Source organism: Gorilla gorilla, chromosome 13 (genome assembly GCF_029281585.2).
Source record: "Gorilla gorilla gorilla isolate KB3781 chromosome 13, NHGRI_mGorGor1-v2.1_pri, whole genome shotgun sequence".
In the NCBI taxonomy this organism is placed as follows: domain Eukaryota; kingdom Metazoa; phylum Chordata; class Mammalia; order Primates; family Hominidae; genus Gorilla; species Gorilla gorilla.
Genome location: NC_073237.2, coordinates 37624964 through 37769142, shown reverse-complemented (window position 1 = coordinate 37769142; position 144179 = coordinate 37624964). Strand labels below are relative to the sequence as shown.

The 144179-nt window shown below is 38.8% G+C and overlaps 1 long non-coding RNA gene across 1 annotated transcript; it reads right to left on the bottom strand.

Moving 5' to 3' along the window:
* Positions 1–63956: 63956 nt before the first annotated feature.
* LOC134756936 (uncharacterized) lies at positions 63957–122147 on the bottom strand. Its single transcript, XR_010130425.1, has 3 exons — positions 122064–122147; positions 65761–65936; positions 63957–65570 (listed from the first exon to the last, which is right to left on the bottom strand). It is a non-coding gene; the product is annotated as an uncharacterized lncRNA (long non-coding RNA).
* Between the last annotated feature and the right edge of the window lie 22032 nt (positions 122148–144179).

The window sequence follows — 144179 nt, the reverse complement described above, 5'->3', positions numbered from 1 at the left end:
CCAGCCCATCCTTTGTTACAAGAGGACAGGGAAAGGCAAGGCAAACCCTGTGGGGTGTATGGGCTTGGGGTGAAAGGTTACTCCCTCAGCAGAGACACACAAGAGAAGCACCAAGAGATGCTTTCAATGCATCTCGCTGTTGATTGGAAATAGTCCCATCCCACCCCCATTCTCTGTCCCCTCAGAGAGTACAGAGGGGCAGTTCCCTCAATTTCACATGACAGCTCAGGAGTTGGGAGGGGCATGTCAGGAAACTTGGAGCTTCCCTGGGTAGCACTGGGCCAAGTGTGTGCATAGCCAATTACACAAAGAATTGCCACTACGCTAGTAATTGTTGTCTTGAAACAGTAACTAAGCAAATAATAAGTGAAATAATGATTTGTCATATTCAGCCACCTACAGGTACACTTTGAATGAATTGTGTACATTGATTTTTTAAAACCTGAGAAGGGGGTTCAATGAGTGCAACTCAAAAGAACACTGGATGCCCTCGAGAGGGGCCCTTCAGTGACAGCAGAGACCAGCATGGAGCCGAAAACCCCATAATGATCACCATGACAGTAGAGGCCACGAGCGTCAGACGGAACTTGATAGAACCACCCAAACCAGGGACCAGGATCCCTTCCACTGGCATCTCAGCAGTCCCATGAAGGGACCTTCCTGTCCCTCGTCTCTGTCCCAGAGCATGCGAGCCAGCATCACAAAGCCAGGCCAGACCTCTCCTCCTCCCTTCCAAGCAGCCTGGATCAGAGCTTGTCTGTGCTGAGGGCAAGAGGAAATTAGCTTGTATTTAGATCTATGAACAGGGCTGGAAGCTGTAGTGCTGTAGCAGAGGAGAGAGGTGGAAGTAGATGTGGTAGCTAAAGCAGCTTCTATTACAAACCATGGAGCAGCAAGGCTAGACTGAAGTCCCAGTAAAGGAGCAGGACCCTGACTGCAGTCTGAGCATGGTAAAGACATTTCTGAAACAAGCTTGTGATGGGACCTGCAGTTTGGCATCTGTGGTTTGGCCAGTGGTGTTCCTCTTCATATGGAAGGGCAGTATAGAAAACTGACCTAGCCTGCCAGGGTTCAATCCTGGCTAGTTACACATTCTTGGACAGGTTTCTCAACCTCTCTGAGCCTCAGGTTCCTCATGAGGAGATGGAGACTATAATAATATCAAACTCAGAGGACTGTTGCAAAAATTAATTTAGTCAAAATGCTTACAATTGTGCCTGGCACGCAGCAACACTCTGTTACGAATGACTATTATCATTGTTACCTAGAGAGGTGGCTTTCATAACTAAAAACATATGATGGTTTCTAGAGTGGACCTAGACAAAGATGACAAACTTCTCAAATCAACAGAATACAAATAGGTCTCTGCAGGAGAAAAAAAAACACTCAAATCACTAAAGCAATAAATGATCAGTTTGCTACATTCTGACTATATCAAATGCATGGTTTGGTCTGATCTATTCATAGCTAAATTTGCAAAAGTTAAATTCAGATGAGAAAATTTTTTGAAGTAATTCAAGATTCTATAGGACAGAAAATAATTCAGTATCCATATGATCTGGTAACTTATCTAATTTTATAAAATATGAATATTTGTTCCTTTAACATATAAAATGAACACTGAATCAAAAGGACCCAGTCTTCTCCCATACACACCACTCTCCACACAGCAACCAGAATAATCTCTTAAAACAGGAAATTAGATCCTATCATCCCACTGCTTAAAGCTCCCTACAGGCTGCTTCTCATCACACATGGAGTGAAATCCAAACTCCTTCCTACAACCTACAAGGTCTTACCACATGTTACCTTGGACTCCTCTCTAGACTTCCTTCTCACCTTCCCCTCTCACTTGACTTCCAACCACGTGAGCCTTATTCCTCAAGCAGGTCAAGCTGTTTCTCTCCCCCGGGTTTTATACCTGTTGTTCTCTTTATCTGTACACTTTTCTCCACATACAATTCCTACACCTCATCAAGAACACTACTTAAATGCCACCTCCTTAGAAAGGCCTCTAGAATCATTGTTTTTAAAATGGTTCTTTCTCCCCACCCCAACATCACTGCACCCCCTTATCTGACTTTACTTTTATAACACTAATCAACAACTCAATCAATTTGTTTGTCTTCTTTAATATTGCCCCCACAACACTGTAAATTGCCAGGACTCAGAAAAATATCTGGCACACAGAAGGAAATAAAGAAATCTTTATTGAATGAAGGGAAAAAGGGAGGAATGATGATGAATTCACCTTCTCCCAAGACAGTTTATTCATTCCATCTCTTAACTGAAAACAGCCTACCTAATTTTTCATGCATTGTTCCTATTGCTATCTTCTGGAACAAAATACAAGATATCTATCTTCATTTGACATGATAAATATTTATTGAATAAATGGACAGATGGGTGGGTGAGTGATGGATGGATGGGTGGTGAGAGGGAGAGAGAGTGGGAGGGAGAGAGAGTGGGAGGGAGAGAGGGAGGGATGAAGGGATGGAGGAAAGGAGGGAGGGAAGGATAAACTTTGGTCTCAACCTGTGATAGATCAGAATCCCTATAAATTGTTCAGTTATTTTTAAGTAAATAAGTACTCAAAAACTATAATTCTTTTTATTATTTTGCTCCTCATCTTTCATCTCTTTATGTCATTTATTCATTAAAAGACCTAGATTTCAGGTGGTCATTAAATTTCTTTTGGCTAGAGAGCTCCCATGAATGTTAGACCTTGTGAAAACCCCTAAATACCTTTTATTATAGAAAACTGTTACCATGATGCCCTCCCCTTCAAGTCTATAATATATTTTACTTATATCAAGCAAGCTTTCTAATTTCATCTCCCAAGCAGTAAAATTTCCAACATCTAGTCACTGTCCCTGGCAGCTCCAGGAAAGTCCTTACACCAACCCCTTTTTCTTGTCAGATATGATGCTTGACACGCCCCCTAATTGCCAGCGTCCCACTCCTTATGCATAGCCCCCGTGCTCTGGTCCACCCAACTGTCATTTTTCTTCCAGGTAACATCATAAGTGCCAAGTCCTCATCTCCTCTCAAAAGTTCCATCCCATTCAGAGGTTGCATCAGCAACATCACAAGTGATCCAAGCTCCAAAGCTCAACTCCATCCATCAAAAGCCTATCCACACACCCCAGCTCTGCACAATGACTTGCAGTCATTTCAGTTTTACAGAAAAACTAACCCTTTAGGATATTTGAAGGTGAGGTGGAAGAAGAAAGAAAAAATGGTTACAGACCTGGTCCTGAAGTCTAATCAAGAACGGTAAAAAATCTCCTCCCAGAAAGGATTTCACATTATCCGGTGACTTTCTAGATGGAGTAAACCACTCAAGGTTAACACTTATTACCCTAGAGATAGTCAACAGTGGCTCAGAACCCAGAGCTGTACTTGCACCAAGGCTCCTGCACTATTCTCCCAGTGCATCTCAATCTCCCCCTGTTATACACACATCCACGTACACATCTTGCTGAGTTTCAAGCACCTCTAGCACTTAGCATAATATCTGGCCCATCATAATAATAGCCAACACTTATCATCCACCATACCCTCTGCTCAGCGTTTTACAAAAGCCTTCCAACCACACTAGAAGTAGAACTATTATTATCCTCATTTTATAGATAAGGAAACTTTCACATGTTTATCTCTCTTATTTATCTCTTTTATTTAACCAGAATCTATAAAGAAGCTGTTCCTGTCCACATTTTTTAGACGAGGAAATTGAGTACTAAAGAAATTAAATAACTTGAATAATCAAAGCCAGCCATCTGTTCCACGTGGCAGGATAGATTCAAAACCAGGACTCTAACTCTACAATCTATGTCTTTTTCATCCTGCAGGAGGAAGGACATCAAAGCAGGGTGTCTTTTTCATCCTGCCTCCCAAGAGTAGTCTGCCATGAGAAATACAAAACCATACAATTTAATAATCAAAAATACATTTTAAAGAAAAGAGAAGTAGATGTACTAGATAGCTGGGATGTGTTGGTTGCTACAATTGAATATTAACTTAACTGTAAGCTTCTGCCTGCCAGCTAGGGCAAAAATTCTAGGTACTGGACTGGTCCTGTGACTGAGTCAGCATACAACAGCTACGTTGGAGGGTTAACTTTCTCCAGATTCCATTTTTAGGTATGTAATAATAAATGTGCAATGTCCTGTCCTGATATATTAGAAAGGATGTATTTACTTTAAGCACATGTATCCATGTAGAGTTCACAGAACTAATACACACATAGAATATAGGGATGACTTGCAAGAACTCCCCCTTATCAGAGGATGCATTCCTCCTGCAGAGCATGCTAAGTGTAGAGCAGTGGAGAGAGAAGGGAGTCACCAAGGAAGGAACTAAAGGAAAAGAATGATCATTTGTTAAAGTATTATGCCATCTCATCATATCTTCTCAACAGCTAAGTAAAATAAGCATTAATAGTCACGATTTTATACTTGATAATGGCAAAGGCTAAGTAATAACTAGAATATTATTTACCTAAAAAATAACTAGAGGAATATAATTTGAGCCTAGATCTATCACCTCCATTTCTTATAAATGGAAGATGGGCATCTGGTCCCCATTCCGTCTCTTGCTAGTTGTGTGACTGACCTGAGGCAAGTCACAAAAGCTCCGTTGATACCTGAGTCATCAGCTGATAAAAGGGATCACTGAGTTGGTGGAAAAGTAAAAATGAAATAATAGGTAAAACTGGCTGGGCACAGTGGCTCATACCTGTAATCCCAGCACTTTGGGAGGCCAAGGCAGGCAGATGGCTTGAGCCCAGGAGTTCGAGACCAATCTGGCACAAATCTTAAAACCTCATCTCTAATAAAAATACAAAAATTAGCTGGGCATGGTGGCACGTGACTGTAATCCCAGTTACTCAGGAGGCTGAAGTGGGAGAATCACTTGAACCCAGGAGACAGAGGTTGCAGTGAGCCGAGATCACACCACTGTACTCTAGCCTGGGCAACAGAGCAAGACTCCATCTCAAAAAAAAAAAGAAAAAGCTCCCTCTCCCTCTCCCTCTCCCGTCTCCCGCTTTCCAGGTCTCCCCCTCTCCCTCGTCTCTGTCTCCTGCTTTCCACGGTCTCCCTCTGTTGCCGAGGCTGGACTGTACTGCCGCGATCTCAGCTCACTGCAACCTACCTGCCTGATTCTCCTGCCTCAGCCTGCCTAGTGCCTGGGATTGCAGACGCGCGCCGCCACGCCTGACTGGTTTTGGTATTTTTTGGTGGAGACGGGGTTTCGCCATGTTGGCCGGGCTGGTCTCCAGCTCCTGGCCTCCCAAAGCACTGAGATTGCAGCCTCTGCCCGGCCGCCACCCCGTCTAGGAAGTGAGGAGTGTCTCTGCCTGGCCACCCATGGTCTGGGATGTGAGGAGCCCCTCTGCCCGGCCGCCCAGTCTGGGAAGTGAGGAGCGCCTCTTCCCAGCCGTCATCCTGTCTAGGAAGTGAGGAGCGTCTCTGCCCGGCCTCCCATCGTCTGGGATGTGGGGAGCGCCTCTGCCCGGCAGCCCCATCTGGGAGGTGAGGAGCGTCTCTACCCGGCCGCCACCCCGTCTGAGAAGGGAGGAGCGCCTCTGCCCGGCAGCCACCCTGTCTGGGAAGTGAGGAGCGTCTCTGGCCGCCACCCCGTCTGGGAGGTGGGGGGCGCCCCCGCCTGGCAGCCGCCCCCTCTGGGAGGTGGGGGGCGCCTCTGCCCGGCAGCCCCGTCTCGGGGGTGTGGGGGCCCCTCTGCCCGGCCGCCACGTCTGGGAAGTGAGGAGCCCCTCTGCCCGGCCGCCACCCCGTCTGGGAGGTGTACCCAACACCTCATTGAGAAAGGGCCATGATGACGATGGCGGTTTTGTCAAATAGAAAAGGGGGAAATGTGGGGAAAAGAAAGAGAGATCAGATTGTTACTGTGTCTGTGTAGAAAGAAGTAGACATAGGAGACTCCATTTTGTTCTGTACTAAGAAAAATTCTTCTGCCTTGGGATGCTGTTAATCTATAACCTTACCCCCAACCCCCTGCTCTCTGAAACATGTGCTGTGTCAACTCAGGGTTAAATGGATTAAGGGCGGTGCAAGATGTGCTTTGTTAAACAGATGCTTGAAGGCAGCATACTCGTTAACAGCCACTCCCTAATCTCAAGTACCCAGGGACACAAACACTGCGGAAGGCCACGGCAGGGTCCTCTGCCTAGGAAAACCAGAGACCTTTGTCCACATGGTTATCTGCTGACCTTCCCTCCACTATTGTCCTATGACCCTGCCAAATACCCCTCTCCGAGAAACACCCAAGAATGATCAATAAATACTAAAAAAATTTAAAAAAAAAAGAAAAAGAAAAAAAGAAAAAATACACACACAAAACAAAAAACTGAAAAAGAATAGAGTATTTCATAAATTGTAGCCTCCTTACTTCTTATTCATCTTTTACAGCTTAGCTCAAAGTTATTTTCTCAGAGAAGCCTTCCCCAACCTTCTTGATAAGATTCAATCCCTATAGTATACCTTTTTCTTTGTTCACCTTATTAGAGTCACAGTTTTCACTGATGCACTTACTGAATTGTCTGCCTCTCCAGTCTACAGCTCCACGAAGGCAGAAACCCACCTGGTTTGGCTCAGCATTATTATAACTCCAGTGCTTAGCACAGTGCCTGGCATTTAGTAGGCACACAATAAATTTTTGTGGGTTAAATGCATCAATATGTTTGTGTTAATGTTAAATTATAATTTTATATCATAAAATATACAATTACAATGTATAAAACTTATAATTATAAAAAGAAAAATTAAAACCCAATTTATTACCTAGGAGCCACACTTTCTAGTCATCTTAACCATCTGGAACTTAAAAGTAAAAAGAAAAAAATCTATGGGGAAAATGACTGTCATAAAGCCCACACACTTGACTCTTTAGGAGAGGTGGATCCACCCTCAAGCCATGATTCAGACAATCGGGCATAAAATAATGCAGGGAATGACAGCAGCTAGGACACCCGACAGCTATCAAGTGACAGCCAACAGCAGCAGAAGGAGCCAGAGTGTAGAAATGCAGGCTGGCTCTGTAGTACAGCAGTCTAAAGGCATTTAACTTGGGGGCCACTGTCCCAAGCACCTAGCATCCCCAGGAGACACTCTCTCATCACTTAGTGCAATGGCTGATGTTCCAGGGAGTCTTCAGGAGAATAAATATAATGTCTAAGACACTCGGTGTATAAGCAAAAAGACACAGTCAAAGATCCCAGAAATGTCTGCCTGCCAGAGTGAAAAATTAAAACTGTTTCAGCAGTACATAAACTTCCCTAAAATGGAAAAGATGTGTCACCTCATGACTGCTTTGCATAACTAAGGTGTCAGTGATACATGCTTTCATCAGATACAGGTTAGAACCAATTATTTGTGTTTAAACTTCTCCTCTCAAGAAGTCTTCATACCTCCTACCAAGGTCTTACAAGTGAATCCCAAAACAAACTTCAGAGCACCACTATAAATTCTTATACAAATGACCTAAGTAAGAAATTATTCAGTCCCGATCTCTCCTTACCAAGCTGGAGAAACATGCAACCTAAAGCCAATTTACAATGCAGGAAGGCAGGGGCGCAGCCAGCCAGGTGCACACAGAGGATACAGCAAGGTGATAAAGACGAAACTATGATCATTTGCAGATTCAAATAAAGGGAATTTCTAAGAGCAGAAAAAATTCTAACCCATTGCTAGGTTCACAGCTAAGACCTCCATATGACAGATAAGCATACAGATTTATTTACTGTAAGTTTTACATGACAGAGAGCCTTCAGACATGAACACCCAGAGAAACAGAGAAATCTATGTATTTTTATACTAAGTTTGACGAAGAAGTAGATAGTCATGGAGAACTATAACTGGAGGACAAAAGGACATGATCTGATGGTAATAAACTGGGAAAATTTTAGCAAGGTCTGTTTTGTTCAAATCCTTCTTAGTGTGTCTGTGTCTTCCAGGATAAAGATATTCCCTTCCTCAGGGTACAGGGAGGGTACCTCTTATGAACTACTTTACAGGAAGGTCAGAGAATTCATTTACGGCCTGCTTCAGGAGAGAAAGGCAAGAGGAAGGTCAGAGAGACTTTCCTATTACTGCTGTTTTCTCCAATACTAAAGTACCATATTTTGGGATTGCATGTCCCGAACTCCATCAACTAATTGGTACAAGAACGAGGAAGCCTCCATGAAAGCCAAGCTGGAAAACAGGTTTGTTCTCATGGTTAGAGTTCACACATATATTAGCTAATATGCAATATATAATAGTGTGTAATATTACGCAACTCTTTGACTACCCTATGTCTCCATTTTTTTGTTTGTTTGTTTTCTAGACAGGGTCTCTGGGTCTGTTACCTTGACTGGAGTACAGTGGTGCAATCTCAGCTCACTGCAACCTCTCTCCCTCCTGGGCTCAGGTGATCCTCCCACTTCAGCCTCCCTAGTAGCTGAGACTACAGTTGTGTGCCATCATGCCTGGCTAATACTTGTAATTTTTGTAGAGACAGGGTTTCATCATGTTGCCCAGGCTGGTCTCCAACTCCTGGGGTCAAGCGATCTGCCTACCTCAGCCTCCCAAAATACTGGGATTACAGCATGAGTCGCTGGGCCTGGCCTCATATCTCATTTTCTATATTTGTAATATGGGAATAGGGTTTTGAAGAGAATTAAACAGCTGATATAAGTAAAGAACAGCAGCTGGCACATAGAAGGCACTTTTTAAGTGTTAGTTATTATTATTGTTAATATAATTATTATTATTCAGCAACTAACCCGTTGTTGTGTACTGAGCTAGGCTAGTAGCCAGAGCAGGAAAGAAGACAGACATGCAAAGACAGATGATTAAACAAACAAAAACAGTAACTAGTTTTACATAAGGGGAAAGGGGAAATTAAAAGGTTGCTACGGCACAAAAAATGGTGGTGAGGGAGCTACCTTGGTTAGAATGAGCAAGGAAAGCCTCTCTGAGGAGTTAGTATTTAAGATGAGAAGAAGTCAATTGTGCTAATACCAGAAGGAAATTTGTTCCAGGCATAAGAAAGAGTAAGTGCAAAGACCTTGGAGCAGAAAGAAGCATGGCAAGTTCTACAAACTATTAGGAGTCCTGATGTGGCTGAGCTGAGTAAGCCAAAGGGAGACTTTTGAGTCCAAGGAGAATGGAAAAGTGAGCCAAGGAGAATGGAAGGACAATCTGAGGCTAAAGAGTTCATCCCAGTATCAATGCACTCCAGTTAGGTCACATGCCCTTTGGAATATAACAGAATTTCTCTTTCTGTCTCTCACTCTCTGACTCCACTTTCCATTTCTATGAACTGTGACAGCAATGCCCATAATACAGGATCATACTCAGGAGTAATTCTCACACTATTAACCTTCTCTCTTGAGTTTCTTAAATAAACATACTCTCAAAGGTAAACACATGAAATAGATACTGGTAACCATTTTGTGAATATCATACTGAATCCTAATAAGAAGAGGTTAGGAAAAAGAACCAACATTTATCCATCCCCTTCTATGCACCAAGCACTGCTCTAGACACTTAACAGATATGTTAAATCACTTAATTCTCACAGCAACTTTCTGAGGGACCTATCAGTATCTTCCTTTTACAGAAAAGATATTAAACTTAACATCAGAGTTGTTAAGTAACTTGCCCAAGGTGACCCAGCTAATAAGGCAGAACTTGGATTTGAACATAGAACTCTCTGGCTCCACCATTCATTCCAGCAACAGCAATTTATTCCATATTAAGCACTTCTCATGAGTTAGACTTTATTTAGTCAGCTCATGCCCATTTCTCTTTGACATTTGGCATTTTACCTTTTTTGTGACCCAGAGCATAACAGCTAAGAGCCAAGACCTTGGCAGACCCAGCTGAGAAAGGCATTTATTTGTTGGAAATAACAGAAGACACCACAAAGAAGATCTGTAGGAGCTACTTCACTAGGGATTTAAGAGTAAATGTTTTACTATGAAAAGAGAAGTTTAGAGCTCGTGAGCATCTTGCAAATAGAAAGCTAATTTGCTTTATCAATTTTTGTCTGCTGTGCTTGATCCTTGGGATAATTTGTGAGCCACTGTATCAGCCTCACTTATATTGTAGTCTTTTATCATATGAAAGCAAGATATATTTTTTGCTGTCAAAACTAATCAAAGCATCTAAAGAAACCAAAGCAACCTTATTTACTTCCTCAGAGATCACAGCAAATGTCCTCCTGGTATTTTTTTTCATATATGTTTTTGTTTTTTTTGTTTGTTTGTTTGTTTGTTTTTTGTCCACACATCAGGTCACTTAAATTAAGGACAATATATCTTCATTTCAAATGCTGGTTGATATCCCTTAAATGTTTGCTTTTTTAAAAAAATTAATTCAAGTCTAAAACTGGCAATAATGGACACTGTATTATTAACGATTTAAATCAAAGTTTAATGCTTTTGACATCACAAAGACAGAGATCCCACATTATAATAACCTTTGCCAAATGAATAGTAAACTAAATATAGGCTTCTGAGACAGCTAATCCTAAAAGGTATGATACAGATGAGAGTAGTTAAATATAGCAATTATTGATATGTGCTCTCATTCCAATATAGGGGAGGGATAGAGGTTGTTTAATTTTAATATCCCCAGAGGTTGACTTTGCTCGTAACATTTATAAAATATTGAAAGACAAGACATGGTACAGATGTGAATTCCGCAGTTGGTTTTTTCAGTTGCCCTTGAAAGCAGCTGCCATAAATCTTGGATGAAGCCAATAAGGCTGATGATTCTGATCTTCAATTCATTCTTTTCTATCCTTCAAAAGGTAAATGATCCTGATGGAATTAGAGCTAAGCAGAATGGCTTTCTTCTGTGATCTGCATAGCCAATGATGCACGCTGCCATCATTAGCAAAGTGGAGCCAGTTCCCTTGTGTGGCTGTGCATGTGCACTCAGGGTTGAACAGCGTTTTGAGTGAGAAAGACACTTAAACACTGAGCTCAGAAACCTTCTATTTCCCTTCCCTTCCCCCCTTGATTTTACTTCTCCCTTCTGTGTCAGCTCAGCAGAATGCCAAAGTGTGAACTGAATGTATGAGAATCAAGTACAAAGCTCTCCCAATTCCTGCTTTGGCATTTGAAAAAGTCTCAGCAAAAGATTTTTTTTCAGGCTGACTCTGAAAAGAGTACTACAAAAAGTTGTAGAAAAGTTATATTTAAGGCAGTTCAAGGCTTCCCTTACAGAAAACACTGGGGCCTTTCCTACTGAAACAGCTAAGTCAGATGAATCCTTTTCTATCCCTGTGGTGAAACATAATGTGGCTTTCTTAGGTCCCACTCAGTCATATGATACAATAAGACATTGTATCCTGTCATTAGGGATGGCGATAAATGTATTTGTGTGGGTTTGCAACTCTGCATCAGACCGCAAGGCAAACCCAGTTAAAACAACCACAGAGAGAATCATCTATCTTCATAAATTCAGTTGCAAAGAGAAATTCATCATGTTTACTGTCTTTAAGAAAGGAGTGAGTCTTGTAATAAAATGTTCTCTGGTCCAGATTCTTTGTATTTATGGGGTCCTTTTCTTTCTGCCTTTCACACAGAGCATGGTATATTCTAAACCAGTGGCTGTACCTTCATTAGCATAACATAATAAATAAGTTATGTGCCTTGGAATGAAGAATGTGCTTGGAGAGGGTGAGAAAGGAATATCCCTTCCATGGTAAGTGACATTCTTTAAAAGCTGTAGGTATAAGAAACTGCAGGGCTGAATATTTTGAACCAAAAAAAAAGCAAAAGATACAAAGGACCTTTGAAGATATACCCCATCCTACCCTACTTTGTTACTCCCTAAATTACAGAGAATTTTTGTGGGAATATGTTCATTTATTCAACAGACATGTATTCAGTATTTCTGTGTGCCAGGTATTGCAAAAACAAGCATCCAAAAATAATAAAATAGTTCTAAAACCATTTTTTTTTCATTTTACCTTAAAACACTGCTATCGTATGCATGAACATAGACATGAACTCCCATAATATGAAACTGGCCACTTTTCTAAGAAAAATGACCCAAAATGGGCTTTTAGGCTCATTGTGATCTTTTTCTCCCTCCCTGGGCCAAAGAAAAGTGATGACAAATGTTGTAAGCCAATCTAGGAGCCAGGGAAGTTCAAGGGCTAGAAGAATGTTTCTGAGCTACAGTGGTCTGTGAGCACTTTTATGGCCCATTTGTCAGAAGCTTTGTGGTGGGGTGTCCCTCAGCTTTGTCCTTTAAATTGTATAATTCCATCAATTTCTGCTAGTGTCCTGGAAAATTTATATTATCTTAGCTTTCTTGCCTAGTTTTAAACGATTTTCTAGGAGGAGGGGTATTTTTCAATTTAGCTTTTTTTTTTTTTTTTTGATGTCACATTTCAAATAGAGAAGAGGATGAATTCTGGAAATTAGTGTGACAGAGCAAGGACTCTGGAATCCAATTGCCTATGTGCGAATATTTTCTCTACCTTTTATTAGCTCTGAGTCTTTGGCAAAGTTTTCTAACCTATTATAGCTCATTTTCTTTACTTGTAAATTGTGGGTGATAATTCCTACCTCATAGGGTTATGAGAGATTAAATGAGGTAAAACTTGTAAAACACTTGGATGAATGCCTAGCACATAGTAAGTACACAATAAACAAAAACTGTAATTACAAACTGGTAAATTTAAATGTAATTCCTAATGGTAAATAAAAAGCTTTGGATGATTTGCAAATATTTAGAAAAATTCACGAATACCAAGAACAATGAATAGATTAAGAAGAAATAATTTGGCAAACAAATCTCGTTTCATTGTATGATAGGACTAGTAAATTGGAGGGCCCAGGAGAGCTCCATGATTATGATAGTTGTAGAGTTCCTCCCAAGTCATTTGGTGTAGTCTCTGATTATTACGGTAACCATAATACTCTCCACCAAACCAGAATACTGTTGAGAGTGAAAAGGTGTGCTATTTAATTATGCCTCAACAGCAGGTGCAAAGCAGAACTTAATGGGGTAAACTGGAACTCTCCTGAGCAAACCAGTCTATATGGTCATCCTATCTGCAACATCCTTTGAATAATAAGACAATGAGTTTGAGTGGTTAAGTTGACTCGTGTCTAGTTAAACAAACATATCCCAAAGAAGATGATTTGTGAAAATTCCAAGAGCTCTGTCCTCCCACCTTTTCTCTATAACATTTTCATCAGTGACCTGGATAAAGATATAGGCTGCATATTAATTAAGTTTACAGGTAGCATAGATTGTAGCAGAATGGCTAATATGAGAGATGTCAGAATACAGAAATAAAATTATCTTTAAAGTGGAACATTAAAGTGAACTCAAGTAACTGTATAGAAATAAAATGTGAAGTCCTGGCTTTAGACGGAAAACAATCAACTGCACAAATGGGATGCAAAAAAAAAAGGTTTATATGGTTTATAATGCTTTGTATGAATTTAAAAAAAGTGCCTACGGGGTTTAGTTGATCACAAACTTAACATGAACTTTTAAAAGGCAGTCATGTCAGAGCATGCCTTTGCTCTGCTTTGCATTGGAGAGCTGTAATAGAACCAATAAACTGGAAAAAAAAAATAAAAGCAGATTTTTTATTTCATTGTGAAACAGGCTGACTTGTAAGGAAGTGAAAGAATGCAACCAAACCATTGTTAAAGTGGATGTTGATGGGATTCTTGCACTGAGGAGACTGGACCAGATGATCCCTAAGGTCCCTCCCAGTGAATTTCTTGTGAATTTCCATATCTCATTCACACTACATCCCACTGCCAGGTATGCAAAATGTGTAGATCTACTAACGTTGCCTCAATTTTAAAAGCTCACAAAAACCAAACTCTAGCATTTTTTCTTCCCATTTTAAGAATGTACCTTTCTTCTTCTGGGTGGTTCATCATGCCAGCCTCTATGTTCCCAGGGCACCTTGTACTTGTCTCTCTCTCTCTTTCTCTCAGCCCTTATCACACTGAATGGTAAAGAGTCATTCTTAATCTGCCTTCTACCACCAAATTAGGAGCTCCCTAGAAGGTAGAGCCTAGCTTCCATGAGTGCTTAATTGTTTTAAGAATAACTAGTTGGATAAAAGAACAAATATAAAAATGGATGGACATAAATCTGTATTCCCCTGTCTTTCCTAGAAAATATTTCTACTATTACTTTTAGAAAAATCTCTTTTCAGAAAAAGAAAAACAGAAATCTTAAAAAGGACTTAGGCAGCCTTCTGCTTAAAAAATGTCCTCCAAACCTCATATAATTCAATCTAAGTGTTCTTCTCTGTGGAATCAAAAGTTCAATTCTCTCACAAATTACAGACTAATGCAACTATTTCCCCTCTATATAGAATCTCTTTACCAAGTGAAACAAACTCATGGCCATAGGAAAGCTAATGTTTCTGTTGTACTGCTTTTTAGAATTTAAAGCAATGATGATCAAACACACACTTCCCTTGGAATATGAAGAAAGGGTCACACATATACTTCCCCAGTGAGTTAGTTATTGTAGATGTAAAAACCAAACCCTCTACAGCCTACAGTAACACTGATTTAAGGCCTAATTCTCTGAGCACACAATATAAATCCTTCCAGCCAAATGTCCACTGATCTGGAACTAGAATCCACAAGACAATCACCTTCAAAGAATCTTATAGTGCAACTAATGTAATGCAATAAATTTAAAAGACCAGCTTGCTTTTCCCTTCTTCTGCCACAGTGGAAAAAAACAACTGCAGAAAAACATGAACCAAGAAAATTGCAAAATGGAGCTGGATTAGTAACGTGTGTACCTTTTAAATTCTACTCATTTGGATACCTGAATTTTATTTGTCTCTTCTCCAGTTGTTTTTCAAGAATATTATAAAATTACACAAGTTGCTAAGACACCCCCATATTTGTGGTCTCATGATGTTCAGAAAAGTATTGATATTCAATAATATCAGCTATCTATTACAGTACAATTTCTTAGGTTTGGTTAACATTAAGTATCTGTTAAGCTTTTCACACACCTCACCAACAAATGATTGATTTGACTCTAGTTGCTTAATTTCAACTGAGCCTCAGTGCAGTCCTTTTTCTACCTAGTTTTTGTTTTCTTTCCTCCTTTTAAAAAAAATTGACCAACAGGAAAGAAAAGTGCTTTAATCCCTCACTTATTTTTAAATAAAATGTTCAGTTATCTCAGGCAGACAATAAGTCATAAAGTAGACACGGTGATTCAGGCAGTAATCTATGGGCACATAGATCATCCTGCAATGGTATATTAATCATTACACTTAAAGACAAGACAGAGGGATGACATTTTTTCAATTGTGTCTGCTGCAACTCAGCAACATTCAAGAATTTTTAATCTGGCCCATTTCTGCAAATAGAAATGGTTTTCATCTAGAAACATTTTCCAACCACACCCCTGAGCAGGATGAAAGCAACACCAGGAAAGTAGAACTGTTCCTGAATACAAAAAGGTTGTTTTAAATAGTTAAGAAACCAATGAGAATAATGTACCTTTCCAAAAAAATGTAATCCTAAAAATAGAAATGTTCCATGACAAAATCCAAGGTCTGCCACATGTGAGCAATATGATCTTGATCAAGTCACTTAACATTCAGCCTTCAATCTACCCCTCTGTTAAATGTGAATAACCATGTCAACCCTTTAGTATGACAGTGGGGGTACTGGCCATGTGTGCAAATTCCCTAGAAATTTGTAGTAATATGTGTAATCTGAATGCCCATATTAGGCACTCAAAACTCCAATTATTATTGCTTCAAAAACTTTTATCTTAGACATCCCTCATGCTCTTAATATACTTATATAAGATCTCTGATTCAGCATCAGTTACTGTGTGCAAGGATAGCAGAGCAGCAGAAGCTTCATCATATCTGCAAGGGTAACTCTAGCTAACAGCACCTACTGTCCGCCCTCCATCCTACTACAGTACACTCATTCTCTCCACACTGGAGTCTATGACTGATTGCCAGCACCTGGTACTTGCTTCCATCTAACTGGTATCTGTAAGTCTTCTAGTAAACAAAAAATAATTCCTCCCACAGAAAGTTTGGGAACCCCAGTATACTCAATGCCAAACAGATTGTCGTTCCAAGCATCAAGATGTTGGGGGTCATGTAGATCTAACATATCAACAAATGACCAACCTCTTCACATTGTATGGAGAGAACCCATAATTCCGTGCCTATTGTAAACATGGTAATAAAGTGAGATTCCTTTTAATAGTACTTTTCACATTGCAAAATATTTAGTCATTGCTTTCTAATGCCACTTTAGATTGTAATGTTATGTTTTTAAAACTTAGTAAACTCAGACTACATGGTTTCATTACCATTCTGGCTGGAATCCCAGCTTTTGGGTTTCTCCCACTTCTCGAGTGGACTCAGAAGACTTCTGGGGCTCCTAATTGTATGGGCCATATTTACATCTCCTAATCTGACCTGAAATAAGTGTGAGTCATCCAAGCCTGAAAACTGGCCAGTCATTGATTTCTTGAAGCACAACCATATTGTTTTTTAGTTTCAAAGATTAGAAGGCGTAGAAAGTACAGCTATATCCAGGCTTTGGAGGACCTTAGAGCTACAAGCACCCTGTGATTGACCAAGAGAAGACCTTGCAGATACTGAGAATAAACGCCATGGGGAGAAGCGAGAACTGCTGCATAGGGCTAAAAAAAGCAAATAAATGCTTTCCGTATTGGGATAAGTGAGGCAAAAGTTGGGGTAATTCTAGAAAGAGTATCATATAGTGAAGTGAAATGAAATCATGTATGTAACACGGTTAGTACAATGTTGGACACAGAGTAAGTACTGAATACAATTGTGATGACAATGATACTATACCTCATAGACTATGAGGTCTTCAAGAACTTCCAAGTGTAAGGACTATATTTTACTCATTTTCCTGTCCCTAGTATCCAGCTCAGTGACCGGGAGACAGATCTCATTTATCGTTTTTTGAGCAAAATTGACTAAAACCGAACAGAGAATTGCCACTGTTAAGAAAAGAGAAAGGCCAAGAGAAGAAAAATCAGAGAGCTCATGATGAAAAACCAAAGTGTGTAAAAAGACAGTGGAAGAGGTAAGCATCAGGTCATTGTTGAGGAATATTCACACTTGATCTTAGCCAAAAGGCCAAGAAGCGATTGTTGAGGAATGTTCTAGATAAACAATGCCCACGACACAACAAAGCATTCCCTTCTTTGAGTTCCACAGTCACATCAAACCAACACAAAATGAATTGTTGTTAAAAAACATGGACCTCTTTGCTTTTCAAAGTTTAAAAGTAAATTTTCTCCTCAAGTAAGATGAGTCTTGGTAACTAACTAGAAAAGAATGTTTAAAGGAAGGGGCTGAGCATTCAGGAATGTCCAACACCATCTGTTTCCCTGAGGCTGGCACTGACGGTTGACAAGCAAAGGAAGAAAGCATGTTCTGCCTTAATCAACTCTAAAATACCCTCCCCATTATTAATAACAATTACAATCACCAATATCTGTTAGGGCTGACTGTCCCAAGCTCTGTGCGTAGTGACAGCAACCCAACCAGGTGAACATTACTACCCTTTTATTACAAAGAGAAAAATTGGGGCTAGAAAAGATTAATTTCTCATACACCCAATAAGTAGAAGAGTCATGTGTAGACTCAGGTTTGTGGAACTCCAAAGACTGAATCTTAGTCGTTACCATAAACCAGCAGTCTACTATTATTCTGCAATAAAATGTGCTCATAGATTCTACTATATGCTTTAATTTCTCTACTGTTTCATAGGTATTGCCTTTCATCACAGGTTTTAAACATGGACTCCAGAAAGCAATTGCTAATATGGAGGATGAATTCCCTAAAACCCAAAGGAAGATGCATCAGCACATTGGCAGGTACAATTTTCTGGGGAGAGAAAGGTTTATTGTGACAACAATTCATAAAGGGGTTTGTGGCCCAAAAACATGTTAAGAGCCACTGCATTAGACTATACATTCAAGAACAAAGGGGGCTTATTCTTTATCATCCTGTTGTGACAATACCTCTCTGAAAATTAGTAAGGTTACATAATACTAATTAGGTGTCAGTGGGATCTAAATAAATTTAAGTCTATTATCATTGTTTTATAACTCTGAATTTTAAAGTAGAGGTGAGGATGAGCAAAAAAAAAAAAGAATGGTAAAAAAAATTATTCAAAGGGATATTATTCAAGGAAAGCCAACTTTTTTAGCTATTCTTAAAATATAGTTACTATTCTGAGGAAGAGAAAAAAACAGTTCCACTTGTTTATTTCAATGCCTATTCCCATTTATGCAAAGAAGTACTTAACCACCAGGCAAAGATAAAGATAGGAAGCTCCTGGTGCTGCATCAACATCTTAAATCCCATCTCTCAGCACAGGACCAAAAAGTACCCAGCTTACAATAGCTGGTAGACAGAGCTGCAGATCCATTACATAAACCTGTGCAGAGTTTCTACTGATGACATGAAATCATAGGCACTTTTTGCTGGTGATGGCAACAATCCTCTTTAAAACCTACTTCCTTCTCTGCAGGATTCAATTACCCAAATTACCTAGCTCCCTTCCCTAAGCTTACCAGGAATAGGCCACTTCTCCAAATATTGCCAGACATATTTTTCTCGCCCTGGACTTTCTGTCCTGTGGATGTAATACTTTCCACATCTTTCTTGCTGGTACTTTTCAACTTTCCATTTCCCTTTGGCGAAAGACCGTTCTGCGTTCACGTACACACTAGCAGTCACACACAAAGACATACATACACCCACAGCACAACTGGATACTGTGTTCGTGGCTAGGGAGGATGTTGTTGTTAGGTTAAACTGCTTAGCTAATTCAGCTTCCCAGTGGTGCCCTGATTCTCACTTGCTTTAACACATTTGCCTCTGTAGAAAAATGATTTTCCTTTAAGGGAATCAGGAATTTCCTCTGGAGGCATGTAGTCAGTTGTGTTTTGTTTTGTTTTGTTTTTTTCTTTTCCTTTAAAAAAGAGAGGAAAAAAAGCAAGGCATAAGCATTTTAGTTCTTATTTTATTTGGGATCAAGAGATTTTTGTCCCCATTGAAACAATAAGATAAAGCGATTTGGCCTTTCCAATCTTGCACCAACCCTGAGGTCCTGAGTTCAACCTTTCTCCAAAAAGAAAAATGTCAGGGCTGAAATGTACCAAATTCACCTAATATTCTGTGCTTCACTCTTCAAGAAGATGGATTAAGATGGCTCACCTCACAAAATGGGCATGACTCACTTGAGAAAATAAGAAATGTAGGCCTGTGGTTTAAGTAACTGCACTATTCTGAGGCAGGTTTTAGGCCCTCTGTGTAATTCTCATTTTATAACTCACCAGGGACAATTGTGTAATTATACAGTGCACTCTTTCTATTGGCAAGATCCATTGATCCTTAAGTGTACATTTTCTGCCATCCAATAAACTAGGACGATGAGCAAGCAAGGTTTTCTGCTCCTCTAACAGTGAAGGGCTAATTAGTTGCATTTGCAGATTAATGACTTTCAACTAGAAAGGGTGAATGCAAAGGGATAAGCCACAACCACAGTGACAGAATGCAAATAATGGTATTTATAAGGGCAGGAGGAGGCGTGGGGGCCAGGAAGGGCCATCGATTGCTTTTATCCTCTGCATGGTGACACATTCCAATGAGGGAAGGCATTCTGCCAGCCTGGCTGCCTTCAACAAAGTTAAGGCATAAACAGAATCTGTTGATAGATGCAAGCAAGGCCAGGAGGAGAGGCAGAGAAAGAAATTCTCTACAGAAAGAGCAACAGGGATCAACAAACCTCTCTCTCTTCTCACCCCAGCCAGCCTTTGCCTTCTCTTTGTCAGAGCAGCCTTCAATTTCACCTCGGCTCTCCTGCCCTGTCTCTCACCCTCATCTATAAAGGTTGACTTGATGGTTTGCTAGGAAACTTCCTAGCCAGTATACAAAATAACATGTTTAAGTTCTCTGTTTATTCTCATTTTCTGAAATGACATTATGCATCTGAGTTTGTCTCATTATTATTTTTAATCCTCTCTCTCTCTCCCATGTAAGTGCAAAGGTATTATCTCCTTTCTTTGACTTATTGGGCTAGTAAAAAGGTCTTTCCTCCATTCATAAAATAAAATGAAAGATTTAGAATGGGGGTTACACCAGGATAGAGATCACTGGTTCCCAGACTTCAGGATTTCACTGATTAAAAATATCTTAAAGGAAACTGGGGAGATTGATGTAAGATTTAAATTCTATTACAGCCCTAAGTAATTCACTGATTTTTTTAAGAGAACATTTTTATTTACCATAATAATCATTGTGTAAAAGAAAGTGTGTTTTGAAACCATGAAAAAGGAAAGACAATCCCAGAAAGTAACATAGACCTTGATGAAAAACACCCCACCCTCTCATTTTATTTCTTATTTCTCCATATATTGCTAGGACAAGGTTTTGTTTTGTTTTGTTTGTTTTGAGACAGAGTCTTGCTGTCTCCAGGCTGGAGTGCAGTGGTGCAATCTCGGCTCACTGCAACCTCCACCTACTGGGTTCAAGCAATTCTCCTGCCTCGGCCTCCCCAGTAGCTGGGACTACAGGCGCTTGCCACCACACCCGGCTAATTTTTGTATTTTTAGTAGAGATGGGGTTTTGCCATGTTGGTCAGGCTGGTCTCGAACTCCTGACCTCAGGTGATCCACCCGCCTCGGCCTCCCAAAGTGCTAGGACTACAGGCGTGAGCCACAGCACCCAGACAAAACAAGGTTTTTTAACCAGAGTATAGAGCCCAATTATGTTAAACTCTTAAACTAGGAACATGGTCTGAGTGCACAAATGTCACATCTTTGGACCAGACTTTCCTTATCCTAACTCCACTCCCAGGCAAGTTTATGACCCCCTTATAAATTCTCATTGCAATCTATACTTTTCTTGTATGTAAACATAATTTGTTTGCTGTCTGTTCCCTGTTTTTGTCCACACACTGTCTCCAAGATCTAACATAACATCTACCCATAATAAGCACACAGATTTTTTTTAACTGGATGAACTAAAAATATTATTCTAGTTTTCAATCTGCCACTTACTAGCCAGGTGACCTTTGGAAAATTATTTAATCAAGCTGTTTCTTGCCTCATCGAGCTTGTTTGGGGGATCAGATCAAATGATGCAAGTGAAAGAGCTATGTCAACTGTAAAATTCTATGTAGCTGCAATTTACCAAAAAGAACAATGGATAAGCCAAGAAGCTTTTCTTTCTTCAAGTTGTATTTCTCTACCTACACAATTCTGTTAATTGCCTTTTGTGTCAGGTTTGCCAGCTCTATTTCTCCTTCCAGTTAAAATACGACACCAAAGTTAACCTTAAATTTCTAGAAGAGGGTAAAAAGAACACAAGACTAGACATAAGCAATCTGGTTTCTAGATACCACCCTTCTACCAAACAGTCACAGCCCTCACTTTGGTTCTCTGTTTCTTGATCAATACATTGCAGGATAAAAACCAGCCCCAAAATCCTAGTCCATGGGAATTGTTTCATCAAGATAATATGAGAAATAAGCACCACTCAGGAAAGATTTTACTCTTTGCTATTTAATAATCATTCCTGAGCACTTGTGATTTGCTAGGCATTTGTACATAGTTTAATTAAGTTATTCTAAATAAGATAATTGAGCTATTTAAATTTTTATTTAAAATATTATCCAATGTTTCAAACTATATTTGATTGTCTTCCTGGTGTGGACACATTGAGCCATCTATTAGATCACTTTGCTTTGCTTCGCTTTTTGTTGTTGTTGTTTTAGAGACAGGGTATTGCTCTGTCACCCAGGCAGGAGTACAGTGGTGCCATCATCACTCACTGCAGCCTCAAACTCCTGGGCTCAAGCAATCCCCCTGCCTCAGCCTCCCAAGTAGCTAGGACTAAAGGCATGTGCCACCACCCCCAGCTACTTTGCTTTGTTTTGTAATGTCTTCTCCAGCACTGGTACTCTTCATGAAGACTTATTTTTTTTCTAAACTGATGCTATACATGAGAATAAAAAGTTGAAGTCTGAAGTTCTTCAAATTCAATTCAACAAATGTTGACTGGGTGCTGTAAAAGAAAAATTGCACCAGATCCAGTTAAACAGGTAAGAAACACTTTATTCATGAGTATTGCAATAAAAGAGAGAGACTGAACTCAACTCTGATGAAACAAAAAGTGAAGAAGGGGGAGATTTTTAACCACTGGGGTGAGTTAAAGGAGGAGTGATTAATGTAATTAGGCCATCTGTGTTTGATAACTGTCACTTACGGAAGTTAAGATTCTACACTCTCACAGAATGGGAAAATAGAAACCCTATCACTTTGGATTATTGCTTTTCAAAGGGATGGCTCCCAGGACCTTGAGATATTCCTGGATTGTAGATTTACATCTCAAAAGGGCAGAGAAAAAATTTACAGTTGCAAGTTTTCTAAGGTAAATGCTATTTAAAAAGAGAGGTCAGGGGCTTATAGTTAGAAAGAAGTTCATCTAAAGTTTAGCCAAGCTGAGGGCAGTGTTAAGGCAATCTTGGTAGGTGTTCACAGGGCTGGGCTAGGTACTGGAGGCACTTTGTCCTCTGCCTTCATGAAGCTTACAGTCTCTTTTTTTTGGTTTTCCTTATAGTTCACATTTGAACTATTCATTGTAGATATTTGGGTACCTGTTCTATACAGATAACTAAACTATATGATCACTCATCTATATGGCCCAATTCCAACAGTGTCTAGCCAAATGTCTTTCTGTTCAATTGGCCAGTGGTCTACATCTCTGTCATTTATCTCTCTGGCCAGGTGTCTTTTTAGTAATTGTCTCAAACCAACAGTTTGATGGTAAGGCTGGGAACAATCTCAGGCTTGGGTTTAACCAAATTTTTCATCAGTAATAACATTTCCTCTTATCCTCAAACGTGCTTATAAACCATGTATCTGTTTTGCAGTGATAGATCCTAACTTCAGGGTCTTTTCCATTCTACTCAAATCCCTCTGCATCTATTACTGATCTTAAGTGTTTGTCTACCAATATTCCATCAAACTTATGAGTAACATACTGTTTTGTGTCAGCTTCCTCCAGTGTTTTTATTTCTGTCGCTTGCAAATCCAGTTGCTCCCGGTCTCAGAATTCTTTGCATACCCTGGAGCCCTCATCTCCTACCACAGCACTCTCAGCTGCATTTTAAATGGCCCCCCCTTTCATTATATTTAATCACATGGTAAATTCAAAAGATGAGTCCAGATACAGAAGGCTCGTTAACTTTAATGGGTCCCTTTTTATATGTGGGTGAAAGGCCTTAAACCCTTGTAAATTAGGCTGGGATTTATAAACCATGACAAACGTGATGACAAATACTGATTTCCTAGTAAATTCCTTCAACACTCTATATCCCCATACATGATGAATTGGTAGTATTCCTTTTGTTATTATTTACACAAATGACTTTGGCATTGTCTTGATACGTGAGCAATATACTTAAACCCATGACAGATATCACAGATTAGGGTAGAGCCATATATATTCCTCATTTGGCTTATACTTAAAAAAAAAAAAAAAGCTGACTATAATACATATGTAAATGCATGTGCAGAAAATTAAAAACATACTTTACATTCTGGTTAAAAAAATAAAAATAGACGAAATTGAGGGAGATTCAGTATTTCTCACATAACTGTTCAAATTACTGAGACTGTGTGGTCCTATTTCACAAATTATACCTCTGTGGTAAGATTCCTCTTCAAGAAGACTATAGAGATCAATCAGCCCCAGCCATAACAACCTTAATCCTGCTGTTAGACTTTTATAATTTTCTGCCACCAGTGAGTTATTGCTTGACAAGTGTTTAAATATTATACATTGTGAAGTTTAAATAAAAAAAATTATTTACACAGGAATATAAAAAAGTATATTGCCAATTATATAGTTCCCTGAACACTTAATCCTGGAGCCAAGTGGAAAACCCTTCAGGAAGCCTGGCTTCTACCATTTCACCACACTGAAGGGCACCTCAGGAAATGCCCATTTAATCTCTGCAGCCGCATTTCAAGCACCTAATCTCACCTTGCAGGGCACTCTGCCACTTTTTGTCACCCAAACAAAATGCAGGTAAATGATGGAGAAGCTCAGCTTATATCCTTTAAATATTTACTGGCTAGTCTACTCACAGTAATACATGCTGTAGTGTTAGACTCAATTTCGCCCCTGAGTGGCTGGCAGACAGTTTGGATAGGCTTACTGAGAAGTGAGGATCTTTCCTTGCTTTGCCTTTGAGGAGAAGCCATTCCCTTATCTTAAGTGAATTAGTTTAAGACCTCTCCCTACTAGCCCAGTGAATCAACAAATCAGCCAGGCCTGCTGCATTGATGGCTCACTTAACCCAGCCCTGTTCGTTCATGGGAAAAATGTCCTGTGGAAGGACGGTCCCCTGTGCCCCACCTGACCTGATGGATGCGGACCCCAGTCACACAAGGGTTTCCTTATTTCACAAAGTGAAGTTGGTGTAACTTGCTGGACAGAAAACCTACTTGATTAGTGTGTCATTTTCTTCCACAGCAGGAGCGTGAGCCAGAGTGAAAAGGAGGCATTGCTCCCTAACCATGCCTGAGGCTTCCTTTAAAAACAGAACCATTTTCAATGTCAAGTGAGTAGGAGGCAAAAGGCACTGACTGCAGGTGGAGGCAGAAACCTTCCTCCCTCTGCTAGTTGTCCATGTTTTTATTGAAAGTTGGAAATCATTTTAAAGTCCATTCAAAATGTGATTCTTATTTTTTAAAACTGAAGTAAATCTAAACATGCTGACATGAAAATATCAAAAGCATGAAATTAAATTTTTAAAATCCCATTTACACTTTACACTATATGTGTATACATGTACATCTATTTTATGTATTGATATGTATGTGTATATATATATACATGTATATATTTGTCTACACAAAGAAAAGGTCTGGATGGATCCACTTTCAAATACTACCAGAAGTTTCTTTGAGATTCAGAGAGAATGAGAAATCAGAAACCAGGAATTTTACTACGAATTTTTGCATAGTTAGAATTTTTACAACAAGCGTATATTGCCACTATCATTTTTTAAGTGTTAATAAAGAAGTAATTTCCCCCATTTGCTTAATTTTTTATTACACTGGTAAACTTAGGCATTGAGGCTCAATGTTGGCCTGCAGATGGAAAAGCAGAGCCTAATCTCCGTCCCTGCTTAACAGCAGCAGATAATTTGACCGAAGTGGCTACAGAGCATATGTGGACATTAACAGGAGCTTCCACGAGGGTTTTTGACGTGTCATTCTGAATCCTTCCCTGGGTGTTCTGATATCATCACAAACCCAACTCTGCATGCTTTATGGCTAATGAATGAAATGCTTCCAGAGCCGGATCTTATCCCTCTCTTCTCAAAGCACCTTTTCTCAAATATAGCCTATGCTTTACTAGGCGTTAGCCTACTTGTGGCTTTGTGAAAATATTTAAATAATGTTTTGTTGGATGTTTTTAAAGGTAGTTATGAACAAAAGTAGATTAAATCCCCTGGTCCCAATTCTGCCTCAAGGCTCCCAATATACAACCCCTCTAGGCATCAGAAGACCTAACCATTGCTTTTTTGAAAGAAAGGAAGGCCCATCATTCCATAATTACTCTCTTGTGCAGATTGGCACAATATCAGAGCTAACACAACAAACCACAGAAAAGACCAGGTTATAACATCTCTGCTGCTGTAAATTGAAATAATAAACTTTGGCAAACACAGAGGACAGCAAATTCAATTTGACAGTCCTCTCAAAGCAGACTAAGAACAACAGAGGGAAGCTGGCTAAAGAGGATCAGAATCCATTTTATTTGATTATTACATCATTGGATGAGGAAATTTGTAATGCAATTCTCCCAAATTGTTCATTCACCATTCACAAAATAATGGTAGAAATCGAATTATCATCATGTTCTACATTCAAAATCACTGATTTTCAAGCTGGAAAAGAATGATCTAACTTCCTTTAGCTTTGAGAACTCTTTCTTTAGGCAAACACTCAGGTGAAAGTCCAATGTGAAAAACAGATTAATGCAATCTTGCTCACTGTGAAGGGAAAGGGAGAGCTGCAGCTGTGCTCATCTGTCCCACTTCTGCACATCCCTCACTGCCCATCCCTTCTGCAAGAGCCTTTGGGGAATCCGTGAGTGTCTACTAGGGCACGTCATTTGGAAAGCAACTGATCTAGGCCATTGCCACCTTCATTTAAAAGATGCAGACTAACTCTCTTAAGATCATTAAGTGAAGTTAGAGTGAGGGATGAGGAAAGAAGTGAAACCACATTCTGACAAAGATTCTTATTGGAAGATCAAGAGTAAATTCATCTTTTTAAAGGGTTAAGTGATAACAGTTAACTTTTATTGAGCATTTGCTACCCACTAGAAATAGTGCCAAGTGCTTTATGAGTCTTAACACAATTGATTTGTACAAAATCCCCATGAGGTACTATTCTTATAAACAGATGGAAGTTTGGGCTCAGAAAAGTTAAATGACTAGCACAAGATCACACAGCTAAGAAGCAGAAGAGCTAGTTCAAACCCAGGCACGTGGCTTAAGTGGCAAGGTGCCTACCCCTGTGCTCACCTACCTCTGCCACCCACACCCTGGCTACCATGACTTATTTTTTACCCAATTGTATTACCGATAAAAATGGAAAGAAGGCAACTTCTCACTGGCTTTACCACACTCTGTAGACACAACTATGTGCATCTCCTGCTGGAACTAATATTCCACTCAATTCCTTAAGGATTGCCACAGTGACAGCTCCTATTCGAATCAAGCCAGCCAACAAACAGGCTATTTCTATCAAGAATAAGCTCCTCAAATCCAAAGCTGTGACAAAAAGAGACACGATTGCAGAAACTCTGACAGACAAGAATAAAAGCCAAAAGCAGGCTTGACAACCAGGATACACCCCCTCCAAGAGCAGAAAAAAATAAGGACAGATCAAGCTGGGGTATCTGGGGACAAAACCAGACATGGATAAATAGAGATAGGAAGAGACAACCAAGAACCAAGTCACAATAATCCTAGCAGGGGTCAGAGCAGATGAATGGAATGTGAGTCAGCAATGAAGTACAGTCATCAGGAATAAAAGGAAAATCATTGTGAAATGCCCTGGGAGGAGTGTGACTTGCAAGGACTCTAAAATAAGCCTTCCAGTGTCTATTCATCAGCTTACACCTTAAATGTGTTCTGTGTCCAGTACTGGCCATTACACTTTTTAATAATGGAGAGAAAATAGATAAAGGCCAAAAAGTCACAGCAAAGTTGACTAGAAAGAGGACAAAAAGTCCTTTGGAGAAAGATTAAAATCTTTAATGTTGTTTAACCCACATGAGATAATACTGAGATGAAAAGATCTCAACTGTATAAAATATGCCTGCAAGAGAATAATGACCATTTGTTCTCCATTTACACAAAATAATGTATTCATTGGCTGTTTGGATGAACAGTTATCAAGGACCTATGTGCTTGGGGACACAAATGTGGAAAACACTTCTAATTTATATCCTGAAAGAACTTCACAGTCTAGCGAAGAGCTAGACATGAAGATAAACAACATTGCAGCATGATAGTTACTATAATTCAGGCATATATGAAGAGCAGAAGGATACAATGAAGGAAGTGGTAAACCCTACGGCAGTGGAGGAGATGCGGGGAGATGATCACATCTTGAAAGAAGAGTAGCAGGTTTTTCAGAAATTCAAGCAGGGAAAGAGTATTCCAAGCAGAGGGAATAATATGTGAAAGGTAGGAAGATGGGAAACTGTCTAGCACATTCAGGAACTTGCAGTGAGTTCAACAAAGCTGGAAATTGGAGTATAAGAGAAGAAAAGCAGGAGATAAGCCAGAGTCATAGGCTGGAGCTAGATAATGGAGATGTTTTTACCTACACCAATAAGCTAGGCTTATATCCAGGCAGTTACGATATTTTGTTACAAAATCAAAATACTTCCACGTCAATTAGAATGGGGCCTTTTGTTTCCATCCTCCTCTCCAGACACTTTCCCTCCAGTGGGACTTTCAGACTTCCTCATAATCCACCGACTCAAGCGTAATGCCTAGAACTGCAGCCTCCAGTCTCCTCTCCAATTCTATAACAGTGTCTATTTTGATGGCATGATGGTTGTTAAAAATGTTCAATATCTGCTAACATTTGGGGACTTTAACCATAGATGAAAGGGAACCACTGAAGAGTTTCAAGCAACTACATCACACAACCAGACTGTCATAAACTTAAAAAGAAATTATTGATCGTCAAAGTAACCAAAAAGGAATGAAGCCTCTCTCCATGGAAATATTTTAAAAGATACACAATTTTGTATCCTATAGACAGTTTCAATGCTGCCTGGCCTATGGGTGACTGGATGAGATGACTCCAAAGGGGCTTTCACTTCATTTATGAGGCTATTCCATGATCAAACACTGCGGAAACACTGCCTGGTTATATCTTCCTCCTACATCTCTGAGGAGGATGAAGAAAGTGAGAGAGCTGGCTGAGAGAGAGCCTCTTTGAGTGACAATCTCTATTTCACGTGCTATAGAGGCATAGGCATTGTTTAGTGTTGAAATTCTTTTCACAGCATGTGGCAGGTAACCCCTGGCAGCGGTCTTCTGTCCCACAGCTTTCTACACTGTTGCCCTCTCTTCACCAGAGACAGCTACAAGGCTGGGGCAAGGTGTGGACTTCACTTTTCCAGATGATGGCAAGCAGCCAGGAACTGTCAAGGGGAAGGAAAGAACTCCAAGATCACCCAGCAAAACAGGAAACTGAAGGGGGATGAGAAACCACATTGCATCTCAGAATCTCGCCACTTAAGCTGTGTCTCTCCAGATGCACTATATTTCACCTAAATTCAAACATTTCCAAATGATATTAAAAAAATTAAACCTCACCTTATTCGTTTAAAAAAAAATATGTGTTTCTTGGTAAATCACACAACTCTAGTGCTGAATTTTCCCCTGCTCATTTTTTCACATCTTTCAATTACCTGCTGATCTACTACTGTGTAAGTGTTTTTCTCCTCATTTACTGAGGATACTACTTTTTCTTATTTTTTCCCCTCATGCTCACCTAATTAACAGTCAAGCAGCTTTTCATACAAAATCTCCCAGCTTTAAATTTTTCCTTCTGATTAGGAGTTTTAAAAAAGAGCTTTGGGGTTTCAAAAATGCTTTTTCCAAGAGATTTATGTGCTCAACCATCAGACTATCCATCTTAAACCAGGCCAGTGTGAGCAGCAGCCTCTAAAACTCCAGGAGACAGGGAGGCCTGTGTCCCCTGACACGATTGTTAGATGTTTCAAAGGCAGGGTCCTTTGAGGCCATGCTATGGCCATCTGAGCTTGATCACAGGTAAGACCCAAGAGCCATCTTCAAAAGATCTAATTTCTTTAATCCCTTTTTATTGTGCTGTACTTTTAAGAGTTAGAAGAAGCCATGCTTTTAAACTTCTGTTAATTCATTTAACAATCACTTATTAACCACCTACTAGGTGCCAGGCACTAAATTAGGTGCTGGAATATAATGATGAGCAGAAGATACGTATGGTCCACCACTTAATGGTGTGTATATTCTATAGCAGCAGTTCTTAACATTGGTTGCATATTGGAATCCCCCAAAGAGCTTTGACTGCTTCCAGTGCACATCCACCTCCAGACCAATTAAATTAAAATCTCCAGGTATGAGACTCAAAATATTTTTCAAAGGTCCCCAAATGACTCCAAAGAACAGCCAAGGTTGAGAATTAGACACATCAATCAAATAATTACACAAATAGATATCAAATTATAACATTAATAAAGACTGTAAAGAATTAGTCACACTTTGAGGAGGCTTCAGCACCATTTGTTTATATATACAACTGAGATTTGCCGAGCACCTGCTTTTATCAGGACTTACAAGGTAATGTGACTATAGGTCATAACCCAAAGAAACATTGGCCATCCTGGTTATCCTTCACCTTCATGGGTCAGAACTGACCACTGAACACTTGGAGATTTCTGGTCATTTCCACTTCCTCTATCGGAAGAGCAGAAAGAGGTCAACCCACCTCACTCATGTCAGACAGACATGTGAACCACAGGGCACAAGCAAAAGTGACAACCAGACCCTCCTAAATGCTGGCAGGATATCTCAGCAATGCTACTTGATTTGAAATCCCATGCTTAGATCGACTGGAGTAGTGCGTGCAGTATGATAATCTGAACTGACAATAAATGCCAAAGAAAAAGGAAAAATGAAACTTGATACTAGGTCTGTTTGCAGATTTAAAGAGGAAAATAAATTCTGTAAGACTCTAAGCAAGATTGTCTGGGATTTGCTAAGGGATATGTGTGGAATCCTTACATAATGAGCTTCTTTAAATAAACAAACAGCATTCTGGCTTTACAAAAGCTTCTGGATACTGGAGAGATTATTAAAAAATAAGAGAGGTGGTGATTTAGCTTCACCACTGCAGCTGAGAATGGCCTTCTAGATTTGAATACTTTCCACTCTCACTTGTTTGAATCATCTTCCCTCAAGATAATGAAGTTTTTTTTCTTGTTTCATTTTGTGATTTTCTTTAAGAACTCCCCTGGCATCATTCATTTGATTTACACTGAATCGAAATTAACTGTACCTAAACAACCCTTTATTAGTTCATTATATTCTTCTCTCCATTTATTTGACCTTTAGTCTGCCTTTAAATTGTAAACTTGACTTCATACAGATCACTATAGCTATCATCTAATTGTCAGAAAGCAGATAATATTCAATATTAAGGATTGATGATACATGGACAAATACATATCTCTAAAGATAAATATTTTTAAAATCCTTTGCCATTCAATTTTTAATACATAATGACTATCATATTTTCTTAAACACACACTCCAAAACACTTTAAGAAACAAATGAGCTGAGAATTTGCCATGTTTCCTAAGATCCCAAGAAGAGAGTAGCTAAGACTGGATTTTATTCCAAAGGGGAAGAAACCTTCATTTTTCGTAAGTACAGAAGATTTGGATTTAATTTAAATAGAGCGCAAGATCCACACTGTGAAGTTACCAGCTCTTTCCGGATGCTATATCATTTGTCTGTACCATGAAGCATTAGACTCTAAGTATGATTTTCTGAGGTCTGATGTAAAGTGGAACCCAGAAGCTTTGCAGGATCACACTGTTAGTCAAGACCCACCATTCAAAAAATCTCTTAATTTACAGTTTAATAAACAAATGTGGAAACTGAGCCAAAAGGAAAACAAGATGAATCTGTGAATATGATGAATGCCCAAAGCTCATGCTATAAGTTTCTATATGAAAGGTAGAGCCTTTGGCTCAGAGCTTTCTAGGAATTAGCCAAATCCATAACATAATGCTCGGTAGTCTCCTCAGGCCATTGAAGCCCTATCTGTTCTGCTAAAGAGTGTGAAGAATTTTCCCACGATGCCACTTAAAATATCCCTACCTATCACAAGCTCAATGTTCAGTTTTGCCAGCTTAAAACAGTCCAACACAATGTTATTTATTATAACAGGTAGTCAGCTAGATCCTGAACCAAAATTATATCTTCCAAAATAGAATATGTGTAATATGTAGTGTGGTTAACATGTATCATAAATACCAAACCAATTTACCAATCCTTGTATTATAACAGTGTTCCATTCTAACAATTTTGGGATTGCCATAGAAAGCAATTGTTCCTTTTATAAAGCAATATCTAACCAATGTATATAAATTTTCTTCAAAATACAGGGCCTGGTTATGACTTCACAAATGATTATCTCCAAAGTAGAAAGAAATAAGATATAATAAGTGGGGTAAGGATAGCTAAGAACAATAATTGTATATTTCAAGACTACAAGAAAAGAAGATCATAAAAGTTATCACCAAAGAGGGAAGATAAAAGTTTGAAGTGATGGGCATGCTGATTACCCTGAGTTGATCATTATACAATGCATACATATATTGGAAGTTCACACTGTACCCCAAAAGCTTTACAATTATTATGTGTCAAGTATAAACAAAATTAAAAAAAAATCCTTAGACAAATTGTCTCTAAAAACCAGGAACTCACAGTCAGCCCAAGCACCCACAACTCTTGACAAACCAAGCAGTTGAAATGAGATTTGGTTAGTTTAAGATGCAGTGCCATCAGCCTTTTTCCATTTTTCAATTGTCTTATTACTTGACTTGCAGAAAACAAAACAAAAAAAAACATATTTAGTGGACCCGATTACACAAACCACTACGTGGAAAATTCTGACTCAATGATACTTTCATAAATTCAGATCAAAATTTAATCAAACTAATGTGCATAAAGACAGTTTTAAAAATTAAATTAAATACTAAAAGATAATGTTGGACTTTTATGGAAGTCGAGAGTCAACTATGCCAAGCTTATTTACCTAAACATATATTAGAAAAGTCTTGAAACTAAAAGAATCAAAAGAATTCCAGTCAGCATTTCTCAGGCAGGAGAGGTACACATCACAGAAGCCATAACCCTTCTCTCTCAGGATCACTGAGAATGCTGTCTTCCTCCAAGCAAATTCCGCTTTCCCAAACCCTAGGAGGGTCTTATAAAGCAACAGCAACCTTCCCTAAAGTGATTTTTCACTGAGACAGCTACTTTAGAAGGATGCTGTAACACTGACCCTCAAGAAGAGAAGTCACTGAGTATAGATGAGAAAGCATAAAACTTGCATTTTTAGAGTAGAGTCAAGGCCTAGATACTTGAATATCTTAAGATAATAATCAACATTTATTACATACTCAGAGCACTCTGGTCTTTTGAGAAACATTACCTAAAAAAATAGAAAAAAGTGCTTAAAATTCTGCACATGAAAGCAAGAGTAGGCAAAGAGTCCAAAAAATAATAGTTTCTGTGTGCCAGGTATTCTACCCAATATGATAGGTGTCTTCTGCTTACTTCTCCAGGTTCACCATCCACCCTTTTCCAGCCTGCTCAGTTACCTAGGAGACTAACCCAAATGGACCACATCGGTAGGCACCCTTGCCCTCTGGCTTTCAGCTAGTTTCTGCCAATGGGAGTAATAACCATGAAATGAGGGGTAGGAGGAGAGCAGGGGTTGGAAGCTGGAGGAGGGTATAAAATCATGAAGTAAGTAGGAAGCAATTCAGAAAGATGGAAAGAACTGAGAAAGATGGAGAGATCAAATCAGAAAGATGAATTAAATATAATGCTGAGAGCCTAAGGGAGGCAATAAAGCAAAGGTCGCAAAACCCAGGAGGATGGGCTTGGCTTTCCTGGGGAAGAAAGGCCTAGGCAGAAGAGCTCTCTGACAGAAGCACTGCTCAGGCTGTGCTGCACAAAGGGCAGGACTCTGCATTGGATTCGTGTGCCTGAAAACCATTCAGAGGGTTATATTCTCAAAATGATTTTGTTGAGGTGTCTCCATCTTCAGTGCAGTCTTTATCTGCCTCTGAGAGATGCTTCACACATGGCCTAAGAAGCCTTGTTACAGGCTGTAGTTGAAGAGGGGTGTTTATCTTCAGGTGTAAAAAGATAGCAAGAATAAATGGTTCATGAATCTGCTGCAATGCCACACTTCAAGTATTTCATTTTAATACTATCCATTTAGAGAACAGATGAGGGAATCAGTAGGTCATTATGACCAGAAATATTTAAATATTTTAATATGACTGGAGACATAAATCCACACTGTACTTACTCTCTGATTTCTTCCGTTCACCCAAAACCCTTTTCATTATTCAAAAGAGCTCACCAAATTCTGCCTTGTGAAGGAAAATATCCAGTGTAAAGGACTATTACATATTCCCACCATACTCCCCAAACTTGAATGATAAGCAATTGTGTTCCCCCCGGATGTGCATATGAAGTCTAGCAAATAAGAACATAAAATAATGACAGGAAGAAAACAAACCGAAAGCTAAAATTATCAGTGGAGCTGATTAGCATATGTATAAGAGACACTTGTACAGATGTGGGATGCTTTCTTTAGAATGTAAGTTCTTGCAGCAGTGATTCTTAATCATTTTTGGAGTTGTGACATCTTATCATCATTTATTTGCTTTTTATGATCATCACCAACCTCCTCCCAAAAGCATATTTTTAAATGAGAAGGAATAATTTTATTCTCAAGCGTTTGCCTTTATTTTTACTCTCTGAGAATCACCCTAGAGGATCATACGAGTCGGTACAATTACCAGTGGTTAAGAATCCAGGGAACTTTGCCCTTTGCATTTTTTCCTATGGTAGATATTTAATCATCCATAGGTAACGGTAAAGAATGTACACAGAGGGAAGAAAACGGGAGTGAAAGTTATTTCCACAGTAAGCTTTTGAAGTTTGGATAGGACATTTTGAAATAGACCTAGAAGAGCAGGGAAGGAATGTTGGTGGGACATGTCTTCTTTCCCACATACACTTGTATTCCATTTAGGTAAATGTGAGTGTTGAGAATCCATCTCCACAGACCTCAGTGATTCACTTCATTGCAAACTCCATTCTGCTAAGCCATTTTCATAGGTTGTATTGATTATTTGTATGACTGTTTAAGAAAAGCAACCATACACAGAACTCCTGATTTTGCAGTTTACTTTAAGTCAACTTTTAATTATTTGTATAAGGCTTTATTGGAAGCTCTCTGCATAAGCCAAAGTGCAAGACATGAAGCAGAGTAATTCATTCCTTTCCTAAAAGAAAGGAGGTAATTTTGGGCCGGGCACAGTGGCTCACGCCTGTAATCCCAGCACTTTGGGAGGCCAAGGCGGGCAGATCACCTGAGGTCAGGTGATCGAGACCAGCCTGGTCCAACATGGTGAAACCCCGTCTCTACTAAAAATACAAAAATTAGCCAGGCGTAGTGGCACATGCCTGTAATCCCAGCTACTCAGGAGGCTGAGGCAGGAGAATTGCTTGAACCTGGGAGGCAGAGGTTGCAGTGAGCCAAGGTAGTGTCACTGTACTCCAGCCTGGGCAACAGAGCAAGACTCCATCTCAAAAAAAAAAAAAAAAAGAAAAAGAAAAAAAATAAAGAAAGCAGGTAATCTTAAACAGGTTTCTTAGAATCAGAGTTGGAAGAGATCTTTTCTATTGAATAAAAATAAGTCATCTATGAATGTAACTGGAAACTAACACTATACTGTGTTTCTTCCAATACATTTTAAATTCTTGTTAATTTTCATAACCCTTTTGCCACGTGTGTAGCCACCAGATGTTAATTGCAGTTTCCTAACAAAGGTGCAGAAAGAAGAAAGGTCAAGTCCTAGATCATGTAACAAGCCAAAACACCCATCTCCCTGCCAGTTTCTATCCGTGCTTTCCAGTAATTCTTTTCTCTCCGTAGTGGACTAATAGGTCTCCAACGGGACAAGGCATAGTTTTGTCAGGGAAGTGAAGTCTGGAAGGGATGATAACAGCACACAATGCTGATGAAATTAACTGTGAGAGCTACCCTGCAGCTAGAAGGGGAACACAAGGCCACTCCATGTGCTAACTCGTATATTGGCATATCTCAACCCACAGATTGAGAGACACTTGTCTCCTCATCCTAGAGCAAGGTCTCTTTTTGGCCCACTTAGGTAGAGAAACTTATGGGGTAGAAAATACCCTTTGATTTGCCTGGTTGTTTGCACAAACTGGCTACCAATCTGGTCCAAATTGTTAACTTTGTAATTCCAAGTAGATTAAGATGAATTCTGGCTTTTATCTACCAAATTATTTATGCAACCAATCCATCTGCTTCTCTCCTAGGGAAAAAAAATTTTCAAATTCTTTCAAAATAAACTGAGTGTTTTAGTCATAACAAAATCCAAAAATTGACAAGACATTATATTATCATTGCAGAGCAAATGCTTAAATTCCATTTAAAGGAAATGTCATCACTGCATATCATATTTCTGTTTGAGTGCTACATCAGCCTAGTCTGAATGATGCCACCAAGACATAGAGCAAGGGGAAGGGTGGGGTTGAAAGACAGGGAAGGAAGCTCAAGCCAATACAATAAAAAAGAGAATAAACTTACAGCTAAACAGTTTACTTTTCAAAGGCAGCACAAGGGCAAAATGCTTTGTGCAAAGAGAAAATTAGTTTTCAAAGTATATGCGTTCTACAAAGAGCCAAGTTAATTATTCAAAGCAGAGGCCCATGAATTCCCACAATTTAGTCATTCTATTCTGACAAATTCAGGCCCAGCGAGCTGCTTCTTATCACTAAGACTGTGATAATTGGCTTAGACATATCAAATAAACTTTCTGGAGAATTCAGTCATAAGCAGGTATGACATCCTAATAGGGGTTTTATTAGGCCTTTGTCTGTGCAGTAATGTATTAGCAATCACTGTGACATTTTCTGCTCTGGGGGGTTTTGGCCTTGCTCATTTTTTACACTTGCTAGAAAATAAATTTATTCACGGTAGAGATCTAATCCAATACACTACTCTGTTTACCCTGGTTTCTAAAGGAACAGGCCTCTCAGAATTAATGAAAAGTGACATATACATCATAGAAGAAAATGCACTGTCTTCAGCCAGGCATAACTGAATAGTAAGAATCCCTTCTGAATCTACAAACTTGGGAATTCAGTTAGTACAGCCTTCTGTAGTCACAATTTTGCCTCCCATTTCATGTAAGAAAAAAAAAACATAGCCAATAGCATGTGTGGATTAAATTTCTCCTCTTTAGAAGCAATTGTGGTTGAAAAATAATTTCCCTGAGAAAATGTCTTCTGTATATTATCTGGTATGTTGCAATTTGCTCCTTTGCATTTAATATTCCTGACAAGCTGAAATAATTTTAAAGCCTTATTACTGTATATTTGCATACCGAAAGTAGAGTTATTATTTGGGTGGAGAACTGTTTGGAATAAATAAATTTTTAAAAAGCCTACCTACCAGCAAAGGAGAAACAAAATGGATTGGATGATGAAACTCAGTGTCTTTCCATACACTTTTATTCTCTTGGTTCATGTGAGAATATCATTCATGGAAACACATATAAGGCACCATCAAGGTAGTAGTAGTTTGGTCAGAGTGAAAAACATGCTGATAGATTAATGTACTTTTATCACATAACAAGGAAGCATCAACAGAGGTCATCTAAATGACCTCTGAAATCTCTGTAATTTAATACTTGATATTTCACCACCAACTTCCCACTTTCCATGTTAATGGGGACAAAATTAATAGAAAAAAATACCTAGAAGATCTAAGTAACTCATTTTAACTATGGGTTTTTTATCTTCTCCTTACCTAAGCTCTTTTTGGTCTCATATATGTTATAATTCTGAAACACTTCCAAGATCTAGTGTCCTCTCAAAATACCTCCTTTACCTGCTGGATGATGCTTAAAATTTCCTAGTTAAATCTTTAATGTGATGTTTTGTTCAATGTTAAAATTCAGTTATATTTGTGAAAGATCCTGCATTAAAGATACTTCTGGCACCATGAAAAAGATGAATGTCGTGACACAACCAAAAGATGACTCTAGCTCTCCAGCTACAGTCCCCAACCAAAAGAGAAACTCATAAATGACAGATAAAGAATTCAAAGCATAAGTTGCAAGGAATCTCAAAAAGTTCCAAGATAGGGTTCAAAATAAACACAAAGCCTAAAGCAATCCAGAAAATAAAGGAAGTAATAAACATCTTTAAAAGAAATCAATCAGAGTTTCTGGAATTGAAAAACTGACTTAAGGAATTTCACAATACAATGAAAAGCCTTATCAATAGACTGAGCCAAGTAGAAGAAAGAATTTCAGAGCTTGAAAATGGGTCTTCATAGTAAACCCAGGCAGGCATAAAGAAAAAAGAATCTTAAAAAATAAAGTCTTGGAGAAATGTGGAATCCTATAAAAAAACCAAACCTATGAAAGAGAAAAAGTAAACAGTGTGGAAAACATATTTGAGGGAATAATTCAAGAAAATTTCTCTAATCTAGTGGGAGAGGTAGAATTCCAGATACAAGAAATCCAGAGAACTCCTGCAGGATACTATACAAAACAAACATCACTAAGGCATATAGTCACCAGAATGTTCAAAATCAACACTAAAGAAAAAAAAAAAACTTAAAGACAGGTAGAGAAAAGGGTCAGATCACTTACAAAGGGAACTCCATCAGGCTAAAAGCAGAAATCTTACAAGCCAGAAGAGATTGAGGTCCAATTTTCAGCATTCTTTAAAAAAGGAAATTCCAACCTAGAATGTCATATCCCACCAAACTAAGCTCCGTAAGTGAAGGAGAAATAAAACCTTTTCCAGACAAGGAAGTACTAAGGGAATTTGTTACCACTAAACCAGCTCTAAACATGGAACTGAAAGAACAATACCTTCTACTACAAAATCACACTTAAGTACATAGCCCACAGACCCTATAAAGCATCTACACAACCAAAACTACAAAGCAACCAGCTAGCAACTTCCCAATAGGATCAAAACCCCATGTATCGATATTAACCTAAATGCTCCACTTAAGAGGTACAGAGTGGCAAGTTGGAGAAAAAAACAAGACCCATCTATCTGCTGTCTTCAAGAGACCATCTTACATGTAACAACACCCATAGGCTCAAAGTAAAGGGTTGTAGAATGATCTATTATGCAAAGAGAAAACAAAAAAGGCAGGAGTCACTATTCTTATATCAGATAAAACAGACTTTAAACCAAGAACAGTAAAAAATGACAAAGGTATTACAGGAATTCAACAGGAAGATGTAACTATTCCAAATATATATGAACTAAACATTGGAGCATTCAGATTCATTAAACAAGACTTCTAGACCTACAAAGTGATTTAGACATCCATGCAATAATAGTGCCAAACTTCAACACCCCAACTGGCAGCATTAGATAATTGAGGTATTGAAACTAACAAAAAAATTCTGAGCTTAAATTAAGCACTTGACCAATTGGACTTAATAGACATCTAAAAATACTCCACTCATCCTCCATAGACTATACATGCTTTTCATTTACACACTGAACATACTCTAACATTCAACACCTGTTCACCCATAAGGCAAGTCTCAATAAATTCAAAAATATCAAAGTCATACAAACCATTATCTTGAACCACAGTGGAATGAAAACAGAAATCAATAACAAAAAGAACCCTGAAAAATACACAATTATATGCAAATTAAACAACTTACCCCTGAATGACTTTTCACTAAAATACAAAATTAAGGTAAAAATTTTAAAAATATATATTTGAAATAAATGAAAACAGAGACACAAGATACCCAAATCTCTAGGATACAGCAAAAGCAGTATAAAGAGGAAAGTTTATACCATTAAACACTTATATCAAGAAGTTAGAAAGATTTCAAATTAGTGACCTAACATCACACCTAAACAAAACACTAGAAAAACAAGAACAAACCAACAACCAACAAAGCCCAAAGCTAAGTGAAGAAAAGAACGAAAATCAGAGCAGAGACAAATAAAAACATAACACAAAAATTCATACAAAGGATCAATAGAACCAAAAGATAGTTCCTTTGAAAAGATAAACAAGATCAATAGAATACTAGCTAGATTAACAAAGAAAAAAGGGAGAAGATCCAAATAAGCATAATCAAAAATGACAAAGGTGGCATTATAACCAATCCCAAGAAAAACAAAAGATCCGCAGAGACTATTATGAACAGCTCTATGCACAAAAACTAGAAAATCTAGAAGAAATCAAAAAATTCCAGGAAACGTATGACCTCCCAAGATTAAATCAGAATGAAATTGAAATCCCAAACAGACCAATAACTAGTTCTAAAATTGAATCAGTAGTAAAAAACCTACCAATCAAAAGAAAGCCCTGGACTGGATGGATTCACAATGAATTCTACCAAAAGAGCTGGTAACAATTCTACTGAAACATTCCAAAAATTGAAGAGGAGGGACACCTCCCTAACTCATTCTATGGAGCCAGCATCACCCTAATTCCAAAATCTGGCAAAGATACAACAAAAAAAGACAACTACAGGCCAGTATCTCTGATGAATATTGAGGCAAAAATTCTCCACAAAATAATAGCAAACTGAATTCAGCAACACATCAAAAAGTTCATTTACCACAATCAGGTAGGTTTCATCCCTGGGGTTCAAAGTTAGTTCAACATGCAAAACAATAAATATAATTCACCACATAAACAGAATTAAAAATGAAAATCATATGATCATCTCAGTCAAGGCAGAAAAGGCTTTCAATAAAATCCAATCTTCCTTTATGATAAATACCCTCAACAAACTAAGCATCAAAGAAAATGTACCTCAAAACAATAAGAGCTGTCTATGACAAACCCACAGTTAACATCATACTGAATGGGCAAAAGCTGGAAGCACTCCCCTTAAGAACAGGAACAAGATGAGGATGCTCTCTCTCTCTACTCCTATTCAAGATAGTACTGAAAGTTCTAGCCAAAGCAATCAGGCAAGAAAAAGAAATAAAAGGCATTCAAATATGAAAAGAAGTCAAATTATCTCTTTGCTGGTAATATGGTTCTGTACCTGGAAAACCCCATAGTGCTTGCCCAAAGACTCCCAGAACTCATAAACAACTTCAGTAAAGTTTCAGGATACAAAGTCAATATACAAAAATTAATAGTATTTCTATATACTAATAACATTCGAGCTGACAGCCAAATCAAGAATGCAATCCCATTTACAACAACCAAACACACACAAAATAAAATACCTAGGAATGCATCTAACCAAGGAGGTGAATGATCTCTACAAGAACTGCAAAACACTGCTTGAAGAAATCAGAAATGAGACAAACAAATGGAAAAATATTCCATGCTTATGAATTAGAAGACTCACTATAGTTAAAATGGCCATACTGCCCAAAGCAATCTGCATATTCAATGACATTCCTATCAAACTACCAGTGCCATTTATCAAAGAATTAGAAAACAACATCCTAAAATTTATAGGGAACCAAAAAGAGCCCAAATAGCCAAAGCAATCCTAAGCAAAAAGAACAAAGCCAGAGGCATATCATTACCTGACTTCAAACTATACTATAACACTACAGCATGGTACCAGTACAAAAACAGACACAGGCCAATAGAACAGAACAGAGAACCCAGAGATACAGCTACATACCTACAACCATCGAATCTTCAACAAAGTCAACAAAAATAAGCAACGAGAAAGGACTCCCTGTCAATTAATGGTGCTGGAATAACTGGCTAGCCATACACAAAGAAACTGGACCCCTACATTTCACCATATACAAAAATTAATTCAAGATGGATTAAAGACTTAAATGTAAGACCTCAAACTATAAAAACTCAAGAAAACCTAGGAAATATCTTTCTGAACATCTCCTTTGGCAAAGAATTTATGACTAAGACCTCAAAAGCAATTGCAACAAAAAATCAGACAAGTAGGATCTAATCAAACTAAAGAGCTTCAGCACATCAAAAGGAACTATCTACAGAATAAACAGACAACTTACACAATGGGAGAAAATATTCACAAAGTATGCCTCTGACAAAAGTCGAATATCCAGAATCTATAAGGAACTTAATTCAACAAGCAAAAAACAAATAACCCTTTCAGCTGTTCACACTTTCAAGAGAAATAAATAAAAAACAAATAATCCCATTAAAAAGTGGGCAAAGAGTATGAACAGACACTTCTCAGAAGGACATACAAATGACCAGCAAACATATAAAAAGAATTTAATCATCACTGATCATCAGAGAAATTCAAATCAAATCCATAATGAAATACCATCTCACACCAGTCAGAATGGCTTTGTTAAAAAGCCACAAAATAACAGACGCTGGAGATGCCGCAGAGAAGAGGGAATGCTTATGCACTGTTGGTGAGAATATGAATTAGTTAAGCCACTGTGGTCAGCAGCTGGAGATTTCTCAAAGAACTAAAAATATAACCACCATTCAACCCAACCATCTCATTACTGATCATATACCCCCCCCCCAAAATTATAAATCATTCTACCAAAAAGAAACATGTATTTGTATGTTCATTGCAACACTACTCACAATAAGAAAGACATGGAATCAACCTAGGTGCCCATCAGTGGTGGACTGGATAAAGAAAATGTGGTACAAATACACCACAGAATACTATTCAGCCCTTAAAAAGAATTAAATCAAGTCCTTTGCAGGAACATGGATGCAGCTGGAGGCCATTATCCTACATGAATTAATGTAGGAATAGAAAACCAAATATCGAATGTTCTTACTAAGTGGGAGCTAAACATTGGGTACATACTGACATAAAGATGAGAACAATAAAACTGGGGATGACTAGAGGGGGGATGGAAGGAGAGGGGCAAGGGCTGAAAAACTACCTATCAGATACTCTGCTCACCGCTTGAGCAGTGGAATCATCCATACCCCAAGCCTCAACATCACACAATATACCCATGTAACAAACCTGCATGTGTACCCCATGGATCTAAAATAGAAGTTGACTTTTTTAAAAAAGGAAGGCTAGCATTGGAATCTTTATCTAGTAATGGAAGCAATGATTATATAATACTCATATGCTTTCAGAAAGGAAAGAGGTGGCAGTAATCCCGTCTTATTGACTGTATATTCTGAGCTAGGCATTATATTAGGCATTTTCCACATTACAACCGCTTTTGAGATAAATATTATTATATGAGAAAACAAAATCTTAGAAAAGTCATTTAACTTATAAAGATACACATAGCTGTACTATGTAATTAGAAAGGTAATTGCAGAAGCTAAGATTCAAATCCAGAGGTTGTACTCAGTCCACAGACACTGCCGTTAAGAGCCCTTAGCATCTGAGGGGTGAAAATGGTATTAGGCAGAATAATGACCTCCCAAAGAGGTCTACATATCTAATCCCCCAGAACCTGTGAAAATGTTAGGTTTGTGGCAAAGGAGAATTAAGGTTGTAGGTGGAAATAAGGCTGCCAATCAGTTGACCTTAGATGACAGACTATCTTGTATCGTCCAAGTGAGCACAGTGTAATCACAAGGGTTCTCAGTGGGAGAGGGAAGCAGGAGAGTACCAGAGAGAAGGCAGTATAAAAAAGACTCTATCTGATGTTACTAGCTTTGAAGATGGCCACAAGCCAAGGAATAGAGCCTCTAGAAACTGGAAGAGACAGGGAAATCAATTTCCTTTGAGCCTCCAGAAGGAATGCAGCCCTGCCAACACCTTGATTTTAGCCCAGTGAAACTCATCTCAGGACTTCTGACCTCTGCAGCTATATGATAATAAATATGTGTGGTCTTAAGCCACTATTTCGGGTAATTTACTACAGCAGCAATCGGAAACTAATACAGGATCCTTCCAAGTTAGAGAAAGAGCAGAGACTTACCTCAGAATTGGGCTAGGGTTAGCCCTGCCAAATTTAACCGAGTGACTGCCATATACATCACTGGAATTTGAGTTGGGGGAAGAGTGGTTTTTTGTTTGTTTTCTGTGAAACAAAAATTCATGTGACTTGTGTATGTAGAACAGAATCATGGAATCCATGTGACCTGGGGATGTAGAACAGAAACATGGAAAACTCTAGCTTTGGTGGAAGTGACCACTGATGGAAAACAAACCCTGTCTCCAATTTGGCACATGTGGCAGACTGGACATCACAGATGCTACACAATTAAACACATGAAAAGATTCTCCACAAGTCATTTGCAGCAGACACCTTTGGTTTCCCATTCCTTCCTTTCTCCCTTGCTTTCCAGAGACTCAATTAAGGTTGGCTGTCAGGCAGCCAAGTACTTCAGCACTTGGCCACACCCAGTGCTCAGTGGATGACACTTGATTAATCTCAGCTAATTGTGTTAGTTCCATTCCTCTTAAGTGGTTTAGAAGAGAGCATTCAACATAATCTTGGACATGAGGCACAAGGTCTGCAGAGACACTTCCAGAAAAGTTTTCCCTTATTCTTCAGAACCACCATAAGGAAAAGCTGCTTTCTTTTCTGGCTTTGGATACTGGTCTCTGTTGGGAGCTGCTGCAGAAAGCTGGCACACAAATAGAGGCATGCCTGACAATAAAAGCCAATATGCACTGTGAATGGCAAAGTAGGAAAATGAAAAGACTCTGGGTTTTTAATAATGTTATTGAGCCACTGAATTAGCCAAACCTGGACCTTGCCTAATTCTAAAGTTATTTTATATGAGACATAAATGGCCATTATTGTTTAAGTCATTCGAGTTGGGATTCTCAATTACTTGCAACAGAAAGCATCCTAAATGATACAATGGAAAGTAAATCAGTCATCAGTCTTCATGCAATATTTACCATGTGTGGTTTGGTCTCCTCTTCTGTTCTGGCCAAATGTGACTTGAGCTATTCCCAGTGGAAAGGAACCATCATTACCACTGACCTCATTAAAAGATGATGCATCTGTGTGTTAGGACTACTTAATTCTTGAGTTAAAACTTCATGTCTAAGATTTTCCATCCTTAAAGGTTTGGATTCATTCAGTAAGTGTGAAAGCAGAACCTCCATTATAGTTGATATCTACTAGAAGGGAGAGATTTAGGTACCATTAGACAACAAGAAACCAAGAATATCTACTCTTGCTAGGTTCTGAAGCTTATTTGGGTGTGCTCAAGCACACATAACTTTTGCTCAATGGCAAAAGAAAGCAAGTTCATACTTTTTTATTCACTGGGCTTAGGCCCTAACTCCCAGTATAAAACTCTTTGGTAAACTGAGCATGAACCCCTTGGCTTGGGTACAGGGGCCTACAAGAAGTCTCTGAAGTTGAATCCCACCTTCAGCCTTCCATTTGGTGAAAAAAAGAAAAGAAAATTAAAGAGATCAGTGCTCCCAAGTACACACTGGTGGGAGAAAAAAAAAAAGAATATTGGGTAGCCTGGCCATATTGCAAGAATATTGCATAAAATATGAAGACAGAAGAGAGTCACACATAGGTAAGTGGTCTTTTTAATGTGGAGAAACCCATTGGACCCAGTAAATACGGTCTCAGTGGGGTCATAAAATGTGACCAATAAGATTAGCACTCCACCTCCAAAGGAAAGGAAAGCAAATATAAAATGGGAAGCTGGCAGAGGTGTATGAGATAAGTTCCTTCTCAGTATCTAGTCTTTGAAATCTCTAAGGCTTTCCTTTTATAAAATGGTCAATATTGTACTACTCTTAACATGTAATGCAAACTTTATTCATAACTGATTTTTACTTTACCCTATGGCTTGGATATGCCTTAGGAACTATTATAGTTGTAAGCATTCATTTCCCACGGCTCTGTGAAAAAGTGAAAAATCATAATTGCAACCAAGTCCAGACAACATGCAGAATAATATTGCAGTTAAAAATCCTTACTAGAATGCTACCTCATTATACACAGATGGTGGCTATATGGTGGCTAACATACCCATGGGACAAAACAACTGGCCTTACTGATTTTTGAGCCAAACTTCACTTTGGGGGATTTGGTGGAGTTTTTTTGGCCTCCACAACTTCAAGTATCCCACAATCCACCAGTGTGCAGTTTGAGCTCTATCCTAAACCATGAAAGAGGCCAAGAGAATTGTATGCTTCAAAAAAAAACCTGGTCTCCTCCCTCAGAACTCATCAGCCATGCTGGACTCTTTCACCAATGCCCATGAAAGCCCATTTTCTCATTCCGACTTTTATTTTCATTGCAGTCTTTTCATAGGTTAGCAGCTAAAATGAATATTCACTACCTTTGCATGAAACTCTTTCCTCAGTCTTATTCTATATTACCTTTCTAGATTAGATGATATTCTTGAAGTCTCTGCTCCAGCCAAATGATTACTTTCACATACTATACTGTCTCCTATAAATAGCTTCTGTATTACTCATTCTATTCTTTTTCTTGTTCTATATTTTTAATGCCTAGTATATTAGCAATAGAAACATCCTTGAAAATGATCCTATCCAAACTATTCATTCTCATCCTAGGAAACTTAGTCTCAGAATTACTGGAACTAGAGAACATAGTGTATGCCTTTGCAGCATAAAAAACCATCACAAAACTTAGCAACTTAAAAACAATGACTTAGTATTTTTTAAGATTTTGTGGGTTGGTCGGGATTTTTTTCTATGATCCCTTACACAGTTGTATGCAGCTGGAGGGTAAGCTGGACAAGAAGATCTAAGATGACCACACACAAGTAGAAGTCAGCATTGCTGTGAGCATTAGTGTCTTGGTCCTCTTCTGCTGACTTATCCTCCAGCAGGCTTCCTTATATGGTGGTGTCAGGGCAACAGTTCAAGAAATGAAAGGTGAAAGCTACAAGGCTCTTGTGGCCTTGACTGTAATGGATATAATTTTACCACCACTACATTCTACTGGTTAAAGCAAGTAACAAAGCCAGCCCTATTCAAAGGTGTGGAGAAACAGACTTCAACTCTGGTTGAGAGGAGCAGCGAAGTCATGTTGCAAAGTGGAATTCATACCAGATGGGAGGAACTGTGAACATTAATCAATCTATCACACAAGACAAGAAAAGGACCAATTATCAGGCTTCACGGATACAGAATCCATGGAAACCTAAACACAGGCTCCTTAGAATGCTTCAGCCTAGGGACAAGATGGGATCCAGGGTCCAATGTATAGGGAGCCAAGCAGATCATTACAATACTGCTTTACCATTGCGGAGTATGGTCTTATTGCATTTGAAAAGGCAAGACCATAAGATACACTAACACTGAGGGAAAGCCAGTAGAGATAGTTCCACCCATGTTGAGAGTAACTAGGGGAAGTCTCCATGTTCCTGAGTCTGGTCAACTGTTTTTTGTACCACCAAATGCATTTGTCAACATGCTAAGATCAGGTTGGTATCCTGGAGATTGGACCGTGCTAATCAAACACAGGAGTATGAAGAAGGCATTTGTGTAAAGAACACGGCCCTAATTTGCAAAGATAGAATCCGTTAGAGGGTTTGGATTCTTGAGCACCTGCTGTAAAGCAACATGAAAATCCAATTCATATTCAAAAAGTAACTTGGTAATAATTGGATCCAAGTCAGGGAGCCATGTGGTGAAATGAAAGGAGCATGAGCTGGATTTAAATCCTGTCCCTTTCAACTACTAACTCTAAGACTTCCACAACCTCTCTTTGGAGAAGTGTTTTCTTTCTCCAATCCTTGGTTTTGTCATCTGTACAATGAGCATAATTATATTTACCTGGAAGAGCTGCTATAAAATTAGAAAAGGCTCTAGAACATAGTAGTGTGCAAGAAATTATAAGTATAAAAAATAGAGTGCTTAATACTATTGTAAGCCATTAATAAATACACACTTTAATATCAGAAAACACCAAGCTCTAGTTGCTGGGTCATACAGTGAGGACATCCTGCCTCCTGGACTCTGATGGGACACTGTTAACATGTTGAGAGAAATCCAACTCAACCTTTAAAATGTTGCATGCCACCCGCTCTGTCAAACCTTCTGAGCATCCATTGTTTCCATTCTTAATTATGATTCATGTGTTTTTAAAGGACTTGGAAGCAAAGAGAGACATGCACAGGAAGTGCGAATCAGTCTTATAATTTTCCATGACCTGAATGGGACGTACCCACTGAGGTGTGAGGTGTGAATTGTTATTCATCTGATCTCCCAAGGATAAAGATATCACTAATGGGGTTTTATTGTATAGAGTTTAAACAGCAGTCGTAATAAAAACCACATCGGAGGTGATTTTCCCACCCCAACACTACTACATTGCAATTTAAAGTTAAGATTAATTTTCCACCACGATTCAAGGAGGATCAATGTTCTGTCAAATAAAATGGCAATATAAAACTAGGACAGGGCAGGGCGTGGTGGCTTATGCCTGTAATCCCAACATTTTGGGAGGCCGAGGTGGGCGGATCACCTGAAGTTCGAGACCAGCCTGACCAACATGGAGAAACTCCATCTCTACTAAAAATACAAAATTAGCCTGGTGTGGTGGCGTGTGCCTGTAATCCCAGCTACGCAGGAGGCTGAGGCGGAAGAATCACTTGAACCCAGGAGGCGGAGGTTGCCGTGAGCCGAGATCGCGCCATTGCACTCCAGCCTGGGCAACAAGAGCAAAATTCCATCTCAAAAAAAAAAAAAAAAAACTAGGACAGGTGAACAAATACATAATTTTTTTTAAAATAAAAACAATTTGCTTAAAATTATATTTCAAATTTAATTAACTTCATTTTCCTTGTTTTTTCCAAAACCAATTTATTCAATAATGTATTATTTCTTATTTTGTCCTCTTTCAACAGTTCCCCTCAGTCTTATATTCTTGCTGAAATAACAGAAGATGCCAATCATTTTGATGATCACTTCAGCAATTAATCTTCACACTAGAAGCAGAAAAAAATTAGTCTTGTGCAGTTTGGATTTATCTACTCAAACCTTCAATAAGGAATAGGCATCCACATCTTCACACGTTACTTGCAGGGAAACTTCCCATCATTATGGAAACATTGATCCTAAATGAGCCTTGTTCTAAGTCATACTAGAAATCTAGAAATTCTCCGGGGCAATGGAGGAGATTAGACAAAGCCAGGTAACACTGGGATTGAGGGAAAGCTCACTAGTCAGCTATCCAGGTCACAGAATAAAAATCGATCACAGGTCACAAAATTAAAAAGAATCAATCACAGAATCACAGAATCACAAATCGATCACAGAATCAAAAGTGATCCAGATCACGAATCCATCACAGAATCACAGAACCCCAAATTGATCACAGATCGAAGAATCAAAAGCGATCCAGATCACAGAATCAAAAAATGAAATCTGTGCTCCCTTTAGACCAGAATTTTTAACCATGGTAGGTACTTGCCTTAGTCTTTTTGGGCTGTCATAACAAAATACCATAGACTGGGTGACTTAAACAATAAAAATTTATTTTCCCACCTTTCTGGAGGCTAGAAGTTCAAGATCAGGAAGCCAGCAGGGTTGCGTTCTGGTGAAGGCTCTCTTCCCGGCTTGCAGGCAGCAGCCTTCTTGTTGTATCCTCATGTGGTCTTTCCTCAGTGGGTGCATGTGGGAAGAGAGCAATCTCTCTCCACTTCTATTAAGGGCACCAGTTCTTTGAAATTAGAGTCCCACCCATATGACCTTATTTGATTGTAATTTCCTCCTTAAATGTCTTATCTCCAATTACAGTCACATTAGAAGTTAGAATTTCAACACATACATTTTGAGGGGCAAAGTTCAGTCCATAGCAGTGCTCAAAAAATAAGTAACTGACAAGCAAGTCAAGGCATGAAGGCAAGGAAAAATGGGCAACTAATTCTGTTTAACCCAGCATATAGGCGAATGAAAGGGGAATATTGAGAGTTATGATTGGAAGGCTAGGTTGGGACCAGATGGAGAGGAACCCTGAATTTCAGAGTAAGCAAATTTACTTTACCTTATGGGTAACTGCTTAGATAAAGAAGGTTTTTGAGCAGACAAGCACCATGGTTAATGCTGCACTTCAGAAAAAGTATGATGGCAAAAGTATGGAGAATAACTTTGCAAGGAGATCAGAGGAAGGGAGACTAATCAAGAAGTTACTATAGTAGTTCAGTAAAGGGTTACTAAGAATGCTTAATCTTTACAGATTTGTTACTAAAAATGGGTAAGGAAGATTTTTTTTCTCTATTTGGCAGATGAGGAAAATGAACCTCTAAACCTCCAAGCCTCTGAGGATTAAGAGACTAAGTCATGATCACATGGTTGGAAAATTGCAGAACCCAAACTAGCATTTGGGACTTCTAACCCCAAGTTCAGTCTCTTCATTCAAATAAATACTGTCTAAGTCAAAAGAAAATGGATACTTTCCATATGGTTTCCATTCCTCTTAGAAGACAATTCTTATTCTTCTCCAATAAACCGAACAGGTTTTAAAAAGAATATATCTACCTGGTTTTCCAAGTAGAAAAAGGAAAATTGACTTAAATTCCACATTGACAGAAACCTGACCATCATGGTTAAGATGTAGGTTCCAGTAGGCAGGTGAATCCAAATCCTGCCTGGACCCATGTACCAGTGTGACTCCCTAAGCCTCATTCTTTTCATCTGTAAAATGGAGAGAACCTGCCATGAGATCATACATGAAAAGTTCCTGCTGCATAACAAATTTCAACAAATACAAACCATGGTAATTAAATGTACATTTCTCTGTACCTGGTATTCTTAACTATATCAAATAGGAAAACATATTTCAGTTGTTTAAGCAGCACAAGTTTGGTGAATAGACTTCATGCTGGTCTTTAGAATCAAACGTGGTTTGTATAGCTGGAAGAATAAGTCACCTGTTGCCAGGGAGAAGGCAGGAGGCTTACTTTAAACAATGAAAAAAAGGAAAATGTTTCTCTGAGTATTTTTGTTTAATTTCAGATATACAGTCTGAGAGGCTAAGAAAATCCTTGTCTCTCAAAAAAAAGAACATATATCTACTAGAAGGTCAGGCTTGTAGATTCAGTCTTTCAATGGTATATGTTTATGCTAATTTGTGAAGGTACATTCTGTTGATTACAAATAAAATTATTTAGCTTGGTAGTCAAGTGCAGGAAGACAAATATCAAATCTCAGTAGCTACACTTCCAGCTGTTTCGCAAACAGAGATAAAAGATAATCCCTGAAGAAATAGCATTCCTTTCAAGATAAAAATCAAATTTCAAGTGCACAGTGTTCAATAGGAGAAGCCAGATTCATTCCAAAAATTTCCAATAATTGGGGTTGAATAATATTTATAAGAAGAACTTGTGCACTGTGTTGAAATTGACAGGAGTGGTACTTTTTGGCTCAGCATGATGCTAATATCAGTAATTAAGGAAAAGCTTCAAGAGCATCTGCAAAGTGTTTAGTTTGATAAATCTCTTTGCAAGTAAATTTACTGAGCTTCATTATTTTTTCCAACCAAATACACATTTTTTAAAATTTTTAAGGTCATATGGTGTCCCCTTTCATGACTTCTAAGCCCTACTGACACTTTTGCAATTATCAATACTACCACTACCACTTTCTCCATCACTTCCTCACTTCCAATCCCAGCTCTGCTCTCAGCTCACCATCTTCACCTCTAAAACCTCCATTACTAGTTCCACCACCACAGACAACATCAGCTCTACCACCAATGGCACCAGTTCAATCACCAATGTTGCCAGCTCCACCACTACCACCGTCATCCTCATCATCCCCATATCCATCTCCACAGTTCCTTCACCATCCTTACCAACACTGTCCACCAACCATCGCCACTCTGTCTACTATCTCCTCATCACAGTCACCACTAGTGTTCTCCTCCGACCTCTAGTTGTATCAAATGCTATAGACTCTTGTGGTTTCCCCTTCCTTCAACCCAAATTGTTTAACAGGGACAAGTGGCAATATTGAAGCTTAGTGATTGAGCAGTTAACCAGTTTATATTCATATGGTAAACTCAAACTCAGTATCTGCTGAACTGCTCATAATTTAGGATGGAGAATAATGTGCAAATAAGTATAACTTTTTTTTATTTAGTCAATTTGCCACTGCCATTTTGATACCATGATTTTCTTTAGTGTGGCCATCATTTTTTAGGAATTTACGCATTCTTCACCTCTCCCTCACTCTCACTCTCCAATACATCCCTGAGAGAAGGTTTGAGCAAGAGAATGAGTCTTAGGTCTAGGATAAAACTAAATAGTTTGCACATTTGGTAATATTTATAATAAAAGTAGAAATTTAATGATAAAAACGTACCTCAATCAAAGGAGCTACATAAAAATCACAAAGTCAAAAAAATTCCTGGAATCAGAAAGCTATGTTGAAACACCCACTTTGAAAAATCTTTATTCATGTGTACACAATTAACAATGTGTTAAGCACCATGATACTACTAATGCCTTTCCTGCAAAATATATTATCCAATTTTTCTAGTGACTCAGAACATAAACTCACATACAAATTGTTTCATGTCATTTAGAACATCCCCAAATCCAACTTATTCATGTGAAAAAAAATGGATCAGCTAATATTTCTCTGGCCAATCACTATGCTCACACATTATAGCCGAAAGTACTTTAACTTAAGAATCACTAATAACTCAAAGTGTTGCATTATAAAAAGATGTTACCTGATGAGAAGCAAATGGAAGAAAAAATATTTGGTCGATGCTAAGGAACAATTGTGCTGGATATCCTTTGTCAACTCCTCCCGTCCCCAGTCTACTCTCTAACTTTTTCTGTTCTGCATCCCAGGAGGTTGATCCTTATTGACTCATCACTTGACGAATCCCATCAGCTGGGTTTCCCAGTCAACTGGCTTCTACCTAGATATAACCAATTTCTCATCATTGCTGTGTCTGCGTGCCTCAACGTTTTTAACCCTGCTCACACATCTGAATACACTCAAACCATTAGAGTCCCTTAATTTGAGCCATCTGGTATGAATTCTACCTTCTGATAGCACCCTAATTTAAACAACAATAAAAAGGAGATATGTTTTACTTTAAATACTTTGAGAAACGGTCATTAGCAAAATCTAGTATATATAGTAAAATACCTCAGCAGCCTCCTTAAAACTAGCATTAAGGAAAATAGTCTGGCAAGATTTTTTTTCCCCTGATGTATCTATCGCTCCACTTGTAGCTTCACCCTCAGCCCTGAATTAGAAAAGACAAAGGGAAACTAAACATCACATATGAAACTTGCTCATCTCAAGCTACAGAATAGGGACTTCAGATACAGTTCTACCTAGGCAGAGAATACTGTGCATTTAGAATGTCTTTGTGCCAAACCTCTTGAGAATCTAGGCATGGCACAGAGAGTACAGAAGAGGAAGTAAGCTTCACATTAAAAATCTCTTACATTTTTATGATGCCAGAGTTTCCAAAATGCTTTTGCATCTTTCATATTCTTTAACTTAAATATTGTATAATTAGGAAATCAAACTGTAACAGTCAATGGAGAAGGCAAACCTAAAAGGAAAAAGAGAACATTGAATAATAGTTTTATTATAAAAGGTAAATAACATTTAGAGAGTCAGTATACAGGGCAATCTCATCTAATGCAATTGTCCCAAATTTGTAAAAAAAAAAAAAATTGACTGTAAAGCAATTTTCTTTTCATCAAAACCTATTTTTCCATTGAGCCAAAGATGTGTTCCCCACAGGATATATTTTAGCCCTAAGTCTAAATAAAAATCACATTTAACAATGCAACAAACACCTTTAAAGTCAATTAACTAAGGGAAAAGCTATAATATTCTGACAAAACAATAATCACATTCAAAATAATTCAGAAAATACAAATAAAGTCTCCAGAATAACATTCCCTTAACGACAAATCCACACAGAAGCAAAATCACCTGGAGGGACTTCAATATAAAGCAGCCACACTTTAAAAAATTTAAAACCCATGCTCTTATCTAAATCTACTTGCAATTATCATGGAGTAACATTTGAAAGACGCTGGGGAGGTCCCATTCAAAATTCTTTCCTACACTGCTGTCTAGCATTTCATTCCTGGTGCCTTATTTCTTTGGGTTAAATACCTCTTTCCCCCAGAGTCTTCTTTCAAACTAAAATATCCTTCAGAAGGATAACTTGTTGCACCTTAGAAACCATGTTCTTCAAATTGTAATCTTTGGTCCATCTACATCAGAATCACTACCAGTAATGCTTATTAAAAAATTCAGATTCTTACCCCAATCCTAGACCTTCTCAATCAGCATCCCGGGGATTGGTCTGGAAGTCTGGAATCCTAACAAGCTCCCAGGGGCATGTTAACATTTGAAAATCACTACATGGTGTGAATAAGGTTATCAAACTCTCCCTTTCCACTGTCCCACATGGGGGAAGGAAGGCTATTACCTTTCCCTGTGCATATTCTGTACTCTGAGTGCAGAAGTGTTTATTCTCTGAGATGCTAGAGCCCTATAAGGATGCAATTTCAATATACTCCAAGGCAGGGGCTTTACAGTTTGTAAAGCATATTTTATTCACTCTCTATGTTAATCTTTGTAGCAATTCTGGAAGGATTATTTTTACATCAATTTTCTATATGAAAAAATAGATTTTCAGAGAAAACCTTTCCCAAGGTTACACAGAACTGAGATTCAAAACCACATCTTCTAATGCTAATTCTCATGTTCTGAGTTTAGCTTGTATCACTTGTAAAGTTAAATAGCCGTTAAAAGGGGGGGACAAAAAGAGTGAATGAAACTTAGACTGAAACTCAAATAATCAAAAGATGAGAGCACAGAATGTGATTTAAAAATCCTTATGTTTAACATTTACAATTCAAAGTAAATTGCACTGACTGTCTATATCTCAGTCAGATTGTAATACCACAAAAACACTTGACTCTAATCAAAGGCCAACAGAACATTGGTTGCTCTCAGCCGTTTGATTTTACACTAAGCTCTAAGGATCTTTTCCAGTCTAATGTAAAATTTTTAATGTTCTACTATGGAAAGAGCACAGCGAAACAGGGTATGTTTTGGCTCAGAAAAATAAAATATTCTTAATCTAATTTTTATTAAGCAAAATTTTAAATATGCACAAGGTAGAAAAATAGTATAATGAATCCACATGTACACATCAGCTGGTCTCAACTATTATTGATTCTGCCATTCTCGAAAAAAAAAATAGTTTTTAAAACACCCCTTTAAATTATATAACAATATGCAAATTCAGAATTTCCCACTGCAAATCTTAAAATATTTCCTAAATAAAGAAGCAAATATGTATATTAACAAATAAATTTATACACTCACATTTTTAAGGGGAATTAATTGTTTTCCTTGTGGGAATGCATACAAAATGCCTGCTTACATCTCAAAAATGTGTGCATTTTCACAATCTGTTTGATGGCAAGCACTAATGGTCAGAAAAAATAAAATTTTGTCCTTACAGTCTGTCCTGTCTTTAAGCAAAATGTGTGCCATTTACTTGGGAGCTATATAACAGATGTGGATTTAAAAGGAAGAGACCAGTTACAAAGCACTAGGGGGAAGCTGTGCAGATGTCCCTGTTTTTAATGTGTTGCTATGTGGGTCCAATTTATCTCACTGCAAGTGATCTAGGACTTCATGAAACAGCTCCAGATTATAGATCACCAATACTCTTTTTTAAAGGCCTTACATTATAAAAAGAAAAAGCATTCTTAAGCCTGGCCATTGAGGCACACAGGGTGGTGTCCTAGACACATTAAATCTGATAAATAAAATGGAAGGAGGGAAATGCTAGGGGGACCTTCATATCCATGCAAGGATATGGACTACAAAGACATGTGCAGACAGGGCTTATGCTTTTGTGGGAAGGCCATTTCTATGATCTCCTTATGCATTAGATAGTTCGTCATACCAGAATCCTGAAATAGCTCCATTACTATTAGGATGAAAAATTACTCTTTTTGCTTTCCTAGAACTGTAGCTTTCTACAGACTCGGTAGCTATCACCTATTGAGGGCTTGTTTTGTGCCAGGCACTCCACTAGGTCCTTTATGTATAAAGATTAACTCACTTAATTTATATAACCCTTTGAGATAGGTATTGTTAATGGGTTTCAGACATGAAGAAGCTGAGATTCAGTTATAAGTAACTTGCCAAATTGAAAACAGCTAGAAAGTGTCTGACCCAGGATCTGCACTTGGTTCTCTCTGATTCCAAAGTCTTAAGGTTCTAAAGCAGTATATATAGAGAGATCTTTGTAGTGTTGTTTGCAATATAAAAAATCAGCACCCACCAAAGTGTCCATTGATATTGAACAAATAAATTTTGACAAGTCCATATACTGAAATAGTATATTCCTATTTAAAAGATTAAAGGTAAGGAATGTATTCACATATAACCTCTATTTATTTTGGAGTGAAGAAAGCAAATTTTAGAAGATTGTTATAATAGAATTGTGCATGGAGGGGGATTGAAAGATGCATAAAGTCAGACAGCCAACTTACCAGAGGTATTAGTTTCATCTCATTATTTAAATTTTTTAAACTTTATTATCAGATAAAAAGGATAACATTTTTCCATTTGAAACACTATCCTTGCTCCTTTCTCCTCAAAAGTCAAACTGCTGGTCTGATCCTGTCCAGTTTTTGAAAGCTGCATCAAGGGATGTTTTGTGGGAGATGAAGGATTTATCTTTATTCAGATGTCACCTAATTTGCAAAGCTTCTCCTGACTGCTGGAGGCAGAAATAGATGCTTCCTTTCTGGGTTCCCAGGTGAAGGGGTGGGTTGCCCCTCCACACCTGTGGGTGTTTCTCATTAGGTGGAACGAGAGACTTGGAAAAGAAAAAGACGCAGAGACAAAGTATAGAGAAAGAAATAAGGGGGCCCAGGGGACCAGCGTTCAGCATACGGAGGATCCCGCCAGCCTCTGAGTTCCCTTAGTATTTATTGATCATTTTTGGGTGTTTCTCAGAGAGGAAGATGTGGCAGGGTCATAGGATAATAGTGGAGAGAAGGTCAGCAGATAAACACGTGAACAAAGGTCTCTGCATCATAGACAAGGTAAAGAATTAAGTGCTGTGCTTTAGGTATGCATACACATAAACATCTCAATGCCTTACAGAGCAGTATTGTTGCCCGAATGTCCCACCTCCGGCCCTAAGGTGGTTTTCCCCTATCTCAGTAGATGGAATGTAAAATCGGGTTTTATACCGAGACATTCCATTGCCCAGGGACGGGCAGGAGACAGATGCCTTCCTCTTGTCTCAACTGCAAAGAGGCATGCCTTCCTCTTATAACTAATCCTCCTCAGCACAGACCCTTTACGGGTGTCGGGCTGGGGGACGGTCAGGTATTTCCCTTCCCACGAGGCCATATTCCCTTTACGGGTGTCGGGCTGGGGGACGGTCAGGTCTTTCCCTTCCCACGAGGCCATATTTCAGACTATCACATGGGGAGAAACCTTGGACAATACCTGGCTTTCCTAGGCAGAGGTCCCTGCGGCCTTCCGCAGTGTTTGTGTCCCTGGGTACTTGAGATTAGGGAGTGGTGATGACTCTTAACGAGCATGCTGCCTTCAAGCATCTGTTTAACAAAGCACGTCTTGCACCGCCCTTAATCCATTTAACCGTGAGTTGACACAGCACATGTTTCAGAGAGCACGGGGTTGGGGGTAAGGTTACAGATTAACAGCATCTCAGGGCAGAAGAATTTGTCTTAGTACAGAACAAAATGGAGTCTCCTATGTCTACTTCTTTCTACACAGACACGGTAACAATCTGATCTCTCTTTCTTTTCCCCACACCAGGACATCCTGAATACATTCCTTGTTATAACAGTTATGTCTCTGCTGTAAACATCAGGGTTATACCTTTGCTGAACTCTGAGATCCTCAAGGGAAGGAACCACACTTCTTTTACCTGGCACATGACATATGTTTAATAAATATTTCATGAGTGAATAAGTGAATGAGTGAAGGAAAGAAGGAAAAAAATGTTAGAGATAGTGTTTAATTTCAAAAATCAGGTGATATGTTCAAAACCCCCATCGGAGAACTATAGTAGCCCATTATGACCCAATGAAAGCCTGAGCTGAAGGTGCTGCTGTTGACAGAGCCCTGGATCGTGAAAGGAACCTGGACTTTGGGGTTCGACAATGGATACAAATCCTGGATCTGCCGCTTAGTAGTTTTGTGGGAAAGTCTCTTCATCTCTCTGAGTCTTAGAGACCCCATCTGTAAAATGAATAGGATAATATTGTCATTTCAGGTTTGCAGTGAGGATGAAGCTGGATGAAATATGTATAATGCCTGGCACATAGTAGACATGCACTAGGTATTTGCTGTCATCATTATTACACAGCCTATTAGGTGAAGAGTATTTGTGCTGCCTTCCAGGAGCCCAAGAGTACAAAATTAAGGACTGCTCTTAGGCTTTTGATCCAGCACTGACCATTCCTGTAACAGGAATGTCCCTAAATCCTCCAGGTGGTCAGATGGATGTCTTGGGTGCTCTGTCTCATGGGGCATCTACCAGACCAGTCTGACTCCTGGCCAAGGAAGAATGACATGGACTCAAAAAGTGTCTCCTAGAGAGAAAGTTGAAGTCTTTGGTGAACTTTAGAAGCCTTAGTTTCATGTAATCAAAGACAGTGCCCAATTTACAAAAAAAAAAAAGGAAATATCAGGGACTTGAAGGCATCATTAGTGGGAACAGATCCTGGACCAACCTTTCTTGTGAGGAGGGAGGAAGGGAGACAAATTGAAAAAATGTATCAATGTGTAAAGTATCCATTACTATTTTTTAACTTTATGTTATTTTTTATTGTTGCATTGTTATTTTGCTTTTTTAAAAAAATTTGCTGCACATTTGGGTTTTCTTTTCTTTTTCAACTTTCATTTTAGATTCAGGGGTACACATGCAAGTTTGTTACCTGGGCATATTGTATGATGCTGAGGTTTGGGGTACAAATGATCCAGTTACCCACGTACTGACCATAGTGCCAAACAGTTTTTCAACCCTTGCCCCCCTTTCTCCCTTCCCCCTCTAGTAGTCCTCAGTGTCTATTGTTGCCATCTTTATGTCCAGGAGTACCCAATGTTTAGCTCCCATGTTAAGTGAAAAGAATTCAGCAATTGTTCATCTAAGAATGGAACCTATGGAAATACCTGCAAAAAATGTGCAATTCTACACAAATAGTGTGAAGCACTGTTTGCAGCAGTGAAAAATCAGCAACAAACCAAATCTGTAGGGAAATGATGTATCCCTCTAGTGGTATACACTGCAGCTGTTAAAATGAAATAGATCTACATATACTTCCATGATAAAAATGTGCAAGGTGTATGAATAAGTGGAAAAAGAAAATTGCAGGGCAACATGAGCTCAATTTTGTAAAAAATAATAATAATTATTATGTTTGTGTATAGAAAAAACCTGGGAACGTATATTCATCCCAAATTATCTACCACAGGGTGACATGAGGGGACATTCACTTTCTACTCTATGTAGTACCTTAAACATTTAAATATTATAAATGAACATGCATTACTTTGGTAACTAAAAAACAAAAAATTTATATATTTAAATCTAAATTATTAACGGAAATAAAGTAAAATATGGGATAAAGCATGACTTTGTTTAAGTCTTAAACTATCCTTTTTGATGATTCTAGTCCCCAAGGTCCTTTGACTTTTAGCCAGAGAATTGGCCATGCCCTACAATTCTGTTAGCTCACTTACTAGGTCTGAGTGATGATAGGAGAATACCTAGAATGACTTTTTTTTCTTTTTTCAAAATGAACAAAAGCCTAATGTACGACCTGGCTGTGAAATATGTATTGCCCCTTGGTTAAAGAAGTGACCTCCAATGGGCAATAATAATTCCTTTAGATTGAACATTTTGTTACAATTGTCCGCAGAAACTTAAAGAGGTTATTTCCTTGATCTGCAGGGCATTCATTTTCTACTATAAGCATCCCATAGTGTAATGTATATACCCTACATATAGAAGATTAATAGCATTTCTCTATTGCTTTTCCCCTGAACTTCTTGATACAAGTGGTGGAAATGATTTGATCTGAATCACTTTTGAGCCTCAGCATTCAAGCATTCCTAGCTGTCCTTCTCTCTCATTTCCACCACTGTTGCATATTCTTTCTTCAAAAAAAAAAAAAAAAAGTCACTCCCACTCATTTAAAATTGAAAAAAAATAAAAATAAAAATATTTCCCATTTATCAAATGGATGAAATGGACAAAATCCAGCGTTGGTGTACTTTTGGGAGTGCAGATTAGTATGATTCTTCCAGGAAATAGTTTGTCAACGTGTATCAGAATGGAAAATGTAAATCCTTTTGACTCAGCCATCTTACCCAAGAGTGAAAAGATGTATGCTTCATTAAAAAACCAGAAACAACCAGTACTGTCATTAGCATGATAGGTTAAAAACCGTGGCATATTCAGACAATAAAACATTAGTTTTCAGATATAGGTGGGTAGAATAGTGTCCCCCCAACATTCATATTTACCTGAAACCTCAGAATGTGATCCTCTTTGGAAATAGGATATTTTCTGATGTATTTAAGGATCTCAAGATGAAATCATCCTGGGTTTAGGGTGGGCTGTAAATCCAATGACTGGTGTCCTTATTAAAAACAAAGGAGAGGACATAGAGAAACACACAGACACACGCAGGGAAGAAGCCCATGTGGATGGAGGCAGAGATTGGAGAGATGCAGCCACAAGCCAAGAAACACTGAGGATGGTCAATATCATAGGAAGCCAGGAGAGTGGAATGGAACAGGTTTTCCTTCAAGGCCTCCAGAAGAACCAACCCATCAAAACCTTGATTTCAGATTTTTGGCCTCCTAGTTGTGAGAGAATAAACTTCCGGTTGTTTTAAGACACTCTGTTTGTGATAGTTTGTTACGACGGCCCTAGGAAACTAATACAGATACAATGTCTGGGATTTGTTTAAAAATGATCCAGTGATGAGGTGAGGAGTGAAAGAGAGATACAGATGGAACAAAATTAGATAATAGATCCATGGGGGATTATATAATATTTTGAATGTTTTTGTATGTTTGAAATTTTCCATAATGAAAAGTTAAAAAGAAATACTATGTAAATTAAAATTCACTGGCATAGAAAGATATCTATGAACGTATTGTTCAGTTGAATAAAATAAGTCACTAAGTTTGTTGGTATCTTATGATTTATCCTGAAGAGAGATTTCTGGAAGATGCGTATCACAATGTTATGCCTCGTCGTTTCTGAGTGGTGTGATTTGAGTTGATTTCTTCTTCCCATTATTTGTTTGTATTGTTGGAATTGTTTACAACATGAATCATTTGTATTTTAAAAGATTAACCTAGTTTCAATAATAATAATATCCTGGCCGGGCTCAGTGGCTAATGCCTGTAATCCCAGCACTTTGGGAGGCCGAGGCAGGCAGATCACAAGGTCAGGAGATCGAGACCATCCTGGCTAACATGGTGAGACCCCGTCTCTACTAAAAAAATACAAAAAATTAGCCGGGCATGGTAGCGGGCACCTGTAGTCCCAGCTACTTCGGAGGCTGAGGCAGGAGAATGGCGTGAACCCAGGAGGTGGAGCTTGCAGTAAGCCGAGATCACGTCACTGCACTCCAGCCTGGGCAACAGAGTGAGACTCCGTCTCAAAATAATAATAATAATATACCTTGGAATTACACTATAACAAGAAATTCCTTCTGTACCTTCCCTATGCCTATGATAAGTCTGATATTTCTATTCCCATTTTAATGAAGATAGGAGCTCAAGGAAATAACCTCCCTAACATCAGTAAGGATTTTGGATCAGGATTCCAAATTAAGTCCAGGTTTTGCCAAAATGGAAGGTGACGTCATTGTCTGTTGTTACGTTGGACATTTCCTTTTCACTCTCAACAGAAGACTTTAAGAAGTTTGATCCCCACTCAGACATCATCAGATACTGACCTGATAGTAGGACATTTGCCCAGCCTCTGGCCGTAAGAGATATCCTAAAGCCAGTGTTGTCTCCTTGTGAATAAAGAGGGTCATCCTTTACAACAGTGACATTCAAGTAGTGCTAGAGGAAAGAATGAGATTCAGGGATTCTCATCCTTTCAATCTCCCTCCACTCCAACCAGCCAGGCTGATGAAATGCAAGGAAAACATTCAAAGAGGTTTAAAATTCTAATGGGTAAAAGAAGTAACTCTACGAAGGAGAGTAAATACATGACATATTTTCTCCCCACTCCCAGGTCTGTGACAGCCACCACTAACTGACTGCCATTCTTTCAAACTAAAGGTTGGATGACAATCCAATAGAGATCTGCTCCCAGTAGTGTTGGTACACAAGGTGCAACCCATTTGGCATCCCTAGATCCTATTCCAAATCAAATTCTGCAAAGGTCAAACAACCAGTTTCTTAGCAAAATAGCAAAGCAGAAGTGAGTGGCATCTTGGAAAAAGAGTACTGATATCACTGACAGTTTGGGATTTAAAAAAAAAAAAAACACTCAGTATAGTCATTTCATTCATTTCACTCAGCATTTACTAAGAACCTACTGTGTGTCCGGTGGCTCACATCTGTAATCCCAGCACTTTGGGAGGCTGAGGCAGGTGGATCACGAGGTCAAGAGATCGAGACCACCCTGGCCAACATAGTGAAACCCCATCTCTACTGAAAATACAAAAAATTAGCTGGGTGTGGTGGCACGCGCCTGTAGTCCCAGCTACTTGGAAGGCTGAGGCAGGAGAATCACTTGAACCTGGGAGGTGGAGGTTGCAGTGGGCCAAGATCATGCCACAGCACTCCAGCCTGGCGACAGAGTGAGAATCCATCTCAAAAAAAAAAAATTTAAAAAAAAAGAACCTACTGTGTATCAGCTCTAGTGATGTAAAGAACTAAAACACAGTCTCTGCCCCTGAGAAGTTTAGAAGGAAAAGCAAATTGCTCTGGAAATTAGGAAGATAGACTTCAGAAAGACTATAAAACAAGATGCACAAGATTCTACTTTGTGTGGGGGCTCCCTGTCCTTGACTAGAGCTACCAGTCTGAAGGTAGACTCAGAGTTTAGACTTTTCCAAAGCTACGATCCATGGACTGCTCCAGGCAAATGTACAGGCTTTATTCTTTGCTCTAACCAGAAACCCACAAGAAGTGCAAGAAATCCAACGGTGCTGATTATCTGTGGATTATAGGAACAATCACTACTATCATTTGTTGAGCAAGTGTCAGGCACGTTTCATTTATAATCTCTAATCCTCACAACAACTCTGCAAGGTAGGTTTGTAATCCTCATTTTATTCACGAGGAAAATAAAGTTCCAAGAGGTGAATAACATGACCAGGAAATAGCCTTTAAAAGGGATTTAAACTTAGGTCTCTTTGAGTTTATGTGCTTTTCTAATTCCTACTTAGCATTCCCACTTAGATACTACACGACTTCTGAAAAGGGAAAAAATATGTGTGTTAGTGTGAACAGGCACACTAACATATATATATGACATACACATGGGCATGTATCCAGAAAAGGCCAAAAACCATACAGTTACTGAGGAGGACACCTTTCTACAACTTACCAGAACCAAACAGTAATGGATGCCATTAACACACTGATACAGACATATAAATTGAAGAAAGTGGCTTCTGATTATAGGAAATGCTCTCCAAAGCATTTGATTTATAGACTCAAATCAGGAAATAATTTCTCATTGCATACCTTCTTTAGTGTTTATATAGCAACTAAGAACCTAATCCTATTTTTTGAAAATGCCAGACTCTAAGAAAAGAGAACAAGCAGTGAATGAAATCATTTCAACAGAATAGCAGCAGTAACGTTGCCACCCTTGGTCTTGGTTGTGCCACTCCTTTCTTCTAAGTTACCAAGGGGACAAGGGACAGAAAGGAAACAAAGACAACAGAACCAGCATATTTTGGAGAAAGGTGAGATGAGGGGCAAAAGGCTCAGTTCATCTGTCCAAAGATCTCTAACAGAAAAAAAAAAAAAAAAATCTCAGGAAACAAGACCAATTTAAGTTGCTGCAAAATGAAAAAAAAAAAAATCTTCACATCAAATAAGAGCTTTCTTCCTAGAATAAATAAATCCCTCAGATTAGGTAAACACCCAAAATTAAAACACACGATTATTGTATTTCTTTTGTATTGCCAACATGTTCCCGTGCTCCAGTCGAAGCAAAAGGTTAAACATCCTTATATTTTTGTTGTGATTTTACTGCCAAATGCAAATATCTGACTGTAAGTAAGTCATTACTCTCCTGCTGTTGTGGTCTGATTAATTCTCACAATATTAGCCAGCAATTCATTTTATCCCTTGGCATCACAAGTCCAGTTGAAGGAGATAAGTGGCTGATAAAAAATCTCTGAGAACAGTTATAAATGATTCACTTTAAAAGAATAATAAAGCAGCCGCTGGATAAGTGCGGCTGAGTAAACCTTCCATACATTGCACGAAACTAATTTAGTTTAAAAAACTTCGGCAAATTATAGTCAATAATCTTCACTGTCACCCCGCTGCTCACAAAACTTTTGAGAAGAAACTTAATGCTGAAATGCAAATATTTAATTAGATTTTAATGGTGAGGTTTATTTTTCCTAAATCTGGTCATCTGTCTCAATTACATTCCCTATTTTTTACAGTTAACCAGGAATTGTCATTCCCATGGGCTTTGGGCATGTTTTCTTTTTTCTAATTCCTACTTAGCATTTGCTTTCTTCACAATGCAGTTCTTGAGGGAAAGGGCTTGGTTTGTTCTGTTTCAAAAAAAAAAAAAAAGCAACATTTGGGGAAAAAAAATACATGTTCTGAGCAATGCTTTTAAAGCTAATTGTCCTTCTGTCCTAATAATAAAGAATCTTCAGCAGCTAAACAATTAATTGTCTTTTTTCTACCTCACTGAACAGGGTAATTAATATGCGTTTGTATTTATGTAACGCCTAAGTAAAGCAGTTCTGTATGTGCTTGGAGATTCTAAAGCTATATTTCTTTCCAATGTATTCTGTAGTTTTAATTTTGCACGAATTCGCAGAAATCAGTGAAACGTAACTTGTTTATGTCCCTTCCTCCAAAGCCAGTATTAAAATCTGTCTTTCCTTCTGTTAAGCATAAAACTCTTCTGAACTGTTATGGGGGAGATAATGAAACTGTTTTCCTTAGCCTCTGTTCTTTGTTCCAATCATCAGGCTACATATCCCGCTTCAGACCCACCCTTCTGTGCTGGGCTTTGTGATGGGGCAGGAATTCTGAGAACCACCTTGCCAGCTGCTTTGTTAGACTCCGCCAACAGGGGGCACTAAGGGAAGCCGGAGGGTGGAAGGGAGTTGCCTGTCCTGTCGGCGTCATGTTGCTATGGGCATCACCCCAGGAGCGTTTCTTCACCCTGGCAGCAGCAACTTGCTCCTGTAGCAGGATTTGATTCCAGTTTGCAGTTTTTCCAGCAATTACAAAACAGCCTCGACTCACGCTCTCGTAGACACCAGCACCAGCAAGGAGTGCATCTTCCCCAGAGTTCTGGGTTCCAGCCCCAGGGGGCCTTTCCTCCGAGCTCCTAGGTTTGACAATTTCAACCTCCTCGCAGACATTTGTTCCCCCAACCCAATGCCTTGTCACTGCTTACCGAAGCTGCCACCTCTGTGATTATCTTAATGTTCACTTTTTGCATTTTCAGTTCATTAACACCTTTAATGCAATTTTTAATATTCAATTCAGTAAAATGAATCGGTGTGGTTTTGGTCTCCTGGTCTGATCTTGACTGCTACACCCTTGCTTACTTTTAAAGCAGGTGCACCTGAGTTGGAATTCCAGCACTGCCACTTACTAGCTGTGTGATCTTGGCCAATTACTTAAAATTTCTGAGCTTTGGTTTTTTTCTTATGCAAAATGGGTATAATATCCTAGAGCTGTTATGCTTAATGAGGTGACCTATGTCAAGTGGCTTAAAGACAGTAAGGCCAAAAAATGTTGGTTCCTTTCCTCTTCACCTTCTGTAAGTTCAAGTTCTCCTGTTTACAGCAAGTAAGAGTCATGCTCTTTTCTTACCAAAAATAAAGGTGTGCTTCCTCCTTCATTACAATGTATACTGTATTGTGCCCATTGTAGCTCTGCAGTCTCATTCCAGTTAGCTCCTCCATGGTGCCTTAATTCCAGGGGTGATCATCACAATAACTCCTTCAAGCCTGTCAATACATTTTTATGTTAATCATATTCTTTTCCATTGCTTTCTGGCAGCCCAGCTTCTAATTATTTTGCCAATGCTCATGACATTTTTATCTAAAACATTTCTGCGTTTCATATTCTCTTCCCGTATGGTTTCCGGAGGTGTCATTCCCCCCGCCCCCATCTCATTTACCACACACCTTTACTCACCTTTACTCCTCGCTGCCCACTTACATTCTCTTACTTCCTGGAAATTTCACATATTGGTATATTAATTCCACATCAGGTCACACATGTCTTTTAGAAACATCAAATTCCTCTCTGCCCATTCACTTTCCTTTGTGAAGCTTTTAGGGTACGGTTCATAATAGGCCATTGGTAAATATCTGCTGAATAAAAAATTAAGGAAATCTCCATTTATTCCAATCATCAATCTTTTTTGTTCCACCTATTTCAAATTCTTTGGCTTTTACCTTTTGAAAGCTGCTATTTCCTCACTCTGAGCAAGGAAGAATAAACTTGGGTCATATTCCCCTTTCTGTTCTACTCTTTCCATTAATAGTATAATACAAAAACAAATCTTCAAAGACACAAAGAGATATAAGATATTCAAAGATATAAGGCAGTGTCCTCATGTCTAACCCTCTTTTACTCAAAAAGCACTCTACTTTCAATTTTTCTTGTATGTTTCATTGTTTGATAAGACACTTAGGCACAGTCTCCACATGGACAAGTCATATTTAGTTATTGGTATTCAGTTACAGTTTTTGTAGCTGTATGCATGTGTGTGTATATATATAAATTAAACATTTGGTGAGTTGGCCTCATTTTCTCAAAAATCAATTTGTTTATATCTACCTTATTACCACAAAGGTGGTGAGGCAGACAGTCACTGTTAAAAATGGACACTGTTTCCATATGATTATTTTTTTTTTGCTCAGTGTGATTGATCTCCTTTTTTGTGGCTAGGTCATGCCAAACTTAAAGTTTCACAGTTTACTACTTCTATATTAATATTCCTGCTAAAAATAGTCTAGCATCTTTGGTTTCTAGCATTTCACTCTCATTCTCTCTTTTCAAACAAAATGGCATGTTCATATATTGGATTCGTCATTTGTTTTTTTCCACAGAACTCTATTTTTAAACCGCCAGCAAGGAATTCCCCAGAGCTTTGATGAATCAGGTGTTGATTTAATTGTTGCAAGACATGAACAAGACAATTAAAACCATCTGAGTAATAGCCCTCCTTCACAACCATTTTACAGAGAAGGAAACCAAGGCCCAGAGACCTGATGCCAGCTGGCCAAATGACCAAGTGGGAATGGCAGAACTGGGAAGATGTTTCCATCCCCTGAATTTCAAGCCAATGTTTTTTCTCTTTGTTTTTATCTTGTTACCTCTTTGGAAACCCCTAAGCCTTAAGCCTTCTTTCAAATATTGAATGTCTGAAGGGAACTATTTCATTATTTCTAATCTCTTTTCATTCTGCTTTCATGCATAATTTTTCTCTTTTTCTTTCCACCTCACATTGTATAAATAAAAATGTTAATATACCCATGACTCTTTCTCAGCACCACACTGCCCCAACACTGCTACTATGCACAACCTTCTTAATTAAGAGGAAATTCAAGTAAAATAAGAAAATTAAGAAGCTAAAAACATTTGCAAGCATAGAACTTCAAGTTTCAAGATGATGGACTGAACATATAGCATACTCCCTCTCCCTTTACAAATCAAAAGATTAAATGTTTTTTAAATAAACATAATATGCATGTATACGATGCTTGAAAACAAGAAAGGTCACTTCCAATAACCACAAAAATGTAGGAAATTTCTGAAATACATAAAGCTTCTGAGAAGCAACAGAGAAATTCTGCATACCCTTTACAATAGTTCATTAATTTCCTCATGACTAAACCACAGCATATTCCTTTATATTATTTTGATAATATCATATATAATTATGTGATATAGCTTAGGAGCTAAGAAGAATGAGAAAAGGAGTAATATTTATATATTATTTTATTTAGTCCTAAAAGTAACCTTATAGATTTAGTGTTATTATCCCCCCCTTGCAGATGAAGAAGTCGAGTTCCAGGGAAGTAACCTAAGACCTCCTTGCTAGTAAGTGACAGAATGAGCATGGGAACATGGATGTTTCTGGCTTTAAAGCCTGGGCAATTTCCACTACACCAAGATGTCTCCTCACACAGTGGAAGGGCAAACACTTATTGGACACTGCCATATGACAGGCATGGGACCAGATACAACATTATTAATGACAGTGAATGGTACAGGTAGTTTGGTTTGCCTGAGGATTTTCAAGGAAGAATGTTAGTAAGGCAAAGATGGCTAATCCCATTTACAGGAAGAAACCCAAGGAATGCAGAGGACAAATCAGTTGATTAGAGTAACGGAAATCACCAGCTCCATTCAAGAAGAGATAGTCATTCATCACCAGTTAATGGTCACCAGCCACAGTCTCACTCCTAGTCCCAACTTGGAGCTAGAGTAAACCTTTGTGTGATGACCAGTCAGAGATTAGGATGGCAGTGCTGTGGGTCTGGAATTGATCAAGATCAAATCCATGATCTTGTTCTCATTAGTGCATGCCCTAATACTCTGAGTGGTCTCATACATAAGCCACATTTCATTTTCTTGAAGACATAAAATCATCACTGAGGGAATTATGACAACTCCCAGAAAAAAAAAGAAGACAGACACAAATGCCAGTAAGTCTTCCATCCTCTTGGAAATCTTAGCAACCTCCAAAAAGGCTGGCGGTATGTGGTATCAGTAACTGGCTTGGAGCTCAGAAATCTCACAGATATGTCTTTAAGAGCTCCTAGGAGATTTTAGTCAGGAGTTTTTGATTCCCACTGTGACTCATCCTGTGAGCTTGGTTTTATGCAGTAGTATCAGAATCTCATTTTAGGTACTCTCCTCAGGAAGAGAGCTCAACAACATGGAAAAAAGAAGGAAGAAAGGAACTAACATTCATGATGTGTCTACAATGCGCTCGACTCAGTGTTCAGTGTTCTAACTATGTCATCTCATTTAATCTGCACAAAAGTTTGATGAGCTAAGGCAGAGTATCTCATTTTGACAGGTGGTGAAACTGAAAATATGTGAGGTTGAGAAACTTGCTCAAGTTCACACAGTTAGTAGGGTCATGAAGGTTAGTAAGCTTCAACAATGAGTCTATTTGCCAAAGAAATGTATGCCTTTCTCATTAAATTACCTTGAATATAAAAGTGAATACCACTAAGTAATTTTTGTTATTCTTCTGCTAATCTCTGACTGGAAATAATGTGATATAAAATATCATTTTGCCTTTTTGGGCAAAATTCTGTCTAAATACAGAAAATATTGCATCATTACCTAGTAAATTGCTTTCTTACATACCACAGTTTATCATCTGCAGATATTGTCAGGGCTTGATGTTTGAGTCATTATGCTCATGGGATTTAATTTTTAATGATGCAAAAATTATGCACAGTATACCATCATTTCTCTCCCAAAACCAGAATCTGATAGCTAATAATTGCTCCTTACTTCGTTTGCTAACGCTTCATGATATTAATTAGAGTGTAACTGGAATCAGAAAAGTGACTCTCTGAAAATGCCCTTTATGGATTCTGTGCTCATTTTCTTCCAGTAACTTCAAGATTAAAATTGTTAGGTACACATCAACAATTTTTTCCCTGACAAACTCTCTACAAACAAGATATAAGGTCTAGAAAATCTGGCTGGTGACCTTTTCACTTTATGCAAGTGCAAATAACTCCGTAGTTGTATTAGTTGCATAATGCTAGCTACTGTAACAGTAAGCCATCAGATTAATGGCTTATCACAATAGACAGAAGTAAACCTCTATTTATTCTCGTGTTAATCCCATACAGGTGTTCCCAGCAATGGATAGCTTTCTTCCATATGGTAATCTACAGATCTAGGTTTCTTCAATTTATGGTACCGCAGGTCCCTAGGGCCTTAGAATACTCCGCCTCCAGGAGTGTGTGTAGAATGTTCAAGAGAAACATACATATATAATTAATATGTGTGCAAATAAATAAGAATATCTATCTCACATGGGTTATTGTGAGGATTAAAGTCATATACATATATTTATCTTGCATCATAAATACATAAATACAATTTTAATCTTCATAAGAACCTTGTGAGTTACAGAATTTTATTATTTACATTTTACAACTGAAGAAACTGAGTTAATGTGGAGTACTTTAACTTGCCTAAAATCACTGCTTCAGTGTCCATGGCTGCTATGATAAATTACCACAAACTTGGTGATTGAAAACAACAGAAATTTATGCTGTCCCATTTCTGGAGGATGGAAAATCAGTATCACTGGACTGAAATCAAAGTGTCAGCAAGGCCATATTTCCTCCAGAAGTTCTCGGAGAGAATCCATTCCTTGCCTCTTACAGAATCCGGTGGCAGCCGGAGTTTTTTGGTTTGTGGCTGCATAACTCGAAATCTGCCCCATTCTTCACTTTGCCACCTTCTCTCTCTCCTTCTCTCTCTCTCTCTCTCTCTCTCTGTGTGTGTGTGTGTGTGTGTGTGTGTCTGCAAAATTTCCTTCCAACTCCCTCTTAAAAGGACATACATGATTACATTTACAGCCCGACCTAATAATCCACAATAACCTCCCCGATCTCAAGAACCCTAACTTAATCATGTTACAAAGATTGTTTTTTCATATAAGGTAACATTTACAGGTTCCAGGAATTAGGACATGAATATTCTCCGAGTATTCATTTTCCAGCCTACAGCAATCACCCAGCTGCCACATGGCAGGTCTGGGAATTGAAGCCAAGAAGCATGCTCCATAATCCAGAATCTTATCCATTTTGCTAAACAGTTTCCTTCAGCCATACACCAATTCAGCTATCATAAAGCAGAAGTCATGTAACTATTTCCACAAAAAGAAATTAATGACAAAATAGAAATGCAGGCCTTTACCTCCTCCGCATATCCTGCCATCTCTCCACCTGTCTGGGCCTTATTCTTTTATTATTTCTATTATCATTATACTTGAAGTTCTGGGATACATGTGCAGAATGTGCAGGTTTGTTACATAGGTATACACATGGCTTCATGGATTTCTGCCCCCATCAACCCGTAATCTACATTAGGTATTTCTCTTAATGCTATCTCTCCCCTAGCCCCCCACCCCCTGGCAGGCCTCAGTGTGTGATGTTCCCCTCACTGTGTCCACGTGTTCTCATTGTTCAACTCCCACTTATGAGTGAGAACATGCGATGTTTGGTTTTCTGTTCTTGTGCTAGTTTGCTGAAAATGATGGTTTCCAGCTTCATCCATGTTCCTGCAAAGGACATGAACTCATCCTTTTTTATGGCTGCATAGTATTCCATGGTGTATATGTGCCACATTTTCTTCATCCAGTCTATCATTGATGGGCATTTCGGTTGGTTCCAAGTCTTGCTATTGTGAACAGTTCCCCCAATAAACATACATGTGCATGTGTCTTTATAGAGAATTATTTATAATCCTTTGGTTATATACCCAGTAATGGGATTGCTGGATCAAATGGTATTGCTGGTTCTAGATCCTTGAGGAATCGCCACACTGTCTTCCACAATGGTTGAACTAATTTACACTCCCACCAACAGTGTAAAAGCATTCCTATTTCTCCACATCCTCTCCAGCATCTGTTGTTTCCTCACTTTTTAATGATGACCATTCTAACTGGTGTGAGATGCTATCTCATTGTGGTTTTGATTTGCATTTCTCTAATGACCAGTAATGATGAGCTTTTTTTCATACGCTTGTTGGCTACATAAATGTCTTATTTTGAGAACTGTCTGTCCATATCCTTTGCCCACTTTTTTATGGGGTTTTTTCTTGTAAATTTGTTTAAGTTCTTTGTAGAATCTGGATATTAGCCCTTTGTCAGATGGGTAAATTGCAAAAATTTCCCCCATTCTGTAGGTTGCCTATTCACTCTGATGATAGTTAATTTTGCTGTGCAGAAGCTGTTTAGTTTAATTAGATTACATTTGTCAATTTTGGCCTTTGTTGCCATTGCTTTTGGTGTTTTAGTCATGAAGTCTTTGCCCATGCCCATGTCCTGAATGGTATTGCCTAGGTTTTCTTCCAGGGATTTTATCATTTTAGGTCTTACGTTTAAGTCTTTAATCCATCTTGAGTTAATTTTTGTATAATATGTAAGGAAGGGGTCCAGTTTCAGTTTTCTGCATATGGATAGCCAGTTTTCCCAACACCATTTATTAAATAGGGAATCTTTTCCCCATTGCTTGTTTTTGTCAGGTTTGTCAGAGATCAGATGGTTATAGATGTGTGGTGCTATTTCTGAGGCCTCTGTTCTGTTCCATTGGTCTATATTTCTGTTTTATTACCAGAAACATGCTGTTTTGGTTACTGTCGCCTTGTAGTATAGTTTGAAGTCAGGTAGTGCAATGCCTCCAGCTTTGTTCTTTTTGCTTAGGATTGTCTTGGCTATACAGGCTTTTTTTTTGGTTCCATATGAAATTTAAAGTAGTTTTTTCTAATTCTGTGAAGAAAGTCAATGGTAGCTTGATGGAGACTGCATTGAATCTATAAATTACTTTGGGCAGTGTGGCCATTTTCACAATATTGATTCTTCCCATCAATGAGCATGGAATGTTTTTCCATTTGTTTTGTGTCCTCTTATTTCCTTGAGCAGTGATTTGTAGTTCCTTTTGAAGAGGACCTTCACATCCCTTGTGAGTTGTATTCCTAAGTATTTTATTCTCTTTGAAGCAATTGTGAATGGGAGTTCACTCATGATTTGGCTCTCTCTTTGTCTGTTATTGGTGCATAGGAATCCTTGTGATTTTTGCACACTGATTTTGTATCCTGAGACTTTGCTGAAGTTGCTTATCAGCTTAAGGAGATTTTGGGCTGAGATGATGGGGTTTTCTACATATACAATCATGTCATCTGCAAACAGAAACAATTTGACTTCTTCTCGTCCTATTTGAATACCCTTTATATCTTTCTCTTGCCTGATTGCCCTGTCCAGAACTTCCAATACTATGTTGAATAGGAGTGGTAAGAGAGGGCATCCTTGTCTTGTGCTGGTTTTCAAAGGGAATGCTTCCAGCTTTTGCCCATTCAGTATGATATTGGCTGTGGGTTTGTCCTAAATAGCTCTTATCATTTTGAGATATGTTGCATCAATACCTAACTTATTGAGAATTTTTAGCATGAAGGGGTGTTGAATTTTATCGAAGGCCTTTTCTGCATCTATTGAGATAATCATGTGGTTTTTGTCATTGGCTGTTTATGTGATGAATTACGTTTATTGATTTGCATATGTTGAACCCGGCTTGCATCCCAGGGATGAAGCCAACTTGATCGTGGTGGATAAACTTTTTGATGTGCTGCTGGATTCAGTTTGCCAGTGTTTTATTGAGGATTTTCACATCAATGTTCATCAGGGATATTGGCCTGAAGTTTTCTTTTTTTGTTGTGTCTCTGCCAGGCTTTGGTATCAGGATGATGCTGGCCTCATAAAATGAGTTAGGGAGGAGCCCCTCTTTTTCTATCGTTTGGAATAATTTCAGAAGGAATGGTACCAGCTCCTCTTTGTACCTCTGGTAGAATTTGGCTGTGAATCTGTCTGGTCCTAGGCTTTTTTTGGTTGGTAGGCTATTAATGACAGCCTTAATTTCAGAACTTGTAATTGGTCTATTCAGGGATTCAACTTCTTCCTGGTTTAGTCTTGAGAGGGTGTACGTGTCCAGGAATTTATCCATTTCCTCCAAATTTTCTAGTATATTTGCATAGAGATGTTTATAGGATTCTCTGATGGTAGTTTGTATTTATGTGGAATCAGTGGTGACATCCCCTTTATCATTTTTTATTGTGTCTATTCTCTATTTTCTTCTTTATTAGTCTGGCTAGTGGTCTATCTTTTTTGTTGATCTTTTCAAAAACCCAGCTCCTGGATTCATTGATTTTTTCAAAGGTCTTTTCGTGTCTCTATCTCCTTCAGTTCTGCTCTGATCTTAGTTATTTCTTGTCCTCTGCTAGCTTTTGAATTTGTTTGCTCTCATTTCTCTAGTTCTTTTCATTGTGACGTTAGGATGTCGATTTTAGATCTTTCCTGCTTTCTCCTGTGGGAATTTAGTGCTATAAATCTCCCTCTAAACACCGCTTTAGCTGTGTCCCAGAGATTCTGGTACATTGTATCTTTGTTCTTATTGGTTTCAAAGAACTTATTTATTTCTGCCTTAATTTCATTATTTACCCAGTAGTCATTCAGGAGTAGGTTGTTCAGTTTCCACGTAGTTGTGCAGTTTTGAGTGAGTTTCTTAATCCTGAGTTCTAATTTGATTGTACTGTGATCTGAGAGATTGTTATGATTTCTGTTGTTTTGCATTTGCTGATGAGTGTTTTACTTCCACTTATGTGGTCAATTTTAGAATAAGTGCAAAGTGGTGCTGAGAAAAATGTATATTCTGTTGATTTGAGGTGGAGAGTTCTGCAGATGTCTATTAGGTCCACTTGGTCCAGAGCTGAGTTCAAGTCCTGAATATCCTTGTTAATTTTCTGTCTAATATTGACAGTGGGGTATTAAAGTCTTCCACTATTATTGTTTGGGAGTCTAAGTCTCGTTGTAGGTCTCTAAGAACTTGCTTTGTGAATCTGAGTGCTCCTGTATTGGGTGCTCCTGTTTTGAGTGCATATATATTTAGGATAGTGAGCTCTTCTTGTTGCATTGCTCCCTTTACCATTATGTAATGCCCTTCTTTGTCTTTTGTGGTCTTTATTGATTTAAAGTCTGTTTTATCAGAGACTAGGATTGCAACCCCTGCTTTTTTTTTTTTTCTTTCTGTTTGTTTGGTAAACTCCCTTTATTTTGAGCCTGAGTGTGTCTTTGCACGTGAGATGGGTCTCCTAAATACAGCACACTGATGGCTCTTGACTCTTTATCTAATTTGCCAGTCTGTGTCTTTTAATTGAGGCATTTAGCCTTATTGTTATGTGTGAATTTGATCCTGTCATTAGGATGCTAGCTGGTTATTTTGCCTGTTAGTTGAGGCAGTTTCTTCATAGTGTTGATGGTCTTTACAATTTGGTATGTTTTTGCAGTGGCTGGTACTGGTTTTCCTTTCCATATTTAGTGCTTTCTTCAGGAGCTCTTCTAAGGTAGGCCTGGTGGTGACAAAATCTCTCAGCATTTGCTTGTCTGTAAAGGATGTTATTTCTCCTTCACTTATGAAGCTAGTTTGGCCAGATATGAAATTCTCAGTTGAAAATTCTTTTCTTTAAGAGTATTGAATATTGGCCCCCACTCTCTTCTGGCTTGTAGGGTTTCTGCAGAGAGATCCACTGTTAGTCTGATGGGCTTCCCTTTATGGGTAACCTGACCTTTCTGTCTGACTGCCCTTAACACTTTTTCCTTCATTTCAACCTTGGTGAATCTGATGATTATGTGTCTTGGAGTTGCTCTTTTCAAGGAGTATTTTGTGGTGTCCTCTGTATTTCCTGAATTTGATTGTTGGCCTGTCTTGCTAGGTTGGGGAAGTTCTCCTGGATGATATCCTGAAGAGTGTTTTCCAACTTGGTTCCATTCTCCCCATCACTTTCAGGTACACCAATCAAATGTAGGTTTGGTCTTTTCACATAGTCCCATATTTCTTGGAGACTTTATTTGTTCCTTTTCATTCTTCTTTCTCGAATCCTGTCTTCACACTTTATTTCATTAAGTTGACCTTCAATCTCTGATATCCTTTCTTCTGCTTGATCAATTCACCCACTGATACTTGTGTATGCTTCACTAAGTTCTCATGCCGTGTTTTTCAGCTCCATCAAGTCATTTATGTTCTTGTCTAAACTGGTTATTCTAGTTAGCAATTCCTCTAACCTTTCGTCAACGTTCTTAGCTTCCTTGCATTGGGTTAGAAATGCTCCTTTAGCTCAGAGAAGTTTGTTATTACCCACCTTCTGAAGCCTACTTCTGTCAATTCATCAAACTCATTCTCCATCCAGTTTTGTTCCCTTGCTGCTGAAGAGTTGTGGTCCTTTGGAGGAGAAGAGACATTCTGGTTTTGGGAATTTTCAGCTATTTTGCACCGGTTCTTTGTCATCTTCATGGATTTATCTACCTTTGGTCTTTGATGTTGGTGACCTTCCGATGGAGTTTTTGTGTAGACATCCTTTTTGTTGATGTTGATGCTATTCCTTTCTATTTGCTAGTTTTCCTTCTAACAGTCAGGCCCCTCTGCTACAGGTCTGCTGTAGTTTGCTGGAGGTCCACTCCAGACCCTATTTGCCTGGTTATCACTAGCGGAGGCTGCAAAACAGCAAAGATTGCTGCTGTTCCTTCCTCTGGAAGCTTCATCCCAGAGGGGCACCCACCAGATGCCAGCCACAGCACTCCTGTATGAGGTGTCTTGTCAACCCCTGCTGGGAGGTGTCTGCCCATCAAGAGACATGGGCATCAGGGACCCATTTGAGGAGGCAGTCTGTCGCTTAGCAGAGCTCGAGCCCTGTGCTGGGAGATCTGCTGCTCTCTTCAGAGCCAGTAGGCAGGGACATTTAAATCTGGTGAAGCTGTGCCCACAGCCACCGCTTCCCCCAGGTGCTCTCTCCCAGGGAGACTGGAGTTTTATCTATAAGCCCCTGACTGAGGCTGCTGCTTTTCTTTTAGAGATGCCGCACCTAGAGAAGAGGAATCTAGAGAGGCAGTCTGGCTACAGAGGCTTTGCCAAGCTGTGATGGGTTCCGCCCAGTTCGAACTTCCCCAGGCTTTGTTTATGCTATGAGGGGAATACCACCTTCTCAAGTCTCAGTAATGGCAGACGCACCTCCCCCAACCAAGCTTGAGCATCCCAGGTTGACTGCAGACTGCTGTGCTGGCAGTGAGAATTTCAAGCCAGTGGATCTGAGCTTGCTGGGCTCAGTGGGGGGTGGTATCCGCTGAACTAGACTACTTGGCTCCCTGGCTACAGCACCCCCTTTCCAGGGGAGTGAACAGTTCTTTCTCACTGGCATTCCAGGCACCACTGGGGTATGAAAAACAACTTCTGCAGCTAGCTCAGTGTCTGTCCAAACAGCCACCCAGTATTGTACTTGAAACCCAGGGCCCTGGTGGTATAGGCACCCAAGGGAATCTACTGGTCTGTGGGTTGCAAAGACCATGGGAAAAGTGTAGTATCTGGGCCGAAATGCACCATTCCTCACAGCACAGTCCCTCATGGCTTTCCTTGGCTACGGGAGGGAGTTCCCTAACCCCTGATGCTTCCTGGGTGAGGTGACGCCCCAACCTGCTTCGGCTTGCCCTCCATGGGCTCACCCACTGTCTAACCAGTCCCATTGAGATGAGCCAGATACCTCAGTTGGAAATGCAGAAATCACCCGCCTTCTGCATTGATCTCACTGGGAGCTGCAGACCTGAGCTGTTTCTATTCAGCCATAATATTAAAATATTATTCAATCTATAACATTGAAGTATTAGGATTATAATGTAAGGTTCCATGACATAAGCCTAAAGTAAGAAGCAAACCTTTTTGTCCTCTTTTGTCCCTAAATAGAGAAGTGAAATGACTAATAGGTGAAAAACAGATGTAGAAAAACAGCAAAAGATGAACAAAACAGAAACTATATAATCTCAACTTGATAATAGAAAATTTATTTTAGTCATTAGATTCTCAAAGGTCAACACAAAAGAAAAAATATTGAAGGCAGCTAGAGAGGAGGGCCAGGTCACCTACAAAGGGAAGCCTGTCAGGCTAACAGTGAACCTTTCAGCAGGAACCTCATAAGCCAGAAGAAATCAGGGGCCCATATTCAACATCCTTAAAAAAAAATTCAAACCAAGAATTTCATATCCAGCCAAACTAAGCTTCATAAGCAAAGGAGAAATAAAATCCTTTTCAGACAAGCAAATTCTAAGAGAATTTGTTACCACCAGACCTGCCTTACAAGAAGTCCTTAAGAGAGTGCTAAACACAGAAACAAAAGACTAACCCCTGCTGCCACAAAAACACACTTAAGTAAATAGCTCACTGACACTATAAAGGAACCATACAATCAAGACTACATAAGAACTAGCTAACAACACAATGACAACTTCAAATCTGCACATATCAATATTAACCTTGAATATAAATGGGCTAAATGCTCCTACTTAAAAGGCACAGAGTACCAAGTTGGATAAAGAAACAAGACCCACTGTGTGCTGTCCTCAAGAGACCGTCTCACATGCAATGACACCCATAGGCTCAAAGTAAAAAGACAGAAAAAGATCTATCCAGCATATGGCAAACAAAAAAGAGCAGGGGTTGCTATTCTCATTTCAGAAAAAACAGACTTTAAACCAACAATAACCAAAAAGAAAAAAACAAAGAAGGACATTCATTACATAATGATAAAGGGTTAGATTCAACAAGAAGACTTAACTATCCTATTATTTTTGCATCCAACACTGGGGCACCCAGATTCATAAAACAAGTTTTTAGAGACCTATGAGTTTGTAGATAATTACACAATAATAGTGAGAGACTTTGATACGCCATTGACAGTGTTAGACAGATCATAAAGGCAGAAAACTAACAAAGATATTCAGAATCTAAACTTGATATGTGACCAAATGGACCTAACAGACATCTATGGAATATCCCACCCAACAACACTAGGCTACACATTCTTTTTATCTGTACATGGCACACAATCTGAGATCAACCACATGCTCAGCCATAAAGTAATTCTCAGCAAATTTAAAAAGAATGAAAGCATACCAACCACACTCTCAGACCACAGCACAATAAGAATAAAAATCAATACCAAGAAGATCTCTCAAAACCATATGATTAGTAGCCATTTGTGGTGGCTCATGCCTGTAATCCCAGCACTTGGAAAGGCCAAGGAGGGAGGATCACTTGAACCCAGGAGTTTGATACCAGCCTGACAACATGGTGAAATCTCATCTCTACAAAAAAATACAAAAATTAGCTGGGCTTGGTGGCACATGCCTGTGGTTCCAGCTACTCAGGAATTTGAGGCAGGAGGACCATCTGAGCCTGGGGAGGTTGAGGCTGCAGTGAGCTATGATCAAGCCGTTGCACTCCAGCCTTGGTAACAGAGTGAGACTCTGTCTCAAAAGAAAAGAAAAGAAAAGAAAATCTATATACAATTACATGGACATTAAACAGATTGCTTCTGAATGGCTTTTTGGTAAACAACAAAATTAAGGCAGAAATCAAGAAATTCTTTGAAACTAAGGAAAACAAAGATACAACATACTAGAGTGTCTGGGACATAGCTGAAGCAGGGTTAAGAGGAAAGTTTATAACACCAAATGCCTACATCGAAGAAGTAGAAATATCTTAAATTAACAACCTAACATCACACCTAGAGGAACTAGATAAACAAGAGCAAACTAGCTCCAAAGCTAGCAGAATAAAGTTAATAACCAAAATCAGAGCTGAAGTGAATGAAATTGAGGCATGAAAAGCCATACAAAAATCAGTGAAGCTAAAACTTGTTTTTTTTTTTTTTTCAAGAATACATAATATTGATAAACCACTAGCTAGGCTAAAAGAAAAAAGAGAGAAAGCCAAATAAACACAACCAGAAATGTCAAAGGGGACATTACTACCAACCCCACAGAAACACAAAAAAGTTTCAGAGACTATTATGAACACCTCAATGCACACAAATTAGAAAACCTAGAAGAAATGGATAAATTCATCACAACAAAAAACCTCCCAAGATTGAACCAGGAAGAAATTGAATACCTGAACAGGCCAATAAGTCCCCATATCGAATCAGTAATAAAAAACTTACCAACCAGAAATAACCCTAGACCAGATGGATTCACAGCCAAATTCTACCAGACATATAAAAAAGAGCTGGTACCAATCCTATCAAAATCATCATAAAAAATCAAAGAGGAAGGACTCACCTCTAACTCATTCTATGAGGACAGTAAATTTCTGATATCAAAACCTGGCAGAGGCAAAATTTAAAAAAAAAAATTTTTTTTTAATTTAAAAATTAAAAAAATTTCAGGCCAATATCAGCAATGAACATAGATGCAGAAGTCCGCAACAAAATGCTAGCAAACCAAATCCAACAGCACATCAAAAAGATAATCCCTGACAATCTAGTAGGTTTTATTTCTGGGATGCAAGATGGGTTCAACATATGCAAATCAATAAATGTGATTTATAACATAAACAGAACTAAAAACAAAAACCATTTGATCATCTTAATACACACAGAAAAGGCTTTTGATGAATTTCAACATCGCTTCATGTTAAAAACCCTCAACAAACTAGGCATCAAAAAAGCATACATCAAAATAATAAGAGCCATCTATGGCAAACCCACAGTCAACATCATGCTAAATGGTCAAAAGCTAGAAGTATTTTCCTTGAGAACTGGAATAAGACAAGGATGCCCACTCTCACCATTCCTATACAACATAGTACTAGAAGTGTTAACCAAAGCAATCAGGGAAGAAAAAGAAATAAAAGGCATCCAAATAGAAGGAGAGGAAGTCAGACTATCTCTCTTAGCAAACAATATGACTCTGTAACCCCTCAGTCTCTGTCCAAAGGCTCCTATAACTGATAGACAACTTTAATAATGTTTTGGGATATAAAATCAATGTATAAAAATCAGTAGCATTTCTATAAACCAAAACATCCAAGCTGAGAACCAAATCAGTAACACAATCCCATTCATAATGGCCACAAAAAGAATAAAATACCCAAGAATACAGCTAACCAGGAAGGTGAAAGATCTCTTCAACAAGAATTATAAAACGTTGCTCAAAGAAGTCAGAAATGACACACAAACAAATGGAAAAATATTTCCTACTCATGGATAGGAGAATTAGTATTGTTAAAATGGCCATACTGCCCAAAGCAGTTTACAAATTCAGTGCTATACCTATCAAACTATCAATGTCATTTTTCATAGACTTAGAAAAAACTACTCTAAAATTGATACAAAGCAAAAATAAAACCAAATAGCCAAAGCAATCATAAGCAAAAAAAAAAAAAAAAGAACAAAGCTGGAGGCATCACACTATCCAACCTCAAACTGTGATACAAGGCTGCAGTAATCAAAACGGTATTGTACTGATACAAAGACAGACATACAAGCCAATGGAACAGAATAGAAAGCCCAGAAGTAAGGCTGCACACCTACAACCATCTGATCTTCAACAAAGCTGACAAAAACAAGCAATAGGGAAAGGATTCCCTATTCAATAAGTGATGCAGGGATAAATGACTAGCCATATGCAAAAGAGAGAAACTGGACCCCTTCCCTTCACCATATATAAAAATCAACTCGAGATGGATTAAAGACTCACATGTAAAACCTAAAATTGAAAAAGGAAAGGACAGATAGGAGAGGAAAGGAGAGGAGAGGCGAGGCGAGGCAGACCAATCCTGGAAGAAAACCTAGGAAATGCCATTCTGGACATATGCCTTGGCAAATATATCATGATGAAGACTCCAAAAGCAATTGCAACAAAAACAAAATTGACAAATAGGAACTAATTAACCTGAAGAGCTTCTGCACAACAAAAGAAACTATCAAAAGAGTAAACAGACACCCTACACAAGGGGAGAAAATATTTTCAAACTGTGCATCCAACAAATGTCTAATATCAAGAATATACAAAGAAATTAAACAAATCAACAAGCAAAAAACAAACAACCTTATTAAAAATGGGCAAACAACATGAATAGACACTTTTCAAAAGAAGACATACATATAGCCAACAAGCATATGAAAAAATCCCCAACATCACCAATCATTAGAGAAATGCAAATCAAAACCACAATGAGATACATCTCACACCAGTGAAAATAGCTATTATTAAAAAGTCAAAAAATAACAGATGTTGGTGAAGTTGCAGAGAAAAGGGAATGCTTATACACTGCTGGTGGGAATATAAATTAGTTCAGCCCCTGTGAAAGTAGTTTGGAGATTTCTCAAAGAATTTAAAACAGAACTATTATTAAACCCAGCAATACCATTACTGGGTATGTACCCAAAGTAATAGTCTATTCATTCTACCATAAAGACAAATGCATGATACCAGCCTGGGCAACTAGGTAAAACCCAGTCTCTATTAAAAAAAAAATAATAATTAATAAAATAAAAAATTACCTGGGCACAGTGGCATGCGCCTGTATTTCCTCTGGGAGGCAGAGGTGGGAGGATCACTTGAGTCCAGAATGTCAAGGCTGTAGTGAGCTAAGATCATACCACTGCCCTCCAGCCTGGTAACAAAGTGAAACCCTGTCTCAAAAAAGACAAAACAAAAGAAAAAGACACATACATGTGTCTGTTCACTGCAGCACTTTTCACAATAGCAAGGGCACGGAATCAACCTAGATGCCCTTCAATGATGGATAGAATAAAGAAAATATGGTACATATGCATCATGGAATACTATGCCACTATAAAAAAGGAACAAAATCATGTCTTTCACAGCAACATGGATGTAGTTGGAGGCCATTGTCCTAAGTGAAATAATGCAGGAACAGAAAACCAAATACCACATATTCTCACTTATAAGTGGGAGCTAAACATTTGAGTACGCATGAATACAAACAGGGGAACAATAGACACTGGAACCTACTTGAGTGTAGAGGATGGGAAGAGGATGAAGATCAAAAAGCTCCCTGCTGGGTCCCTAGGCTCACTACCTGGGTGATGAAAACAATTATACCAAACCTCAGCCACACGCAGTTTACCCATGTAACAAACCTGCACATATACCCTCCAACCTAAAATAAAAGTTGGAAGTAAAATAAAGAATATTTATTTTACTTAAATTATACCATCTTGAAAAGGAATCATCACTATGGTGAGAGCTAGAAAAAATAAAGAACAAAGTCTCTGCTCTGTCAAGTTACCCCAGAGGAAAAATTACAGGTGATCTGCGGTTTCATCAAGCATGTGTCTATATGTGTGTGTCTGTGCATGCTTCCAACCATGCCCTGGGTCCTGTGCTTAAAAGCCACCACTCTGTCATCTTCCTCCAGCCACAGAGCTTTGCCTGGGGTGAGAAGTTTGCGTGGCAATAGGACATGTCAACCCAGAACCCTTATTCTCCTCTACTAACCAACCTCTGTGTTCCAGGGACCCTAAAATCCTTTCCCCATATTGCCTTCAAATTGCTTCTAGGCCCCGTATGATTTTCTTTCCCAGGTCTGTCCTCCAGAGTACAAACTACACCACCAGAGTACACAGCCCTAATCCTGAGATGGAGAGACAGAGGGTAATTATTTGTGTAGCCTAAATGTATAGCCTACACAACATCTGGGCCTCTACTTGTATCCTTGTCCTGTATCTCACAAATATTTGGGAAAGACTGCCAGACCAGAGAAATGGACAAGAGAAGAGGGGAAATTTTCTTCTCCTATAGCTCATAATCACTTTTTTTCTGTTTGTAAGTCTTCAAAGAATAACATAAATTCCTTAAACGTCCCCATCAAATGAGTGATTTCCCAAAGGTGAAAATGATCATTTGCTGGCACATTTCAGTGTTTACTGTTTCCTTAGTAAACATTAAATTACCCACAGAACACAGTGAGAGGTCTTGAGGAACCACACTGAAGAGCTCCCAGACCCCTTTTGTAGCCGTATATTCCATTGCATTCGATTCCAGGACCATGGTGTGCTGGTCATGTCAGCAGCTGCTTAGGCAATAAACAGCCATTTTAGCCATATCATCTCTGTGTCACTGAAGTCCAGGGAAATAAGGTAATGAAACCACTGCTCTGAAATCATGTTTCCTGGAAGTTCATTTCAATGGGTACATTTTGGAGTAATTTTGAAAGGAAACTTGGAGATGGGAAAGTTTTCAAATCAGATATATTTAGAGTTGAAATTTAGCTCTGAGATGTGAGAAACTTCCTCATGTACACAAACCCCTGGGAACCTCAGGCTCCTCACCTGTAAGAAAATACAACCTATTTATCAGGCTGTTATATGGGTCAATGATAAAATATGTAGCCTATGTACAACAGTCTCTGGCACTTACCAGAGGCACAATAAATGTTCATTCTCACATTTCCCTTTTTTTCTCCACTGAGGCTGTCTTTGTTATCTGGATTCTCTACCTTTGACAGACTGACTTTAATTAATACTGCAACTAGTATTTGGTTCCTGAATATTTCTGTCCTCTGACCTATTTTGGATTCCATTACTTTTTTTTAATTCCCTCTCTGCACTTCATATCCCCTTTCCCACAAACAGTCAGCAAAGCAAAGGAGGAAGAATAAAGAATGGGAGGAAGGGTCACTCCCCTTCTTCGCTGCCACTTCCAAACTGCCGTTGAGAGTTCTTGACAAACTCTCAGATCAACACCACTGTCCACCCACCCTGAATTCAGTTCATGCTTGCAAATTCACATATAACAGGAGCTCTGTAAATGTTATTATTCCTGAGCCAAGAAAATTTGCATAACAATTACAGCTACCAGGAGACATGTGACTGCAACATGCACCATTTGCAAATCTTTGCAATGGAGAATCACTTTTGCAGTTGATGGAAAGAAGGTGGGGGAGTTGGTCATTTACCCTAATGACTTTTTCATGATAAGCAGCCAGCATCTATGATTATTTTCAAAGGCAGTGAATAGGTTCAAAGTCCTACATTATTGGGCTTTAATTAGGAGTCTAGTTTGCATACATTTTAAATGTTAATCACTGTTCAGTGAGCCAGTGAACTCAGATAGGTCACCCACAACCTACTCTTTCCAGAAAAAAAAATACCTTCTTTTTCTTCTTGTTGAGATGTAAAGTACTGTGGGGCAGTGGCACAAGATCCTGTTTCTCAAAAGAAAATGGCAAAGGACAGACAGTTCAGAATGATTACTCAAAATTTTGAGATTTGCAAAATTTGCTACATTTAGCTGAATTCTTATAACAACCCTCCCTACTCCAAAAATGTGGCAGAATACATATTGCCAATAAATTTCATGCATGTTGAAGACTATTTGGGAGCCTCTGTACATATTCTGAAGCACAGTGGCAAATACAGAAGCAGAGTGGAATATTTTCAGCCTAAAATTTAGTCTGAACTTGAGCAGGTCATTTCAAATGGACCACTAAACCTGGTCCATTGTCCAATTTTGCCATCTGGCAAAATGAGAAAACCAAAGATTAATGCAACAACTGTATTTTGTTGAATAAAATTGCCCATTATTATAAAACTGTGTCCTTCCTACTTTACTGATATTAAAGTGTCCTTTATTTTATAAAATAGGTTCTTAGTAGATGGTAGCCACAATGTATTGTTTATTTTTAAATAAGTCCTTGCTTAATAAAATTGAAAAGTTGGTGAAATTTAATCCTTTCTTAGTAAAATTGAAAAATGCCTGACAGATGGGAAAAATTCTTAAATTTGGAAAATACTGAAAATAGTACATCTCTAGTCCTGCTGTTCATCAGGCAAGAAATCATGCTGCACAGGTCTGCTAAAAACCAGCACCCTGGCTTTGACCTCGCTGTTTTATGATCTTTCATTTCTGTCCAAGACAATGTTTACAAGTCAGTATTTCTCCATTTCCTGACTCTCCTTTTGATGAGAAAGGACAAACACTTGGAAAAGAAAAAAAAAAAAAAAACTCATGAAAGGTGCTTGAAGACAGAAATTATTTCCTCAAAGTGTTTTAATCATGCTGTTGAAAACCACTTCCTCCACTGGCCTAATCACATAAATCATAGTAAAAGGTTAAAGACAAAGTTCAATTGTACCAAATTGCCTGTGATGGTTTCTCAGAAATGGATTACTTTCAATTAAAAGGTGAAGTCATTCTGCTACCCATTGGTATGCCTAGGTGGACTCTGGATTGTAACTTTATATTTCCTATTCAGATAATGTGCATAGATGTTTGGAGGGCAACAAGTTTAATTTCTATCAACATTTGACTCAAACCTAAATGCTGAATGCAACTTTCATGAAGTGTAATTACATATTATTACCACCAGGGGGCAGTAGCCAGATTCTGTAAAAGGAAAATGATGCTAATACGATATTCAGTTATTTTCTCCTTGATAAACTATTAATACCACCTGAAACAGACTTCCTTTTTATTATTCAGAGTTTGTAGCTACTAAGCATTGTGAATAGAGAAATTCATCAGAAATATGATTCATGTATTTTATAAATATATTACATTAGCAGATGTATTGCAGTGATTCTTAAATATTAACTTCAGAAGGGTGATGAAATAGAAAGACAAATAGAAATTCCAGCCTTGGGAATCAGGAGACCAAAGACCTATTTTTCCTATGGTGCAGCAGCCTAGATGAGGTTCCTGATTCCCCCGAGCCTCACTCTCTTCATCTCTAAAATCATTTTTCTTTTTATTTCAAAAAATTTAGGTAAGGGATCTAATTGGCTTTTATTAGTGATTCATGAACTGGCCAGCTTCTCATCTAAAGATTTATAAAAGACACTCCATTGGGCATGGCAGAACATTCAGTTTTCATAAGGTACCTTGAACAGGAACAAGGAAATAGCATAATACAAAAGAAAACAACAGATTGGTTAACATCAGGTCACTTCAGGTTACCTTCTTTATAAGAATTAAAGCAGAGGGGACTTCCTTACCATACTGGCTAAAACTGGCCTGTTCGATTGTTGCGGCTGTCATCTCTCTCTTGATTTCTCAGAAGGTTGAATGACGATTTCAATTTGGTAACATGGAACCTTAGCATGAGTGACCCCATTTTGGTTTGGTCTGTTCTATTAGGGCCTAATGTCAGAACTTACTTCAAAACAATGGCCTCTCATAAATTTTATTTAACGAAAGTATGTGTTCGGCCTGAAACAAAGAGTTCTGTTTATTAAGCATTTACTTTATGCCAAGTATTATGCAAAGTATATCACAAATATCATCTTATTTAATCCCTACAATAATGCTATGAAATGAATAGTGTTATTAGCCCCACAAGACTCAGGAAATTGATTCTTAGAGGGGTTAAGTGGGACAGAACTAGGAAATGGGAGGTCAGATTCGAACCCAAGTTTGGCTAACTCTAAGCCTACTACATATGACACTATACTGCTCGTCTTGCTAAAAGTTTCTTTCCTTTCCCAAGAACAAGTACTTAATTTGAACTAATCTGGTTTATACAAAATGGTAAAAGACCTACGCACACACAAACGCCTCAGTATCCTCATCCCGCTTTTGGTGACATGGTCATCAACAGACAATGCTTTGCCTTGGTTGTCTAAGTCAGGAATAACCTGGTGAAAGGAATTTTGGAACAAGTAAATAGGAAGATGAAATGCCACAAAAAAGAAGGGAGTTTTCTCTGGGTAGGCAAGGCCTTACAGAAACAAATAAAATCATTATCAGCCAACACTTATCAAAGGCTTATTTCATACATGTCTCCTCAACTAAGAAGCCTGAGATGTAGTTCTTGACACATAATGTGGCTAAAAGGAATGGAAGGGAAATAGAAAAATGCTTATCACACTGTGAGGCAACCTCGTGGTCTACTATGTAGTTCTTCTCAATAACCTCACCAAAATATAGATCTTTATACTATTTTACAGAAAGAAACAGGCTTAAAGAGCTGGGATCCAAAATAAGATTTTTTGTGTGTCTGCATCCAAACTCTACTCTTCCTGTTTCCAGGCCTCCATTATCATAGGACTGGAAGGAATTTGAGAGAGTCACTCAATCTCCTTTCTTTACATTTAAGTGACTTGTTCAAGGTCATACCATCCACAGAAGAAGTGGACCTAGAACCCATGTTTCCAGTCTCATCTGGGCCCCTTTACATGATATCACTCTATTCTTCTCAAAACAAAATACAGCTTAGCTGCTTCAGGTAAACAAAGCTATTCCTTCACCAAAGCACATCTACAGATTCTGTGAGTTCATGGTTTTGTCTTTCTGATTTTACTTCTATTTTTGTGTTCCTCATTGGTTAATTGGTTTCCCTTCTCAGTGGCATTGCAATTTGCATCTCAACTCCTTACAATCATAAAAGGAAAATTAGCTACCATTTGTTAAGCATCAACTAAATGTCATACGTTTACATGTATTTTCTCTTATCCTAACAACAACCCTGCCCTAAAGATATTAATTGCTCCATTTTACAGATGAGGATATAGTCTCAGAGATGTTAAATAAGTTTCCCAAGATCACACACAGTTAGGCATACTCATGACTATCCTAGCTTTCTTTCCGCTAAGCCCTATGGCCTATGACTCAGCTCTTTGAGTAAGCATGTTGACCATCCGCATTCTTCCGGTCTGTGAAAGGATCACCTATTTCAGGGAAAGAAAATGTAAATCAGTTTACTCAAATAAGAAGAAAAAACATCAGGTTAAGAAAGGAAAGGAGTTAAGCGTTTTCTCACTCTGACCCTTAGGCTGTATTTACAGTAGACCCTGGTTTCACTTTTCATGGTTTTAGTTATCTATAGACAACCACCATCTGAAAATAGGTGAGTACAGTACAATAAGATGATTTGAGAGAGAGAGAGACCACATTCACATAACTTTTTTTTTTTTGAGACACAGAGTCTTGCTCTATCCCCCAGGTTGGAGTGCAGTGGCACAATCTCGACTTGCTGCAACATTTACCTCTGGGGTTCAGGTGATTCTCGTGCCTCAGCCTCCCAAGTAGCTGGGATTACAGGCGTGCACCATCACGCCTGGCTAATTTTTGGGTTTTTTTAGTAGAGATGGAGTTCTGCCATGTTGGCCAGGCTGGTCTCAAACTCCTGACCTCAGGTGATCTGCCCGCCTCAGCCTCCCAAAGTGCTGGGATTACAGGCATGAGCCACCACACCCAGCCCCACATAACTTTTATTACAGTATATTATTATAACGGTTCAATTTTATTATTGTTGTTAATCTCTTACTGTGCCACATTTATAAACTTTATCATAGGTATGTATACATTACAGGAAAAAAAATTATATATAGGATTTGCTACTATCTGAGGTTTCAGGCATCCACTGGGGGTCTTGGAATGTATCCCCTATGGTTAAGGGAGAATGACTACAAACCAACAAACTGCTACTTAGCAAGAGGAAGGCATCAGGGCAGTAGCTCCTCTGGGAATAGTAAAGGTAAGTTATCAAAATATGTTTCTAATATCTCCTCATTGTATCTCAATTGAAAAATGAGAATTGTGTTTACAAAAACTTTCAGTTAATGACTGATGAATCACAGTTCTGTGATTTTAGACAATGATTTCTTTCATTCTGTGTGGCTTTGAGCAATAAGTTTCCTCATCTGTGTTGCATTTCAAATAGTGTACTATTCCACCTAATTTATTACATTTTTATTACAAATCAAGACAGGGAGTTAAAAATAAATCAATCCATCTATCTGACTTAGATTAGTTGTATAAATTCAAAATCTGAGTATGTTTCCTGTAGCTTATTTTCACACCTGACCGTGCTGCGGGAGTTTCTGATATGGTTTGGCTATGTCCCCACCAAAATCTCATCTTGAATTATGGTTCCCATAATCTCCACTGTCACGGAAGGGACCTGGTGGGAGGTAATTTAATCATGGGGGGAGTTACCCTCACACTGTTCTCATGATAGTGAGTAAGTTCTCACGAGATCTGATGGTTTTATAAGGGGCTTTTCCCCCTTTGCTCAGCACTTCTTTCTCCTGCTGCCCTGTGAAGAAGGACGTATTTGCATCCCCTTCCACCATGATTGTGAGTTTCCTGAGGCCTTCCCAGCCATGTGGAACTGTGAGTCAATGAAACCACTTTCCTTTATTAATTACCCAGTCCCAGTTATTTCTTCATAGCAGTGTGAGAACGGACTAGAACAGTTTCCTTCCCCGGTTTGCAAAGTCTCGGTCTCCTCCATGGTCAAGTATCTGGTAACTCACCAGACTCTGAGTTTCCTTTCCACATCAGAATCTTGACTTGTTTTCTCAAGATACATGTGCTCATTAATTTCAGATGTCAAAGTGACTGGATTTAGGGATGTCCGGTAGCTGGTGAAGCACTGTTTCTGTGTTTGTGTGTAAGGGTGTTTCCATGTGTCAGTGAACTGGGAGAGGAAAATCCCCTCAATGCTGGCACAACAACCAGACAGCAGGGGGCCAGGCTGGCACAAATAGGCAGAAGAAGGGGGACTCACTCTTTCTCTCTCCTTTCCAGAGCAGGATATTTTTTATCTTCCTGCCTTTGGACATCAGACTCCAGGTCCTTTGGCTTTTGGACTCTGGGACTTATCCCAGCAACATTCCAGGGGGTCCTTGAGCCTACATTGTTGGCTTTTCTGATTCTGAGGCTTTGGACTTGGAATGGGCCGTGCTACCAGCTTCTCTGGTTCTCCGGCCTGCAGTTGGCCTAACCTGGGACTTCTACTCCTCTGTGACCATGTGAGCCAATTCTTCTTACTAAATCCTCTCCCATCCATCCTCCTCATTCTGTCTCTCTGGAAAACCCTGATGAATACAGTGTGTTTCTTTGTCCCCATTTCAGAGAAAAGTGCATAAAGCAGAGTTTCTTTAATTTCCCCCCAAGCTGTCTCACACAATAGGCAATCAATATTCATTAAATACCTACTATGGGTGAACCACCACATTAGGAATTGTAAATGATATTAAGATGCAAAAGAACTTTGCCCTCAAGGGGACAGACAAACCAGTCTGTCCTACTAGATAACCTGATTTCTAGCTGACTTTTAATTCTTCTACAAAGATATGAAAGTAACCACATATTCTAAAAAAGAGATTCTTCATTTTACAAAAAGATTCACTGCACATTTCCTAAAAGTACACTAGCATATTTAAAATATGAATTAATGTGCATACAACATTTAGGGGAACATATTTGTTACTTTAACAGTACTAGAAACAGTTTGGTCATTGTTTTTCTCTGTTTTACAACAGTAGGAATTAATTTTTTATGACATATGTACTTGAATGTTATTTGTTTTTAGGTTAAAATGGGGCCTTGAAATCAGGCTATTTATTTATTGTGAACTTCTGATAAATGGCATCAGATATGATCATCTACTTTTCCTTTCCTCATGGCCTCTCTTTAATACGCTTTTAAAATACTTGTTAAAATGTTTGTTTGTCTTATAGACTATCAATTTAATGTGGCCATATCTATATAAGCTATAAAAACTATGAAACTATTATCACAATCAATATGATATGAAACAAATATGAGATCTAATTATGCTTTACTGTAGTCATACATCCCTTAATAACATTCATGAGTTACCAGTTACATAATTAAATGCCAGAGGTGTTATCAAAGATAAATTTTAAGGTCTAATTAACTGATAATAATTATGGCTCAACGTTAAGTGTATATGATAATTAGCAAGACATTAGCAGAGAAAGGTTGCTAATCTCAAAATTATGAAGCTATTTCCGACCTGTTGCAGCATGGATGGACTTCTGTCCGAAGAAATGGCTTCAGATTCTGGGTGGACTCAGAAAGAAAAGATGTGGTTTACGTACAGCAGGAATAAAATAATAGTTATAGCTCCTGGAATCTTTTTTAAATTTTTTAAAATTGTGGTAAAATACATGTGACATAGAATTTACCATCTGTACATTTTTGAGAGTACAGTTCTGTGGCATTAAGTACCTTCCCATCGTTGTGCAGCCAATCTCCAGAACTTTTTCATCATGCAGAATGTAAACTCTATCTAGATTCATTAAACAAGAACTCCGAATTCCCTTCCCCCTACCCTGGCAACCGCCATTCTATTTTCTCTTTCTATGGGTTTAACTACTTTAGGTACCTTATACAAGTGGAATCCTGTGGTATTTGTTCTTTTGTAATTGGCTTATTTCACTTAGCATAATGTCATTAAGGCGCACCCATATTGTAGCATGCGTCAGACTTTCCTTCCTTTCTAAGGCTACATGATATTCCATTATGTGTATATGCCACATTTTGTTTATTCATTCATTCATCGATGGATATTTGGGTTGCTTTCACATCTTGGCTATTGTGAATAATGCTACTAACAACATGGGTATATAACTGACTCCTTTCTGATTTGATATAAATAGGCACATTTTCTGGGCCAAAAAATTGATTCTAAGTTCAACCTCCAGTAGCCCCAGTTGCAGTGGCAATGCAGGCCCCTGTGACAGATAAACTAGCCTTCTCCTTGAGACTGGTGTTCTTCCTCCTAGGAAGGAGGTTGGAAACAATCTAATATTTTTTACTGTGCTCAATGTGTCAGGTTCTGTTCAGGTCACTTTTACTTTCTATTTCTAATAACCCCTTGAAATAAGTATTAATCTTTGCATTTTACAGATGAGGAAACTGAGGCTTAGAGTTTAATAATATGCTCACAGTCTGAAAATAATAAACAGTGAAATTGTATTAAAATCTAAGCCTTAAATTGTATTAAAATCTAAGCCTTTTTTTGCTCTAAATGCCATGTACTTTTTCCCACTACATAGACAAGCAATAGAAATAACTCTTCCCCCTTGCATTTATAGAGTCAAATCACACTGCTTAAGGGGCATCATTCTGCATGCCATGTTTCTACCTCTCGTCTGCACTGCCCCTTCCGCTCTCTCAGTCATTCCCTATTATGTGCTTAGTCCCATCCTAGACACGATGGGAGACTGAGATGTAAAAGGAAGCCCCAACTATAACAAGCTCACAACCCAGTTGGGAGGAAACACAAGAATTTCAAGAAAGTGAGTCTCTATATGCACGTAGGAGTGGAGTCAGGGAACACAAATTCTGATCCCAATGCCATCCAGTAAGGATACTCTGCTAATCATTTTGCCTCTTCATCTCTATTTATAAATCTGGAAAATGAGGTCATTAGATTGGGTTTACTTTAGACTCTAAATTTCTGATATGTTATTGCATACCTACACACAGAGGTGACTTCAGACAAAATGCAGAAGTACTCAATGCCATAGTATCCTCATTTGTAAAATAGAAGGTGAATATGTCTCTTGCAAGATGTGGGAGGAAATTAGATGCAATACTTCCAAAAGTGAGAATATAATCTTGAAATTCTGTTTTCCATTTGCAAGAAAAACATCCAAGGATTTTATGGATGTCCTGTGGTGACAAGGGGTAACAGATTTTATTCAGTTGTAGAGTGGAAACAAGCCTTGAAGATCATGAAGTTGTGTGGTCCCCAAACCTAGCTGATCATCAGGATCACCTGGGGATACAGATTCCTAGTCTAGCTTCCAGAAAAATCCTGATTCAGTAGGTAAACCTGTGGTACATAGTTCTCCAACTACACTTGGACTCTAACTCCTACAGCTATGGCCCCCTTTTAGTCTTGCTTTCACCTCACACCAAGTGACAACCATACTTAAAAAGTAGTTTTCTGAGCAATTCCACTTCTGGGTGTATACACAAAAGAACTGACAGAAAGACTCAAACACATATTTATGCACCATGTTTGCAGTAGCCTTATTCACAGCAGCCAAAAGCCACCCAAGTGTCCGTTGACTGTTCAATAGATAGACAAAATGTGGTATATACACACACAATGAAATACTAGTCAGCCTCAAAATGGAAGGATGTTCTGACACATGCGACAACACAGATGAACCTTGAGGACATCATGCTCAATGAAATAAGCCAGTCACAAAAGGACAAATATCTGATTCCACTTCTATGAGGTACCTAGAATAGGAAAATTAATAGAGACAGAAAGTCAAATGATGGTTGCTAGGGACCAGAGAGGAAAGAATGGAGGGTTATTGTTTAATGGGCATGGAGTTTCAGTTTAGGAAGATGAGAAAACTGCTATGGATGGTGACGATGAGTGCACAACAATTTGAATATGTGTAATGCTACTGAACCGTACTCTCAAAAATGACTCAAATGGTATGTATTATGTATATTTTATCACAAAAGAATAAAAAACTTAAAAATGAACTAAACTGTAAAAAAAATAGTTTTCTGGCTGGAGGAACGAAGAGATTTATTTTGAGCTTCACCACCAACCAGGTTCTCTTCTAAACAATGAGGAGATGATTTATTCCCTCCAAGAGCCCATGCACCTTTTAGGGAGCATGTATCATTCATTAAAACGCATCAATGAATTCCACCTACAAGGGGAAAACCACCTTGAGAGCAGCCTGCAAAAGGTTTCCATGGAGTCAAAAAAAGGAGCAACCAATGCTTCCAGGGAAGCCTGGGGATAGAGGTTGATATGGTTTGGCTGTGTCCCCACCCAAATCTCATCTTGAATTCCCACGTGTTGTGGGAGGGACCCAGTGGGAGGTAACTGAACCATGGGGGCAGGTCTTTCCTGTGCTATTCTGATAGTGACATGAGATCTGATGGTTTTATAAGAGGGAGTGTCCTTGCACAAGCTCTTTCTCTGTGCCTGCTGCCATCAATGTAAGACGTGACTTGCTCCTCCTTGCCTTTCACCATGATTGTGAGGCCTCCCCAGCCACGTGGAACTGTAAGTCCATTAAACCTCTTTTTTTAATAGATTGCCCATTCTCGGGTATGTCTTTACTAGCAGTGTGAAAACGGACTAATACAGAGGTAGTGGAGGAAACTGAAGGCCTCTCAGAGGAAATAACACAGAAACTGTTGACTCTTCTCCAAAGGTCTGGCCTGCACCACTCCCCTTCACCATTCTCTGAGAACTGACATTGCCTACTCCTCTGCTACCAGGTCTTTGCTGTCACGTTCTGAAGTTCCAGGTTGAATTTTGCCGGCACCCATTGACAGACATTTTACAGAGCGCTTAAAAATTCTTCCTCGCCCAGAGCTTAGGTCTTTCAGTAAAGTCTTATACCTAATATTTTGCAGCTATTTCTGTCTTGTTTTACTTTTTGTTATCATTCATATACCTGTTGTGGAAAAATGTGAAAGTACATAATTAAAAAGAAATAAAAAATAAAAACACCTATAGTTCCACCACCTGCCTTAGAAATACTAACACACACACACACAATATTTGACATTAGTAGGGTAACACCATGCATTACCATTTTGTAATCTGCTTTTTCCACTGCACTCTGTTTTGACTCCTCTAGATATTTGTAGCTGGGGAGAGATTGAAGCCAGATTCTAACATTTGCCATTTTGCCCGCACACATGCAATTCTAATGCCCAGGTTTTCTAAAGGCCTTGATTCCTAAAGAGGAGTCATTAGTCCATTTTGTGTTGCTATAAAGAAATACCTGAGGTTGAGAAAATTATTTTTTAAACAGCTTATTTGGCTCACAATTCTGATGGCTATAAGTTAAAGATTAAACATCTGCATCTGATGACAGCCTCAGTCTGCTTCCACTCATGGTGGAAAGTGAAGGGGAGCCAGTGTGCGCGGAAATCACATGGCAAGCAAGGAAGCAGGAGAGAGGGAGGAGGTGCCAGGGTCTTTTTAACAACCAGCTCTTGCTGGAGCTAATAGAGAATGAATTCATACCCACCCCAAGGGAGGGCATAAATCAATTCATGAGAGATCTGCCCCCTCACAGCCCTGTGGAGGTTAAAGCAACTCTATCTTGGAAGCTAATCCACCATGCTGACTTCTGATTAACCCCAGTTCCAGAAAGACCTCTAAGAGTTTCAGTTTACCTATTGTTTCTGTGTAAGAGCAGAGACTTAGAGTAAATCCTGCCCTTAGGTCAAAGAACCTTGATGTTATTGTACTTCAATTGTCCTGCACATTCCTCTGAATCACCCCTTCTCTATAGTACACTAGCCCTGGGTCTAGGGGGTAATGGCGTGGGATCCACCATCCTGTCTCACCACTGCCTGAGACACAGACATGGCTTTTGTCCCTCTTAAATGTTTCTAAGGAAGTAGATATGTCAATGTCTTTCTTCAGCCTCTCAGTTTCCTCAGACTTTGGGGGTAGGTTTGCATAGACCCACCCACTGTGGAAAAGACCTAAACAACTCCCACTAGGCCCCACCTGCTCACTGGTAATCAAATTTCAGCATGAGATTCGGTGAGGACAAATGAACACTAACCAAACCATAGCAAGGGGTAAAGCAGGGGCCGCCGATGGAAGGGTCCAGGAGCCAGAGACTGAGGGCAAAGCAAGGAAAAGCAGCTTTCTGCCTCTCTTTTCCCTGTGCCACTGCCTTCCCTCCCCTCCCCTCACAGCTACCCTTCCAAACACAGTGCACTAAAATTCCAGCCCTTTGGAGTGTGCCTGCCCTGCCAGGAATCAGGCACGATGCCATCCCAGCAGATGGGCCAGAAAATAGGTAGTCAATGTTCATTTCCATGGACAAATAGAAGTATCAAGAGTGGATGTTGAAAACAGGACTCCTAGGTAAGAATTTATCCTTCAACACTCATATCAAGACAGACACAGTCAGGATTCTAGCTGAGGGACAAATTCACTCTGACCCAAGTGAAACAGCTGTCAAGTCTTGGGGAAAAATGCTTCTGTGGAGAGGAAAGGGCAGCAGTGAGGCCAACGGCCTCTCTAGTGGGTTCCCCTCGCATTCTGCAGAATCCCTCTTCAAGCCAAAACAAGCTTGCTCGGCCCAGCCAGCGCTGGTTAAGCAGGCCATTAGAATGCAGAGCCTCACTCTGCATGCTCTCCAGATACATAGAGTCCATAATATTTGGGCTGCAGCCCCAACTCATTATTTGCTATGAAAGTTTATGCAGCCACAAAATTAAATGGGAAAAGCACATTAGGAAGGGTTTGCAACCTACTTAACTCATGCCTGACAACAGCAGAAGACCACAATGTAGCTGTCAGCCTAGTCATTCTCCTTCTCACTTTAAGTCACAGCTAGTTCTTTGGGAGAAAGCTCCATATAAACATGAGTTCCTCTCACATCCCAGGGGCTGTCCCCTGTGGCCTGGGATCCCACAACCACGGTAAGTGAGCCATTCTTGCCAGGATATCACCAGGCTCTCTACTCCAGTTACCACTTTGCAAAATGGGGCTGATTTCTACAGACCTCTGTGGGTCATTTTAAACAACATCTGAAAGTTCCCATTCAGCCACAGATGAAGTCTTTTAACAAGATCGTTTCTTTTACTAAATCATAGTCAGTGAACTATGCACCAAGGCCAAATCCAGCCCCTTATCTGTTTGTTTGTTTTGTTTTGTTTTGTTTTTAACAAAGTTTAATTGAAACACAGCCCCATCTTATGTGTTGGCTGTGGCTGCTTTCAGTCTACTAGGGCAGAGTTGAAAAGTTGCAACAGAGTCTGTATGGTCAATAAAGTTAAAAATACTTAACTAATTTTTATAGAAAAAATTTGTCACTCCTCTACTAAATCACTGTATGTATTAACGTTTGTTGTTGTTATTTAAAAAAAAACTTTTGTTGTTGTTTATTATAGAAAAGTCCTGAAAGAACTGGTTATACAGGTTTTTTTTCTTTTTACATATGTATATTTTCAACAAATGTTATGTATTTTTTGTAATTTAGGGGAAAATATTTTTTTATCGAAAAGGTGAAGGAATGTATGCCTTTGTAATGGAAAGAGAATCTGCAGGACTGATTGCAGATGTACGGATGATACTTCCCTTATTTCATTTGTGTTGCTTTAACAAAATACCTGAGGCTGGGTAATTTATAAAGAACAGAAATTTATTTCTCACGGTTCTGGAGGCCGGGTCCTAGCAGCTTTGTTATCTGGTGAGAGTCCGGCCTCTGCTTCAAAGATGGTGCCAAGGCGGCCCTGCACCCTCTGGAGGGAATGAATGCTGTGTACTCACATGGAGGAAGGTGGAAGGGCAAGCCAGCAGAACATTGCTTGAAACGTCTTCTTTGAGGGCCTTAATCCCATTCCTGAGAGAGGAGCAAGCCCACAAAGTCCAATTACTTCTTAAAGGCCCCACCTTTTGTTACAACCACATTGGCCTTTAAGTTTCAACACCTGAATGTTGGAGGGGACACATTGAAACCATCACAATGCTAAAACTAGATCCAATTTTCCATTTTCCTCCGTGGGTAAAGGTGAACTTCTTATGATGACAAATACAGTTTGTGCATTAGTCCAGGCCATCTGAGAAGCAGTCACCAACACATGGGAGGACTTTATTAGCAGAAATCCCTCTGAGAGAAAGAAGGAGAGAGCCAGGGGAGGCTGGGAATGCAATGAAACCTGGAGTGAAAGAGAAAGAGAAGAAAGGAAGAATGGGTGGAAGCAATTCAGTTATTTTTGTTTTTTGAGACATAGTCTCACTCTGTTGCCCAGGCTGGAGTGCAGTGGCATGATCATGTCTCACTGAAGCCTCAACCTCCTGGGCTTAAGCAATCCTCCTACCTCAGCCTCCTGAGTATTTGGGACTACAATAATATGACACCATGCCTGGCTAATTTATTATTATTATTATTATTATTATTGTAGAGACAGAATCTGATTATGTTGCCCAGGCTGGTCTCAAACTCCTGGCGTCAAGTATTCTTTCTGCCTTAACCTCCCAAAGTTCTAGAATTACAGGCATGAGCCACAATGCCCAGCCAGAGAATGTAGTTCAGTTCTAACAAAAGTCTGGCAAGGCTGGCAGGAAGTTCATGAGCCAAAGTCACCAGTCAGTGGAGTCCTGCATCTCCCAGGAATGGACCTACTTTATATTCCTGCTACACTCAGTTACTGACTGGCAGCAGCCTTTGGGAAGCATGGCCTAGAAAATGCAGGGATGGATTTCCTAGGCCAGCAGCTGGGCCTTGGATAATTACACTCCCTGCAGTTAGAAATCTAAAAGATGCATATTCATGGTCACCTCAAAAAAAAAAAAAAAACTGTAAAGAACACACACACAAAAGTATGTGATTCTTTGTGGATAAATTATTTTAAAACATCAGCCCAGCCTCTAAATGAGGTTCCAGGAAGAAACAGACTTTTTGGAAGCTGAATAGATCCTAGAGCTCACTATTTCAACCTGCTTATTTTATACATAAGAAGAAGGTATTTTAAATAGTCCACTCTATAGAAAATGGTTCAATGTCCTATCTTTCAGCATAGTCTGTTTTATATTGGGAGCATCATTGACTTTAGAGCTTTAGGTGCCTTAACAATGGCTCAATCCATGGGGCACAGAGAAGGTTTTAGTGTAAAAAATGAGCCTCAAATGTTGGGAACACTCTTTAGAGTGGGGCCCAGATTCATCAGTGATAGGGTTTTCAGGCAGAAGTCAAATGAAAACTCCATCCTTTATTTCTATGAGACGTATAAGATATCAGGCCAAGGCTGGATTTCAATTTACCAGATAAAGTCATGGAAGCTAAGGAAGTAATGAAGTAACATTTCTTGAGCAACTACTATGTGAAATAGTACTACTAGCAATATCATGATTCTATCAATGTTTTAATTTTTTTTTTTTAACTTACCCTGACTTGAAGCTCAATATCAATGTTTTAAAAACTTAGTTTGAGTAGGAGAGTGAAGGCTGGTTTGGAGGCCAAGAGGCTAGTTAAGAAGTTACTAATTGTCCAGGTAATGATAGCAGGAATAGAAATAAGGGAAGAGATATGTTGCATGGTCAAACAAGGAAGCACAGAACCTAGCAATTGCAAAGAAAACAAAGATGTTTCCAGACTGAAGGAGTCAGAGGAAGAGGAGCCCGTTAACCAAGAGAGTCAGTCAGGACAGGTGAGAACAGAAATGGAAATAGCAGAGAAGCCAGTGAGCAAAACTGGACTTGCAGAGTTTGAGATGCTGTTGGCATTCATAGGGAGCCGTCCACCAAGTGGGTGAAATTCAGGTTTGAATCTCATTAGCAGAAAAAGGGCTAAAGATGTGAACTTAGGATTTATCAGTAAAGATCTGATCATAGGAGCTGGAGAAGAAAAAGAACCCAGGAAATGATAATATCTTGAGGGTGGATAGGGACACAGAAGCCAGCACAGCCCAGTGGGAAGAAGGGCAAGGGAAGAACCAGGAAAGCCTAGTGCTGAAGAAGCTAAAGGAGAGGAAAGCTCCCAGAAGCAACAACTGACCAGCAGCACTAAATCCTACAAAGAGAATAATTTGGAGAGATCACTGGAGACTGCCCCAAACCAGACCAGTGGAAGAGAAGTCATCCTGCAGAGTTGGGAGTAAGTAGATTATGAGGAAGTGGACTCTAGCCGTGAAATGAGTTTGATTGCTTGGTGGGTGTTATTACCACAACCAAAGAGGATTTAACAAGGGGATTTTATTACTTGCAACACCTAAGGAGAACAGAGGGGGTCGTTCCCAAAGCAGTGTTTCTTGGAAGAAAGATGGAAAGGGGGCTTTTATTGTGCTAGTTGGCTGAGTTTTTGTATGTAAAGGCAGGGTAAAGGCAGCACAGGTACAGTCCCCAATCACGTTGCTTCATATGCCACATGTATGGGAAATAGTGAACAAGCTCCTCCCTGGGTGGGGTTTTTAGTATGGTAATTTGGAGAGTTCACCAAAGTTCATCTCTAACTCAGGCATCTCTGGTTCCAGCGACTTTTTGTTTTGCCATAGCTGGACTTCTTTCTGGAACATTTTGAAACACAGAAACTCAAGGTGCCACAGTTACAAGGGGTTACCCTTTCATAGAGCACCCAGGGACACTGGGTTTCAAAGAGAGTGAGGGATGAAATAGTGGAATAACCATTTAAGGGGTGAAGCATCTAATTGGCCAGCCTTGAGCTTTTCTCCATTGATTTTGCTGTTGTCAGGTACTCGGATATTTGGGCCTCATTCCCTCCTTTTTGCATCCACTCGCATTCTTGACACTTAAATTTGCCTAATCTGGTCTCCAGGTAACTGTACCCTGTAGAATTCAACTGTGTTAACGATTAAATAGGATTTTGTGAGCAAGCCTCAGCACAGCTATTTGAAATGACCTGCTGTAACAGATGCTATTGGAAGCTAAACTATTCAGGATGTGGTCTCTCTCCGCCTCTGTTCACGAAGGCTTAATTTATGTCCTTTCTTAACCTATGTCTTGGAGAAGAAAAGGGATTGCAGTTAAAAGGCTTATATATGAGAAAAAAAAATTTTAATTTCTTAGTAAATCAAACTATAAGTATAATCATATCTTGGAACTCTTGATGCTTTTTAATAGTAAGAATTGACATTTCAAAGAAATAATAATTTTAGACTGAATTTCTGGCCTTTTAAAGGTTTTGAGAGAAAGGATTTGATAGTTTTTGTCTCTCTTTTTCTGTCTCACTGTCTCTGTCTCTCTCTTTTTTTCTCTCTCAATTTCTCACACACACACACATATAGCAGATGTTATAGAAAGTCATATGAGGTTTTTCTAGCTCTGGGATCATCATTATAAGTAGTAATAATATGGTTTTCAAAACATTTTTGTGTTGGCTCGGTAGCAAATCTTAACTATAAAGATGTTAAACAGTAACCATTATATTACAAATAAAACTTACACCTGTCTCTGTCTAAAATGTTAGGGTTTATTATTATTGTTGTTGTTATAAGAAAAGGAAAAAGCAACCCTATGGGTAAAACCATTAGCACAAGAAAAATCACGCTGGCAACTCATTATTTGAGGTTGTTATTATGTTAGATGATAGCTTCTAGGTGTAAGGCACATACCTATAATGATCACATTAAGGCAGAATCTCATTAATAATAGATGAGATCTGATTATATCCATTCCTGATGTTACTTTAGTAACCTCTGGCATTCTTGCAACAAAAAACAATAATTTGAACCTTTTTGCTTTTTTTAAAAAAAAAAATTATTCTTGGCACATCTTAGTACCAAGCTGGAGAAAATAGGCTGCTTTTGAATCCAGGAGCAGTCCCTGACATGAGTCTTCCTGGTGCCTTTTAATAGTAAGAACTGATATTTCAAAGAAATAATAATAATAATTTTAGACTGAATTTCTGGCCTTTTAAAGATTTTGAGAGAAAGGATTTGATAGTTTTTCATTGTCAAATATAGTGATTTTGTGGGTTTGTTGTTTTTTTTTTTTTTCTACTAGGACACATCAGCTTCTGCATTCACATCAGATCCAAATGCCTTGTATTCCCTGACAGTGCAGGGAAGGGGGTTCAATACAGTCACAGTCTACAAGAATTGAACAGGTAGTCTAGATGAAGCACTTGATTTGTTATTTTATGTCATCAGGAACTTTGTTGCTTCTTTTCCTTGCCCAGCTTTTGTTTCATCCTTCACCTCTTACATAACCTCTTACATGTCATAGACTGAATGAAGCCTGTCCCCCACCACCCTGCAAAATTTCCATACATTACCTTAATATGGGAAAATGGACTTTGCCGATGTTATTAAGGATCTTAAAATGGGTAGATTATCCTGGATATCTGGGTGTGTCAGATGTAATTACAAGGGCCCTTATACGGTAAGAATATGATGTGATAACAGAAGCAGAGGCTGGAGCGATGTGCTTAGAAGATGGAGGAAACAGCCAGAAGCCAAGACTAAAGTCAGCCACTACAGGCTGGAAAAGGCTTCGAAACAGTTTCCCCCCTCAAGACCTCCAGAAGAAACAGACCTACCTACATCTTGATTTTAGCCCTATAAGATTCATTTCAAAATTCTGACTTCCAGAATCAAAAGAGAATAAATCTGTGTTGTTTTAAGCACTAAATCTGTGATAACTTGTTACAATGACAATTGAGAATTAATATACCCCATATCCCAAAGGAAAGATTCCTTTCAAAAGAGGAAGAGAAAGGGGTAGATTGCATGGGGCAGAGGAAAAAAAAAACATTCAATAGTTATTTTAATCTACATAGCTTGAAAAAAGAAATGATGTGCTTTTGTACATCATAATTTTCCTATTGAAGATAATGCTTGCATATTATAGAAAGTTGAAAAGTGCAGAACAGAAAAAGAGGAAAAATAAACATCTGTCGCTGACATTCTATCATTTTTCCTTCCAGTCTCTTTTCTATGTGTATTTTTATATACCTGAGCATTAGCTACCAGTAGGTTCGAAATAATCATGGAAAAGAAGTATTTGTTGCTTATTTTGTAAATAAGGAATTTGAAGATCAGAGAAGTTAAGGAATTTTTCCCAGTCGTACTACTCACGAACAGAGTCTGGATTCCAACCTGGGACTCTCTTAACAACAAATCCCATTTTACCACCCGACACTGTGAAGTTAGTGGGTGGGAATAAAACTGTCAGGGACAAAGATCCAGCAATTCTGATGGAGGCTTTAAGATTCTACTCCTGCTAGAGGTAACCCCAAGAAACTAGAAGGTTTGGAATGAGGTGCTAATGAGAAAGAAACATCTTTCTTTTTCCTAAGTTGACTCCTCTACTAACAGGTCAATGAGGCCAGGAAAACATGAAATGGGTAAATTAAAATCCCTTTTCCTACCATCAGCCAAACTATTCCATTGCTACAGCTAAACAGAGGTGGGATTTTTTTATACCTTCATGGAATCTTCCAGATAAAGGCTTTCATATCAGTTTTATTCGTTGTGTTACCAATAGGACACTACTCTATTTAATTCTGTTTAAATGCATTTGCTTTGTCTTTTCAAAGAAAACTTAGGAAGGAGGGAGGGAGGGGGGGATGGAGGAGAGAGAGTGAGTGGGGGAGGGAGGGAGGGATGGAGGGAAAGAAGGAAAGAAGGAAGGAAGGAAAGAAAGAAGGGTAAGCTTGTCAAGCCCTATGCAATGGAAAAGGTTGATTAACACGCTCTCACGATTTTGCATATTGGTTTCATCTATAGGCTCCTTTTTTATTATTATTCATTAAACATTTCTATTTGTGTCAAGCAATTGGGAATTGCTTGCATTTAACAGTTTAATGCCTCATGCAGTCAGTGATGTAGAGAAATTAATGTAAATGAAAATAAATTGGGTATTACGCCCAGTAGGAAAGCACCCTAGCCTGTATCCCTTATCTGATTCACTGCCTAAGCCAGAGTGCAGAACTTCTAATGTAGTGTAATTTCCTCTTCACAAGGTGCAAAATACAGCCTCCATTAATGGTCACTTTGAGGGATGTTTAATACAAGGAAAGAGCATCCGCATCTGTGAGGTACTTGCAAAGCTGGTGTCCTGTCTATAGGTTCTGGCTGGGACGTTCATCCTGAAGGCAATTTGGAGAGAGAGACAATAGGCAATAAAGCTAAATCATTCAAGAGACGTCAGAGGGCTCTCCTCTGTGCCTGGGGGGCAGAGCTGGGCTGTAGCCAAGGCTCTTCTATCTACTCAGAGTATAGGTCTCCCTCCTTCAAGGTCATTCTCCCCAGTAAAGCAGGAAAGGGAAATGGAGTTGCAATTGAGATGAGATCCCTGACCCCGTTTACAGAGAAAGTCTATAGCCACTGTGCTGCTCACATTCTCGCTTTATGCCACATACCTATTCCTCATATTTCCAGAGCCAGGGTTCTAGCTGTTTCAGGGTAATCTGATTACACAGTTACAGTACATGAGAGGATTTGCTCTTGCTTATGTTAGGACCCATAACCAGTGATTACAATGATGATAATGATGACAATATGATGACAATGATAGAAGTTAGCCTTAACTGAACACCTGCCACGCACCAAGCACTACTTAAAAATTTCATTCTCAAACGAGCCCTAAGAAGTAGACACTATTATTATCCTTATTCTCTACATGAGGAAACTGAAACACCAAAAGGATAAATGACTTACCTGAGGCAGCAGCAGCTAGTAAGTGGAGAAGCCAGAATTTCAACCTGGGCTGTTGGCCTCCAGAGTGTTGGGCCAGTAGCTCATTGACCTCATACATTTATTTTTGCTAATTCCCACAGCAACTCCTAGGAGAGATAACCTTTATATTTCACAGAGGAGGAAACCTGGCCTTGCCCGAGATCATTCAGCTTCTCACATTTGTATATAATTCTATAAGGCACTGGTTTACAGACTTTTTTCTTCTGCTGAAGCCTTCCTGAAAGTGAAAGCTTATTGGAAGCCTGAAGCCAAACAAAACTTCTCCGACTGAAGTCAGAAGAGGGGGTATCCTGTCACTTTTCACATCCCCACTTGTGTCAGGGGAACAACATCTTCTTTTTTCCTTCCAGAGCACTTATAATAATTTCCAATTGTTTTATACCATTGTTTGATATATATTAATTGCCTATCTACATAACTTGCCTGTTAGTTCTATGAGGGTAGTATCTAAGGCTATCTTATTCACCATGGATCTGTGTCCCCACCCAAATCTCATGTTCAATAGTAATCCCCAGTGTTTGGAGGTGGGTTCTGCTGGGAGGTGATTGGATCATGGAGGTGGATCCTTCACAAATGGTTAAGCACCATCCATTGAGTGCTTTTCTCATGATAGTGAGTTGCTGAGATATCATGAGATCTGGTTGTTTGAAAGTGATGGCACCTCCTTCCTCTCTCTTTTCCTTCTGCTCCACCCATGTAAGACGAGCCCGCTTCCCCTTTGCCTTCCACCAGGATTTCAAGTTTCCTGAGACCTCCCCAGAAGCCAAGCAGATGCCAGAATCATGCTTTCTGTACAGCCTGCGCAACTGTGAGCCAATTAAATTGCTTCTATTTATAAATTACCTAGGCTCAGGTATTTCTTTGTAGCAATGCAAGAATGGACTAATACAACCATTGTGTGTCTAGTACCTAGAAACCACCAGGCACATAATAAGTGTTCAATAAATATTTACTAAAATATACAAGTGAAGTCATATTTTTTCTCATCAATCCCACATGGAGCAAATCAAGACAAAATAGAACTACCAAAAGCCAGACAGCAGCGGGAAATATTAAATGAGGTTTTCCATTGATCAATGTTGTATCCCATTTCTATTAAATACGTATCACTTTGCAAGGCACTGTGTTTAAACCGTTATTGCTGTTGCCACTGTGGGAAAACAATGGTGAATGTCAGTCCACAGGTATGATCTTAGATCCACTCAGCCCAGTGGTGCCAGTAAGATCAGATGAGAGGATATACCCAATGAGCATCTTTCAGGAAGGCAACAACTACACTCATGCATAGAGGGATTGCTTTCATGATTTGCAAAGTCTACCCAGACCAAACCTGGTAGATTTTCAAGAAAAACTGAAGTAGAATTTCCTGAAACATTTCAGTAAATTCAGTGTTTCAAAGGTTACTATCATCTAGGTCTCCTTTAAAAATTAAATAAACCCTTAAAGTAAATGGCAATTAATTTAGCTAGGTGAAATAAATATAAAAAATGGTCATGAATAAAATTAAAATAGATTTAGAAAAATATATCTTTTAAGTATGACAGGCAATATTCAAAGGTCAACCCAAATTAATAAGAAAAATTTGCAGACTTAGTAGACAAGTATGCAATGGGATAAAAAGACAATTCTCTAAAGAAGACATATCAATGGTTAATAAAATGTTAAGCTGCTCAGCTTTACTGGAAAGCAAAAGAAATGTGATTTAAAACCACAATGTAATGTCATTTAAAAAAAAAACAAGTTTATCACGCCACTGCACTCCAGCCATGGTGACAGAGCAAGACTCTGTCTCAAAAAAAAAAAGAAAAAAGTTTGTTGCCATATAATTCATATACAGTAAAATTTAGTCTTCAAGTTTATAGTTCAGTGAGTTCTGACAAATATGTACAGTCATGAATCCACCATCAAAATCAAGATATAGGACATTTCCATAACCCACAAAAAGTTTCCTTGGACCTCTTTGCTGTCAATTTCTTCCCTCATGCCTAGACCCTCATCCAGTTTTTTCCCCTACAGTTTTCCCTTTTTCAGAATGTCACAGAAGTAGAATAATACAGTATGTAGCCTTTTGAGTCTGGCTCAAGTCTTTTTCAGTGGATCAAATTAGTAGAGATGTAAAAGGTAATACTAGTGTTGGTGAGTGTGCTCAGCTACTGTGTGTGTAAACTGATTTAACCTCTCTTAGGTGCAAAATGACAACAGGTATCAAGTCTAAAAATGTTGATACCCATTGACCACTAGTCCATTTTTAGGAATTCCTATACCAATAGTTATTATCAAAGATGTGCACAAAGACTTTATATGGCCCAAAATGTTCATTACAGTGTTACTTATGTGAAAAATTATAATCTTCCTAAATATTCAACATAGAGGGAAAGAATAAGTAAATTTACCTAATGAATATATTTACCTATATACCAAATTAGAAGTAAAGTTGACACAAAGTTTCTGATGGTATGGGAAAATATTCCTAATATTGAAATTGCACAAAAGCAAAATAAAAGCTGCATATATATTATGATCTCAGAGTAAAAATGCACACAGAAAAGATTGAAAGGAAAATTATTATCTCAGGGTGATAAATGACTATGACAAGTATATATTCTGTATTATCCTAATTTTCTCTAATGGACTTCTATTATGTTTATGATTAGAAAAATACTTTATAAGATATATAAAGGTCTACTTTTTTTTTCTTAGAAACTAGGTCTTGCTCTGTCACCTAGGCTGCAGTATGTCATCATAGCTCACTGCAACTTCCAACTCCTGGGCTCAAGTGATCCTCCTGCCTCAGCCTCCCGAGTAGCTAGGACTACAGGTGCCTTCCACCATGCCTGGAATTTTTTAAATTTTTTGTAGAGATGGAGTCTTGCTATGTTGCCAAGGCTGAACTCAAGCAATTCTCTAGGCTTGGTCTTCCAAAGTGCTGGGATTTCAGGTGTGAGCCACCTCACCCAGCCTAAAGCTCTGCTGTCTATCTAATCTGAATCACTTTTGCTCTACTCTAAACTCTTAGGAAGATTCAGACAAACTGGTCAATCAATTGCACCTTTCACCAAGATATATCAAGCAGCTATTAGACCTTAGGCACTGTATCAGTGCTGGGACTACACAGATGAATAGGCCTCTGTTCTTACCTCAAAGAGACATTAGGTCAATATATAAACACACGATATTAATTACTTCTAATAATTTATTTTGCATTTTGCTCTATGCTAGATACTAATTATTTATTCATATTGTTACCTTATTTCCTCATCTGTAAAATGGAGACAATGCTAGGCTGGTTATAAGAGAGTTTACCCTTAAAGCACCTAGCACAATTCCTGACTTATAGTAAAGCAATAGATATTTGTTTTACCGTGAAAAGTGTTATTAACAGGCAAGAAATTAATAAACTAAGTAGTAAATATTAAGGGTACAGAGGAGGGACAGTTCTACACAGGAATGAGAGGTCAAAAACACTTGACATTTCCTAAAAGGTGATTAGGCTTTTGCAGATGGCCAAGTAAGGGAAGGTCATTCTAGGAAGAAGGGCCACTGTGAACTTCATCTCTTTGAAAATGACTTTCTAGCACTTCTATAAGGAGGCCATTCCCTGTGTGACATAGTCTCAGCTGTCTCTTAAAAGCAATGCTGCACCCTTGCATCAATTGCTTTGAGTGTAAAGACACCCTTTGACAAATGTCCAGGTTCATTTCATAACTTGACTCCACAGGAAAGAGAGACAATCCCATCTGATGCATTGGAGACTGCGCTTTTGCTGGCTTTTAACTTCACACAGAGTAGGACCTTCAAGGTCCAAACTCACCAGAAAGCACACGGGCTTCTAGGTAAATGGAATCTTCACACAAGCCTTTTGAAGCAGCAAAGCGGCAATATTGTTTTTGCCAACAAAGAGAAGTTTGCTCATTATCTTTTCTTCTTTACTGTCTTTCCTCATCCTTTGCACTGTCTACCAGAAGCTCTTCTAGTGCACAAACAACATATAAATTTTAGCCATCTCAGTGATCTTCTGGAAGAGGAAAATAAAAGATGGACTTTTTTTGTAAAATGGTTTTTTGTTTTTCTTCAGAAACGTTAGTCATTAGCCAAATGGTGTGACTAGTTATATACCCAGCTTCAGCAGCAGCCACCGAACACACAAGTTCACTAAAGGCTGACAATTTATATTCAGGTTAGGAATCAACCATACCAAAGAGAGAGCTGGAAGAGAAATTCCATGTCAAAGGAAGGAGAGGTACAATGCACATCATCATCATTCAGTTACGAATTACATCTGCATAACCGCTTTTAGTGGGAGGTGAAACTGTTCTTTCCCCTTCAGTATACAATATTCCTTATACATAACCTTCAGGGTTTATGAACTTTCCATTAAGAACCCCAGTTAGTCAGCAGTAATTTCCAAACACCACCGCTTCTGCTAACACTTTGGCCCCAACGTAAGGAAACACTGCTCTTTAATTTAGAATCTCACTCTTACTCATCTTCACATTTTTCTCGTGAATACAGCTCACAAAAGGTTTATTTATGAGTACAAAAAGTCACAATGGATTGATAAACCGACAGCATCCTAAAAGTGGCCAAGCTCAGCAGAAGCTCTGACATTTCATCTACAATCATCTTCTCCTCCTAATAAGAGCAGAGGAGGTGGAAAATGCTGAGAAACACTAGCTCACAAGATGTGGAATGTGTTCTTAGAGGTACTAAACAGATAAAGGCAGCCCATCTATTTTGGATTGCTTTGATGCTTTCCTGTTTCAAGTGTGGGGTTGGCTTTGAGAGTTCTCTCACTGCTATGATTTTGCCAATAGTAAATTGAGTTACACTGAGGAAGTTTTCCTAAGTGACCAATTAGACAACATGTCACTTTAATGTGATGGGATTATTCAATGCTAGAAACAGTTGTCTATGGAGAGCAAGCAGTCTATAAGGTTAAAAAAAAGTAGCTTCCACTCATGAACCTTCTTCCTCTAATACCTAGGATCCACTGGACCTTCCAGATAAATAAGTCTCATTTCATTTCAACTCAGCCAACCTACCCTGGCCCTGAGCAGAACCCATAAATTCACCTATAATTTATTAAAGATTTTCAGGTCACTCCATTCAACTGGTTCACACAGACAGCATGCTTTGTTAATAAATGGTCCCATCACTGAAAATGAGAAAATATAAGTCAGGGCCACAATAGGTTTGGAATGACTGCATTTAAATGTTTTTTGGAATGACTGCATTTAAATGTTTATGGACTGGAATCCCAATTACATCTTGATGCTGACAGGGCAAATAGTTCTGCATTTAGCCACAATTGATGGAATGCATGTCCATGAACATTTCCCAAGGGACAGCTGAACAAAATTTCATCTATGACTTTCTCTGCACTTAAGGAGCCTGAAAATTCTAGGGTGAAATTAAAAACAATAAACACTCAGGTTTTTGGTATAATTGCAATCTTTTGTTTGCTTTTGCTTTTTTTAAAAAAATATTGAGTCCTTTTAGAAAGAAATGCTTCATAAGTACACCATGTGGGAACAACCCTACTGTTAATGTGTTGTTCCTATTCTGTGTATAACATATTTTTACTCAGGGCCTGCAGACGAAAGAGGAATGATACACAGAATTTTTTTTCTTTTTTTCTTTTTTTTTTTTGAGACAGAGTCTTGCTCCATTGCCCAGGCTGGAGCACAATGGCACGATCTCGGCTCACCACAACCTCTGCCTCCCGGGTTCAAATGATTCTTCTGCCTCAGCCTCCCAAGTAGCTGGGACTACAGGCGCCTGCCACCACGCCCAGCTATTTTTTTTTTTTTTTTTTTGTATTTTTAGTACAGATGGGATTTCGCCATGTTGGCCAGCCTGGTCTTGAACTCCTGACCTCAGGTGATCCACCCGCCTCGGCCTCCCAAAGTCCTGGGATTACAGGCATGAGCCACTGCGCCTGGCTGATGCACAGATTTTTTAAAAGGGAAGTAGGAACAGGGAAACACTGAGTACACACAACTATACCACAAGAGAGGTCTCACCAAAGGCCTCTGGATAAGTCAAAAGAATGGCTACACAAGATCAGGAAAAGTTTGAGCCTTCACTGCACTTGGGATCTTTCAACCTTCTGCAGGTTGCCAATGACAGACCAAGAGGGGCCCCTCAGATTCAGAGTCAATGCACTATATGCTAGGCATCATGCTAGATGATATCACTTCTGCTATGACCACATACAAAGAACTTATACCCTTGAAGGAAGAACTCAGCTGCCTTTTGCTAGCCAGAAAAAGTGGCAGCACCTAAGGAGGAGGCTCCCATGATTGTGAGGCCAAGTGTCAGAGACAAGGTAGCACTGGCTACTATTTGAGAGCACTCACTGATGTACAGAAGACTTTCCAGTGATTCTAGAAACTCAAGGGGAAGAAAAGGAAATGCAAGTTTTAGGAGAGCCTTCAAGGCAGACCAGTATGCTCACCAAGGTCTTCTCCCAGAATGCCTCCACAGGATGATATTCATTGCCTTGAGAGTAGATCATGGTTCCAAAAAGGACAAACTCAGAAATGGGATTTTTGTCAGGATCTTGAGAATGAATCCATATCTCACATTATACAAGCTAAACAAACTAATATGTAAAATCAGAATACCAATACATTTTTTCACAATGAGAAATTAGTATCAAAGGGGCCAGAATATATAAAGTCCAATAGAAAACAAGGATTAAATAGATTTTCTGTATTCTGGCCCCATTGAGAGCTGTTGTTTTCTGACTCTGTAGACAACTCTTCATGGAGAGTCAGTTAGAATGTACTTAAAAGCAAGTAATAGAAAACCCAGCTCAAATTTGTTTAGACAATAAAGAGAATTTAATTACTTTATAACTGAAAAGGTATGTGGTAGAAAGTGCTTCAGGCAAGACTTGATCCAGCAGCTTAAAACTATCACCAAGGGTTAAATTTCTTTCCATAGATTAGCTCTATTTCTTATCATATTGGCATCTTCCTAAACTACTTCTTTCCATGGCTGCAAAATAGTTATCAGCAGCAATAAGATAATATGCATTTTATTTATTTAACTTCAGTAAAAGAAGGAAGGCTTCTTCCTGTCCAACCAACAAATAAAGACCTAAATCTCACTTCGATTGGACTTCTGTAGTAAAATACCTGTCCACGAACTAATCCCTATAGCCAGAGGACTGGTTTAGGCCTGGGTCAATGTCTATCTCTGAATCAATCACTGTGATAAAGAGTATGGGTTTATGAAAATTGGCTTATGGAGGATCTCCAGAGTTAAGGGATGGCAATACAAATACACTTTTGTAGGCAGTGATGTACTAGCCATTTAGTCCATCCCTAAAGAACTTGGGGTCCTGAAAATTTAACCATGTCAATATAGTCTTTTTTTTTTTTTTTTTGAGATGGAGTCTCACTCTGTCACCCAGGCTGGAGTGCAGTGGTGTGATATCAGCTCACTGCAATCTCCACCTCCAGGGTTCAAGTGATTATCCTGCCTCAGCCTCCTGAGCAGCTGGGACTACAGAAATGCACCACCACACCCAGCTAATTTTTGTACTTTTAGTAGAGACGGGATTTTGCCATGTTGGCCAGGCTGGTCTTGGACTTGAACTCCTGACCTCAAGCGATCCACCTGCCTCAGACTCCCAAAATGCTGAGATTACAGGCGCTAGCCATCGTGCCCAGCCTAATGTATTCTTTTTTCTTACATTATTAATTGAAGAAAAATGGATGCCCTTTAAAGATTTTTTTGGAGATTAGAAAACAAAAAGAAGTCAGAAGGAGCCAAGTCAGGACCATAAAGTGGATGCCTAATGATTTCCCATTGAAACTCTCCCCAGACTGCCCTTATTTGATGAGAGGAATGAGCAGGAGCATTGTTGTGGTGAAGGACTCTGGTGAAGCTTTTCCAGGCATTTTTCTGCTAAAGTCTTGGCTTTCTCAAAACACTTTCATAATAAACAGATGTTATCGTTCTTTGCTCCTCCAAAAAGTCAACAATCAAAATGCCTTGAGCATCTCCAAAAAACTGTTCCCATGACTCTTGCTCTTGACTGGTCTGCTTTTGCTTTGACTGGACCACTTCCACCTCTTGGTAGCCATTGCTTTGATTGTGCTTTGTCTTTAGGATCATACTGGTAAAGATATGTTTCATCTCCTGTTAAAAGTCTTCAAATAAATCCTTCAGGATCTTGATTCCATTGAACACTCTACTCTTGTCTGCTGCTTATCTGGGCACAATGGTCTTGGCACCCATCAAGTGGAAAGTTTGCTCAACTTTTATTTTCCTGTCAGTATTATAAAAACTGAACCAATTGAGATGTCTGTGCTGTTGGCTATTGTTTCTGCTATTAATCATCAGTCCTCTTCAACTAGGGCATGAACAAGGTTAATTTTTTGCTCACAAATTGAAGTGGATGGCTTGCCACTGCAGGCCTCATCTTCAACATCATCTTGTCCCTTCTTAAAATGAGTTATCCATTTGTCAACTGCTGATTTCTTTGGTGTATTGTCCCCATAAACTTTTCATAAAGCATCAGTGATTTCACCATTCTGCTACCCTAGTTTCACCATACATTAATGTTTAGTCTTGCTTCAATTTTAGCAGAATTTATGTTGCTCTGATAGTGGCTCTTTTCAAGCTGATATCTTATCCTCAGGGCCTCAAACTAAACCCTTTTCAGACATACTATAACAAGTTAGTATGAGTTTATTTTGGTACAAAAAAAGAAACTGAAATCATTACACAGTTTCTTCATAGTACACATTTTCCATGAATTTTTTTGAAGACCCCTTGTAGATAGTTTAAAGACAGAATGGATGCTTGGGAGGAAAGTAATTCTATCTACTGTAGAAAGTCATACCATAACCAGCGGGTTGCTTTGTGAACATGAAATCAGAATAAAGGGAGCCAGATATGCAAATATTTAATGGCATCAACATTAATAGCAGGATTCTACCAACTCTCAACATGGGTATCCTTGCCAAGGGTACTAGGAAGTTCACCGGCTAACTTCTAATTCTATCCATGTACCTTAAGAACAAACAGAACAAGAAGAAAAATGCTGTATGACTCCACTTACATAAGGTATCTTGGGAAGTGAAATTCATAGAGACAGAAAATATAATGATGATTGCCAGGGTCTGTAGACAAGGGGGCATGGGGAGTTACTGTTTAATGGGTACAGAGTTTCAGTTTAGCAAGATGAAAAACATTCTGAATGTGAAGAATGGTAATGGTTGCACAACAATGTGAATGTTCTTAAGAATTGTCCCCTTAAAAATAGCAAAGATGATATATTTTATGTTATGTGTATTTTACCACATTTTTAAAAATGAATGGATGGATGGCTTATGGGTGTCTTACAGGCCTTGGAGTTAAATTTAGGTATCACTACTCTAAAGTGTTAAGTGCTTGTTTTTAAGTTAAATTATGAAAGAGCAAGTATTGTTTTTCCGTTGTAAAAGAGATAGGGTCAAACACCCTAATGACATACAAAGAAGACATATGTCCACATTTGGGCTCAAGGAACAGAATGGAGGTGCCCCCCTAGTCTCTCACAATGCCCTGCTTTAAGGTGAGGATCTCTTCTTTAAGCTGGCACTGCTGGAGACCATTTAAATTGTGCTGCTGGAGAGAGACCTCCAATGCCCTGACTCCTCATATACTTGTAACTAGGAGTTGACAGAGATCATCTGATCCAGTTGGTCTGAAACAAGGCACAGCCTTGCCAGTGCAAAAAATTATTCTACTCTCAGTACCAGTCTTCTGAGAAGCTTGCATATCAGCATTAGTGCCAACCAGTAGAACTCTTGCCTCTCTCTGCAGGGCCAGCTCATTACTGGACTATTTGAGAGAAAGTTGCTGGAGGCATCCAGTAGAGAAATTGGCTTGTCTCTCCTCATGATCTTACATTTAAGTGCTTAGAGGAAACTTCACTATAGTCCCCAGGTACTGACTGAAAATATTGATCATATTTCAGAAAAAAAAACTAATAGGACACAGAAAAATACATCATTGGCAGCTGAAGTAGCACTCCCAGGGGCCCGGAAAAAACAGCTGGTGGTGTTGGAGCAAGTAAAGGATACAGGCAGTGTACCAAGTGTGAGTGCCTGATAAGGTCTGTGAGCCATGCAAAACTGCAGCCAGGCTTTAGTTATCTCAGCAGAGTAACAGCGCTCTGTAGAGCTCTTTATTATGTTGACTTTGATTTCTTTATGCCATGTGATTCCTGCATATCTGATAACTGAACTCTAAAACTCCATGCAGATACTCAGCTGCCGTGCCTCAACAGCAGTCATAGATACTCCCTTCAAAGAATATTTCTAACACTTACAACTAAAGGATAAATATTTCACTTCTTAATAATTCTTATAGAATTAAATGCCATCATCTGTCCTCAGATTAGCATTTTCTAAAGGAAAGAGCAAGTCCTCAGAGGGAAGCAAGATATCAGCCAGTAATGAATTAGTGTTTTAAGATTTGTACTGAATGCAAAGCTTAACATATCTGTTCTCACTGTGGTTATATATAAGTATTTGTGAATGGTAACATCAATGTTTTGAGTTTATCAAGTGTAGGACATTGTGGTAAACTATATGCAGCCTCTAACCCTTAAAACACTGTGAGATCAGTAGCATTATTCCTAGTTTGCAGATGAAGAAATCGAAGCTTAAAGTGTTTAGTAATTTGCTCAGGTGTTACATAGTTAAGAAATAGTAGAGCTGTGGTAAAAACTCAGATGTCTGATCCAAGAAAACTTTAATTACTAATCCTTATGGTTAAACTTATCTATATCTTTTTGGGGCCAATGAAGCCTTGGTGGGTTTTCCATGCTTTGAATACTTCCCTAAAGAGGCATCTAGATAAACCTAGATGTCAGAAAAATATAAATTTTACCCTGTTGGGAAAAATAGATGCCAAAATTTGCATAGAAGTTTCATAATATGCATTGTGACTGGTGGTAGCCTAACCTATCAGGAGAGGAAGTGGAAATTGTATTCCTAAATAATAAGTGAGTTCCCCTGTTTCCAACTTTGGCTTTTTAAGCCTCTTTCAAAAGACCATTGCTCGCACAGCATAAAGGTTAACCCCACCTAGGTTCAAATTCTAATTCTACCTTGATCAAGTTACTTAACATCAGGCTTAATTTTCTCATCTATAAAATGGGCATTATAATCATATAAAATTACTAGCTTTTTTAAAATTTTAGCCATGTGAATGAGCATGTGATTGGATTTTAATTTTCATTTGTCTGATGGCTAAGGATTTTGAGTATCTTTTCATGTTCTTATTTGCCGTGAGTTTATCTTTTTTGGTGGATCATCTATTCAATGTTTTTACCCATTTTTAAACATTAGATTGTTGGTCTTCTTAGTACTGAATTTTCAGAGTTTTTAAAATAAATTCTGCGGCTGGGCGCAGTGGCTCATACCTGTAATCCCAGCACTTTGGGAGGCTGAGGCAGGTAGATCACGAAGTCAGGAGTTCCAGACCAGCCTGGCAGCAGGGTGAAACCCCGTTTCTACTAAAAATACAAAAAATTTCCCGGGCATGGTGGTGTGCACCTATAGTCCCAGGTACTCAGGAGGCTGAGGCAGGAGAATTGCTTGAATCCAAGAGGCAGAGGTTGCAGTGAGCCGAGATCGCACCACTACACTCCAGCATGGGTGACAGAGTGAGAGCCCATCTCAAAAAATAATAATAAAATCAAATAAAAAATAAATTCTGCATGCATACCAAGTATGGGTGAGGATATGGAACAACTGGAGCTCTCATACATTGCTGGTGGAAATATAAAATGGTATAACCAATTTGGAAAACTGTTTTGCAGTTTCTGAACAAGTTAAACTACATCTACAACATGACCTAGTTATTCTGCTCCTAGGTTTTTACCCAAGAGAAACAAAAACGTATGTCAAAAAAAAAAAAAACAAAAAACAGTTGTATATGAAGGTTCACAGCAGCTTTATTGGTAATAGCCCCAAACTAGAAACAATCCAAATGTCCATCTGCAAGTAAATAGATAGAATAAACAAATTGTGGCATAGCCATACAATGGAATATTATTAATCCATTAAAAGGAAGGAAGTACTGAGACATACTACAACATGGATGACTCTCAAAATAACTATGCTGAGTGAAAAAAGTCAGACAAGAAAGGGTACCTATTGTATGATTTCATTTATATAACATTCTAGAAAATACAAATGAAATGACAGTGATAGAAGCAGATCAGCAGATGCCTTGGGATAGGCAGAATGGCTGTAGAGGGTCAAGAGGGAGGGAATATAAAGGAGCACAAGGAAGCTGTCAGGGATGATGGCATATTCATTATCTTCATCATGATGATGGTTTCCTGGGTGTGAACACATGTGTAAAATGTAACAAATTGTAGACTCTAAATATGTGTAGCTTACTGTATGTTAATTAGGCCTCAATAAAGCCTTACAATTTTATCAGCTCCCAACATCCCCTTTGTCCTGTGAATTGCCCCTGACATAGAGGAGGGGCCACCAGCTGCCACATTTGTGCTACATGACCCTGCCTTCCTGGCCAGAGCAGATCCATCTAATGGCAGGTCACTAAACATGAGAAACAAAGATATCAGTGTTCCAGAGAAAAGGTCCAGCTGGGTGTGGTGGCTCATGCCTATAAATCTCAGTGCTTTGGGAGGCTGAGGCAAGAGGATTACTTGAGGCCAGGAATTCAAGACTAGCCTGAGCAACAGAGTGACACCCCATCTTTTAAAAAAAAAATAGGAAGGTGTGGTAGTGCATATCTGTAATCCCAACTACTCAGGAGGCTGAGGTGGGAGGATCACTTGAGCCCGGGAGTTCAAAGTTACAATGAGCTATAATCATGCCACTATACTTCAGCCTCAGCAACAGAACAAGACCTGTCTCTGGGGAAAAAAAAAAAGGGAAAGGTACATTACTTTCTGCTTCTAGGTCCCTGGAGCTGTCTAAGCTTGGTCATCCAAGGACTGATTGTTTTAACTTAGGTTTCAAAACCTGAGTGTCCTGTCAATCCTTTTATGTTAGCTAGCTAGAGTTAGTTTCTGTTACCTACAACCTTGAGGAAGAAATGAAGTTGCCATTTAATTCATTTATATTTATTATTCTTTCTATCACAAATGGCCACACCTCCTGTTTTAAAAATAACATGTTCAGCCAGCTAGGTAGGTGATTCATCCATCTCTTCATTTAACAAAGTTTTATCAAATGCTGTAGTATGTGCCAGGCACTGTACCAGACATTTTCACTTTCATTCAAATTATACAATAGCCTGTAAAAAAATCTCATTTTACAGTTAAAAAAGGCTAGGCTCAGGGGGCTCAGTTACTTGTTTAAAGTCAAAGAGTTCCTAGTAGGTATGAAATTCGGGATTTGGCCAGGCCCGGTGGCTCACGCCTCTAATCCCAGTACTTTGGGAGGCCGAGGTGGGCAACCAGTCTGGCCAACATAGTGAAACTCTGTCTCTACTAAAAATACAAAAAATTAGGCGGGTGTGGTAATGTGCACCTGTTATCCCAGCTACTCGGGAGGGTGAGGCAGGAGAATCACTTGAACTTGGGAGGGGGAGGTTGCAGTGATCCGAGATCGTGCCTCTGCACTCCAGCCTGGGTGACAGAGAGAGACTCCATCTCAAAAAAAAAAAAAAAAAAAAAAAAGAAATTCAGGATTTAAGCCCAGCCCTAACTCCAGAGACACTACTCTCCACATCCTATTCCCTAGTAGTAGTAAGCCCTTACATCAACAGTGAGCTCACAACGTCCAGTCACTGCAGCTTGTGGCTTTTGGGAGTCAGAGGTCCCAAGATGTTTCCCTGATGCTGCCTCACGGTGAACAACAACAGTGTCAGAGGATTATAGTGCCAGGGCTTCGCCCAACAGGGCTCAATGTCCTGAGAACAGGATGAATTATCTATTCTGAAAGGCAGGGACAATCAAGGGTCCTTTTTCCCTGGTGTTGATGCCTATTACCTAGTAATGAAACTGACTCGTAAGTGACAAAGGAGCAGCAAAATTCTTAAAAAAAAAAAGAAAAAAAAAGTCCACCACAACTACAGGAAACACCTAAGCAATACCACCCCAGCAACAAATCAAAAGATAATGGGCCTCTAATATTCTTCCTGAGAATTCACTGGAACTTTAAACACTTATGAATAGCTCAGGGTTGAAGCTGCATTTTTACACAGTTGCTAGAAGCACTCCTAATAATTTCTGATGCACATGCACAGGTTAAAGCCACAGACCTCACAATACTTTATTTTCCTTGGGGAAGTAAACCTACCAGAACAGAGGGAGATTTTCATTTTCAGTTTTAGAGATTTCAGTAGAGTTTAAATATGTTGCTTTTGAATTTAAAAAACATAATAAAAAGACGAAATTCATGAATATTCACATTATACATTCTTTCTTATGATCAACTCATTAAAGTATGAAAATTGCCCCAAGTTCATATGCACTAAAAATCATTTTTAAGTATCATTTTTAAGAGAAAAAAAGGGAAACAAACATTCAATAATCTGGTCATGTTCAAGTATATTCATATGATAAACATTACATACATATTGTAAGTGTTTTCAAACACTAAAATAACATAGGGTAATACTGATGGTTTGTTACATGATAAAAATGATCCTAAAATGTGTGTGGCATCTACAACCATCTGCTCTTTGACAAACCTGACAAAAACAAGAAATGGGGAAATGATTCCCTATTTAATAAATGGTGCTGGGAAAACTGGCTAGCCATATGTAGAAAGCTGAAACTGGATCCCTTCCTTACACCTTATACAAAAATTAATTCAAGATGGATTAAAGACTTAAATGTTAGACCTAAAACCATAAAAACCCTAGAAGAAAACCTAGGCAATACCATTCGGGACATAGGCATGGGCAAGGGCTTCATGTCTAAAACACCAAAAGCAATGGCAACAAAAGCCAAAATTGACAAATGGGATCTAATTAAACTAAAGAGCTTCTGCACAGCAAAAGAAACTACCATCAGAGTGAACAGGCAACCTACAGAATGGGAGAAAAGTTTTACAATCTCCCCATCTGACAAAGGGCTAATATCCAGAATCTACGAAGAACATAAACAAATTTACAAGAAAAAATCAAACAACCCATCAAAAAGTGGGCAAAGGATATGAACAGACACTTCTCAAAAGAAGACATTTATGCAGCCAAAAGACACATGAAAAAATGCTCATCATCACTGGCCATCAGAGAAATGCAAATCAAAACCACAATGAGATACCATCTCACACCAGTTAGAATGGCGATCATTAAAAAGTCAGGAAACAACAGGTGCTGGAGAGGATGTGGCGAAATAGGAACAATTTTACACTGTTGGTGGGACTGTAAACTAGTTCAACCCTTGTGGAAGACAGTGTGGCGATTCCTCAGGGATCTAGAACTAGAAATACCATTTGACCCAGCCATCCCGTTACTGGGTATATACCCAAAGGATTATAAATCATGCTGCTATAAAGACACATGCACATGTATGTTTATTGCAGCACTATTCACATTAGCAAAGACTTGGAACCAACCCAAATGTCCATCAATGATAGACTGGATTAAGAAAATGTGGCACATATACACCATGGAACACTATGCAGCCATAAAACATGATGAGTTCATGTCCTTTGTAGAGACATGGATGAAGCTGGAAACCATCATTCTCAGCAAACTGTCGCAAGGATGGAAAACCAAACACTGCATGTTCTCACTCATAGGTGGGAATGGAACAATGAGAACACTTGGACACAGGGTGGGGAACATCACATATACCAGGGCCTGTCGTGGGGTGGTGGGGAGCGGGGAGGGATAGCATTAGGTGATATACCTAATGTAAATGACGAGTTAATGGGTGCAGCACACCAACATGGCACATGTATACATATGTAACAAACCTGCACGTTTTACACATGTACCCTAGAACTTAAAGTATAATAAAAAAAGTGTATGGCATATGTTTATTTGCATGTGTCAGGAAGAGAATACAGCCATCCCCTCTTATTCATGGTTTTGCTTCCCCCCGTGTTAGCTACCCACAATCAACTGTGGTCTGAAAATATTAAATGAAAAAATTATAAAAATAAACAATTCATAAGTTTCAAATATGCACCGTTCTGAGTAATATGATGAAATCTCATGACATCCCATTCTGTCCTGCCCTGGACATGAATCATCCTTTTGTCCAACTTGTCCACACCCTGGACACTACTTGCTCGTTAGCCACTTAGTACCCAGGAGTTATCATATTGCCGGTCATAGTGTCACAGTGCTTGTTTGTGTTCAAGTTACCCTTACTGTGCTTTATAATGACACCAAAGTGCAAGAGTGGTGATGGTGGCATATTGGTATAATTGTTTTATTTTATTATTAGTTATTGCTGTTAATCTCTCACTGTGCCTAATTTGTAAGTTAAACTTTATCATATGCACATACGCATAGGAAAAAGCATAGTAGGATTTGGCCACACACCTATGGCTATCTGATCTTTGACAGAGCTGACAAAAACAAGCAATGGGAAAAAGACTCCCTATTTAATAAATGGTGCTGGGATACAGAAGATTAAAACTGGACCCCTTCCTTAGACCATACACAAAAATAAACTCAAGATGGATTCAAGACTTAAATGTAAAATCCAAAACAATAAAAATCCTGCAAGACAACCTAGGCAATACCATCCTGGACATAGAAACAGGCAAAGATTTCATGACAAAGACACCAAAAGCAATCACAACAAAAGCAAAAATTGACAAGTGGGACCTAATTAAACGAAAGAGCTTCTGCACAGCAAAAGAAACTATCAACAGAGTAAACAGACAACCTACCAAATGGGAGAAAGTATTTGCAAACTATGCATCTGACAAAGGCCTAATATGCAGCATCTATAAGGAATTTAAATTTACAGGAAAAAAACAAACAACCCCATTAAAAAGTAGGCAAAGGTCATAAACAGACACTTTCAAAAGAAGACATACATGCAGCCAACAAGCATATGAAAAAAAGCTCAATATCACTGGTCATTAGATAAATGCAAATTAAAACCACGATGAGATACCATCTCATACCAGTCACAATGGCTATTATTAAAAAGTCAAAACACAACAGATACTGGCAAGGTTGCAGAGAAAAAGGAATACTTATACACTGTTGGTAGGAGTGTAAATTAGTTCAACCATTATGGAAAAGCAGTATGATATTTCCTCAAATAGCTAAAAGCAGAACTACCATTCGACCCAAAAATTCCATTTCTGGGTACATACCCTCAGGAATATAAATCATTCTACCATAGAGACACACGCATGCGAATGTTTATTGAGGCACTATTCACGATAGCAAAGACATGGAATCAACCTAAATGCTCATCAGTGACAGATTGGATAAAGAAAATGTGGTACATACACACCATGGAATACTATGCAGCCATAAAAAAGAATGAGATCATGTCTTTTGTGGGAAAATGGATGGAGGTGGAGGGCATTATCCTTAGCAAACTAATGCAGGAACAGAAAACTAAATACCACATTGTCACTTACAAGTGGGAGCTAAGTGATGAGAACTTACGAACACACAGAAGGAAATGACAGACACTGGGGTCTACTTTACGGGAGGGTGGGAGGAGGGAGAGGAGCAGAAAAGATAACTATTGGGTACTGGGCTTAATACCTGGGAGATTAAATAATCTGTACAGCGAACTCCTATGACACAAGTTTACCTGTGTAACAAACTTTCACATGTATCCCTGAACTTAAAATAAAAGTTAAAAAAAGAAAAAAATATATCCACGTCATGACACTGATGTATCCTGATGAGCAGTGAAGTGTGTAGCAAGTAATTTATTACTACTAAAAAAAACCCCAAAATTGTAACTATTTTATCTTTTCATTTTTAATATAAATTAGAACAGACTTACAGTTATCTGTCCAGTAGCCTTACAGACACTCACTCATTCACTTGCATCGCAATATTTATTGGGTAGAGAAGAAAGAGGCGCAGGAACAGTCATACGCAACCCTGGGTGTGCTGAGGTGGAACATGTCAACAGAGCATTGGCCTGTGTGTTACCTGCAGACAAGAAGAAGTTGCAAACCACTGTTTTTTTTTGTTTGTTTTTGTTTTGTTTTGCTTTGCTTTGTTTTGAGACAGAGTCTCGCTCTGTCGCCCAGTCTGAAATGCAATGGCGCGATCTCAGCTCACTGCAACCTCCGCCTTTTGGGTTCAAGCGATTCTCCTGCCTCAGCCTCCCAAGTAGCTGGGACTACAGGCACGTGCCACCATGCCCGGCTAATTTTTTGTATTTTTAGCAGAGACGTGGTTTCACCATGTTAGACAGGATGGTCTCCATCTTCTGACCTCATGATCCACCCACCTCGGCCTCCCAAAGTACTGGAATTACAAGCGTGAGCCACCGCGCCCGGCCGCAAACCACTATTATAAATGATCACCAACTGCTACGAGTTCATAATTCAGAACACAAGAGTCTGTTTAACTGTTTAACCACACATAAGTTGAAGGTAATGCAATCTGACATCTATAAGAATGTATCTTGGGCTTATGGCAACATTGACTTGCAGCAGTTTTTTAATACTTTTTTTTAAAAAATAAGGGAATGTTTTTCTTTCTCAAATGCAATCTCACAATTTATTTGTTTATATAAAAAATTTTTCCTGAGTGCTTACTGTGTGCCAGAAAGCACAGTACTATAGTAACTAATCAAGCAGGTGTATCCCTATGCACAAGAAATTAGTTACAGAGACAAACAAAAAGTCAGGCAAGCATTGAGTAAACAATTAGAAAGAGTGCAAAGTGTCATGAAACAAATGAACAGGGCACTGAATGAGGGGGAACCTGCTTACATAGGGAGATCCAAGGAGGGTTCCCTGAGGCAGTTATATACATTTAAGATGAGACTCAAAGGATCAGAAGGGGACAGCCATGCAGAGAACAGGGAGGTAGGTGAATGAAGCAAACCAAACCAAAGTTCCTGAGGCTGGAAAATAAAAATGTGGACTGGTGCCAAGTTGCATAACCATGTGATTTCTCTCCAGTAAAGCTCAGCAGCCCAGGTAAAGAATAGAAAAGGAATATTTTGGATTGACATAGAACTGGGAATTGGCTGTAGGTGTCATTTAGGGTCCAAGAGATGGAAAAAATGAAAACATTACTGGAAGAGATCAGTGAGATCCAATATTTACATAGGCAAACCCTCTTTTTTTTTTTTAAACTTTTATGCTATCCTTCTAGAGAACTGACTGTTTTTGATCCATCCTGGAGACATGAAAGCACCCAGAACTGTCACTAAAATCTGAAAGTATCTGGAATGGAGTGAAAGTTCACATCATCAAGATTATATCATTTCTTAGAAGACAGCCATCATCTGTACATTAACAAATGGAGCCTAAGGCAGCACTTTCTTCAGTAATTTTCTCTGATTCCAAGCCCCAACTCAGGGAATATTACAAAATCTGTGATCACTTGCCATGTCTCACATATTATCCACTATTAACATAAATCAAGGCTTTGTGTTTGTAATTTATGTTTCAGCACTTACAGAATACCTTGCTAGTTATTTTAAATAGATAAATCAAATCAAAATTTTGTTAATAAAATATTAGAAATGTCATAAGACCTCTGATTTATTGAACAATGTCTAACATTCCTGATCTCCATTTATTTCAAGTTTTTAGGAAGAAAAATGGTTAGCTGGCTTATCCTGCTCTTATTTTTATTCCTTCATTTAGGAGATTACATCTCAGCTCCAAAGCCATTTTTAATAATAAGATGTGCAATTTTTAACTGTTGATATTTTAAAAGAGTAAACATGATTAAGATTAATACACGTAGTCCCAGATATACTCAAATAATGGATTAGTCTGTACAGCACATTTGATTCATGTCTCATAGTCAAGTTTTTTTATTTTGACTTCATCCATATACACAGAAATGTACTCCCTTGTTTGCTTAAAAGCCAAAATGGCCTATGCAATAGGAGGAAGTGAATATGGACTGAACACTGCTAGGTAGCACATACCAATGACCCAGCTTGTAAACTGCACATATTCACAGGGAAAGACTAGGATGCAGCAAATTAGCATGACAAGACAAAGAAAAAATGGTGTCCATGAATTACACAAGTTTCTTTCCAAAAGTAAAGCTCCAGAAGATGAGAATTCAATAAATGGAAAACACAGAAAGGAGAAAGATAAGCACACAGAAGAGAGGAAAGTATCCTTTCCTCTTCTAGCAAAGAACTGTGTCCATACAGATCTCAAGTCAGAAACTTATCCTCAGTTTTAGGAGCCAACTTGTTTCTGTTTTCCATTTGAAGAGTCTGAGGACAAAGGCTTTTGACTGATCTTGGAAATAATAACCAACCTTCTTCATTTACTATTTGAATCCTCTGTGTCTTCCTTGTAGTGGTAAACACACACACACGCACACACACACACACACACACACACACATACACTAGATACCGATGAAAATTCAGATAAAACAACACAATGGAGCTAGTCACCTTTTGCTGTGCATTTCAGAATGCACGTTTCAGAATGCACAGTGAAAGGATTCATAGCCTGGCATTGTACTGTAGGGTCTTCACACGTCGATTTTTTAGTATTTACACAATAATAGTATTAAGCGCCAACGTGGAAGATCAAACTAAGATTTATTACAAAATGGGAAATAATCCATGACACAAAGTTAAAAAATGTAAAGGAAAATTGGTTTAATAGTTCCTAAGGTAAATTGTGTCACTCCTACTCAATGTTGATTACATTTAACAAATCATAGAGATCGGGGAGAAAACTAGATTCAGCAACTAAATAGCCATTTGATCTAGAAAAACTCAGGAGCTTCAGTTTAGTCATGTATGAGGTAAGAGTATCAAATAGTGTGATTTCTTTGGTGCTTTTTTAGCCTGAAATACTACGATTGACTCTAAGAGTCATGATATTACTATTATTCTCTTCTATTGGGTATGCTTAACTGACAAATTACTAAAGTTTAATAAAACACTACACTTTCTAGCCTAGGTCTTGCTATCCCTAAGAAATACTGAGCAAGAACATTTAAAGGATTTTTTTTTTTTTTTTTTTTTTGAGACGGAGTCTCACTCTGTCGCCCAGGCTGGAGCACAGTGGTGCGATCTTGGCTCACTGCAAACTCTGCCTCCCGGGTTCAAGTGATTCTCCTGCCTCAGCCTCCTGAGTAGCTGGTATTACAGGTGCTTGCCACCATGCCTGGCTAATTTTTGTATTTTTAGTAGAGACAGGGTTTTCCCCATGTTGATCAGGCTGGTCTCGAACTCCTGACCTCATGATGCGCCCATCTCAGCCTCCCAAAGTGCTGGGATTAGAGGTGTAAGCCACCACGCCCAGCCTAAAGGATTTTTAAAATTAATTATTGGTATAAACTGAAACCTAAAGCAATATTCTCCTTTCAATTTCACTCTTTTCCTTATATGACTTGTCCGAAACCAAAAGAAATATGATACTCTTCTCTCTCCTCATTTATGATAGTTTACTAATGCTCTATCAGTAAACTAATACTAATACTAATATTAGTTAATACGAATACTTACTTAACACTATATAACACATTAGTATGAAAACTAGTAACACATGGCTCATTACACTCACATTACTCCTTGCACACACATTACCTACACTCACTACATACACATTATAGAACTATCAAAAAAGTGTCAATACTGAAATGGCCAAAAACAAATGCTAAAAATAGTATAGTTTACCAGACTGTCAATTTTAAAACCTATACGTATTTTAAAGGTTAAATAAGAAAGAAAAAGAATTGTTTACTATATCCAAAGAGACATACATGGGGACAATCAGGAAAATACAGAAGAGTCACAAGGATTCTAAGCAATAGTTAATAAATGGCTCACCTGTTTTATAAGAGAAATAAAGAAGAAAAAAATGGTTAATACTTAAGCTTAAACTGGGCAAAGATCAAGTTGCCATAAATAATTTTAAACAAGGACTCATAGAATCAGATAACCTAATGTTGAGTCTTTTTTTGCATTTTCAGATTCTCAATTTCTGTGGCTGACCTTCCAGTGATGTTCCCTATACCATACAATGATGATGAATAAAACAAATGAGTAACCAGATGTTAAAAGAATGAGCAAAGTCTTTATATTCCTACAGCTTAAAGTCAAAATTCAAAGTTTCCGTTCCAGAGCCTAATAAGATAAAAGAGAAAAATTCATACTTGAATTTGTTCCAAAAGAAAGGCCACTTTGTTAAATAAAGCACTTCAGAGCCCTTCTCTCTCTGAAGCTATTGTCATGAGCCATCTCCATCCATGTTCCTATTAACACAATACCGTAACTGCCTCTGGCATACATTTGAAAAGTGTAGTAGCACCTTGATGTAGCATTTCCAATTTCAGGGACGACAGAGAAGAAGGGGACCCATGTCTTCTTGGCCAGTAGTGCTAGGACTTTACCAGTACTGTGTGAAGATGCAGTGGGTTGGAATGGCCAGGCAAACCAGGATATGGGAGGTGTAACTTTGCCCAGTTACTTAAAGCGGAAGCCATACATGCTTTTCACTTTCCTGAGACCAGAAAGAAAAGAGAAGAATCACTCTCCCTCTCCTGATTCCTGGACAATTCTAGGAGTCTCACATCTTGGATACCCCTTTGCTCCATTTTGTAGGACTCTTGGCATTATGTGGCCCTGAAGAGATGCCTCAAACACCACGTCTAAAATACACTGAGGAATGTGTTGTGGGGAGATAGGAAAACTCGCTAGTCCCCTGCTCCAGCCATGGCTCCCACATTGTGCCCAAGGAATCATTATGAGGAACCAGACTCATCAGAGCTTACTGCTTTATAATGGCTGTCCACATTAACACTCCCAGAGAACCCTCACTTAAACTACCCCAAGCTCAAAGAGTATAGAGACAGAAAACAGATGTGTATCTTAGCCCTTCACTGACCTGTAAGGGCAGCAACAAATTGGCCATGTCCCATCCATTTGAACTCAGCCTATGAACCAGAATATTCAATGTCTAAGGTTGAGGCATCCTTCCTCAATCTCAATTATTCCTCTTCCAAATCCGGGTTTTTTTTCTTGGGCCTCCAACAGCTTTCAAAATTATTTCTGGCAATTCCTAGTCTTCTGTTAAGGTTGATGTGGCTAGAAGAAAATTGGTTAATGTTAACAGTGGGTCCAGGATCCAAGAGCAGAAGCTTATATCAGTAGGGATCCAGTTACATGTATCTAACAAAAAAATGGGCTTTTAGTTTGAGAAAATTCCCTATAAAAGAGGCTTTCTTGCAGAACAGGAAAGAAGCTTATGATCTGGCAAAGTGTTCTGAGAAGAATACTAAATTTGATCCCAAAATGAAAAGGATCCTACTTACGAAGTATTCTTTCTTTAAAATTGAGCACAATCCTGTTAAGCCTTTTATATCTGCTATAGTTCAGATTTGATTTGTTTGGCCCCACCAAATCTCATGTCTCATGTTGAAATTTGATACCCAGTGTTGGAGGTGGGGCTCAATGGGAGGGGTTTGGGGTTTGGGTTTGCAACCTCCCGAGAGGCGGAGGTTGCAGTGGGCCGAGATTGTGTCGTTGCACTACAGCCTGGGCAACAAGAAAGAAACTCCATCATAGAAAACAAAAACAAAAAACCCAAAAAGCAAAAAAATAAAACTATGATTAAACCAATGTGATGGAAATTATGCAGCCATTAAAATGACAGAAAGGAGGAAGACAACAAAGAAAAAGCTTATAGAGTTGTTATTTTTAGAATAAAGACTAAATCTACATTAGAATCATACTCTTTAAAATATGTATGAATATAAACAAAGAGTAGAAGAGTAAATAAGAAAAACAGTAAGTTGATATGTCTTTAAAGTGTGGGTTTTCTTACTGGTACTATGATATTGTTTCTGAAACAAAATGAATGCTGACATAAAACAACAAAAAATTGATCTAGATCTACATATGCTGAAATGTAGCAAGACGGCGTTACATTAGCTTTGGAAATAGCATTGGCTTTGGAGTCAGACACTCTTGGCAAGTTATTTAAACAATCGTACAATCAGTTTCTTCTTTCTCCATCTGAAAAACTGATATAGCCACCCTTCAGGAATGGTACAAGGATTAGAGATCTAAGTCCTTAGAGATGTGATTGATGTGGTAACAGTAAGCGGGTGATAGGACAACCATCTTGGCATCACAATATTTGGCACATAGTAAACCCTCAATAAACAGTACTTATTACTATTATCATATTAAAGGTGGGAGAGTTCTGAGAAAATAGAAAACAGAGACGTGAGCTGATGGTCAAATTCCTGCAGACTTTTATGGCAATATAGCTTTCACACACACACAAAATGAAGATGGGAAAAGTATAACGAGGAATTCAAATCTTATCAAGGCCAGTTGGAAGTACAGGTTGGCTGGAGAGGGGCTAAGACTTGTATGAGGGGCATGCTGGGATCCCAGGCAGGCAGTGAGGAGGTAAATAAAACCAACCTGTAGGAAAAACTGAGTTCAAACTACTCTGAAGCTTCAAGGCAAAACCTACAGGATCAGAGGAAGAGGGAGATAAGCATGAAAGGAGAAAAGGATTTAGGGTACAAGGACTGTTTGGGTACCTATATAAGTGGCTGAGGGTTTGGGGCTTTTTGGCAGTGAGAGGCAATCCCTACTTGGAGCTACGATAGATGATACAGTTTCAGAGCTTAAATGAACTGAAATTCATGTAAGATGATCTCATCCTGTCTCTCCATTCTACAAGATGAGAAAATAAACTTCAGAAAGGGGAGGGCCGTGGGTACCATGGCAAGGTTGTATGGCACAGCTATGCCTAGAATTCTGGCTTACCCTGAAACCAGTGCTCTTGTGCCTCGTTATGCTGCCTCCAAGGTGGATGTCCCATTATCATCACCATGTCAATTATTTTTACCCACATTTACTAAACAAACGAAGCTCTCTGTGTCTTAAAGCATAAAGTATAAGCACTTATTCTTTTCACCAATATCTTTCATATCAGACGCTCCCTACTGACTTCAAATTATTTTGTTGCATGTAACAAAAGAGAATGCAATGAACATTTGTTCTGCAAATGTTCTTTCAGCACCTACTATATGTCAGGCACATAAAAACAAATGGCATAGACACTGTTGTCAAGAAGCCTGCAATACAGTGAAGAATATTATGCAGTTTGTAATATTCAATGTGACATGGAATTAAAGAGAATGGAGCTCAGGCTGGGTGCGGTGGCTCACTCCAGTAGTCCCAGCATTTTGGGAGGCTGAGATGGGCAGATCACTTGAGCCCAGGAGTTCGAGACCAGCCTGGGTAACATGGCAAGACCCGATCTCTACAGAAAATATAAAAATTAGCATGCACCTGTAGTGCCAGCTACTCAAGAGGCTGAGGTGGGAGGATTGCTTGAGCCTAGAAGGTTGAGGCTGCAATAAACCAAGATGGCACCACTGCACTCCAGGCTGGGTAACATAGTAAGACTCTGTCTTTAAAAAAAAAAAAAAACCCAGCTCATTGGACTTAAAGGGGAGAGAGGGAAAACAACAACAACAACAACAACAAAAAACTTCACTGAGAGAGAACACTGGAGCAGACCCTGAGGAAGAGTAGTTAGTTGACCAGTAGACAGCAGGACAAGAAGGTAGCCAGTTCTAATAATATGTGCCTGGAGCAAAAGCTTCATGAAAGCTGGTGAGGACTAAAACTGTGAGAATTGCCAGAAAATACAGCAAGCATAATAGTGTGGAAGTTGGGAACGGTTTGTGAAGAGAAAAATCCTAGTCAGGCAAGCTGGCAGAAGAGTCCAAAACAAAGGAAAAACTAAGCTCTTTTAAGTGGTAAGAAAATGTTTTTTAAAAGGGGGAGAGAAGAAATTCATTTCTTGTCTGTGAGCTCTAACTATAATCAGGTGATTAAAAATGAGTCATCACCGACTGAAGCATAAGAAGCCTCCAGGAACAGAACAAATTCTGGTCTCGTGCAGATTCCAACAGCTGCTACAAAACCTATATTTAGGGGTGTTTGTCCTGGGGTGAGCATACAGATTTTGGCTTCTTGGCAAAAATTCCTTTTGTTCCCTTTTTTCTAGAATCATGTCTTTTTCCCACTGGCTTTCCCCACTCTCTTGCCGTAGAGAACAGTTGTATTTAAACCTGAAATTTCAGTTGAAAAATACGTGGTCTTTGTGGTGTGATCACTCTGGTTCTGTGTGGTCTCCAACAAATGATCCTTTAAAATCATCCAAAGATGAGGCACAGATGAATAGTCCCCAAGAAGCAGATCCTCCTTCACTAAGGAACAACCCTACAGGTATCAATAGTATGAACATATTAGCACAAGAGAGAACTACTGATATGTCTACAATTCCAACTCTACTCTGAAGAACATTTTATGAGAGCTGCAACATACCTTGTGTGCCCCACAGGAAAGTCAAGCAAAGTCTCTTGAGAAAATGGGACTCTCAGAAGCAAAAATGAGCAGGAAACTAACACTTCTGAGGGCCTACATAGTGCTGGGCACCACTCTAATTACCTTACTAATAATAGTAATACTTTTCTTTCCTTCTTTCCTTTTTTCCTTCTTTCATTCAGTTTCTTTCCATTGTCTCATAATAGTCTACATACATTACGTCATTTCTGTGAAGGATGAATTTGGAGATTAATGGTTACAACAAGGAGACTACCAGTGCTAGAATCAGAGAAAACCTGTTTCTTCAAACTCCCAGATACATGTTCTTTATAAAAAGTTCTACTATTTTTCAGATAGCAGAGCATTTAAAGATACACACTGACATGAACATTTGTTTTTTTTGTTTTTTTTTTTAGACAGAGTTTCACTCTTCTTGCCCAGGCTGGAGTGGAATGGCACGATCTTGGCTCACCGCAACCTCCGCCGCCTCCTGGGTTCAAGCGATTCTCCTGCCTCAGCCTCTCGAGTAGCTGGGATTACAGGCATGCATCATCACGCCCTGCTAATTTTGTATTTTTAGGAGAGACGGGGTTTCTCCATGTTGGTCAGGCTGGTCTTGAACTGCCGACCTCAGATGATCCACCCGCCTCAGCTCCCAAAGTGCTGGGATTACAGGTATGAGCCACCGTGCCCACCCGACATTTGTATTTCTTAAAATACATAGTGAGCATAAAGAATCCTAAACATTCTGTGAGTTTCGCCTTGTACTTGCACACCCTTCTGTTCAAAATTAGTATACTTTCTGTAATTGGGTGCTGGGATGAGAATGAATCCAGGAAAGAGTTAAGAAAGTGTTAGGAAGACTCACCCACCTGGTAAACTCTCTTGATGTGATCTGGCAGTCCTGACCACTGATTTACATTCTTCTCTGCTGCATGCTTGCCTGTGCCTATTAGACTATTAAAATATTAATAGGGCCTTGGTATCTGTCATTATTAATTTTGGCAAGGAATGAGGACATGCCGAGCCATAGTATTGATAGATTTGTAGAATATGTTAATCATAGCCCTCATTATTTAGCCAAGTTACTATTTTTTTCAGAGGGTTTTTCTCCACTAATCATTTTTGATATTTAACAATTTTTCATCTCCAGCCAAGCACACTTGTTCCTTAGAAATCTACTTATGTATGTATTTTATAATGTTTTTATAACAATAATTTACTGAACAATTGTCATGCCCCATCACATAATGACAAAATTTTCTGATAAATATCTAGAGAGTTTAGCTAAGAAATAAGTAGATTGTTAAAGGTGGCATTAAAATAATATCTTCCTGCTTTTGTTTTTTTTTAACTTAAGAAAATTTTTTCAGGTCTATGGTAGAGCCAGCAAGGCCCAAGGCCAACTTCTCAGGCCACCAATCTCTGAGGACACTTGCGGGATTTTTTTTTTTTTTTTTTTTTTAGTTTCCTAAGAGTTGTTTATTCTTTGTCATAAATAGGTGATAATGTTCAGCAAAAAAAGAAAAAAATATTTTTCAATGGATATAGTCATAAGAATCATCTCTTTTACTCTATTAATGAAGTATGTTGACAGATTTTCTGATGTTACATTCTTGGAATGAAATCTACCTGATTACAATGCATTTTTAAAGAAAGCACACTATTAGATTCATTAAGCTAATATTTTGTTTAAGATTTTTAAAAATCTATTTATAATTGAAATGGGCCTAATTTTTCTTTTAACTAGTCTTACTCTGATTTTAGAATGAATTGGGAATCTTCACTCTTTTTCCATTTTCTGAACAATGTGTAATATACACACACATATGCACACACATACACCACCCCCTCACCGACAACCCCCCAACACACAACCCACATTGTTCAGTTTGGTAGAAACGACCTATGAAACCCTCAGGCTTTTTTGTTTGTTTCCATTTTTTGGATGAAGAGAGTTTTTAAGTATCATTTCAGTTTCTTTTTTTTTTTTTGACAGTTTTTAATTGTGCCTTTATTCAACTTAGTTCATTAAAAATGTACTTGTTTCAAAAATCCTATAAATAAAGTGACCACTCACTCACATGGGATATAGATCACCCCTCAGCATGTTATTTTTTTAAAAAAAAGCAGTATTTCTTATAGGAATCTTACTGATCACACAGTAGTTACAATAATGTCAGATATGATGTATACAGTCTAAACGAGAAAGGCCGGTTAAGAATTTACATAATGTAAAAATACACATATTAAAAGTTAGCCAAGTGGACAGACGCATGCAACAGGGGGAGAGCAGGTGACAGGAAGTCCTTTAACAATCAGTAGAGGGCCCGGATGCAAGGAATCTGGTTTTCCCCATTACGATAAACAGCTTTCACTAACGTATACAGGTATTCCATACACATCTAAACACACAAGGGTCACACATTTCTGTTTCTTTGACATTTCCTACTCTGTTTCTTCTTGATTTCAAAATTGGTAGTTTTGTTTTTATTTTCCCCACAAAAATGACTAATAGTAAAAAAGACTGGTACTATCAAGAGTTGGTGAGGATGTGGAGCAACAAAACTCTCACACATTGCTGGTAGGAATTTAATTATTATGACTACATAGGAGCATTCTTTGATACTATCTATGAATATTAAACATACATGCACCTGATCTCACAGCAATTCTACTCCTGGGTATATTCCCAAGATAAATAAGTACTTATGTCCACCAAAAGACAGACAAAAATGGCCATACAGGTATTATTCATAATACTCCCAAAATGGAAACAATTGACAGTCTCTCAACAGTAGAAAAAAATTGTGGTATATTCATACAATAGAATACCACAAACAATGAGATAGAATGAACTACTGCTACATGCAATATGAATGAATCTCACCAACATAATGTTTTGTGAAAGAAGTAAGGCACAACAAACAACAGCCAAGCCAAGGGCCAAATCAGGAATGCAATCCCATTTACAATTGCCACATAAAGAATAAAATATCTAGGAATATAGCTAATCAAGGAGGTAAAGATCTCCACAATGGGAATTACAAAACACTGCTCAAAGAAATCAGAGATGACACAAACAAATGGAAAAACATCTCATGCTCGTGGGTAGGAAGAATTAATATCATGAAAATGGTCATACTGCCCAAAGCAATTTACTGATTCAACGCTATTCCTATTAAACTACCAATGACATTCTTCACAGAACTAGAAAAAACTATTTTAAAATTCATTTGGAAGCAAAAAATAGCCCAAATAGCCAAGGCAATGCTAAGCAAAGGAGCAAAGCTGGAGACAATATGTTACCTGACTTCAAACTATACTACAGGACTGCAATAACCAAAACAGCACGGTACTGGTACAGGAACAGACACATAGACCAATGGAACAGATGAGAGAGCCCAGAAATAAGGCCACACACCCAGGACCATCTGATCTTTGACAAAGCTGACAAAAACAAGCAATGGGGAAAGGAGTTCCTACTCAATAAATGGTTCTGGGATCACTGGCTAGCCATGTGCAGAAGATTGAAACTGGACCTCTTTTTTAGACTGTATACAAAAATCATCACAAGATGGATTAAAGACTTAAATGTAAAACCCCAAACCATAAAAACCCTGGAAGACAACCTAGGCAATATCATCCTGGACATAGGAATGTAGAAATATTTTATTAAAAAGCCATTAAAAACAATCGCAACCAAAGCAAAAATTTACAAATGGGATCTAATTAAACTTAAGAGTTTTGGCCGGGCATGGTGGCTCACTCCTGCAATCCCAGCACTTTGGGAGGCCAAAGCGGGTGGATCACCGGAGGTCAGGAGTTCAAGACCAGCCTGGTCAACTTGCTGAAACCCCGTCTCTACTAAAAATACAAAAAAAATTAGCTGGGCATGGTGGCAGGCACCAGTAATCCCAGCTACTCGGGAGGCCGAGGCAGGAGAATCACTTGAACCCGGGAGGCTGAGGTTGCAGTGAGCCAAGATCACACCATTGTACTCCAGCCTGGGTGACACAGTGAGAATCCGTCTCAAAAAAAAAAAAAAAAAAAGAGTTTCTACACAGCAAAAGAAACTATCAACACAGTAAACAGACACCCTACAGAATGGGAAAAAATATTTACAAACTATGTATCTGACAAAGGTCTAATATCCAGCATCTATAAGGAACTTAAATGAACTTACAAGAAAAACAACTCGATTAAAAAGTGGGAACAGAACATGAACAGATACTTTTCTAAAGAAGACATACATGTGGCCAACAAGCATATGCAAAACAACTCAATCACTGATCATTAGAGTAATACAAATTAAAACCACAATGAGATACCATCTCACAGCAGTCACAGTGGCTATTACTAAAGTCAAAAAATAACAGATGCTGGCAAGGTTGTAGAGAAAAGGGAATACTTATACACTGTTGATGGGAGTGTAAATTAGTTCAACCATTGTGGAAAGCAGTTTGACAATTCCTCAAAAAACTAAAAGCAGAACTACAATTCAACCCAGCAATCCCATTACTGGGTATATACTCAGAGGAATATAAATCATTCCACCATAAAGACACATGCATGCAAAAGTTCACTACAGCACTATTCACAATAGCAAATACATGGAATCAACCTAAATGCCCTTCAATGACAGACTGGATAAAGAAAATTTGGTACATATACACCACAGAATACTATGCAGCCATAAAAAAGAACAAGATCATGTCTTTTGTGGGAACATGGATGATGGAGCTGGAAGCCATTTTTCTTAGCAAACTCATGCAGGAACAGAAAACCAAACACATTTTTTCACTTATAAGTGGAAGCTAAATTATGAGAACTCATGAATACAAAGAAGGGTACAACAGACACTGGGGCTTACTTAAGAGTAAACGGTGGGAGGAGGGAGGGGAGCAGAAAAAAATAACAATTGGGTACTAGGCTTAGTACCTGGATGACAAAATAATCTGTACAACCAACCCCCTTGACATGAGATTACCTATATAACAAATCTGCCCATGTACCCCCAAACCTAAAATAAAAAAGAAAAGAAGGCGCAAATGAATACATACATATGATATGGTATCATTTATATGGAGTTCAGAACAGGCAAAATTAATCTATCATGAAAGAGGTCAGAACAGTGGGAGGGGACCAAGGTGGAGGAGACATGAGAAAGTCTATTGGAGTGCTAAGAATGTTTTACATCTTGATCTTGGTTGTGGTATGTAGTTACATACATACATATGTTTATTCATTGGGCTCATATTTAAGAATATGTGCTTGTTGTATGAACATTATACCTTAATTTTAAAGAAAGCAAGTATTAGCCACATAGGAATTGATAAATTTGACTACATAAAGATAAATTTTAACCCTAGGACTAACAACATTTAACTCTTAAGCTTTGGTATTTTTTGTTTGTTTGTTCATTCATTTTCCCCCTGTATCCTCTGTTCAATGTTGGCTGCCACAGTGAGACAAACAGAAAGTACAAGGACACTTTTTTCTTGCATCTGTAGTGGAAACCTTAGCAGCAGACAGTAACTGCTCCAGGTCTGTCAAATAGATATGTTTCTTTTTTACTACATTTCATTTCTTTTCCTTTTATTTTAATTGACTGTAATAATAGTATGTATTTATAGTATACAGGGTGATATTTTGATACATGTATACAATGTGTAATGTTCAAATCAGGGTAATTAGCAAATCCATCACCTCAAACAGTAATCGTTTCTTTGTTTTGGGAACATTCAAAATCCTCTCTTCTAGCTTTTTGAAAATACACAATAAATTATAGTTAACCATATTCACCCTGCAGTGCACTAGGGCACTAGAACTTATTCCTCCTATCTAGCTATAATTTTATATCTGTTACCCAACATCTCTCTATCCTCCCTTCCCCATCCCACCCTTCCCAGCCTCTAATAATCACAATTCTACTCTGTACATCTAGAAACCCAACGTTTTTTAGCTCGCACATATGAATGGTGACATGCGGTATTTATCTTTCTGCGCATTTCACTCAACGTATTATCCACCATGCTCATCCATGTTGCCGCAGATGACAGGATTTTATGTTTATGGCTGCAAACTTCAGAAGGATTTCCCTCTCAGCTCCACTTGTGGGCTGCTGCTGCCAGAAGCCTCTCTCCGAGGCTTTGGGAAATTAGCAATTTTCTGGTGGCAATAACCATTAGAAACCCTGATTTGAATATTATTATCTGATAGAACTCAACTATTTTTCAAATCGAAAATCAAGACATTTGGTCAGACATGGAATGTGCCTGCCTTTTTTTTTTTTTTTTTTGAGACGGAGTCTCGCCGTGTCCCCAAGGCTGGAGTGCAGTGGCGCGATCTCAGCTCACTGCAAGCTCCGCCTCCCAGGTTCACGCCATTCTCCTGCCTCCGCCTCCCGAGTAGCTAGGACTGGAGGAGCCCGCCACCACATCCGGCTAATTTTTTTTATTTTTAGTAGAGACTGGGTTTCACCGTGTTAGCCAGGATGGTTTCACCGTGTTATCCAGGATGGTCTCACCTCGTGATCCGCCCGCCTCGGCCTCCCAAAGTGCTGAGATTACAGGGGTGAGCCACAAATGTTCCGCTTTTAAAATAAGAAAACTGAAACAAAAAGTTAAATGACTTCCTAAGAACAGGCAGCAAGACCTGACACACAATAAAATCTAATCTTTTCAAATTCCAGAAGCTTGAAATGTACCAAGTTTAGATTTGGGGGTATGCATTTGACAAAGGAAAACTCAGGTATTTCCCTTGATCAGAGTATAGGATACAAATATTACTGAAAAGGTAACTAAGAAGTATCTTTTTTTTTTTTTTTTGGTCACCTAAAATCGTCAAATTATATAGAGAGGAAAAGCACAATACATACAGTTTTTAGGAAGTAATCACAAATTCTCTCTTAGGGTGGTGATTCTTATCCTTCTTTTAGGGGTGAATGCCATCACACCCACATGTCTTCCCAGTCTCTTTATTGTCCTCAATCAATTTCCCATTATTATCTCCTGAGAGATCAGCACTTTATCTGCCCCAGATGGGATGGTGGTGGCAAAATGCATAAGCCATAGTCTTAAAGTAGCAAGGCTTATGCTTCACACCCAATTACCTGTAGCACAGTCTATACCTAAATACTCAGGATGAATTAATGCTCACACTATACTTCAGATGGCTATAAGTACAGTAAGCTATACTTACTGTAGTATCTTTGACCTCCAAGAAGAGGTCTCTGAAGAAGGGTGAAGAATGCAGCGGGAACCAGAAAATTATTTGGCTGATTATGTTATCACCATCACTATTTATGAAATACCTCTTAATGTGGCTTCAGGCAGAAGCACACGTTTTCAATTTGGAAGTTAAAATAGCTTCGATTGTGCTTTATCTAAGCTGCCTACCACAAATCTGATAATGATACATGTCTCTTTTAACATGGACAGCCTTGCTCTTCGTGGCCCACACTCACAAGATGACAAGTTAAAATAGTAACAACAGGCTTCTTTTATTGTTCCTCTTAGGCTACAACTAAAATGCAAAAACAAAACAAAATGAAACAAAAAACTGTGGGAGGAGGAATTTTCAATTTTCAATATTTTGCAAACTGTGTCTAAATTGATGATCCAGATCTCATCTCATGACCTGAAGAAGTTCAGTTTTTCTATTGTAAAATGTAAATCTCAGCCCACCTCCCCAAAGCATATGATAATGAATTATGTGAAAGAAAACATTATATAAAACAAAATGCTCCAGAAACAGGGTGTTGTAATTGACTCATGTTTCTCCATGAATTCCTTCTTGCTTTCTACTCCTGTCATTGGAAACTTTCTGAAAATCAGTTGTCTTTCCAACCTTGACATTTAGAATATAACTAAAAATTTCTTTGGTGGTTGAAGCTCCCTTGTGGGTTAATTCCTCATTCTGAAATCAGTGATCAGTCCATGTTACTGCAAGGGTAGAAAACATAATAGAAAGTACAAGAAATTATTGATGCCTTAAATATCCTGAAAGCTATTATTTTTTCATTTAATTCCTAACACAAACTCTTTTGTGATTGCCCTCTTCCTCTAAAGCCTAACGTGGGTGTGGCAGCGATGTTTGAGGACGGATATGGGTATGCGTGAGAAGAAGGAATGAACAATTTGGCTTTCAAGACTTCCAGTCAATTGAAATTTGCTCCATTATAGACTGAACTACTATATTCCTTTTTAAAATTATTATTTTTTAACTTTTATTTTAGGTTCAAGGGTACATGTGCAGGTTTGCTATACAGGTAAACTCATGTCACAGGTGTTGTTGTACAGATTATGTCGTCACCCAGGTACTAAGCCTAGTCATTTCTTGTCAACTAAGAATGTTGTCAACTAAGCCTAGTTGACATTTCTGATGTCAACTTTTCTGAATAGACAGTGGCTCTTTGTCTTACTCTTACGAACTTTGCTAATGATAATACAATTGGGTGGTCCTTTGGACTCAATTTTGTCCCAACCCTAAAAAAAAAATTTATTTGTTGAAGTCCTAACCCTCAGTGTGATGGTATTTGGGGGCAAGGCCTTTGGGAAGCAATGAGGTTTAGGTGAGGTCATGAGGGTTGGGCTCACATGATGGAATTAGTATCATTATAAGAAGAGACAACAGGCCAGGCATGGTGGCTCACACCTGTAATCCCAGCACTTTGGGAGGCCGAGGTGGGCGGATCACAAAGTTAAGAGATCAAGACCATCCTGGCCAACATGGTGAAACCCAGTCTCTATTAAAAATACAAAAATAGCTGGTCGTGGTGGCACACACCTGTAGTCCCAGCTACTCAGGAGGCTGAGGCAGGAGAATCACTTGAACCTGGGAGGCGGAGGTTGCAGTGAGCTGAAATCATGCCACTGCACTCCAGCCTGGCGACAGTGAGACTCTGTCTCAAAAAAAAAAAAAAAAAGACACAACAAAGAGCTTGCTCACTCTTTCTGTCCCTGCACTTGTGCACACAAAGAAGAGGTCATATGAACACACAGTGAGATGACTGCTGTCTGCAAACCAGGAAGAGAGTCCTCAACAGAACCTAATCATGCTGGCACCCTAATCTCATATTTCTAGCCTCCAGAACTGAGAGAACATAAACTCCAGTTGTTTAAGCTACCCAGTCTATGGTATTTGTTATTATAGCCCAAGCTAAGACAGGTGGAAAGGCACAGATATTTTGAGAAGAGTCATTTCTACAAAAACGAGTTGTTCTAAATGAAATGGCCAGATATTTCATCTTCTTCATACTAGTATTTATGAAAGTTTCATTAAACACCACTCGGCCAGCACCCAGGCCTGCCACCCTCAGAACGGCAAACAAAAGCAAATGATTGGAGGAACAAAAGAGTGGACACAGAGCCTCTCAGAAGATGGCTCCATCTTCTGAGATGATCTTCTGAGATCATCAATTTTCTGCACCTGATGTCCTACTCCAATTGTAGTAGGTAAGAGCAAAGACACTTCCTGATCCTGTGGAAAATTCTGGAGCCCTGCTGATGGAGAGGCTGACACTGGGACCAACAGAAGGCTGGACATTTATCTGCTGCAGCCCTTCTGCACCTGGGCCCTCTTCAGGCCTTGTACCTTGCACTCCCCATGCCACTGTAGCACCTGGTAAGCTGATGTTAGGTATTTGAAGAGATCATTTGCCCCCAACAAAGAATAACTTAAAAGAAAAAGGAAACCACTAAATTCCACTTGACAAACCAGTTTGTTCAGTTTTGACTTTTGCAAATTTGAAACTTTCTCTTTGGCACCATATGATTCTGTTACATTAGGGCTCATCAATGCTAAGGTACACAGCTAGGTCTACCAGCTGCCCGTGGTCAAGAATGAAAGAACCTCTCAGAGAGAAATCAGTTTCTAATAACCTAACAGTTTTCCTTGGCTATTACAAAAAAAAAAAAAATAGAATAAAATATCAGTGCCATGCAGGTAAGTACAGACATGGAAATGAAAGCTCTGTCTACAACTGCAAGATTTTTTAATAAAATTGATTGGGATCAACTCAAGATAACTGCTAGAAGACGCAAGATTTTACTTTTAGATATGTCATTTGTTTTTGTTTCCAATCTGGGCTCAAAAGAAACGTTGCTAATGTTTTTCCAGTGGCACAATGCAGTTCTAGAAGAGTTAAAATAAGAAACCCTACCTGCTTAATCTGCCAGAAAACACATGAGAGGAGCAATCAGCTCTGGGAAGAGTTTCTCTGAATGAGGTATGCCTGGCTGCTTTAGGCCAAGCTGTTTGTCAGTCTTTCAAAATTCAAGTCATTACCAGATGCTGATCTACTATAATACTGTGATATTTTATCTGATTACACTTACCTGATTGTGCCTTATCTGCTATTTGCCTTCCCATTCTTCCATGTATATTAAATGCAGGTGCTTTTATTATTCTGAAAGCTAGAAAGTGTTGACTGTTCTGAATATAAATGGGGATATTATATCATTAACTTGCTCCGAAAGCAGGGCCATTCACTGTGTAAATCACATGCAAGGTACCTAGTGGAGACACAATAAACCATAATGTCTTGAGAAAGAAAGCAATGAGGAACGGAAAAGGAGATAAAAATTTAAGGCATTGTTAAAGAAGGATAATCTTCAAAATCCTATTTGGTTCTAGCATTTGTTGATAATATAACCTTTATATTAGAAACTTTTTTAAGTTCATAAAAAAATCTTTTAGGGGCCTCATCACAACACGGAATGCTATCTCTAATAGGATTGCATAAAAACACTATCACTAACATTCTATGGCTTGTCTAAGTTGGGAAGACATTTTGAATATACTAGTCTAATCTTTTAGAGAAGTATACTTTGCTTTAGCAAATATATTCTTACCCTACCTGGGTGTATTGCTCAAATAAGATAAATAAATGGCCAAATGCTTTAAGCATTTTCCAGACATTAAAAGGTGAATAATTTAGAATCTGGTTGCATACGCAGTGAATTAAGGCGGAACCGTGACAAAGTGCAGCTGCCCAATAGTCTGGGGTTATACGCTCTGCTTAGCTTCAGCCATGTTGGCCTCACTAAAAGTTAATCCACAGTTATTTAAGTGGAAATTTTCAGAAAATCCATTTCAGAGCAAATGTTACGTGAGAGTCTAAATGAGCCACTGCCCTCTGTTTGATTGAATATCAGGTGCCCTGATCATATTTGCCAGTGGGTCAGATTCCTCTAAGATGTAACAGCTGTGTAAAGGAACACAGGCTACAACCTTTGCCAGAAAGACTGTCGCCAAAGTCATCTGACCATCAGATCTGGAGGTGTGAGACAGAAGACAAGTGTGAGGACAACCGGGAACAGGAGGAGTAAGGTAACCCAGGAGGGTGCAGTTTTTACTCTCACTGTCCTCCCCAATTTTCTGTGCCAGGAGACTGAAGCACAGGACTAGGTGCTACTCCTCTCTCCCTGCCACTCACCATTATGTATAAATGCACAGAGTATCCATTTTCCTTGTCTTTTTGTTTTTTTCTCAGATGGAGTCTTGGTTTGTCATCTAGGCTGGAGTGCAGTGGTGCGATCTCAGCTCACAGCAACCTCCGCCTCCCAGGTTCAAGCAATTCTCCTGCCTCATCCTCTTGAGTAGCTGGGATTACAGGCACCTGCCACCATGCCTGGATAATAGAGTATCCATTATGTTTCACCTGAACAAATGTGTATTTATAACACCTCTTTAAGTTAAGGTTGTTCTTTAATCAGAGAATCCTTTATTATTCATAAACTATATGCATGAAAACAAAAGATGAATATGCAAGATGGTCTTACCTTTTCAATAATTTCATATTTGGACATATTTTCACAGGAAAGACATAATGAGATTCTCATAACCTGATTAAACTTCATTTATTTGTGTATATATAAATATAATTTTAACTGGGTACTATTTTGCATCATTTAGAAGATTTATTCTCAAAAATTATAAACATTAGTGAAAAGGGAAAATATTTTAAACATAAATGCTCAAACTATAGAAATTTTACAGGAGAATATGCTCATGATTTACTAGTAGCCAACATTTCCTAGCTCACAAAAGCAGTACCATAAAGGAAAAAAGAGATAAATTGTATTTCATCAAAATTAAAAACTTCTACTCACCAAAAGACACCATTAAGAAAAATGAAGAGGCAAGTCATAGACTTGGAAAAAGCATTTGTAAAACCTTAATCTGACAAAGGACTGGTACCTAGGATATACAAAGAACTGTGACCACTCAACAATAGAAACATAAACAACTCAATTAAACATAAGCCAAAGATTTAAAGAGTCAAATTACATACACACTCAAATACATATATACACACAAGTGGTCAATAAGCCCACAAAAAAGTGCTCAATGTCATGCATCATCAAGAAAATGCAAATTAAAACCACAAAGAGACACCAGTACACACATCCCCAGCATGGCTATAGTTAAAGAGACTGACACCATCACATGTGGGCCAGGGACGGAGTGCATGCAACAGCACTTTGGATGGAAAGGTAAAATGATGCAACCACACTGGGAATAGGTCGGGCAGTTTCTCCAAAAAGGAAACCTATACCTATCACATGACCAGCAGTTCCACATGTAGCTATTTACCCAATCTAAATGAAAAATACATTCACAGGGCCGGGCACGGAGGCTCACGCCTGTAATCCCAGCACTTTGGAAGGCCGAGGTGGGTAGATCACCTGAGGTCAGGAGTTCAAGACCAGCATGGTCAACATGGTGAAACCCCGTCTCTACTAAAAATACAAAAATTAGCTGGGCATGGTGGTATATGCCTGTAATCCCAGCTACTTGGGAGGCTGAGGCAGGCGTATCACTTGAACCTGGGAGGTGGAGATTGCAGTGAGCCGAGATCACACTGCACTCCAGCCTAGGTGACAGGGCAAGACTCTATCTCAAAAAAAAAAAAGAAAGAAAGAAAAATACATTCACAAAAAGACTTGCGCAAGAATACTCATAGTCACTTTTATCATATGGCCAAAGACTAGAAACAATCTGTGTCCATCAATAAGAGAACAGATAGACTGGTAAGCAATGAGATGAACAACACAAAAGAACAAATTACTGATACATGAGACAACATGGATAAATCTCACAAACATTATGCCGTGTGAAAGAAGTCTTACACAACAGTATATACCTGTATATCTTACAAGTTCATTTATATAATGCTAGAATATGCAAGATTAATCTAGAGTGCAAAAACTTCAGAACAAAGGTTGCCTCTGGGGTTGTAGGAGGGATATCCTGAAAAGGAGAATGAGAAAACTTACTGTATTCTATATCTTGATAGGTTATACACGTGAGGCTATTCCTCAAAACTCAGGATCAGGTGCAGTGGCTCACGCTGTAACCCCGTCACTTTGGAAGGCTGAGGCAGGAGGATTGCTTTAGCTCAGGAGTTTGAGACCAGCCTGGGCAACATAGGGAGATCCCCTCTCTACAAAAAATGAAAAAAATTAGCCGGTGTAATGGTGTGTGCCTGTAGTTCTAGCTACTCAGGAGGCTGAGGTGGGAGAGTCACTTGAGCCCAAAAGGTCAAGGCTGCAGTGAGCCATGATCATGCCACTGTACCCCAGCCTGAGCAACACAGCGAGACTCTGTATGAAAAAAAACCAA